General features: G+C 47.3%; 1 protein-coding gene across 1 annotated transcript; it reads left to right on the top strand.

Moving 5' to 3' along the window:
- The first annotated feature begins 33,038 nt into the window (after positions 1-33,038).
- On the top strand, positions 33,039-134,647 carry TOX2 (TOX high mobility group box family member 2). Its single transcript, XM_015881385.1, has 9 exons — positions 33,039-33,214; positions 72,818-72,883; positions 90,227-90,472; positions 115,066-115,305; positions 116,689-116,916; positions 124,480-124,560; positions 126,555-126,956; positions 128,536-128,666; positions 133,413-134,647. The coding sequence occupies exons 1-9, from the start codon at positions 33,113-33,115 to the stop codon at positions 133,447-133,449; spliced, it is 1,533 nt and encodes a 510-aa protein (XP_015736871.1). The 5' UTR covers positions 33,039-33,112; the 3' UTR covers positions 133,450-134,647.
- The last annotated feature ends 9,532 nt before the right edge of the window (positions 134,648-144,179 follow it).

Genomic DNA, 144,179 nt, shown 5'->3' with positions numbered 1-144,179 from the left:
GAGAGCGATGGTCACAACGGGCAGGTTTGGGAGCCTAAAGGCACTTTAACTCAAGATGCTGATCATCCCAGACTCCCATCTATGTGCAAAGAACTATAACAATTTATAGGAGTGTGAGCTAAGAAGCCACAGGAATTTGAGCCTGTAAACCCAGCACTTAACCTGCAGTTAATTAAGGTTATTTCTTTATTTGTCTTTGCTCCTGTGTGGTCTCAGACAGCAACAACCCAAGCAAATACAAGATGCTCTTACTTTAACCTTTTTTTATTTTCCTTGGTAGTTTGGGAAATTATTGTTCATCGATTGCAGATAAATTGCCTACCAACCTGTGCTCTAAATTAAAATGTATAAAGAAACAAACTAACAGAGAGCAGTCAGGTCCCACCACGTGCTGAGGGCAGGTTGCTTTATGGAGACCTTGGCAAAACATATACTTGATAACCAGCAGAAATAGTAATGCCAGAAGAAGCTGATGAGCTCTACCAATGAGCAGGCAAACAATATGACTGATGCGGTATCTTCTGGGAAGGTTAAGGTGTGAGCACAATAGGAATATGTAGAAAGAGATGCTGATTGCTGCATTTTGACCTTGTTAGAGCACTCAATGGTGCCACAGGGCTCCTGGTTCTTCTAGGCTGTAGGAAGTGTGGGAAAAATGGTAAAATTGGCCCTTTTTGTGAGACTTGAGGGTATCCCACCACCTAACATCAAGCTAAAATTTTCCCTACGGAACTATGTGTTCCCCCATTCCATTCCTCTGGGCTCTCCCAGCTTTGCAGTTGGTTTGAGCCCTGCAGAAATGTTTCCCTTTCCCTGTCAATATGGGATACACATCAGGATATACAGAAACAAAAAAGGCCACAAATAAACTCAGTCAAAGGAGAAGGGAAGCTGGAAGTCTGGGCACTGCTCAGCCCTCACCAACAGTGCTGGGCTTCTATATGGTATTCAGTCTCACCCTGAAACAGTGTCCTCTACCCAGACTTTGCAGATAGAAAAATACTTCCATGAGATCTGCAGGCTTAAGACAGTGGGCTGCTCTTGTGGTTTGGAAATACTACAAGGCTTTTTCCATGCTGGGCTGAGAGAAGCCACATAGTCGCCTGTACAGTCATTGTGTTGGCTTCTTGTGTTGAGCAGACATCTCTCAGTCTTTCAAAGAAAAGATCATGGGTCTCTAGAGCTTCCTATCTCTGCTAAAAGGCTGATTTAATCACTGAAGAAGCATAATATTGGGTATTGCTACCAGTCACTCTTTGCTTAATCGTTTCATCATCCAATTACGTAGGAGGAGCCACATAGAAGTCTAAAGGTGAACCAAGACTCAACAGTGAGTAATAAGGAGCAAACAGCGAAAGCAAAAGGCTGAGTTTCTTGGCATAAAGTTCACAGGATGAATTAATGAATTATTTTCATAGAGGGATAAGAACTTTATTCTCCATGGAGATTACTCACAACGAACAACTCGATCAGACCCAGCCTGAAGAAAGGAAAAGGGTAAGAATAAATAGTCCTTCTCCAAAAGGAAAAGCTATTAATACTGCAGAGTCTTGATGGTTCACACGAGGACCGTTGTTATCAAGTGTTGCTTATTAATAGCCCAGATGCCTGAGCATTCACTTTAATACATGGACAGAGCAATGAATATTTGTGGATAAATACAAAATAATATGTAACAATCAAGTTTTGAAAGCTCATTTAGGAAATGCCACAAGTTCCATGGTGGGGTAGTACAGTAGCTGAACAAATTTGGTGCATAAAAGGCAAAGAAATGGAAATTGGAAAGGACAATCTGAACTATTCACAGCTGTTAATGGGTTCTAAATTGACTGTAACTTCTCAATAAAAGCTCATTGTCACTGTGAAAATGTAATGAAAACATCTGCTTAGTGCGCAGGAGCAGTCAAAAACTAAACAAAATTAGTGAGCTAAGCTGGACTGAGAAAGGGGGCAAGAAAAAGTCAGAGCCTCATAGAATCCTTTGGATTGGAAGGGACCTTAATGATATGTGGTTCCAGACCCAAAGAAATACAAGCCCTTGTTGCTCCTCACCTTCATCCTCCACCAACCAGCTCAGCATGGCAGGCAGCAATGCTAGGCATGGTTATCAGCCAAATGCTTGATTTGATATCAGCCCTCTGAGAGGCTTCTAGAGCTGGCAGCTCCTCCCTCACCCTTGCTGTTGGCCTCAAGACCCAGCAATGTCCTTCAGCAAGACCAGGCGCTCTGTCATCCTTTAATACTACTAATTACCTAATTATCTGCTCAAGCACCATGGTAAAGCATTTTAATGTTCTGCACTCCATTTATCCAGGCTCCTTCCTCTGGAAAATGAAGGAGTGTCTTTGGAGAGTGAGTTTCTAAATCTTGCATCAAGAGACCCAACATGTAGCAGCAGATCCTGGCAGCACTGATGTCTCACCTCAGCCCTTTCCACATGTCGTCCTCCATCACTTCCCAGCTTCTGCCATCTCAGATTGTGCTGCCATCAGAGCTGTCCGGGTTGGGCTGTCAGTGTTTTACACGAGCTTTTCTTTTGCTGACTTATTTTTTTCCCCCTCCTCAACCAACAGTAAATTTCACCTTTCAGGATTTGGGCTTCGTGCTCCTTATGTGTCCTTTCAAACTCAGGATATTCTATGGTTCCATGATCTTCTGTATGCTAAGTGGCTTGTACCTCACCTGCCCCCCACCCTGGAGTTGCCATCACACCAATTTTAGGTTGTAAAACCTTTTACATGTGATTTCATCAGCCCCTAAACACTCTGCTGGCTTCCTGCACTGGCTGTTTGGTGGCTGTCAGCAGCACTGTGACTTCACCAAGTTTCCTGCTCCAAAACCTCCCTTTGACCAAAGCCCATTGCCATGGACATGGGTGGTACAGCTTGTCTTTAGTCACCTTCCATGCAGTGCAGCACTGAATACAAGTCACGTAGCCCTCCTCTTTTTCAGCTGATACACACAGTAAGTTGAAATGCAGTCTTATGCCAATCCCATAAACAAGCTCCAGCTAGCATTCACTCCCTAATGTTCTCTACTCTATGCTTGGGCACTTAAAATCTTCCATTACTCTGTTCTTTCTACATATTTTATTGCAATCACCTTCCAGTCCACTCTTTTTCTCCCATCTAGAAAAGGAGAGATGCTTTTCTCATCTTCCCATTTGCCACGTACTTATCTCATAAAGGCTGCTGCTTAGCAGGTGCTCATGGCAGTCCTTCAAATAAAACTGTTGTGTGCAAAATACTGCATGGGTAGCAGTGATGACTGTAAGTTATACCAGGGGATGGTCAGGTTGGATATTAGGAAAATCTTCTCAGAATGAGTGGTGATGCAGCTGCCCAGGGAGGTGATGGGGTCTTTGTCACTGGAGGTATCCAAGACCCATGGAGATGTGGCACTGAGGAACGCAGTCAGTGGGCAATATTGGCTGTAGGTGGATGGCTGGTCTGGATGTTCTTAGAGGTCTTTTCCAACCTTTATGATTCTATGGTTCTCAAGAAGGTCTCATTCTGCTTCTGCTTGCACAACTCCACTGGCTTTGCTGGAACAACTCTTCATAAACCAAAGTAGGTGGGAAGCGTTTCCAGCCCTGGCCCCATTAGAAGTTGTTATTTTCCCATAGTCTTGATAGGTTTGCAGACTGTTGTCCTTTGGGCTGAAATTGCTTATAATCTGCACCTACCCCACAATGATTTCTCCCTTGTTTTGGAAGTTTAAGCAGAATTAGGAGGGCTCTTTTTGAAGGGAAGAGGAGAAAATCTCTCTTTTTTAATGGTATCCTTCTGACCTTTTATTCTTGGCAGCTCTACAGCTGAATTGCCTGTGGTTTGAAAGATGCAATTTGGCAGGAAAATAGCCCTCATTGGGGAGCAGTGCAGGGATTTGTACTGCGGGAAATTGGGTTTGATTTGCCCATGCTACAAGCATTCAAGGTCTGCAATCTGACCATATGCAGTGGAGGGCTTTTGCTAAGCTTATTAGAAGACATGGAGACCAGGGATAAGAGTGGGCATGTCTGCTCAGCTAGAGCAGCAGTGAGGGCTGGGAGGGGGCAAGGAGACCAGAATGTGGGTGTTCCAAAGAGCATTTTCCAAACTGGTACCTCATTGTGCATGTCCACCCTGTACCCAATGCATGGAAACCTGTGCTGGCTGCCATACATGGGAGCTATCCTGCTGTTTTTTGCTGGTTATTTAGGATACTGCAGGATCAGATCCATGTTGCGTAATGAAAAGAGATTTTTTCCCCCAGACTGAATACCAAGAAAACTCTGTCCACAGCAATAAACAGCATCCACATTTCTGATTCACTTTAAACCAGAAAAGAGATTTTTCACTAACTTCCTAAGCTGGAAGGCTTCTTCAAATCCTCTTCACTGCCCTTAAATATTAAATCACTCTCATGCAGGCATCCAAGCACCGACCATTTCAAAAAGCAGCTGCAGGAAGGCGGGCACATCATCTTCATTTGGTGTGGTTGTAAGACCAAAATCAGGTGGTTTTAACTTTTTGGATGAGGTGACCCAATTAATAGAACGGATGAAAATCAAAATACTTTGGACGTCTGCAACTGGAATTCCATTTGCAACAGTGATTTCTGAGGAAGGTTGTACTGCATGAGCAAATCCGATGCTCAGAGAAATAAAAGGATCAGGAGAATAAGTGATGTAGCTCATAATAAAACCGAATGCTGAAAATCCGGGTCCTTCTGAACGAGGTCCTGACCATCCTGGACTGATGTGGTGTGGCTTTGTTCCTTTTCGTTGCTAGACTGTATTTTCATAATAGAAAGCTTTGTTGTTGCTCAGACCCAGTTTCAAGAACTCTGATTCATGCTGGTTTGCAGCTTACTCCAAAAATATCCCTGCTGAAACCAGAGTGGAGGGATAAACTCACTGATATACATATAAATGTATGCAGAGAGAGAGTGGATTGAATTGAGTTCTCTGCCTTGCAAACACTTTGGCTATGCTAGGGAGATGGTGATGAGACATCACACACAGTTTATCTGACCTATACCCCACCTATGGCCTTTGTCACTCCTGTCCACTCAGAGAGATGTGCAATCCCTGTATTTTTCTTTCATTCCACCCTGATGATCCTTTCCTCATTATTTTCAGCATGGGAGTACATGAAACACAAAAAGCAAGGCAGGGCTGTCTCTGCCCGTGTTGCAGTAGCAAACCCATTTAATGGCGTTTTTGGCAATGAAACACAATGGAGTACATGCATATAAGACTTAAAGCTCTTTAAATATGCAGGAAATATTCCCCTAACGTAGAGCACTCATTGTTGTGGAGCTGCTCAATGACACAGGGATGCTCCATCAGACCCAGGCACCCTATGCAACCCACTGCAGGGAGTGCTCTGACAGGGGGTCATGCTGGGAGACCTCCCTTCCAAGCCCTTTAGTTCTGTGACGCTGTGATTCTCAGGGCACAGATGAGGAGCTGCAGAGTGGTCCCTGGGGAATGACTGGGGCTCAGGGTGAAAGAAGGTGATTGATGCCAATAGCAAAGCCCATGTCTTTGCAGACAGCTGCCTCCAGTCCAGCTTCATGGACACAAGGAGATGCTCTGGGATGTAAGTACACTGTGACTGAGGGGTGAGTTGGCTGTAAGGAGCACTAGTGGGCCAGCTGGTCCTGGTGGGTTCCAATCAGAAATGGCTGCTCATCTCAAGGAATGGGGAGAAGAGCCCTTCAGGAGTGAATTTGTATTCTGCACTTTTACTTCTCGCTCACAGCTGTCTGAAAGATGCCACTCCTCCACCCGGCTCCTCAATGGGGAGAGGAGCTGGAGGAGAGGGAGCAGCTCAAAGCTGGATGGGGCTGTTTGTCAGGTATGAATTCTCTCATCCAGCCACTCTCACTTCTATTCAGCGCATGTAATGAATGTCTGAAAAATCTGGAAATTTATGTTCAGATCAATGGGAGCTGATTAATTACCTAAGATGTATTCAGATAACAGAGTTGAGAGGAAAAGCAAAGGCAGTGCTTTCAAAAAATGCTCGATGAAGTAAACCGAGTACATTGAGAATGTGTTTAAAGGATAAGTGCGAAGACGGCCCAGGCAAGCGGGGTATCAAAGAAAGGAGAGATCCAAAAGCCAGTCTTACAATCAACAACATAGACATGAAGGAGAAAAGAAATCTCTAAAGCTATTAAAAATCTGGAAGCCTATTAAAAATGGATGTAAAAAGGTACAAGGAAATCAAATCAAGAGACACGGACTGGCACTTACAAAAGAAACCTTTAGCAGAGTGGAAAAATTACCCCACGATCCGAGTGAATTTAAACAGGGGTTCTAGTGGTGATGGAAAGCAGCACTTTCTTAATTCACATAGACCAGATGAAATACTGAGGGGTCTCATCCTGTCTGCCCAGCTGTGATGTCCCCACCTCTGCTGGTCAATAACACACCTGCAGCTTGAATGTCAGGGCTCTGCTCTGCCTCCTGCTTCAGCTAATTCCACTCATGCCTTGTTGTATTGAAATGGGAAGGTCAACATGAAAGTCCAACAAGCTGCCCATACCTTCCACGTCCTGCACATCCACTCCTATATGTGACTGTACCTGACCAGGGACATGGAACCCATGTTGGCCCATTTCTAGAGGGAAAATGTTGCCTGGGATAAGCATATTTGCCATTCTATGAGCTAGCAGCTCCCCGTCCCCCTGTGACAGATGAGAAGAAACAAGTTTCTCTCCTGTTCCGTCATTTCCAAGTGATGAGGCCCAAGCTTCAAGCAGAAATTCATGTTATTAGTCCCAGCATGCACAGCTCTGCACTTTGTACTATTACATTTCATTCTGTTTCTATTACTTCCCTCGTCAGGATCACCCAAGTGTTTTATTTGCTATATTTGATCCCATTTTCCATTTACCTTCAGGTCTTTAATTATTCTTTCCCAGCAAATTTATTCTAAGCTTTGCATACTCCTGATGTCTCCAGCTGCCTGGGCCCTTTATTTCCTTTTTTTAGCAAGGAACTGGGCTTGCTATTTTCTCCCACTTGATTCATGTATTAAAAATCCTTAATGTTGGACTCGATGTGCCAATCCTTTCAGGAGTCTGGACTGGATTATTTGTTCCCCCTGGCTTCGGTGCATTAAAGCTCTCTCTCTCAGTTTTGCTTTCACCTTGGATGCCGAAATTTCCATTTTTATAAATCTTATGCCCATTAGCCATCATCTCTGTGCCCTTGTGTCCTGAAGCATCATCTTTATTGAAAACTGAAGCAAAGTACTCATTTAGTTTTTGGCTGTAACTACATTTATCTTTTATTTCATCCTTCTCCTCCCAATATAGCAGCTCCATGCTTCTTGGTTTCTTTATTTCCTTGCCTGTGTGACCTATGATTGTTTCTTTTTTTGAACCATCTTTTATTTGCAGATTATAACGTACCTTGATTTTTGGCATGTCTCATTTGAGTCATGCAGTTTTGGGGCTCCAAAGAGATGATCTGTCTCTTCTTCTGCCCCTTTCAGCCTCTCTCCTAGTAGTATCTCTTCTAGGAGACCCTTCCAGCCTCTCTGCTTCTCTGCAGTATCTCTTCTAGGAGACCAGCTGCATATTCCAGATAGGTTTTGCACTTCACTTTGCAGGCTCTCTGTACTTCTAGGTGTTGCTTATATCTGACCTGTTAAAACCCCCATGCTGATAGAAGCCATGCTGGTGCAATGGTATCCCAAGGTGCACCCATCCCCATCTCCCTTCATCTGCAGGAAGGAGCAAGGATTAGCACTGCTGTCCCTCCTGAACGTGGAAAGCTTCTCCTCTATGGGGTTTGCTTTCCCCAGGGAACTCTGGGTGCTCTTCTGAATACTCCTCAGCAAAGTCTTATAGCAACAACTAAAAAAAACTAATAATAACATAACAAATAAGAAGAGACAGGGAGAGTCCTGTTCTGTGCTGAAACGCTGAACAGGAGATAGGGAGTAACTCATCAGCCATCTTCATCCTCTGCAAAAGGAGATGTGACAGATGGAACACTGCAATTTTGTATGTGAGATGGAAAACACAGATGATGGTAATTTCTGGTGCTCAGATATTTTCCAGCTGTTGATTTCCTCAGTGGAGGATGAAGTGAACCATTCTGCATGGGAACCAGGATCACAATGTTGAAAGCTCCCCTCCTGCCTGTCTCTGCTGGTGGATGTGATACAGATCTCCTTAAAGATGATACCCAAGGCCAAACCCAACCCAAAGCGAGATGCTGTCAGAATGACAATGTCAGCTGATGGTTGGCCTGGATGATCTTAGTGGTCTTCCCCAACCTTAATGATTCTCTGATCAATGTCTGTCTGTGAAATTATGTTTGTCAGCTCATATGCAAAAGGAAGGGAGACACAATTGCATTTAGTCAAGCGAGGTGTTAAACGGTTGACACTCTTTGTAAAAGGGGTAAAATTGCTCCTTTACCAATTAAATCCAACCCAACTTAAGAATCTAAGGAAAGCAAGTCATGGAATCATAGAATCATAGAATTGCTCGGGTTAGAAAAGACCTTAAAGATCATCGAGACCAACCGCAACCTGACCATACTCCCTTAACTCTAACAGCCTTCTGTTAAATCATGGCCCTGAGAAAGTCCTTCCTGAAGATGTTTTTGTTACTCTGATTAAATTCAACATGATTTCTCATTTTTTTTCCCCATCTCACCTTCCAGTTCTACTTATTTGCCATGCAAAAACACGGAAGCCTTTTCTAATGGAGTGCAATGTGCACTGATAAAAACCAGTCTAGGGTTGACAATGACACCTTTTGCTCCTGTTCATGTTAACAGCACCAGAGAACCATCTCCCTGAAAGCAGAGGGAGGTTCTGGCAGTAACAGAGCCCACGCTGTCGCTTCTGTGCAGTTGAGTTTTCTGTAGGCTGCATTAGTGGGACTGAGCCAACACAAAGGCTCAATCTGAGAGCTCATCAGATACTAATTTACTGCTATTCCTGCTATAAATAATGCATGCCAATGGGGAGCTGTAGCAGCCCTTAGTGGAGCAATGCACTCAGCTTTCTTTCTCCCGCAGAGGCCAAACCTCACTTCCATGCTGGCACCACGGGAGAACCTTTTCAAAACCACCCTGGTGACTTAGGATCATTTTAGGAAAGTCACTGGGATTCAGGCATCTTTCATCTCAGTCAGGTTATTTATATCTCTGTTGGGCTATTTCTTTCTTTGTTGGCAGGAAACACTAAAAAGCAGAAAGCAGCAAAGAGCTGTGCTGGGGTTTTCCAGGACAGGAGGTGAGCTCCTTCCAGGGCTTTTGGTCCCTCTTGTGAGCACCTGCAGATTCTCAGATAGGAGGAGAGGGCACTGTCCATGGGGATGCTGTGGGAGGCCCACAGAGAGGTATCTGATGTGCAGGCAGCAATGGGCAGCAGTGGGACTCAACTTGACCCAGGCCAGGTCCACACCTGAGCCCTGCAATGAGGAAAAGCATTTCTCAAAGTCAACTCTGAGCAATGTGGGGAAAAGTCTGAGTGTATTTGCCCCATCTGAGAGATGTGGGGCTTGTGCTGATCATGATGAGTAACAGGACTTCCCTGCCATGCTCTTCTCTTCCCTTTCCTGGCATCTCATGGTGCTGCAAATATCCTTGTGGACTTCAGTCTCTGATGTAACAGGATGTCTTGTAGCCTGTTTCCCTATCGCTGTGTGTTTTAGCCCCCACTCTCCATCCCTCTTAACATGGGTTTTGAACATACCTATTGCCTGCCCCCTTCAAGGCCTCCTTTAATAGGATTAATTAAAGTTGGGTTTCCATTTTCAGCAGAATGACTGCCATTTAGTAATCCCTTGAATTTCTCACTATACAAGCAGTGCTAAGTTTTCACTTGCTCCCTTGTTTCTCACCTGCTTTTTTCACGAGGATGGTAAGGCTTCAAGTTAGTTGAAATTGTTCTCTCTATATATATAATTCCCTGTATTTCCACAGGGCAGAAGCATTAACCCAGGGCTACAATTCTGATCTTCCAAACTTAAACTTGCCATCACCAACAGAGAACCTTAAGGGCTGGAGGCTTCTCCTGTCTGTCAACATGCAAAGCACTGAACAAGAAGGCTGTATTGCATCCCGCGTTCTTCATTCATCCAAAGAGGATCATCGTGACTGTGCCTGTGCATGGAGTGGGGATGTGCTGGAGTGACTGCAGGCACGGAGTGACTGCAACAGGCTGTGGCTGGTGTTGAGGGGCAGCTCTGATGCCATGCTGTGTGTGGACAATGCCCAAGCCCTGTCTCACATCTTGGTGGGCAAAAAGAAGAGCTGGTTTCCCTGGACTTGATGCAGGAGACAGCATAGGCATGGTGAGGGCTGGGAGGGTGAGCCTCAGGCAGCATAGGATGCAGAGATGCAACAAGGCTGTGCCTGTTGGTCAAACAGGGTCTGAGGAGCATTTTGACATTCAGAGGAGGTTTTTCTTCCTGAAAAGCTGTCTGTTTTGAAGAAAACCACTCCAGGTTGCACAATAGCTTCCATAAACTTGATACAGCTTCTCCGGAACCTTGAGACGTATCCTCCAGTTTGCACACCAGCCGTGTTAAATAACAGCATATCCAAAGACCCCAAGAAACAGCTCTTGCAAGATGTGAGTTGGGGTCCAGCTGGACACACACAACCCCTGGGTAGACTCACACCATCCCCACCTGCTCCATGGCCACTGCAGCTGCCCCATGGCTCACCCTGCCCCATTGGGGCCACAGGGCTGGCACAAACACAGGCCCCAAACCAGGCATGGTCACCATTAGGAAGAGGAAGAAATCAGAGATCTTGGGCTGAAGTCAGATCTCTGATCTTGCTGTGAGAGCCCCCAGCTTATTAAGCACCGGAGCAGCAGCCCAGATTTGTTTGAGAAGGGATTTAGGAAATCTAGCAAGCTGTTTTGCTGTTAGATGCTGAAAGGGGAGGAATAGAGCTGTAGTATTTTTGTTTTATTTTTTTTTTATTCTTTTCTGAGTCCCTTTTTATCTTTTGGCAGCCCTTTGTACAATTAAATAGCTCCACGGGGATGCCATATGTTGCCAATAGTTTTACACTTCTCAGTAGTGGGAGGCTGGAATGCGTTCCAAATTGACATGATAGGAACCCATTACAAAATTCTTCTCTAAGAGGAACTGCTAAATGTTCTGTCAAGAAACTGAATTAAAAATAGACCAACCAGTATTGTTATCTCCCCAAATGAATGCACTTGGCACTGTGAATAATGTGGCACATCTGGTGTTACATCTGTGCCCCAACATTACTGTGGTAGGGTGGTGGTGCTGGTGAGGTGCAGAGCTGGATCCAGCCCCCAGTTGCCAGGTTGTGGGGATGGCACTTTGTTTCTATTCCCCACTGTAGCTCAACAGCACATCCCAGGTCAAATCTAAAAGGTGTAACCCCAATAGGACCTCAGCACCATACACACCAATCCTGCTCCAGATGACTTTGTTTTGCCAACATCTGTTGTCTTTGTGCCATGGTTAAGCATGGATTCCTCCCTCCCCACCCCCCCACCTTATCTTTGGTTGCCTTGCCCTCTGTTTGTTTGCTCAGGGACTCCTCTCTAGGGCAGGGGACTCTGCTTGGGACAGGGGGGTGCACCCACAGCTATGGGCGGTGGAAGGGGGATCTCATAATAGCTTGATAACGGCTATTAAGTAAATACCATATACTGGAAAAAATGCTTCCCTTCAGCCTCAAACAGGGTGGGGTTAACTATCAGAGCAGAGCTGTTTACCTTGGGCTGCAGCGCACGAAAGGGGGACTTTGAAAATCCATTCCCATGAATTACTGGTTTCCACCACGGCTTCAGTTATACGGCAGTGACAGCTAAAATAAGCAGAAATGTCTTGGAAGGATTTTCCTTTTTGTCTCAATTATGTCTTTACTACAATCCCGGAGCATCATTCACACAATCAGAAATTGCCAGTGTGCGGGATACTGCGACTGCCTGTTAGAGCTTCCCCTTTATTTACTTACTCTGATGCTGTGTTGACATTGAGTATGAGAGGGAAAAATAAAACAAACCTGGCTGGTTCCAACCTCAATTTGAACTGAGAAATGAAATAAAATCAGGAGCCTACATGGTGGTAAACTTTGGGGTAATGAGGAGGCGATGGGGATGAGCATGTTTGGTTCCTGCTTGCTGCTGGTCTATGGCACATGCAGGTGCTGGGAGTGTGTTGTGCACAGCCCTGTGCAGCTTGGGGATGAACCTGCTTGGGGTCATGTTTGCAGAGCATGTGCTGGGTGTGGAGAAGCTCTGCTGGAAGGCAGCGTGTATTAATGCGAGCTGTTAGTTTGGAGGAGGTTCATCTTTCCTATCCAGCCTCTGAGCCCAAATCCAGCACTGGGTTGGGGGATTTGGGACATCCACCTCAGTGTGCACGTGGTTTTGTGACACCTGGCCAATGTGGCTCTTGCTCTGAGCTGGTGCTCTTTTCTCCCATTGCAATGCTGCCATGCAGAACTGGGATGGCTTTGGAGGGCTGCACAGAACTGGAGTTCTCTCCCTCTTCTCTTTCCTAATTGTACAAGCTTCAAGCATCAGCCGAGGCAGGAGGAACAAGCTGCCCAATGAGCTCTTTGTGTCTCTCCTGGGATGCACAGAACTGCTGGGCTGGTGGAGGGGCAGCAGGTGAAACCTGAACTATTGCTATACAGGAGCTCAGGCTGAATCATCCAATCCTGCCTCCTCTGAAGCTCAATGAATCTGGAAAACCATCTCCCCTTGTCATCTGTGCTAAGAGATTCACAGCACCTGCACAAAAGTGCTTTTATGTCTGCTTCATGCATATTGAGGGTTGACATTAAAAGAGAGAGAAAGAAAGAACAATCCATTAGGCTCTGTGCACTAAATCCTAGATTTCAAACTGACACATCTAAAAATACCTATGATATGAAAGCAGATACAGCATGATAATTATACAGTGCAGGTCTATTGTACTATTGTACTCCATATGGGATTCCTGCTCCGGCATCAGCTGCAACCAACCATCCTTGTGCTGGTTTAACATCATCAGCATCCCCAAGTGCTTTGGACCTGATGCTTTGCAGGCTGCAGTGCCACCCAGGATTGGAAACATTTAACCATGTGAGATAATGGATTCTGTGCATTCCTGGCCATTTCCTGTAGCTACCATAAAATCCAGTGTGAATTAAGATTAAATTGTCATCTAATTAGGTAATGATATCATTTTACATAAATAAATCCAGTAAATCACGTTCATTACTGTACGCAGCTTGTGTTTAAAATGAGCTCCATCCATACCCACGTGTCCCTCAGCTTTCACACTTCTATTCAGTGATGTGAAAACACAGATTTGGCTGAAAGCTTATGGTCATTGGTGTGAAGGCCACAGGGAGAAGGAAAGGTAGAGGCTGCCTGCTGCAAGGTCCCCATGTATCACACACCTGGCACTGGGAGAGATGGCAGAGATGTGCTGCTGAAGGAGCTGGGGGTATTTCTGGGTTCAGAGCAGGCTGGGATCCTTGGGATGAAAGGCTCCCTGAAAAGGCAACTTCTTCCCTGTAATTTGAGAGTGCCACCAACCCCAGCTGCTAAAAAAATGCTGAGGTTCCCAACCACAGAACCAGCCAAACTGTCATGAGATCTTCATTTTTAATTGGAGCTCCTTCTTATTCTCTTTCTGGCTTGGAGCGGCTGAGTGGTGTTGGTGTCTGCAGTAGGAAGCAGTGCAGGAGCACAACGTGTCTGGTTTTTACAAGCAAAACTTGAACCTCTCCCACAATCCTATGTCTGTGGGAGATGAGGAGATGTGAAATGTCCAAGTGGGGGAAACATCGTGGCAATGGCACGGGGTGGGTGTTGTCATTAAAAACAATAGGGAAGGAAATGGGGTTGGAGAGGCAACAGGTGCAAGAAGAAGGAATAAGGAAGGGATGAAGGTCTGGGGCAGACAAAGCTGCCTGGCACCAGGAGTTGCTCCCTGCAGCTGCTGATGCCCTCATCCTGCCCTGCTCTGCACACAGATGGGACCTTGGTCAGGGAACATCCTCTGCCCCACTGCTTCTTGTTTCTTCCTATCCCTGGAGCATCAGTTGGTGCACTGAGTCCCAGCTCCACACTGCTTACAAACCAGCTGCCATAGATGGGCATACACTTTGGGTTCCCCCTGTTAACACAAAACCCACATCTGTTCAAGTAACGTAAAGCAAGACAGATGGTGACAGATTCATGAGCTCCTTCCCCATTGCTCGTCCTGCCAGAGCACACACACAGCCCTGGAGCACAGCCTGGCACATGGGCACGGGCACGGCAACCAGCTGCAGGGAAACCAGGCGCCTCCTGTGTTTGCCATTGTGCCTTGGAGTGCTGTTTGTTTTCTGATAAAAGCCTGATACTTTGCTCTTTTGCAAACTACTTCTAAGAGCAGTTACTCTTGGGAGTAATTTAACCCCTTTGCAATAACCTCTAGCCCTGACTTTGCCAACACAAGTGGAGGGGCTGGTGTAAAACTTGGTAAAGCCCTTCAGTACTCAACCCTGACAAATATGCCTCCAGGTCTGGTGGCCCTCTATGCTCCCATACAGGAGAGGAGACCCATAGGGTTGGATGGGTGCCTGGTGGAGGCCACAGCATCTCCTTTGGAGCTGGCAGCGAGTGGTTAATGGGAGAAAGTCAAGTTAGTTACACTGGAAAATGTTATTTGCCAAGTGACGGGGGAAAATGGTGATTCATTTTCTGGGGGGTAACTGCAGGTCAAACCTTTTCAGAGAAGGTTAACTGCTCATGACAGCATGCCCAGAAATAATTCATTTGGCATTGGATGAGGAAAAAGAAAATAAGAAAAAAAACAAACAAAAGTTGAATAAACTATTTTTGGGTAGTGCTAGTGATGCAGGAGCTGGGAGCAGAAGGCATTGGACACGTGGATACACATGGATCCTTGTGGCCAAACCCTATGGACTGCAGGTCCTATGGCCACTGGGGTTCCCAACACTGGGCTCCCAGTCCATGGAATCATAGAATGGCCTGGGTTGAAAAGGCCTACAATGATCATCCAGTTCCAGCCCCCTGCTATGTGCAGGGTCGCCAATCACCAGCCCAGGCTGCTCAGAGCCACATCCAGCCTGGCCTTGAATGCCTGCAGGGATGGGGCATCCACAGCCTCCTTGGACAACCTGTTCCAGTGCATCACCACCCTCTGGGTGAAAAACTTACTCCTCATATCCAACCTAAACCTCCCCTGTCTCAATTTCAAACCATTCCCCCTCGTCCTATCACTAATGCCATCACTCCTCATGCTGCCATGCTGCATGGTGGGCACAGGGCCAGCTCTGGGGAAGGCTCCCAAGAAAGAACCCCTCGGTCCAGGGGTACAGTTGCATTGGATAATGAGAACGGTGGTGTCAGACAGCAGCAGGGCCCCAGGAATAAAACCCTGATTAGTATTCCCGGAGCTCTACACTGTTGCAGAAGAAATGCACCTACATTTAGCAGCTTGAGTAAATACAGTGCCTTAATATTGTGTGTTAATAGACTCCCTTTTTCAGCTACTGATGACTGTAGTTTTAGAAAATTTATTGTTGCTATAAAGCGACTCTCCCTCTCCCCTCTCTCTCTCTTTTTGCTAATTGACAAAGAGGCCCAGTAATTAAAGGACAATAAAAGTTTTCCAGTAATTAGTTTCTGTTGTTTGGTTACAGGCCATCAATTGTTCTTTAATAATACCAATCGTTAGCATGCAGTAGTCAGTGGGCTCTCAAAAGCTTCTGGGGCACCACCACTTACCACCACTACACATTCCATTCCCATGAGGGCATCCTGCCTCCAGCTCTGTGTTAACCCTCTCCTAGGTTGCAGTCCTCCTGCCTGGCTGTGTGTTTTGGGGTAAACAACTCTCATAACTCGTGGCCAGAAGGCAGAAATTAGGATAAGAAATTATCCCTACCTGATTGGGGGAGGGATGGGGCTGTCCCAGGGCTCAGGCAGCACACAGGTTTGATATGTACTCCTTCACTATAAAGCTGCTCTTGATCATGGCATTCCCTGCTAAAATGCTTCAGTCCAAAATACTCTTTCAAGGCCTAATTTTGACCCACTCATTTCAGTTGGAGTGAACTTAAAGGCATGGAAACTTATGCAAGTTGATTCAGGGTCTTCATACTTGCTCGCCTGGGGGCTACATTCTGTGCATGGAGGTTGCATGGGGAAAAGTTATGAGAGAGCTGTGGTATATTGGTATATTGGTATATTTCTGGGGAGGGGGATTCATAGAGGGGAGATTTGGGAAGAATTCTGGGGTCTCAGTAGGGTCTAGGAGGAGATTTGTGGGCTTGGGGGATGTTTTGCAGGTGTGGGATGGGTTTCTGGGAGCATTTGGGGGATCTAGGGTGTATTTGCAAGAGCTGTCAGCTACATAGCAATGGCTGGAAACAGTATTCCCTGCTTCCCAGCTTTATTTTCTAGACCCAGAACAGATTCCATGAGCACAGATCCAGGAGATATCTCAGCAATGCAAAATCTAAGGCTATCACCATTCAACATAAAACATTACCCAGACAATTACAGCCTAATGCTTTGGCTTCCTTAATAATTGCAAAGAAGTCCTTAGCTGCTCTTTCCCTCCACAGATTTTCTTTTGCATACATCTACCTTGGAGAACATTTGGAGAATATACCCCAAATGAAATCCCACTTTGGTTGCATGATGGCAAATAACCCGGCAGGGCTCTGCTGTTCTTTGCATTACTGTGGCTCCTGCAGCTGGTAACTGCCCAGCACCCTCAGCTTGCAGTAACAGATGGAATAAAACTGAGCCTCAGCATTGCAGAGAAACGATTAAAAATACGGTCTGCGAAATTCATAATGAAACTTAAAAGCACCCCCCTCATCCTTTATTCACTCAGAGATATACATAAATACATACAGATTGTTTCTGTAAGGCACAGAGCCAGTTTGGGGATATGTGACTCACATTACTCACAGCTTTGAATCCTTCGGGTTGCAGCAGTGGGGCATCTTGCAGCACCTCTCCCAAAGCTGCTGTCTCACACTAACATTCACGTGGTGGCTGAATTTAATACTTCACCTTCATTTCCTCCACCCGGCCTCCTGCAGCTGTCCTGACATGAGGGTGGGAGCTGCCATCCAAGGGCAAGGTTCACCAGAAACAAGCCCTTAAACACACCTCTCTGGTGGATTACTTAAACCCTTTTGTAGCTTGGATTCCGGATACGATTTCTGCCTGTAAATAGCCAAGCTAGGGTTCAGCTATATCACCAATGCATCCAACTGCATGGCCTCTCCCAGAAGCCCTGCCTGTCACCTTGCAGCTAGTGCAGCACAGTCACTATGGGGTACCTGCAGTTCCCTCAGTGTTCCCAACCACCATGGTCATACAACACTTCTCCTTTGCACAGGCTCAACCCATGGGACCTCTGGTAGGGAGGTGCTCTAGGGGAAGCTGCCCAGTTGTCCCACAGTGGACAGATGCCACTGGGCTTGGGTAGGGGAAGAGGTGAGGATGTGTGGACCTCAAAGGGTGCACAGATCCCAAGTTAATGGAGAAGACTGTGTTTTGTAGCTCCTCTCCCAATGGTCAGTTATCTGCACTGAGGCTGTGCTGCACCAAGGGTGATGAAATCTGAGCAAATGTCATTAAAGGCTCCTGTCTTGCTTGGGGTCAGGATGAAGATGGCACACACAGCAGGATGTGGCTTGCCAAGGGGATCTGCCACTGGGCTCAGTAGACTTCTTGTTTCTTCCTCTCTAGTGAAGATGAACCTTTAAACAAAGCCCATCTCCTATGCTGATGCTAAAACATTTGTCCACTCAGTGCTTTGCAAAGAATCTGCCTGTGGTGAGCTGAGGCCAAGATGGCAGGGAGACCCAGAGAAACCTTGCCCAATAAAGTTCATTTCATATTCAGTCATAACTTCTTCATTTCAGGGTCACCTCAGTCCCAGCTCACTAGATACCTTCCGTACCCCATTGCATGGTCTTCAAAGAGGCCTACAAGGGTCCCAAGGAACACAGGTATGTGACCCATGCCTCCACTTTCTTCTACCTTCCTTCTGGGAAGGAGGTCTTCACAAATAGGTTTTCTTTCTATTTTTTTTTTTTTTTTCTTTTTTTCCCAAGCATTTTAGTAGCAACTTCTTCTATGTTGACAGGAGAGTCAGGTCTCACAAAACACCAACACTGGGGGCTAACAGGGATCCACTGTCCCCATTCTCCCCATCTGCCTTGATGAACCTTGTAATGAGCTTTCCAAGTGGCTGGATTTGGAGTGGTACAGGAAAGCTGGGTGCATCTTTGGACTGTATGCATGGTATACAGCCAGAAGAGGAGGATTTTTTTGGCAAAACCCGAAACAAATCAGACAATCCCTTTCCGAGACATAGGTCTTAGGGAAAATAAGTGTAATTCAGAGTGTTTGAAGCATCTCCTAATGCTTTTTCATGTCATGTCTCAAATATGGCTTGGCCTAGAAACTTCAGATTTGTTTAATTCAAGAGCCCTTGACGTAATCTAGCACAGATGAGGGCTTCTGAGAGGCTGCAGTGCTTATTTGGAGCTATTCTCCTACGAATTACGAATATATTAGTGTTCTATCAGCAGCTGTGACAGTGAAAAGTTAAGACAGACCTTTCCAGGCTTTGCCAAAGCATCCTCAGAGCCCTCTTCCTCCATCAGACTGCTCTCACCCACCAGGATGAGGGCTGCTCAGGTGCCCTACAAACCAAAGCCAGCCCAGAACATCCACCAGTAAGTGGGATCTGTGCTCTCCTGCCATGCCTGTGCCACCCTACAGCTGGTGGCCAAAGGGCATGCTCAGCTTTCCATCTTCACCCAAGTCAAACCTTCAGCCAAGACCTAACACTAAAAAGTGTCAGACAACTGCTGGCAGCAATTCAGCTTATGGAACGAGGAGTGAGCCAGCACGAAGTTTGGGAAGAGAGCTGTTTGCAAGTCATAAAAGCAAAAAACCTACTGAAATTAATTTCCTTTCTAATGGCCAGGGTGGCTGGGAGAGGGTGGATTTTTTCATCATTATCAGAGCTAGGGAGAGATGTTGCGGACAGGGTGTTAATTAGAACCAATATACTTGGGTGTATTGCATTTCATTAGGAGAGTAAATAACCCCAGCAGATTTTAATCCCACTGGCAGCAGGCCAAGCGCTGCCGAGAGATTATCTTTGAGGGTTAAAAGTAGGCCAAAGAGCTAAAAGCAGCCTTTCATGAACGGGGAAGGCCAAGGATCCAGGCTAGAAGTGGTCGGCCAAAGCTCGGGGATAATCATACTGAAATCCTCAGCAGAAAGTACATTAAAATGAGATAAATCACAATTGCCTGGTTTCTGTGGGAGAGCAGGCAGGAAGAAGGGAGCTGAATCCAGAGCCTTCAACCCCAAAGACAAATGCAGCTCATGTTGTTTGCCTTATCAACCCCATTGAAATGAAGCACTCTGGTCAGACTGAGCAGTGATGGCCTCATGGTTCTGTACCACCTCCTGGTACCTGAAGGTCCCCAGGAGCAGCATCCCTCTGGGTGACAATCAACTTCTGGCCAGGAAACAGTCAAAGGGGATGAACAGGCTGACTGTGATGTGGTTTTAAACCAGCCCCATCCCCCTGGCAGGGTTCAGTGTGTAGAGACTGAAATGCAACTGGAAGAATCTTCTCTTGTGAATGTACCCGTCGAAGTGAAACCAAGAGATGTAGATTTAAACCATAACCAGATTTGTTCCCTTGAGATAACAGCACCCAGCCCTACCGAGGCCCATGGTGCAGTGACCTTGAAGATAAGGAGCTGAACCCAGGCCCAGCAGGATGTACCCAGTTCCTGCCAGCATCATGCCAAGATGACAGTAAGGAAAGGGAACATGCAGGGAACAAGCAACCTGGCTTCTCTCCTGGTCCATGTCCCAGCACAGAAGATTCAGCAGAGGCTTTGAAAGCAGTTGGAAGGGACACGAGCAAACAAGGATGCTTTGCCCACCTCCATCTTCCCTCTACTCCCAAATAAATGAGCGTTGGTCTTATGGTCTTTGGGTAAACTGATCTTTGTTTGCAGGGATGCAGCAAAACATCGTGCTCTGCAATTGCAGATCTATGCAAAAGGTGCAGATGAAAGGAAGTAGTAAGCAGGAGCTGTGACTTTCTGGCAGCACTAGGAAGCAAAAAGCATTGAAAAAGGTTAAGAGGGTCTGTGGTCGGCATGAATTTCCATGTCCCACTCCTCACCTGGCTCTTCAATGTCAGCAGCAGAGAATCAGTTCCGAAAAACTGAAGTACCAAAACTTCAGTCCTTAAATGAAAGGAGAAAATCATTATTGTCCTTTCTCTTTGGGACTGTGAGCTGTGAATCACTCTGTTAGCAGTGTTAGGGCAGGACTGGAGCGGTATGATAGGATGGCTGGGTTGCTTTGACATAGCTTAGTTCAATTACAGCGCAGTTGTATCCTGAGAAGGGACCTAGATTCCTCACCAGTGGTGGCACAGAGGCACACGCTGAACAACCAAAGGAGGGAATTACACCATTTCATGATCTCAGCTCCGAGTAAAGATGGTCTAACCCCCAGCGCCCACAATCATGACATCAGTGCTGGTCCCACAGGGCAACCGGTGGATTTCTTTGGTTGGAGGAACCAGGGAAACCAGGGCTTGCTAAATAAATCAGAGAACTAGAGAAGAGCACAAACACACAGGCACAGAGGTATCCCCATCCATCCTGCTGCAGCAGATACAAAAAGAGCTCACTGCAGCATGAGGCTCAGTGGCATCTTTGGTGCCTGTGGTTCCTGCTGTCATTAACATTGTTGGAAATCCCTCTCATTTGTCCTGAGCTTGAATTGGAAACGAGCACTCCTAGCTGGGATCTTCTCTCACATCTTTGATGTAGTGATCCTATGAAAAGAGGGGAGGGTGGTGCCAACCCAAAGGGAGGAGTAGATGATAGCAGGGATGTTTTTTTGCATTTATTGAGAGATCAAGCCTAGGAAATTGTTTCCATCCCACACTGCTGCTTACAAGTCCCCTTCAGAGACAACACTCATTAATGCCTGAGAGGCTTCAGTGCCATCAGTGGATGTGAAATCACAGCAGAGCATCTGTTAGTGGGTCTCACAGTACCTTATGCTTTGACAAAATAATTACTTACAAAGCTGAATAGGGATTCAGCACGTTATAATTCAGGGAAATAAATTAAGACAAGCTCCAGCTGTGGGAAAGGCCAAACTGCAGTTGTAGCAAAGGGCATTTATACTGCACCCAAACCCACTGCTGGGTCAGTTTGGGATGTACCTGGTGTTCAAATGTGAGTGATGCTCATTCTCGTAGGACAGCTAGAAACAGATAGGTCAGCTCCTCCCTTCACCTCTGTTAGATCTCATATCAGGATATCAGTCTGATATAGAACAGGATTTTCACAATAGTGGTCCTTGAAGTGAGTGTGATTTAACCTTAAGCTTAGAATATATACGTGCTTCCCTGTGTCTACTACTTTTGATACTGCCTATGACCAGCCCTCAAGCAAAACAGGAGCAACTGCTGGCTCTAAGTGAGGATAACGAGGAGGAAGCAGTAAATCTGAAATGACCAAATCTCTTTAATTAAGGTGACTAAACCCCACATAGAGCAGTTCCTCAGAGCACCAAACCGAAGTGAGAAGGCAACAGGTTATTAAACACAAAAGATGGGAGGAAGCAAAGAGCAATTTGATTTGTGTAGGAGCTTTTATCACTGTATTACCCAAAGTGTTCATCTGTGAGCCCAGCTCACCTGCTGCTGGGGAGCACACGGCCCTGCCTGGATGCAGGGAATGAGGGAGAGGAAACAGGGAATTGAAAGGTGCACAGCTGAGACTTAACTTAAGCCAGTGATGGAAAGGGAAGAGGCCTCTTAAGAACAGTATAAATTGTTTATTCTCTGAAGTAAATGGATCAGTAGGATTCCCCCAGCCGGAATGCAAAGCTCTATCTGCTATTATTAGTCCCACGATAAATTAAAACTGAAAAAATTAAGAACGTTTGCAGATAATTTGGGACTGGAAGAAGAGTTTTGTAATAAGCTTTGGACATCTAATTAGAGGCTCAGACAAATTCTGTCCAATTGAGCTGTCCAGTTATAAATCTCTTAGAAACATTCCATAAGCTGCTACCCCTGAGTCTGTCTGTCTCCCCAGCCCTACAGGCTGAGCAAGGGTCTGTACCTTGGTCCATCCACTTCAGCAGATCTGATTCATAGGGAAAACCCACCTGGAGCCAAAGTGCCTCTCAGTGCTCAAAAGCTCTCCATCCCATTGCCTGAGGTGGGTTTTAAGGGTGTGATGTGAGAACTGAGTTGAAATCAGCTTTTTCCACAGCAACTTTGAGAAGGCAGCTTGGGATAAATGGCAGCTAGAGAAGCCGTAGTGACAGGATGGGAGTAATGATACTGGCCTGCTCAGTGCCCACCTTCACTCAGCACCAAGCATTTCTCCTTTGCCTCCATTAAATTTAAGATGTAAATGAAGAAAAATGAACTGTGCTTTCCAGGTTCCTGGAGATGGATGGCATGCATTCAGGCTGGCATTTAGCTATTTCAGTTGTTTACAATGGATGCCTCTTATAAATACTCCATTTCTGATTGAGAAGTCTTTTCTGAAGGTTTGCTTCATTTTTTCACTTCAAAGTCAATCCTTCAAAACCTCCCTGCCATTATCGAGCCTGCAATGGTTTCATCCTAATCCCTCTTACGCTTCTCCATTCTTATCCTTTGCTGAGAAGAAATGATTAAAAAAAGCAAATTCTGACACAGAACTCGGATCCAGTGCTGGAAGATAAGAGGTTCCAAAAGAAAATGATGAATTTCAATTTCAAGCATTGGTTAATATTGCAATTTTCATAGATATTTCCTTTCTATAGATTGAACAAAGTATATTAGCTAAAAGGACTTCCCCTGAAGTGGTGCTGCGTGCTTTTCTAAGGCTCCTCCACTCTCAATTTCCCCCCTTTAAGTATTGTCTTCCTATGGACGTTGATATTGTCGTGACTTAAGTTACATCAAAGCCAGGCCTTGATAATTTCCAGTAGATGAGAAAGCTGTAGGTGGACTTAGTTTGAAGGCTCCAACTTGTGTGTCTTATGAGTGTGTTAAAGATCTGCCTGCTTTTCCAACTAGCGTTCAGACTTCCCATAGCTGCACACACAGCAAGAATGAATGAGGATGCACAAGCGGTCCTGAGCACTTAACTCTGCAAATTCAGCAGGCTTTCAGTGCAATTCTCATCAGGGTGTGTTCATATTACATGGAAAGATTTGTCCAAGGGTTTGGATGGAACTGTCTGGTCTAATGCAGTGAACTGACCCAGTGCAATCTGGGTGGGAATGCACTAAGGGAGTTTTGCTTGGTCAGCACCTGCAGCTGGAGGTCCTTTAATCAAAATCATGGAAAATGATGTGAGCAAAGTGAGATGCACTTTAACATACATAGTTTAAAGTAAATCAGATGTAGAAAGGTGCTGCCTGTTTACACTGTGGCCATTTCAATCCATTTTGAAGGTGAAAAAATTGCATCAGTGACAGCGTGCAGCCCCAACACGCAGCCATGAGCTGTGCATGCAGAACAGGACGCACTGATTAACACAAAGTATTGAATACGCTGGGAATGCTAACTTAGAATTGGAGGTTCTGGGGTCTCCCAGGGGTTCCCTTCTCCCTCTCTCCATTACCTGCAGGACATGAATGTTTGCAGACAGACCTAGTGATGCTGGACTGCTTACATGGTGCTCAACAGAGAAGCAGCCACAGGGACAAGCAGAGTCCTCCTTGTTCCTTTTCAGATGGCAGCAGAACTCTGCCTAAACCACTATCACCTCTCTGGTGACACCATTGGGATCATTTCTATGGGATCATGCCCTGCTGCTTCTTTATCTGTGGCTCTTACGACGAAGCCACTTCCATCAAGCCACGTTCAGTAGAGCTGAGCCAATGCGGGTTGAATATCAGTGGTCAGGACACCCAGCCTTGCCTATGGAAAATTAAGTTCCAAGTGCCCAAGTCAACAAGGGCTTTATATCTGCTACGTGGAGCTGCTTCAGCAGGAGATATGGGAAGGGACGTACAGCAGGGGCTCCCGTGCCCTGTATCCCAGTGTCCTTCTTGATCAAGATAGCATGTCCCCAGTTGTGATCAAACTTGATCCCAAAGTTATCTTCTCTCAGGCAAAGAGATCAGAATGATCCATTCCCATCATTTGAATGAATCCTAAATGTCTGATTTTTAGGAAGTGCCATAAAAAAAAATAGAAAGAAAGGAAAAAAAAAAAACCATCCTGATGTTAATGAGATCTGAATTGCTGTTTTCAAAGCGTGAAATTGGCAGTGATATCTTAAGCCTGGAAATGATACTCATGTAGCACGAGGAAGCAGAGCCCTGCTCAGCTTGTGAGATGGCGTGTTTCACAGCACGGACACGTTGGTTTTTGTTTTGCATGTAGGACCTCTCTGTTCATTCTGGTGCAACAAGGAACGTGTCCATGTCAGACACCTGTTCTATTGCTGGGTGTTACATCCGTTGGTTCTTCATCTCATCAACGCTCTGTTTTCCAGCAACCTTTGGATATTGTTCACTTCCATTTCAGTCACCAGAGAGAAATGCTAATACCCCATGCTTTGGGTGGCGAGGGGAGAAGGAGAGGAAGGAAGTAAGGGAGACCTCTGTGATCTGCTCATTCATTACCCCACGGAGCATGGGAAGTCATCTCTTTACATGATTGACCCGCCTGGATTTGATTACAACACACTGCTAACCTTTTTCAAATCTGGTTGTGTCATACAAGAAAAGGGTTGAAGGCTGTTGCCATGGTATTAAGGTATCTCTTGAGAAAGAAGAAGGGGGAAAAAGAGAGAGAGAGAGAGAGAGAGAGGAAATGATGCGTCTTCACTTCCTAGCCAAGTATAAACAAGAAGCGCACGCACATGTTTCTGTTTTGGATGAGCTTTCAGCTCCTTATCAGGTCTCATCTATCAGCGTGTTTCCTGGGGAAGGGAAAGGGGAATCGCCTGCTCTGCACATCAGCACATCAGCTCGGGGGTGGGGAGGGGGAGATGACAATTGCAAAGGGATTGGGGGGGGGGGGAAGAATAAATCAGCCTTGCCACCGTTCATGATTTATTCATGAGACACGTGAGTTTTGCATTTAAATGTGACATTCTCATGATCTCGATATTGTATATGCAAATCTAAAGATTCCTACGACTCCACATGCCCGGCTTAAGTCTTGTCTTGGATCCTCAGTTTCTGTGTGGTGTGTTTAGCTGTCTGTTTATTCTGCAGCTTAGAGGTTGTGTGCAACACCCGACTGCTCTCAATAGCAGAGGTGTGATTTAGATGTCAGATTCCTGTTTTCTTCTTTATTTTGGCAGTGAGGAACCATCTGTAGCTCAGGTAATGGCTCTGTGTTGGGAGGCCTTGTCTTGCCTGAGCTCCCAAAGCACTGCTCTGTGTGGCAAACAGCTCTCACCTGGGATGGCAAGCCAGGATTAAAGCAGAGCATGCACTGTGTAGCTCTGTGCAAAGAGTTCATGCCTTGAGCAGTGCCAATGCCAGCGCTTCCAACGTAATGCTGGAGTCATCAGTCAATGAATGATCTTGCTCGGAGGCTTCTAAGATGCTGTTCATACTCTAAAACAAACAAATGCATTTAATACTCCAATGCAGGGCCATGGGCTTCCTGGAGTTGCCTCAAGTTGATGTTCTCATTCGCTTTCTGTGCTCAGGGCCCATAGCAGCTGTGTTCATCCTATTGGATCCACCACTTTAGGGCCATAACTGTTTCCCAAACACCCACATCACTCATCACCCCATTGCAGTGACAGCCAGCGGCTGCTAAAGGGAAGTGGAGGAGAGACGAAGGCTGGACTGAGTGACACCTCCCTGGGGTATTACCTCAGATTTAGGGAGATATGACTGTGGGGAGCTCCTGAAGCTCGATATTCAGCTGATTGCTACTAATTGCTTTCAAGGACTTATTTCTTTTAAACCCACCTGTACGTTTGCTCCCATGGCACCCTATGGCAATGAGCTCCTCAATTTAATTTCCTGTGAGATGGACAACTACTTTCTTATGGATAATTTCATTCAGGTCCCAATGGCTTTTCCATTACAAGAGATAATAAATGGTCGTTCCTGAGCATCTTTCTCCACACTGCTCTCGATTTGGGAGGTCTGTATCAGAACTCCCTCAGCAATTTCTCCTAGCATCCAGAATCCAGCTGTATTTAGCTGCCCTATTAGTTTTTTCCCCTGTAGGAGCAGCTCATAGCTCTGACGATGCATTAAACAGCTCTGTATTTTCCAGTTCTCCAATGGACTTGCAGTCATTGCATTTCTTGCCAAAAAATCACTCCTACCACGTCATCTTCCCCATTTATTTGGGCAGCCCTTCCACACTAACATCACAGAAACTTGCATTCAGTTGAAAGAGGGAGAGAAGCAACCAGAAAGAAGAATAATCCAAATACAATTTAGTGTTTCAATATTGCATGCATCTTTCTTTTCCCATCATTCTCACATCCTCCCCTCCTCTTGTCTTCAGTATCTCAAAAGTCTGATGCTGATACAAGTGCTTGGAGCAGGATAGTCCCCATTAGCCAGACTGGGAGCCCAACCTGACCAGCCAGCATTGAGTGGTCAGTGCCTATAGCCAAACTCGGCAGCATTGCAGCTGAGCACTTCATGGCACAAAGGCCCACAAGCGTAAGAACCCTTATGCAAAAATTAATGTTAGAAACCAGTCTGGGTGAAGCAGTTTTGTTACTGCAATTTCAGTGTATGGAACAGGTTTCTCTGTGCCTTCCAGCTCCCACTGCCCTCACCCGTCATAGCTCTGTTACCGAGCCAAGCACCCTTAAGTGACTTCTGGGGCTTCTTTTCTGCATATAGGGGCAAAAAGAACAAGCAGAGCTGCTGCACCATGTGAGTGGATTTCACTTTGCAGAGGTCTGCTGCTTCACGTGGAAGGGGGAAGTTTTCTTAGCACAGAATGTGCTGCCTGCACACACTGCATGGCCCCTGTGAATGCAACCCAAAGCTGTGCAGAGCAGAGCTGCTGAAAGTGAAAGCACAGCCAGAATGATCACTGTGCTAAGTCTGGGTTCCTTGTTGTTCACTGTATTACATCATTGTTTTCTTTAGTTGCCCAGTGAGCTGGAGGGGCTTTGTGTGACATCTCAGGGCTCCTGTCAGGGGAAAAGCACCTATTTCTGGGTGATGTGGGCTCTGCTCTGCATCATGGGGCTCAGGCTGCCATGGCTGGGTGTGATGTGACAGCCCTGGGGCTCACCCAGCCCCAAGCCAAGGGGGCAGGGATTGCAGAGTTTGCTTGCACAAGCTGTTCTGGATGCTTATAAAAACAACAGTAACAAAAGAAAGCGAACAAACAAACAAAACCAACAACACAGCCATCATCGACCAACCACAGGCCATTATGCCTCCAGCACTGCTTCTAAATTGTGTTTTATTAAAAGCATCCTATGTGGCAACTTCTCCCTGTGATAAAGTGCCTGCTCTGCACCCCCTGCCTGGTGTGATGTTGTTGGGCAGTGTGGGATTCCCTTTGTCCCTACCAGTGTGAGCCCTCCTTTCCCTGCTGCATTCATATGCACCATCTGTCAGCAGCTGTGGGAAGAGGAGCAAGTGGAAGCTTCAGTGGGGACCGAGTCTGAGGGCATGTCTGTGGCAATGAGCACATGTGTGTGTTGAATGGGAGCCAGTGCTCACTGAAACCTCAACCTGACTACCCTCCATGGGTGTGATGTTCATCATCCATAGCCCAGAAGTCCTCTCGTGTCTCAGAGCAAGCTCTCCTGGAGCAGTCAGAAAATGACCTGTAGACAGAAGGACTGTTGATTCAGTTTAGCCTGCATGGCCCACACTGATGGCATCTTTCCTGCCATGCTTGGGGACCGAGTTTCTGGGTTTTCACAGAGAAAGAGAGGTAAAATGGCAGAATCTGGGATGGGGCTGACTGAGAGCTAAAGCAAAAGCAAGGAGGAGAGGCACAGCGGGACAGTTAGGGCAGAAAGGGCATCAGAACAGGGACAGTGGAGAGGGGAGGAAGAACTGGGCAGAGCCTGGAGAGAAAGGAGTGTGGTTAAGGTCTGGGGGTCTCAATGGGAGGAGTGGGACTGAGAACTGAGCTCTGCAGCTGGAGCAGGCAGACATCATTGGACAGTGAATCTCCCATAAAGCCCAGAGGGTAAAGAGACTTGTGAGCTGTGCTAACCGTGCCAGTGGGTTCTTCAAGAGAAAGAGAGGTGGAGGAGTACCTTGGAAATAGTCACAGTATCTCATTTAATCCCTTTCAAAATGAAGCATTTTCAGTTTTCAAGTTGAAAGGGGGTCTCTGTTTCCTGACTGGTGTAATCATGTGAAGATGCGGAGGGCAGTGAGTCACCTGAAACCTAACAGAGTTCTGTTGCAGACAGAAGATGTTTGGGGATTAACCCACGGCAACCACCAGCACCTACCCTGCCTGGCACTGCTGGAGCTTCCAGTTCTGCCATTGCAATGAAAATCCATTACCAGTCAGTTCACAGCACACGCCAGCCATCATTAATACTTGTTTCTAAAAAGCTCTCTTTCTGCAATTGGGCAAATAGAATAAATATACAGTAAGTGTAAGCTGGGAGGTATTTTAGCTCTGATTCTTCAAGTTTGGGGCTTTCAGATTGGGGTGTCCGTGAATGTGTTCGTGGGGGGGATTACAGGGAAAATCATGTTTAGGACTTGGTTTCTGAAGGCCAGGCGCTGTCTTCTCCATGGGCTGAGGGAGAATGCAGGAGCTCCTTCCCACTGCCAAAATGTTGGATAGGTTTAGAGAAACAAACCAACTGTTCCATGTTTGGGAGATGATGTATAAAACAAAAAATCATTGTGGAGTCAGAGATGCCCTCAGAAAGATTAATTTTCTGGGCAGAGGAGGGGAGTGTGGGCTTCACTCCCCGGAATGAACCAGTGAGATGATTCAATTGCATCACTTTCAGAGCCTGAGACATTCATTCAAAGTTTGGTTATAAGAAATGACTCCTTTGCTTTGGGAGGAAGAACACTGAAGAAACTGTTAAAGCTGGTCACAGTCTGTGACATCCTTGAAATCCACAGCAGTGCTTCTTCTCAGCTGTTGCACAGTATGAAGAGATATGAAACCAAATTCATCTCTGGGAGGTGCTCCTGCCAGCGCTGGGTGGGCACTCAGGGTTTGTTTCCTCTGTCATACAGGTGGCACCATCACTGATTGCTCTGAATGCTTTTGCAAACACAGGGACAGGGTATCACCTAGGCTGCCCTGGGGCTCCTACCGGCTCCTCTTCTCTCTCGGGTGAGATCTATGAAGTCCATCTGTGCACGACAGCGCCTGTATTTACACTCCTGGATGCGGTTCATGTCTTTGCTTACAGTTTGCCTGAGGAAAGCTTACATTTTTTTCTGGAGGAATTATAAACGTGGTGAGATGGAGCTCAATGTGCTGAGGTGGGAGCTGGGTAGAGACAGCCCAAAGCTCCACAGTGGCTCCGGTGCCACCTCCCTATGTAGAGATGGAGATATGTTACATGGCCATATAACTCTCCTTTGTACCTACATTATCTCCCTGCCCTGGGGTCTGAGTGCCGAGCATCCGCCAGGCTGTGCGTGACAGCAGCACACACGGTGCCACTTGGGGCAGAAGAACAACGCGAGTGGATGCGTGAGCGCCCTGAGCTCTTCCCTGCCACATGTGAGAGCGTTTTGTTTGGTTCTGTTTGGGCTTCTGCAGTGTTTTATCCCGTCAGTGACATTAATTACGGAGTAATTGCCTCGGTAGCGTGTAACAACTCTCCTCCTTTTTAAAACAGATCTTCACACAATGGGTAAACTTTGCTGTACGTGAGCTGCGTTTCTTGTGGCAAGAAATAACGCGCAGACAAAATAATGTTTTTCCTGTCAGAAATTCAATGGGCATCCAAAGCAAAGTGACAGGTGGTTAAATAGCTGCATTTAAAGGATGTCAAGAAGATTTTTTGGACAGGTACCAAAACCCAATGCCAGAAAGAAGGCCTAATACCATCTGCTTTGTGAGCTGAGCTGCGATTCCACGTTCGGTTTTAAGCAGTGTGGAATGCCAGATTTCTACCCTCAAGTTGTGGGTCACATCCAGCTCACCTGGGTGGGGGGTGGAACTGAGCCTGACCCGCGTGGCTGAGTGAGCATCTCCTCCAAGCAAACCCATCTCAAAGTAACGAGAAGCTTTCACACTGAATTCTGCACTGCATTACACGCAAATCCAGATGCGATGTGGATTTAATTAATCCACTTTCATTGCATTTTAATGTACACATTTGCATTGTGTTCGTTGGCAGCCACTTTTATCCATTTGTTCAGCACTTTTATGGCCGAGATGGAACTGCTGAATCCATACATACACTTCCGTGCAGAAATGAGGAGTGAGGCTCTGAATTAAATGGCCCTCAGACGTAAACTGGGGGTGGGACTAAAATGCCAGCAGAGCATTACATAACACTGGGAAAAAAAATGGATACTGGTATTTGAGAACAACAAAAACTGCAGAGTGCTCAATTACTTTAAACATGATTTCTGTAGGCTTTTTTGCTGGTACGTCACAAATTCAGACACAGTGTTAGAAAGAGGGATGGGAGCTGGAGGACGGCTCTGAAACAAAGAGTGGAACCCATCACTTCAGTCCATTTTCCCAGCTTCCAGACCTTTGAAACTCGGATCGTTCAGGTTTAGCCTCATATTTAGAGATACTCACTGTAGAGTTTTCTCTGCTTTGTGAGGAGTCGGTGCAGCTTAAACGGGATTGCTGAGATAATCACCCAGCTCTTTCTGTCGCAGCATTAACGTTAGGCATGAAATCAGAGTTGCCATGTGTGCAGCTCCTCGTTCAGCAGCCCAGCCAAGGCAAGGACCGACCTCCTGGGCCCAGTGAGGAGTCAGCTGCAAGGAGAATGAAGAGAACAGTGCCTGTTCGTGGCCATGTTTTAATATCAGGCTTCGTTGTGCTGTGAGCAATGCGCCCAGCTCTGTTTGCTCTTCAGCCCTCCCCTCCTGTCCCTTTGGCTTCAGGTGCTTGGCCCAAGATTGAGGGCTTTGCTCATTTGCTGGTCCTGTTTAGGGCTGCAATGGCTCTGACCCCAGTGTCCTATCCCAATGGGCACCCAAGAGCAGGACAGCACTCAAGCTGAGCCACCCAGAGCCAAGTCCTGGCCACAGATATCCCCATGGGCACTGTAGGTGGGCTGGGACAGCCCCACAGTTCTTCCCCTGCTGCAATGCTCCTTGCAGGTGAGCTGAGGCTGCAGATAGGGGCTGCCCAAGCAGAACATCAGCAGGGATCAACCAGGGTACAACCCAGGGCAGGAGCACACACAGCACATCCTCCTCCTCCTCCTCCTCCTCCTCCTCTTCCCCACAGGAGGAAGCTCTGCACTGTCAGTCCTGAGGGGACAGGTTCTCTAGCACAGGTCTCACACCACAGGAGGAAAGAAGCTCAGACCAATGAAGGAATGGTGCAGCATTTGGAACCCGTGTGCCTCAAGGTGGTTGGAATGGGGCTGCAAGGGAAGCGGGCTGCATGTGAGGAGCAGTGCTGAGCATTCAGTGACAAAACGCATTAGTTGTTACAGGAATCAACAGAATTAATCCTGCTATGAGTGAAAAAAAGCCAATTCAGCCTTAACTGTAGTGCTGCGAGCAGTGTCTCTAAAATATATGAAACGGAATGATTATGATAATTAATAAAGATAACAATACAGTAAAACCTTGCTAATTCATACTAATGACTCAAAGGCTGCTTACTAACTACTGAATTCTGCGGATAAACAAGCAAGAATAATGCATCATAAAATACACTTTGTGCCTTTATTTCAACGACTCTCCCTTAGTTTTCATTCTCTGTACTCCTCAATACACAGCTTCTGCTCTTGGGAGGGCTTTACAAAAACGATGGGTCCCAGAATTTGGGATGTCTGTGCGGTATCTGCTGAGAGGAGGGGGAGGGGCAGCCCCTCCTGGGTGCGTGAAAGCAGGGGGCAAGCTGTGATACACACCGTTGTGTGTGTGTCCACATCACGCCTCTGGCCCGGGAGCAGCTTCCTGCCCGGATCAGCGCTCCACAGAAACAATACTGAACGGGAAGTCGGTTTTGTGCCCATATCGATCTTTATCCTCAAATCAATGCGAGGCTCAACGCTTGGTTTTCATTTAAACGGGAGCCACGATTTTTACATAAGCACTGATTTCCTGGAGCTGACATTCCCTCGAAACCTCCTCAGCTCGGCGGTGCATTTGCTGAGCTCGGTGCTCCAGCTGCAGAGCGGGGCTGCCCGGATTCGCTCAGGGTGCGAGTTGCACCCGTGTCTCATAGCCACGATGTTTAAAGGCGATTTCCAGCGGCGGTCCGCCGGAAAAGCGACACTTTCGGCTCTGTCCTATCTGCGTGGGCTCACACGGGAGGCTTATGGGCTCCGGGAATGGCACGGCGCTTTGCAGAGCGCTCCGTGCAGGCGCTGCTGTAGCCCTGGGCTGTTCCTCCCCAGGGAGCGGCGGTGGGACGGAGGGCTGTCAGTGCGAAGGGGCGACGTCCGTCCGGCAGCGGGGTCTGCCGAGGTGCGGGATGGGCAGCGCGGGGCCGGTGGGAGAACGAAGCGGGGCTGATGTCAGAGGCTCAGGGTGGATTTTGTGGTGGGAGGGCACGCCGAGAGTTCAGACCTGGCAGGAGCGAGCTCTCGGCTTTGGGGCCATTCCGAGCGGACCGTCGGGACGGACGGCACGGGAGCAGGAGGCGGGACGATGCGAGGAGCGGGCAGCGGGACGCCCGGCCGGGAGGAGGGCAAACCCCGCAGCACCGCCGGCGAGAGGGGATCCGCTCCCCCGGCCCCTCCCTGGTGCGGCAGCCCGGAGCCCTCCGCTCCCGCAGCCCGCTCCCCGGGGCCCCGCCGTGAACAAAGCGGCCCCGTTGCGGGGCGGTGCGGAGCGGGGCGGGCCGGGGACCGCCGCCCGCCCCCCCGCCGCCGCCGCCGCCCGCCCTCTCCCCGCCCCCCGCGCCAGAGGCACCGCCGCCGCCGCAGCCGGGTCCATGCCCGCTGGAGCCCCCGCCTGCCGCCGCCCGCAGCCCCGGCATGGACGTTCGGTTTTACCCTTCCGCCCCCACCGCCGTGGGCTCCCTGCCCGGCGCTGACCCCCCCTGCTTGGGGCCGCTGGATTATTATCACTGCAACAAGGTAAGGGGGCGAGGAGCGGGCCGACCCCCCACCCCCCCACCCCCCACCAAATCCTCCTAACCCCGGGCTCGGCTCGTCCCGCAACTTCTCGCCGGGTGGGAGGAAAAGTGCCGGCGGCGGCTGGAGGGGATCGGAAAAGTGGGCGACGGGGCCGCCCGCTTCGCCCCGCACCTCCCCGCATCGGCCCGCGGCCGCCACCCGGAGCGCTGCGGTCGGGCAGAGGCAGCGCCCGGGGCTGCGTGGAGCGCTCGGTTCGGCCGCGTTCGGAGCTGTCGGTTTGTTTTCTTCTTTTCCCTCCGGGAGTGTTTCGCCCGGAGCGGTTTACGTGCGCTTTTTCATTTGTTGTCGTTGTTGGTGGGCACTTTGTCGCCTTGTTTCGCACCCTTCGTTTGCCGGGAGATGCGGGAACGGAGCTGCTTCGGGATGCAGGGATGGGTGCGGGGGTCCGGCGCTGTCTCCCACCCTTGGGGTCCCCCCCCGCCCCTCACCACGCTCGTTGCGCGCATCGCGGTCGGCTCCCGATCCTCCATCCCCGTTCATAGCGGGGAGTGGAATTAGCGGTGCGGGGATATTTGAGAGCGCTGCGGGAGACGTAAGGAACGGCCGAGAGGAGCCGGAGGGAAAGGCGGAGACAGTCGGAGAGCGGGGATAAAGAGTTGTCCGCGCATCGCATCTGTGCGGGATCGCGGCGCTGGAGCACAGAGCTGCGGGACTCAGAGCCCTGCGGAGGGACACCTGAGGGGGGGGAGGAGGGGAGGGGGGGCAAAGCCCGACGTTTTGAGCTGGGAAAGTTTAAAAAGGGGGACAAAACTGCAGCGGGGCCGCGGCTGGGGGATGGCAGCGGTTCGTCCCGCCGCTGTGACACTTCGGGGCCGAACTCTTTAGGAGAAGCAGAAGGAAAACTGAGCTGCTCCCGGCTGCGGGGTATTCAGCTCTGTGTGTTGATTGCGTGTATTTAACTGGTTTCTGACGTTTGGGTTATTTGTCTCTATTTGTTAAGTTGTAGTAAACCTAAATAGCCCTCATTTATTTTGAGACGCCCCGTTCTCCAGAAAGGAAACTAATATATTTCTCCTACATCCACGTACTGTTGGTTTCATACGGTTCTCTTATCGCTGCCGCTGTTCCTAAAACGCGAACGATGCTTTTAAAACGCTCTCGAGAACCGACCCCGTTGGAGCTGGGATATGGGCGGCCAAGTGCCGACACCGACGGTCGGGGAGCGCCCCTGGGAGCTGCACCCACCCCAATCCCACTGCCTTTAGGAGCTCTAATTCGCCACGAAGTTCGGAGGTGTGAACGCGGTGCTCCCGTTCTCCGGGCCCACGATGCGGGGCCCTTCCACCCCCGGTACCCCCTGCCCCAGTGTTGGGTCACGCAGCCCTGTGCTGGAGCTCCTCGCTGCCCCGAATCTCTGGGCTGATGCCCGGATTAGCTGTGATCGATCCGCATGAGCCGCCCTATGTGTGCGCTGAGTGGCACCGCGGGGCCGGAGGGAACCGCAGGGCTGGAGCCAGGAGCTGAACTGGGAGAGCTGCGCGTGGGACACCCGGCAGGAGCACCCAAGGTACTGACCACTGCCACCAGATGCTGCTGTTGTCACTGCTACCGTGGATCTTAAGACAACCTGGGCGGGGGGAAGGAAAGGAAGCGATTTACCCTTTTCAGGGTGCTTTTTCTTTTCTGTTTCTTTTTAGTTTCCCCACCTTTTCTGAGTTACCACGTGTCACCACTGGCTTATGTGCAGCGGTGCACGTTTGTCTGCAGGGTGAGGCAGCTGGAAAGAAGGTAGAGGTGAGCTGAGCTGACTTTGTCCCCCCCTGCCCCAGTGTGAGTCCTGCAGTCCTGCAGCTGTGGCATCACCTTGCAGAGTTCCTATGGGCTGAAGGTGCCCGAGGGTGTTCTGAGACCTCATGCCCACTGCTGTGTGTGCAGTCTGAGCACATGTGCACCCTCAGAGCCATGGAAGATGCTGTATGAAACTTCAGAAAGTCCCATTCCCATTCTAAGCCAAAACATCACTGCCTGAAAGCTTTTCTGCTTGAAAAATCTGCAAAGTGGGGTGAAGTATGGAAGTGTGGGAGTTCTCAGGCATCCCAAGAGCTGGGTAAGGAGCTCTCATGGGCTCTGCTCCCCACGATGCTCCCAGAGCCCAAGTGATGCTGCAGGTGAGGCAGTCCATGAAGGGGCTTTAACCCACTGCCCTAAGTACATCTGTTGTCCAGGCTCAGCTCTGGCTCCCAGGGGCTTTGCTGTTTGTTTTCCTACTGGGGATGTGGGGCTGATACATGCAGCCACAGCCCTGACTGGAGCCACAGCCCTGAGCATCCCAAAGTGCTTTGTGCACCATCTGAACGTGGTGTTCTTGCTGGGAGGTTCCCAATCTGATCCATGCACTACAGCGAGCCACGATCTCTCTTTGCAGCCACAAGAGTACCTACAGTGAGGCAGAATTTCCATTTTTAAATGGACAAGGGGTGTTTCAAGGGACAGTGAAATGGGGACAGTGTGTTCAACCCAGGCCTCCCAAGAGACTCATATTTGCACCCTTTCTTTCTCTACCTGTATTTTTCTTGGAGAGATGCTCACCTGTAGCATGTGCTGAGGCCTGTCCTCAGTGGAGACCTGTGGTGGGAGCTGAGGGTGAGCATCTGGATGGGAGCAGGTTGGGCTCTGTGCTGACTGGGTTTGGTGAGGAGCTGTGGTGCCACCCTGGTGGCACTGGGGCTGCCCAGATCTCCATCACAGATGACCCACTTGGAGCACCCAGCCCTGCTTGAGGTTGTGATGTGTGGGGAGAGGAGCAAAACCCACACTTGGCTGGGCTGCTGCAGGCAGGACCAATGGCATGAGCTTTAGGGTTGCATTCGGTGCTAGGTTCAACCTGGGGTGCAGAGGCAAATAGAGGAGCGTGCTGCAGCAAGTGTTACCTGTGCCAGAATGCGAGGCTGGTGTCCCAGCATTGAGCTGGGATGGGCAGGGAGGGAACCTCTGCAAATTCAGAGCTCATCTGTGGGGAGAATTTGCACCTCTCTTCTGAATTTCAGTGTACATCCTTGGTGGCTTCTGTTTTTTTGGTTGGCCAGGCTCAGTTAGCACAGGGCTGGACTAACACTGAGGGCAATGTTTGATGGGGGGGAGGTGGGGGACCCAGCCTGCAGACACCAAATCCTTATGGAGAGCACTGCTGTGGCTCTGGGGATGCTCCAGTCCTTGGGGGACTCCACAGCATAACACAGGGATGCTAACAGGGATGCAGATGGGGTGAGCCCTTAACCTTGCAGCATTCCTGCAGCACAGCACATTCATGTGCCATCCCATGTCCTTCCAACAGCACCCTGCTGCTCTGCACCTCCACACACACCCTGGGCTTTTTGAGCTGAATAATGGACAAAACCTATTTAGCCAATGCACCATCAATTACGGATAATTAAAGTCCAGTGGTCACGAGATGGACATTAATCTGCGCTCTGCTGTCTTCTTCACTGAAGAAGCCTTCAGCAATGGGATCCAAGCTGCTGGTAGGAGCCCGGCTTGATGGATTGAATACATTGCTGAGAACATTCTGTTTTGTTTTGATTTTGACTGTAAATTGTAAATTGCAGCGATAAACGCAGCCCCTTTCTCACTGTTCCGGAACCGCTTTGCCATTCTGGAAGATAAAATATATTCTTTGCCTTTCTTTTATTCATTTCTAAGCCATCTCTGTTGTGATGTCACATAAATCCTTCTTTGGGGATGAAGGCTGACTTTTAACATGGGGCCCATTCGGTTTTCATTGGCCAGCAGCTCCTGCTGGGTTGGAAATGTGGGCACTGGGACCCCAACAGGGGCTGTTATTTTTTCCTCTACCTTCACCTTTGTGCTCATCCTGCTTGTTCATCTTTTATTTCTTGACAAAATGAGCTCGAAATGCTTTTACCAGAAGTTGGCTTCTATCTCTCAGTGTAAATGAAGCACATAATTGTGTTTTCCTAACAGCTCTACATTAAAAAACAAAACAAAACAAAAAAAAAGAAGTTATTGTGCTGCTAATGTGTTTTCCTTGATGATTTCACACCCAGAGAAGCTGCGTTGTGCCACGTTCCCAATCTCTTCTTTGTTTAATTCTTCATTCCTGAACTCGGAGCAGAGCATCGGGGTGGTCCCATCCTTGTTACCATTGACTCCTATATAGACATCTGAGCTCTGATGTTCCACCTTTGTGACCTTCCATACATTTAACTGTAATTAAAGCTTATTCGTGGTGCTGAGCTGCAGCAGAGAAGGGGAATCTCACGACGAAACTTAATGAAACAAGTGCTGTTATACCAAAAGAAGTGACTGGAAGCTGCGCAGAATCACTTTGTTTGCACTTAGAAGGCCAGTATTAAGTATCTTAATCCCACGCATCCCTCGTTGTACCCCCTCTCCCTTCTTCCTATTGTCTCCTTTGATGGTTTGTTCTGATGGATCCCATTGAAAAATGGCACTGGCTCCACCCTTGCCTGCCGGCAGAACCTTTGCATTACGTGGTGGAATCCCTCTCCTCTGCCATAATCTCATGCACAGGCTGTGTGAGCTCCACAGACACATGAAATCCCTTCCTGACGCAGTGTGCAGCTCTATGGCTGGGCAGCTGTGAGCAAAGTGTTAAAGCAGGGCCCTCTGCTCACAGTGGGTACTCTGAAGGGTGATTTGGAGCCCGTGCACACTGGGGCTGCATGTGATGCTCAGGAACCTTTTGGAGGAAGGGGGATGAGCCAGGGGCTGCATTGCCAGCCTGTGTAAAAGGGAGCTTTATCCATATACACGTATATATTTTCCTGTTGGGTTAACACCCAGCCCCTTGCTCACCCCATATTTCTGGGGTGGTGGGGTGGTACCTAGTTCCCAGCTCTGTATCAGACTGTGTGGATCCCAGCAGCAGCTCCTTCCCACTGCCCTGGTGACTCAGAGTATCCACTTCCATCTGGATTCACCCACAGGCACCATCCCCTTTCTGTCTGCATGCAGCTCTGCCCCTGCTCTCCCCTTCCCAGCACACCATCCTCTGCCTTTCCTTTTGTTTGTGAGGTGCAGCCCATGCTGTGTGCCTGTGGCCAGAGCCTGAGATAAGGGCTGCTTTGTGGCTCTGCTGTTCATCCTCTACAGGAATTGCCCTTGGCCTCTGTTTCCAGATGCAGTGGCTCATGTTGGAGTATCCCAGGCTTTAGGGCTCAGCTCATCCTGAGCTCTGAGCATCCACTGCTTGAGACCTGGGTCCCTGGAGTGGGGCATGCAGAGCCCTCCCAAGGTTCCTCAGAGGCTCCTTTCCTCCGAAGCCATGGGTTTTGAGGGGCACTAGTTAGTGGATATGGCGGTGAAGATGGGTTGATGGTTGGGCTAGAAGATCTCTAAGATCTTGGTCTTTTCCAACCTTAATGACTGTATAATTCTAGGATTCTGCTTTCCTACCCCCAAAGGGTTTCACTGATGGATATTCCCAACAGTTCATTCCCCAGTCTTCCCTTGGGAAGGTGTTGGGCTGTGGGGAGCTGCTGAACTGCTGTAACAGAAGGGTGCTGCTGGGGGGATGGGGTGGGTGATGGCAATGGGGAGCTTGATTCCATGGCAATGCCAATTGCCAATTTAGCATGGAAACAAGCTGGGGCAGACAAAAGAAACCAACCTATGTTGGAACCAAAAGAATGGAGCTGAATGGTGGGTGCAGAAAGCACAGGGTTGTCATCTGAAGAAGGAAAAGCAGAAATGCTGCTGGGAGGAATCTGGGCTCTGCTGCTCCTGGTGGGATCCTGCTCTGTTTGCCAGCATTAAGCCCAGGCAGACGGCTTCTCCCCAATGCGTTATCTTGTCTCTAAATAGCATTCAAAGGAGAAGAAGAATGTGCTGTTAAAAATACTGAACTTAGGGGAATGGCTGGCAGCCTGCGCCGCTGATAAGCATTGTTGATTGAAGATCAAACGGCCCTTGGAAGCAGGAGGAAACCTTCCAGCAGGGCCGAGCCTGCAGCCAGACAGTGAGGTCACTGCCTTCAGCCTGTGGGTGTGGAGGGACCTGTGCTGGAGTTACACTCTGGACTCCTCCAGTCCAGACAGATGTTGGCGACGCGATGCTTTTAAACCTGATAAATCTGTTAAGGCTGAGAATAGCATTTATTAGATGCCAAGAAAGCCAGAGTCATGTTTTCATTATTAAGTGGTAAGACTTTTTTGTTGTTGTTGTTTTTCCTTGAGATAAAAAGTCTGCCCAGAGGGCTGCAGGTCACAGAGTGAACCAGAAACCAGGGGCATACGCTCTGTAATTAATTGACAACCTGCATCAAGGTGGCAAGTGAATTGTGGATAGTTGTCTGCTTGCTGTGGCCATGCCAAACTGTACATGTGGGAGATTGAACTGTTTCAGTTCAGTCAGACCGATGCATAGGGCTTTTTGAGAACAGTTTTAAGCAGCTTTTTCTACTGTTGGGCTTCAGAAAGGGGAGAAGTATTATCTATCTGTCTGTCTGTCTGTCTGTCCACCTACCTATCTACCCATCTACCCATCTATCCATCTACATATCTCCCTGTCTCCCTATCCATCCATCCATCCATCCATCCATCCATCCATCCATCCATCCATCCATCCATCCATCCATCCATCCACCCACCTACCTACCTGCCTATCTACCCAACTGTCTATCCAGCTGTCTATCTAAATGTATCAACATCAGCTTCATGCACTTGCAGCCATTGACACAGGGTCGACATGCAGTGACCTTCTGTTGGGAACAGGTAGAAAACCCTGGTAGGAGTAACCATATACTACAAATAATGATTTATAGTATGGAAGTGGAGTATCGAACTTCCATGAGAGCACAAATGAAACAAATATGTGTTTAAAATCATAAAATGTAGGTTGGAAGCAGCTCTGGAAGTGTATATAAGAAATCAGCAATGGCACATGCAGCTCCTTGAAAAGCCCATTGCTGTGTTGGGGTTGGTTGGATACAGGGGTTGCATTCCTAAGCATGAGGTTCTGTACACTGTCAAAGTGAGATCACTGCAGAACTGGCAAATCCAAGGTTATCATGGAAACATTTCTAGCTTGAGCTGTGGTTCATTTTAAGTCCTATGCAGCACTGTCCTCCAGTATGCATGTGAATCCATAAATCCAGTTCCTATTTTTCCCCTCTCTAAGTGAATTATGGGGAAAAGAATTAAGGGGAAAATGTGGATTTAACATCCTCTTGTCTTGTGGAGCTGTCTTACAACGTTGTGAAGCTCAGCTGGGGCTTCTCACTTGCTCCCAAAGCTGGAAATCATGGGCAGCAATTTGAAAATGGTAAAATCTTACTTGGAGACGAGGAGGATCAAACTCTTGGATCTGGATCTTGTGTCATCGTGTCACAAGAGTGGAGATGGTGCCAGCTGGGAAGGGATCCCTTGCTTGGCAGTGATGGTCTCAGGAGTCTGTGGCAGTGTGGCATTAGACAGGGACAGATGAAACTGGTGGCCATCGCTTTGGAGTTGGAGGAGCCGTTAGGGAGATACAGCTTCCTTTGGGTTTTGTGCTTGTTTGGAGACAAACACAAGGCCAATCATTACTAATGGGGGTACCAGTGGATGGGGAGCTGGATGTGAGGCAGCAGTGTGCCTTCACAGCTCAGGAAGGCAACCAGATCCTGGGCTACATCCAAAGCAGCATGGCCAGCAGGGTGAGGGAGGGGATCTTGCCCCTCTGTTCTGTGCCTTGAGACCTCACTCGGAGCAATGTGTCCAGATGTGGAGTCTTTAGTGAAGGAGAGACATAGACTGGAGCATATCCAGAGGAGGGCCATAAAAATGATCCAAGGGATGGAACACCTCTCCAGTGAGAACAGGCTGAGAGAGCTGGGGCTGTGCAGCCTTGAGAGAAGGCTGCGAGGTGACCTTAGAGCAGCCTGTTAGTATCTAAAGTGGAACCTAAAGGTGCCTTCCTACTCTAAGGATTCTATAATTCTATGACTTTATAATTCAGCTCCATCCAGGCTGAACGAGCTTAAAAAGCCCAGCGCGACGCTTGTGTGGCTGCTCGGGGCTGCCTGGCCGCTGTGATGAGCACATTGGATCCCTGCGAGAGCACTATTGAGCTCCGCAATTAGCAGCCCCGGGGCCGAGGTAGCTCAGCTGGAGCTGCTCAGACCTCACAGCCCGTTGCCCTGCGGGAGCGCATTTTCCTTTTGCTGTGGTTAAAGTGGTGCAGGCTTGACCTGCGTGCCACAACCGAAGCACGGTCCAAAGGTGTGGAGGGAGGTGAGAAAGGGAAAGCTGAATTCCCTGCTCCGTAGATTCCCTCTATGGAGGATTCCCCTCTTCATCTCCGTTGCCCAAGCGTTGCTTCTGTTGCGTTGTTATGTTTCCCTTTAGCCTGGGGGCTGCTGTGAGAGGTGTCTCAGTGCTCCGCCGGATGCTTCCTTTCCCTTGCTAATACCGATTGTTCCTGCCAGAAGTCGTTTGGCAGTGTTATGTAAACCTCGAATCACACGCTAACGCCCCGAGCTGGGGCTCCTGCATGTGCGGATGGGACTGGCGCCCGCGTTGCCGTCGGGCACGTCGTGCCACGGGTCGCTTGGCACAGCACCCAGAGCCGGCAGCCCCCGGCCTCGTTATCCACGGCAATCAAAGCCAACGTCACCCTCACAGCTGATAGTTTTAGTGGGAAGCATGAAAGCACGCTGTTAGTTGCTTGGGGCTGGGATGTAAGCTTGTCGCTAAGTGTGGTACCTGCGTATCAAAGCTCATTCTTGGCACTGGGGTCTCTGTTGATGCTGTTGGGTTGGCAGCAGTGTTGGTGTTCACTGTATGTGAGTGGTTTCTCGAGGATCTTTGCATCTCCACCTCTTTTTTTACCCATCACGGTCCCTGTGCTCACTACAATTAGGGCTGGAGCTCCTGAGAACCTTCATGGGGATGCTGTCCCTGCAGGGATGGATGGGATCTCTCCTCCTGTCCCAAATGGTGTGGGACCTCCATTGGAGCACACATGGCTCCCTTGGTTGTTTGCCTGGAAAATGATGCTAGCAGAGACCTTAATGAATTTCTAAGTGCTTCTTAATGTGATTTGGCAGCCAGATTGGAGGGAGGGAAGGAGAGAGGGAGGGGGAGAGAGATGGAACTACCATTGCTGCATGCCCAGTCTCCTCCCCACATACTCCACTGTTTGTGAGAGATTAGAGGGAGATTAAATCCCGCAGAACTGGCAGGTGATGCTGATGGATGTTTGGAGGGGATTAGGCTAAATCCATTCCTCCTCCTGATTTAGCTCAAGATTTGAATTCATTGATAAGATTTGCCCAGGTTACATCTCTGAGACCTCCTCTGAGCTGATGACTGTGCGGAGGTGTAAGTGAAAGCAGAACCTGTCTCCAAAGCAGAAAGGCTAATGAATTAACCTTTATAAGGTTGATGAATGCTTAAGATAGCTGTACATCTATTCCTATTGCAGCATCCGATTAATCTGCAGTACCAAGGAACTGAAGGGTGCTGGGCTGGCTCCTGGCTGGGGGCTGATGCCTGCATCCCACCACAGCATGACCAGAAGATGTACAGCAACAATGGAGTTGTGTGTGCAGGGTGTTGTTACTCATGGTCACTTGAGTTGAAGCTCAGAATGCCATCTCTCAAATTAGAGATGAAGTGAAATATGGGTACTCCTGTGCTCTGTGGTTGAACATCTAAGATGTAGCCTGGGCTGTGTTGGTGTCCTGGCTGGCTGCTGGTTTTCTGGTTGAGTTTCTTCCTTGGAACCCATCCCTTGGAGCTACTCAAACAGGAGGGTGGCTGTCTTGGCCATCTCGGGATGCCACTTCCAAGCCTGTGCCTTGGGATGGTGGCTTTGGGATGCATCAGAAGAGAAGGGCAGCTGGAAAGCTGCAGGTCTCCTCATGCTACTCATCACATCTGGGTGCATGTCAAGGGACATGCAAATCTTTATGGCCAAAGAGGGCAAAGATATTTATGCAAAGCCTGTATTGGAAACACAGGAAGACTCATAGTGTGGAAGACCCAGTGTATGAATTCATCTCTGCAACACAGTGACTCATGTTTGTCATCAAGGGATGGTAATGCCAGGTGGTTTATCCTGAATGTGAGTTCCAGGCTATGTGACGGGGCTGGAGGTGGAGACGATCTCAGCAAGTAGGTGATGGTGGTGCAGAGGATGCAAGGAGCATTCTTGCTGTATTCTCTTTGCTTCCTTGGAGTTGCCTCGGGTTTATAAGGCTGTAGGAGCAATTGCAGTTCCCTCCCAGCTGTTATGGATGCTGGTGGGGATAGGAAGGAAAAATGAAGCCCAATGATAAGTCACAGACAGCTGGGAATACTTTAAGAACACAGTGCTTGGGAATAGTTTAGAAATAATGTCACTGAAATTATGCTTTCCTAGAAAGTAGGGAGAAAGAAAGCTTGAAATGAAATATACATTAAACAGAGCCTTCTTGACTTCATTAAGAAGAGGATCTTAAGGGCAGAGATCTGCAGTTTCCTCATCGTGCTGCTGCACAGCCCAGTGTTCGCCAATGAGAATGTTGCTGTGAAGAGCAGAAAGTGAATTCACCATATGGTGGAGGAGAATATTAGATATCTTTGTGTGTGTGTGTGTATGTGGTGATGGTAGTTTGTTTAAAATAGGGTTACCTTTGCATTTGCTTTGTTAGAACAAGAAAAAGAAACACTTGCTGTGACCTCTCCATTAGAGTTCTTAAGCACTTTTTGAGCACTGCTCAGCCTCATTGGGGCTGATGTTGGAGCCTACAGCCACGAGGATGAGTAGCACAGGTCTCTGGGTGGGAAATCTGCGTTTTGGTTTAAAACTCAGTGAGGAAGAGCAGCATCTCACCCCAGCAAAGTGCTTGAAGCATTTCCATCCAGTGCTGTCATTCTCTGGGTGCTGGGATGAGGGAGCTTAGGGTTGGTCAGACCCCTTGGGAGGTACAACCCAACATGACTCACGGTGAGATGCAGGAGGGAAGCTCTCACTGCTGAGGTCCCATTGTCCACAATGGCCTCAATAGCTGTCGGTGGTGCAGGGTGGCTGCCAAACCAGCAGCACATGTGCATGCACAGCCCTGAGCTCAGGAGGATCCTGTGCACCCAAGTCCAAGAGAGAGCTCAACTCGCTGGAGCTGCAGATGCATGCACAGCAAACCAAGGCCTCAGCAAATTTGGCACAGGTTGGCTTTCCAGCAGTATCCAGTGATGTAATATAGCAAATATTAGGAGAACAACATCTGGTAGCACTGCTGCCTACATGCTCATTGCAAACAATTTGTCAGACCTGTGTAAACGTTCAGTTTAGTAACAATGCTGCGGTAAGAGGATCGTGCAGCCAAGGCCACCTGCTTGCTTCTTTTCCTTTCCCATACAGTAACAAGGACATTTTTAGTCTGGTTTTGTTTTCAATGCAATGAGTAACACTTTGAAAGCAACTGCGAGCACTGAAAAGAGGAGTCAAGCTCTCCTTGTGCAAAGGTGTTGTCCATTTATTTTAAGCATCGCGTTGCTTTTAGCTCATTATCTCTGAACTGTAAACCAGGCGGGGGTGACCTGGATATCCTGGAGGAGGGATCAGTTCCTGGCTGGGAACAGGAGGGTCTCTGTGTGCTGCTGGGGTAGGGCTGGTGTGTGCAGGGCTGGGCTTCCCCTGCTGTGTGAAGTAATGCCCCTTTGCAGTCCCCTCTTGTTTGCTCCAGCAGGTCTTTGGGATGGGGATGCTGTCAGCATCCCTCAGCCACGTTACCCAGAGCCTGAACAGCCCAGCTGCAGCTCCAGGTCTACAAGCCATCTTCTCTTTGACACATCACCTCAGTTCCTTTCCTTTCAGAAAACCAGGAGGAAAACATAGTGGAAGAGAATTTCATTCGCTTCCACCCTCATCTCCTAGGGGCAACAGAGGGAGGGTAAATAGGAAAGGAGGCTGCTGGAGTGGTCACTGCTGCCTGCATGGCTGAGTCATGCACAAAGTGCAGAGCTGGGTTAAGAGCCATGTTTGCAGTGACCATTGGAACTGCATATCTGTCCACTTTTATTTGGGAATAATAGGGTCTATAGAGGTAATTTCTCTGCCCTGGCTGACCCAGAGGGGAGTCCCACCCAGAAGTGGTGCCAGAACCATCCCAGGGCAGTGCCTGGAGCACCCTGTTATGGCACAGAGCCTTCTCTGACAGCTGGAGGCTTCTGCTGTGAACCAGAAGAGAAGGCAGTTCCAGTTTTTGTGAACTTGATAGATTTGATATGAGCAGAATATATTTAAAGAATTAAATCTGGAGTCCGAGAGATGAGTGATTTTAAGGGCTCTTAGGAGATGATTGCTCATGCCTGACTTTGCATGTTGAAGCTCCCTGCTCGCTGGCTAAAACACCTCCTGGCAGTGCTTGTGGGGCTGTCAGGACCCCATTGCCACTCAGGAGGGGTGGGCAGAGAGTTAGGCACAAAAAAACAGTTTGTGTCCTTGGAGATGGGGGACCTCTGGTCCCAGTGCTGCTGTAAGAGGCTCTGGTCCCACCTCTGTGCCTCCCCCTACTCAGCTTTGATGATCATAGAATGGCCTGGATTCCAAAGGAGCACAGTGCTCACCCAGTTCCAACCCCGCTGCTATGTGCAGGGTCACCAACTACCAGACCAGGCTGCCCAGAGCCACATCCAGCCTGGCCTTGAATGCCTGCAGGGATGGGGCATCCACAGCCTCCTTGGGCAACCTGTTCCAGTGCATCACCAGCTTCTGAGTGAAAAACTTCCTCCTCATATCCAACCTAAACCTCCCTTGTCTCAATTTCAGATAATTCCCCCCTGTCCTATTGCTGTCCATCCTCACAAACAGCCGTTTCCCCTCCTGATGGTGATGACGATGACAGATGCTGCTTTCCACCAAGTCACTTCTGGTGGTGAATTAAACCACAGCTTTTTTTTCCCCTTCTTTTTTTCCCCCAGTATTCAGTGCTCTGAGCTAAATTAGAATAGAAACCTTTTCAAACCATTCCTTTAATAAAGTATTTAGTTAATAGACACTGCACAGCTCACAAAGCTTGCAGGAATCTGACACGGGGTATCATAATATTATGATATTTAACAGCAAATCCTACTGCATTATCAACTTACCTCTATAGCATGGAGGAGGCAACAGCTGAGGCATAAAAAACTAATGCTTCAGTATGACAGAGCTAAAATTGAACTTGGCAATTACCGCGTGCGTGATTCACAGCATTGTGAAGTGAAGCTACTATATAAATCAGCTCCAGTAATCATAGGGTTTAAAATTAGTCAGTCACTATTAACTCTGCCAGCGTTAGTGTGTGTTGGGGGATGATGAAAGGGAAAGGTATGGAATATCCGAAGTGCGGGTTTAAAGCAAAGGCACTCCAATGTGCTCCCAGCGGGAGGGTGTGAGGTTCACATAGGAGTAAGGTTTGGGTCCTGTGACAAAGGTCTGTGGAACATTTAATTGCACAGTGCAGTCTGATCTTTCTGAATGCTTAACATCCCTCAGAAAGCACCTTTTCATGTTCCCAAGGTTTTTGCAGTTCACAGAGGGTAAAGCGATGATTGAATTTAATTTTTTCTCCCTTACAGATTATTAGTGTTATTATTATTATTATTATTTCCAGAGCAGCACCATTCAAATTCTGTGCAGAGCTCTTCAATGCCAGGTGTAGAATAAAAGGAATCAGCAGGATCGTGTTTTATAAGTGGAGATGGGGAAGTGAAAGGCTGCTCCGAAACGAGCCACCTCTCTGACTGCTGGATTTTGGCATGGGATTGGCTGGGGGGGAAAGCTAGAGAGGAATCGAGTTGTTCTGTGGGATCCTGATGGTGCACGTGTGTTTTGTAGGGGTACAGAGCTGCTGGTGTCCCTGGGTGTGAGCAGGGCCTGGGGGCAGCCCTGCTTTGTGCTGCAGCTCTGTCCCCATTCCTGTAGGTTGCATGGAGTGGTTCAGCTTCATTTTAGCAATAGAGCTGTTTTGGGCTTGGTGATGCATGGCTTGATGGACACACACTCCAAGAGCTTTCCAAGAAGGGTGGAGATGTGCTGCTGCCCTGGTCTGTCTGCAGCCATGTTCCATCCCAGCACTGGTGGCAGTGTCTTCTGCCAGCTCCAGCCAAGCACAGACATTACAGCAAAGCTCCATTCATCCTTTCTTCACTTTACCCCCTTGTGGACCCTGCTTGTGCAGTGCAATAGATTCAGGCTCATGGCTGGGAGAAGGATGGGTAGGGTTGTCTTTTCCCTCTTTCTCCTTTCCCTCTCTCTTTTTAATGGGGAATAGGAGTGGCGTTTGTCCCCACCATGAGAACTGAAGGCTGTGAAAGTCACTGTGCACGTGGAGCCTATTTGCCATCCAACCATGTCTTGGTGTTTGGATACAGGCTCTGGTATTTATCTCACCAGCAACAAGGCATTCCAGCATTCCATTATCAGCCAGAGATAACGCTTGCCACGTTCAGGTTAAGGATTTTGAAATATATAATTTCCAATTGTTTGATATGGGATAAATCACCTCCATTCTTTCTGCCCGTAGCTTTAAGGTTCGGGAAGAATTTATCAGTACGTTTAACACTTCCATTGAAACTCTGTTTCTGAGGTTATGGAAATGAGCTATAAATGAAAGTCACAGCTCAAGAAGCAGGAAACATGCCTGTGAGCGAGGAAAAAGCTGTCACTGGCATTGTGAAGAAAGAGAGGTATAAATAGGGCATTGGGTTAGAAAGCAGGAAATCTGCGTGCTGTGGGTTTTACTTGGAATGTCTTCTGGTGACCCCAGATAAGATTGTTAACCCTTGTCTCTGCATATGGTTGTACGTGCTCACTGATGGGTGCTGCTCCTGGCCTTTGGGATTGTGTGACTGTTTGAAAACCCAGCCGCTCCATCAATCATGAGCCTGTGGTTTTTGTGCTTAGAGAGGATCTCTCCACCAAAAAGACTGGATTTCTCAATATTTCCTGCAGAGTACAGCTTAGCCTATCTCTCCATGTGAAGGGCCCGAGCAGGACAAGCATCATTTATATGGTGCCAATGGACTTAGTGCGATTGCTGACCACTTGCACATTTGGTCATGTTTGGGAAGAGCAACTTAGAATCATAGAATGGCTTGAATTGGAAGGAACCCCAGGGGCGATCAGGGTGCTTGTTGGAATGGGAAAGCCAAACATGGAGGTTGTAACCACCAGGCAAGGTGCTGTGCAGCCTTCCCCCTGTTGCAACCCATGAGAGGTGAAGTCCTCCCTGCTTGGAGCTGTGGGCACAGGAGCATCCCCCACCATCTGATGCTTTGCTTTAGGTGGTGATGCCTTGTGCCTGGAGGAACCGCAGGGTTCACCCAGAGAGTGGTGACGCACTGGAACAGGTTGCCCAAGGAGGCTGTGGATGCCCCATCCCTGCAGGCATTCAAGGCCAGGCTGGATGTGGCTCTGGGCATCCTGGTCTGGTGGTTGGTGACCCTGCACACAGCAGGGTGTTGAAATTAGATGATCGTGGTGGTGCAACCCAGGCCATTCTGTGATTCAATGAACCCTACAAGCCAGTTGGGACGTGGCCATGGAACAGAACCATCACTGCGGCGTATGATAGCTTAAAAATCACCACTGAGCCAAAAGCAATGCTGTGAGAAGCAGGTCTGGCCTCACCGATGCTTTTGGTTCCCAGGACTGACAGCCCTGGTGTGTGTGTAAGCTGTGGGGTTGGTGTGGGTCTTTAATAACATGACAAGTGAATCTGATAGTTCTGTTACAAGTCAAAAATTTGGCCTACAGAGTTATTTCAGGCTTGCACAGTCTAAAATTGTCCTCACAGCCTGAAATCACATCTCAGACAGAAATAATAACCTCCAGTCTCTCTGATCCCAGCGTGCTCCATAACAAATAAATGGTGCCTTCCCCGAGGTGTCATCCCAGCTGCTTTCCAGGAGTGCAGAAGATGCGGGGATCAGACAATTTCCACACCGCTCAGCTCCATAAATATCAGTCTAAGTAATTTTGTCGAGTACTGCCCACCTGGGCAGGGGGCATTGATGAGCCGCTGCTCTGAATCTTTCAGAGGAAAGCAGGAGTGATTGCCCACACTTCTTTCTCTTTGGTGTCTCTCATCTCGCCTCGCTCTGAATCCTGGTGCTTTCAGCAGGAGGCTCTGAGTGCCAAACCAGCTCAGTGCACACTCTGACTGCTGCCTTTGACTCGTGATTCCACAAGCTGAGCCTTGCCAAGGAAGGCTTTCACTGCTTGCAACCCCCTTTGCAGAACTCATAATTGCAATTGCTGGGCTCAGAGCAGTCACACCCCCTTCATCAGCAAGCAAAATAAAGCAGAATTTGTCTCATATCCCTCCGAAGCATGCAAACATGTGCTCTGTGGGCTGTGCTGCAGCGTGGCTCTTCTGCTAGTGCAGGTTGTTTTGTTTCCTGTGGTGTCTGCGTTGCTGCCGAGGCAGTTCCACGAACCTCCTGTTTCTCCCAGGGCTGTTTGCATGGCAGGTGTTTGCTGTGATAAAATATTGACAGGGAGGAGGAAGGAAGGCTCCGTTCTCTGGCTGTCTTGCTCTTTCTCTCTCCCTCTCTCATTATTTTTCAGACTAGAGGTATGAAAAAAAAGGCCACGTTTTGATTGAAAATGAATGGAGGCTAAGATGTAAAACCCTGTGAGCTTATAGAATATGAACCAACTGTGGTTTGGTGCACGGTTGGGTAATTCTGCCTCTGCTGGGTGCTGCCAGGTCTGCTTGATCATGGATGGAAGTGCAGGGCTGTGTGATGCCCAGGAAACATGTTTGGCATGGGGCAGCCCCTACATACATAACATACATATATAACAGCTGTGTGCTGGAGGCCTGGATGTCCCTGCAGCCAGGTGAGCACAGCAGTGTCTGTCACTGTGCTGCCCCATTGATGCTGCAGGTCTTCATGGTGCCCCAAAATGTTCCTTGAAGGCGTCATGAAATGGTAAGAGAAGTGGTGAAGATATGCTGAAGGGAGGTTTGAGGGGCTGGAGTAAGAAGCCACACTTCATTTCAGACTCATTCACTTCAGTCTTCATTTCAGACTCGTGTTTTTACAATGTGATTCTGTATTCAGCAGAGACTATTTAGCACGAGCCCATAAGCTGCAAGTAAGAGTAATTCTCCCCTTGGTGGCCAGTTAAATGTGGATGATGTGACTGCCTGGCTAAGCTGGTATGTGGGCTCTGAGAGTAAATCTTAGAGCAGAAGAGGAGGAAAATCCAAACCTGCAATAGGAAAAATGGGAGTTAAGTATTTTTTTCAATATTGAATTATGGTAACAAGGCGATACTCTTCACCTTTTGCCCTGCTACAAGCACAGAGCTCGTTGAGAAATGGCTTAGCAGCTTTTGCTGATTCACGACAGCAGTATTCTGGTTGCGGTTGGCCTTACAAGAAGACTTGATTCTGTACAGCTTTGCACAGCCCTTAAGAGGCAGCACCATGATGCCAGAGTCATGGGACACGGATTAAAACTGCCTAAGTCCTGTATAAACCTTTGATTCCAGCACTGCCAACAACTGAAGGAGAAATGCCACTTGTTTTCATACTTCTGACACTTGCTTGTGGTTTTTGCCTTGGCCTTCTTCTGGTGAGGATGTGCTCGGGGTGACTCATGACTCATGGCTGGCACTGAACCATGCTTGGGCTGCTGAAAGTGGTGCTGGGCTGAAGCTTCCGCTCCATCTCTGCACCCATAGTGAGTTACTGGGGCAGCACAGAGCCCACCTCAGTGGTGCAAACACAGCACGGTGTCTTCTCCATCCTGTGCTCCTGTTGGAGGCCAGGTGCACCCCTTCTGCTGTCTCCATTTGCCTTCACTCTTAGGAGATTCTGGCCAGATTCTCATTGGCATCTCATTACAAAGAAACGTATCTACGTGTTATCAGATGAATGGGAGAATGCTTCTGATAAGAATACAAAGTCCTCAGATAAGATTCTCCTGAATTATGGGGCCCGTCTGCAAGCAGCTTATTCTTCAAGGCTTTCAACCACAGCTCTCACAGTACAAAACCGAAAGTCCTTTTGCATCAGAGCAGCAGCAGATGTCAGCTGAAGGACACGCTGCGTTGCAGGCAGTTGTGTGCCAGGAGTGTGGGCCAAGTCTGTAATTGTGAATGAGGCTCCTGTGTGACTGATTCTTCTGTCTGCTCCCAAACTGTGAGCTGCTGCTGCTGCTGCTGCTGCTGTGTTTTGCTGAATGTGTTTGCCTGGAGGCATTGTTTAAGAAGTAGCTTTATGTGCCCGAATCCCAACCTGTTGGATGCTTGCAAGCAGTTTGATTTGGATATTTCGTGCTTTTCTTGTGACTGCTGTGCAGCTGAATAAATGAATGCTCACTTCTTTGAATGCTTGCAAGAAGCAGCTCGGAGCCAACATGCTGCTCTGCATCCTGAGGGCAGTCCTGAACTACACCAGGAGACATGACAGCAGAGTCACTTCCTGGAAAGAAGAAAAGAGTTGCTTTTAATAAAAGTCTTGTGGGGTGCCTTTTGTTTTTTATTCATATTTATTTGTTCAGGTTCCTGCTGCAGCTCACCACTTCTGCAGCCGTTGCTGGCTTCTGCTCAGAGGTGTGTGCTGCTGCACTGAGGCCTGTCTCTGGTCAACCCAGCTCCCATTGCTTTGCTTGCAGACTGCTCCTCCTCTGAGCCAGCAGCTGGCTCTGTTTCAGAGCTACCTGTACCTTCCTTCTCTTCCTGGCAGTTGCACATCTGAATTCCTGGCAGCCCTCTGACATGTCCAGGTATTAGCCCTGCTATGTGCCCTGTGCTGTGCTCTGCAGCAGTTTCTGTCCTTGAGGCTGGAGAGGCGTTGCCTGCAGAGGGAAGAGGGGGCTGCTTTCTTTGCAGGGAGCATCCTGTGCCCCCAAAGCACTGGAAGTTGCCTCGTGCAGATTGCTATCCTGGAGAGCACAACGAGCAGAACTCCAGATCGGATCAGAAGGGGCAGTGAATTTCCAATCAGAGGATCTGAGGGTTTAAAAGACAATTATTTACCTTTTGTATACCTCTCTGTAAGGCACGTGGGTCAGGACCAGCGTTTGGGTGGAAAGTCCTTTGGTTTAGGCCTTTCCATGCGGCACAAGGATTTTTGGTAGGGATGCTGTTAATTTAGCAAGCCTTTCACGGGACTGCAGCCCTGCGATCGGTATCAATGTGACTTCATCCCCTCAGGCTGGCAGAGCAGCATCCGCACTGGGGGGTGTTAGCAGAGGTAATGCATCCATTTCCAAGAGGTGATGATGAAACTGAGGAACCAACCTGGCAAGCGTGAGGGCTCTGGCACTTTGGGTTTTGTTTCAGGTGAGCTGGTGGCACGAGCCAGTCGGGTGGGTGAAGTGAGCCGGGCTGTATCTTGGTTAGCAAAGCTTACAAAGAGCAAACACATTGCTTATTTATGCAGCCTGGATCCTGGTGTGTGACGGGGTGCCGCACAAAAGCTAAGCTGACAGTAATTAGAACAGATCCCCGCTCAGTGACCCAGAGAAAAGTGAGCACTCGGGGAGATAATCATGGGTGAGAGAGGCAACACTAACCAGAAAATGGTGACTGTTACAATTTGAATGAGAAAATAAGCTCTTAAAGCAAGCTGGCTCCTGGAAATCCCATTAGCGCTGACAAATACCCAGCTCCGGGCTTCTGAAAACACTGTGGTGAACATCTGCTCAGGTAAATAAAGAATCCAGTTTCTGTTTGAAGGTGCTGCAGGCTCCTCTGCTGGAGGTGGGTCTGTAATATCAGCTGCCTGTTGGAATGGCTCGCTGTCGTCTTAGTGTTTGAATCATGATGCTCTGTGTGGTCAGGGCAGCACCTGCAGCCATGCTGAGCCCATGGCAAGGCATTAAGGCTGGTGCATTGCCAAGGGCTTGGAGCCCTCTAAAAAGAGCAAAGTTTGGTAAATTCAAGTCTGTGCTTGCTGCTGGATCCAGTGATTTCTGACCAGGTTTGAAACCTGAGTGAATGTTGGTCCTCTGATGTTTCTTGGGATGGTTTTGAACTCATTTGTTGGTTTTTAATTAGGATGTTCAGCACATGAGATGGAGAGGATCTCGGGGACTCTGCTCTGATTGTGGAGGAGCTGACTCCATTCAACACTGTGTTGTAGGCACCCAGCACAAATAATTTATAGCTGTAAAAATAGCTCTGAGAAGGAGAGTGGAAGGTCGGGCTGCCTTTGGGTCTGCCAGTCCTGGCATCTGGTTGGCTCCAAGGATAACTGGATCTGTGTGCTGGAGACTGGGCTTCTTTAGGTGTGGATGAGTGCTCGTTTGTGTCTGGAGCCTTGCATCTTGCATCCATGGTTTAGTACACCTCTGTGTAAAAAGGATAATAAAGGATAAAGCTTGGCAGTGCTATGGCTGAAAATGATGACAATTTGGTCTCAGTGGCTTCCTTGTCTGGAGAACAAAGCTGTGGAATGAGTGGAGAGGCATTGCCTGACTGCAGGAGAATATGGCAGGTTGGTACAAGCGAATGGGAAGGACATCACTTAAGGCTGAGTGGGATGCTCCTCCTGGGCTTAATTCATCTATGAGACCATTGACAAGTAAAGGAAAACAGCATCACGCTGGAAGCACGGCATTTTTTGTCCCCGCACAGGCAGCTTTTGTCCCCACAATGTTTATGATTCCTGTGGGAGAGGATGGTTCCACGTCTCGGCTGACACTTCTCCCAGCAGCTGGAACAGGTTGGACTGGGGCAGGGAAATGAAGCCAGGCATCAAAAGCCATGTCATCAAGTTGAAAAGGACTGCAGTGGAAAGATACAACTTGGGCTGCGTTTTTGGGACCCGCCACCATCCCTTTGCAGGCTCCTGATACCCTCCAAGGGCAATTTCTGCCTGCAACAAGATTCCAAGGCTTCTCCTTTGGTTCTAGCTGCTGCCCAAAGGCTGTGGGTGCAGGGGACAGCTCTGCAAGCTGGGAGAGCTGGAAGAGATCCTGCTGCTCTTCTCTGGTTTTAAATTAGCCAACAGGATTTGTTGCTGCTGTTGGTTGTTTTCTTTTTAATTAACACACGTGGCGAGCAAAGCATGTTGGCGAGTCCCTCATGCCCGTGCTGGCTGTCTGACAGCCCTCTGTTCTGGCTCGTTTTTGGTGTCATCAATCACAAGTCCCGCGACAACAGCCTGCTGGTGCCCTGCCTGCTCCGCGGGGCTCATCGAGTGACCTATTAGTGCTTCCAGTTAATTCTGGTGACATATTTATAGCGCGGAGATCTACAGCGCCGGTTTCCTACAGGACACATGGTGGTTTGACATCAGATTAAGTTATAGAGTAGCCTTTCCTGGCTGGATCAATGAGTAGAGTCAAACGGAGCCCTGTCAACACGCAGATGAAGAGGATTAGATTTAAATTGGCAAATGTCACCGATGGCTGCTTTTCCCACCAAGGGAAGAGCTGGCTGGGTAAAAAAATTCCATCATTAATAATTGAAGTTTATAGAGGGGAAAAAATGAGCGTATCATATATTGCTCCTGCAGATAACAGGGCCCCCATCCTGCTGGTAGTTCTGTATGGCAGATGAGTGCTAAGAAATTACCTTGATTACAACCGGGTTTCTGAATCTGTTACGAATCTTCTGCCATCAGGGAACATTTTAACAAATGCTCTTTTGTACCAGTGCTGAAAATGCTGTTGGCAGCCCGAAAACATCTGCAGAAAAAAAAAATAGGGACAAAATAACTGGGAATGAGAGCGGGGACGATTTGTGGTAATGAGGAGTGATATAAATTGTGGTGTGGAGTTGGTAAAGCAGGGGGATGGGGATGGGGGCAGCTGGTCTCCATGTGGTGGGGTTGTCAGGGGCACATGAGGGTGTTGAGCTTTGGTGCTCAAAGAGGCTGGCATGCGCCTGTCTTAGCAAAATACCAATGGAAGCAATTGGAAAGCAGCTTTATAAAGCTAGTTGCAATGGGAAAAAAATGCTCAAGTAAGTTATCTGTACTTCTGTTTTGCAATTTTAGCAAAGGGTCCCAGTGGTAACCATTATCCCATCACGTGTCCATCAGGCATTTTGGTCACCTGTTGCTGCTGCTGCTCTTTGCACTGCTGGCTCCAGGCTGCAGAGCACCGCGACCTCTAGTGCTCTGCACTTCTGTGCTCACACCATATCTCACAGCCCAGAGCCTCAGTCCCAGCAAGTATTCAAATAAAGGCAGCACGTGTAAATCAAGCAGGAAATAATACATGAAAAAAAAAAAATGCAAGCATGCATTCCTAATTAACTACATTTGCAACACGAGTTAAAGGGCGCGTGATTTATCACCCGCCAGCAAAACTATTGGTTATAGCTCGTGCTCTCAATGCTGTGCAGTTAAAGGGCACCAAACTTATTGCTCAACACCATTCATGCCACTTAGAGCCTTCGCAGGCAGGGTGGCTCTTTGTGGTGTAGAGCTGTGTGGCTGAAGTTGACCAAAACTGCTATGCATCCTCCTGCTGTAGATTTGTGGTTCACAGCCTTTGCCTCAGTAATTGGTTTGTAATGGTGTTTGGGTGCTGGCAGTGCTGGGTGGCTGCTGGTCTGATGTAACAATGATTGTGGGTGTGCAGTTGATTGAAATCTACTGGGTTTTTTTTGTGCCTGAAGTGTTAAGTGGGGAAGCTGTGATCAGGCTCTGGGATTTTTTTTGTGATTATCTTCTGATTTTAGGTGCTTTGGTTGTGTGTGTTGGCCTGAGTGGAGCCTACACTTTCATTATGGAATCTGAGTAGAATTACTGCCAGTAGAAAGATGAGCATCCTGGCATGAGCCATGTATTGCAGTGTAGAGATGTACAATGTAGAACTTTGAAACCCATTGAGTTTTATACAGAAATTTCAGTGCAATTTTACCACAGTCAGTTCAACCCAGGTACCTCAGTGGGCCAGGTGCTGATTTCCAAAGGGCCCATGTAGGAATCTGTGAGAGCAGAGCCATCGTTGCACGCGGGAGGATTGGCCAGACTATCTATAGAAATGAGGCTGTCACCCCGTATGTTTGTATCTGTGCTTTTCTCTTGTGATCAGGTGGACTTGAGGTAAGTTTTGTGCCTTATATACTTTCCTCGAGCAATGGATGATTTCTGAGAAAACATTGAGTTTCTGCTTTCTGGTGAGCCCAGGCTGGAGCAGTGCTGCAAGAAGGCTGGGCCAAGATGAGTTCTTCTCAACCCTTGTCACCTCCAATGGCCACGGAGCAGGCAGCCCATGGCCCTGCTGGGCACAGTAAATGTGTATCAGTTGTGCTGGGGTCATCTTAACCCAAGCGTACCATTGCTAGTGAAGGTAGCGGGGGTTTATTGTGCGTGTATGGAGTGATATGGGCTGAAAACCCATACTACAAGTATTTGTGTGTGCTGTCATCGCTGCTGGCTGCATCAGCTACAGGATTGGTAAGAAAGCTCTACGGACCACAAAAACCTCATTACATAATGTCTGGAAATGCAAGTCATACATGAATTCAAGTGAGAGATGCAGTAAATTGCGAGACTCCTGAGGATGGAGACAACTTTCTTTTAAGCGTGTGTTAATTACCCAGCTCGAAAAGATCTTCAAACCCAATGCTGAGCAGCGATCGGTACTGACTGGAAATGCTGGTTGCTGAAGATGATGCTTTAAATGAATCAGTTCCAAGATGAGGCCTCCAAAAAGCCCATTGGGGGTGTACAGTGACCTGGGCTGGTGGGAAACCCTGAGCTGCTCCTTACCCTGCTGGTCCCCATCCTCAGCATCCCATGAGGGCAGGGAGCACAGACCTTGCCTATGGCATCCCACTCTTCTCCTGGGCTCTCTGCTGCAATCCCAGCCTCTTATTTCTACCTCTGTAATTGGGTCGGTAGTTCTGATTATCCCCCAGACCCCATGCACACATCAAGGTTTTGTTGCTCTATGATTTTCCTGAAGTTTCTTGTCTTCCTCCTCCCATTTCCCTGTGTTCTTCTCCTTAGTGCTGTGCAGATCCGGGCAGTTCCAGCACCCAGATTTCCTTCTAGCAAGGCAAATATTTCATAAGCTTTCTGTCCTCTCTATTCCTTTCACATGGCCAGGGTCTCAGAGGGGATGCAAGAATGAAGCACGGGCAAGGCAACAGCATTTTGCTTCTGCCTCCACTGAGGGGCTGAAAGAATGAAGGTAACACATTTATCTGACAGTGAATATTTCGTGTACCCATGTAATCTGTTGATGGGGAAATTAAATCGCTTTCTTCTCCCCTGTCTGTGCCATTGATCTTGGAGTCATTAGTGAACATACAAGTCGTCGCTGTGACATGTCCCCTGCCTTGAACAGCCATCACAGAGGGGAGCAGGCATCCATAGATGCTCTTATTTGTGTGAGGCTGGGGCTGGGCAGTGGTGTGGGAGTGGGGCTGAAGGGGGGTCAGTGTGTGCACACACACATGTGTAAACACATGCACATCAATAGATGGGGGTGTATAAACTGTGTCTGCGTCTTTGTGTCCATATGTATAACAACTCCTGCAGTACTTTAGCTTTGGTCAGCTTTACGTGCTGGGTTTTCTGTTTGTACGCATGCATTTACGCTCTGGGTGAAAATGAAACTTTGAGAAAGTCCATTGGAAGGCTTAAGCAATGATTTATCTGAACATTTACTCTATAGGCACAGTTTGAAACAGCCTTGTATTTATAGGTAGAAGCAATAAATTGTTCTCCCCATCAACCATCTGTCTGTGCATTTCCTGCTGCCCCATCTGAGCACACCTGTGCTGTAGGGTTGCTGCCCTGCTCCACTCTGCACCGCTCCACCCATCCCTTTTATGTGTAGGGGTTCCTGTTAGTTTTGATTGCAGCCTGCCCCCAGCTGGGGGTGGGGGCAGGAAGGTTGTGCCTTGGGAATCAGCTCTGCTATGCAAACCTATGCTAGATGTGGGGCAGGAACAAGCTACCAGCTGAGAGGTGTGTGGGTTTGAGGGCAAAGCTCCCAGCTTTGTTATGCATGATGGCATGCAGCCAGGACACCGGGCACTGTGTCACCATAGGCACCATGCCACTGTCCCCAGCCCAGGGCTGGCACCTGCCTCTGAGCTCTCAGCTTCCAGGGGAGCTTCTGTGCTGCTGCAGCTGTTATTTAAACCGTTTCCCAGTGCATCCTGGCTGGGAGCATGTCCCTGAGAAGCCATGCTCTGCTCTTTTGGGCTGATGGGAAGAGTCCTGGCCGGTTGGATTTTGTGAGCCCACCGTGCAGGGTGATGCCCCATAGAGGAGAATGGATAAAAGCAAAGGAAATGCCTGGGTCTAGTGTTAAATATGGAGGTTGGTGGCCCTGCCTTTGGTAGGGGGGTTGGAAATTGATGATCCTTGAGGTTCCTTCCAACCCAGGCCATTCTATGATTCTGTGACAAGGCAAAATAACACAGCACACAGAGGACCTTCCACCTGCTTTTCCATTGTTTTATTGTTCTTAATTGCTGTACTGCTTCCCAAAAACCATGGGTTGCAAACTGCCCTGTTCGTCAGCTTTCTTATGCGTCTTTCTCTGTGCTTACTGTAACTTGGGTTAGCTTTTCTGTCTCATTAATTATTGTTTTGTCATGTTAGGAGCCTGGGGAGGAAAATATTAATCACAGGTTTAGCTGAGTGCTGTTTCAGTAAGTAAAATCATAAATGAATTGCAGGCGGGAAGCTCAGCTGTGGGGATGTTCAGCTCCATCCCACAGCCAGCTCTGGGGACATGGCAGGGGCTGGATAGTACATGCCTTCATAGGATCCCCCACTTCTCTATAAGCAAAGGCAATGTGCGCTGGAGGATCCCATTGCAAAGCTCCCCTGGCCCTGTGCCCAACCATAGGGAGACTGGGGCAGTGTGGAGAGAAGAGCACAAGCTCATTGCTCCATCCCTGCTCCATCCTGCAGCCAGCTCCTTTTGTAGATCAAATCCAAATTTGCTCTGTCAAGGGGAGAGAACCCAAGGAGAACCCCATCAATGGCAGCATGCTGTCCCCGGGCTTATTCCCTCTGTTCTAAAGCCATTGAGGGGCTGCATAGCTGTGCATGGAGCATGTGAAGCTGGGCCACCAAAGGTGTTTATTTCAGGAGCTCACTTTTGGAGCCCCTGACCCCAGGCAAAAATAAACACGGCCTAACTGCTCCTGCCCGGGGTTATTTCTGGCAGCCCCACCAAGTAACTGAATTTCAGAGGTCTGTGAGTGTGTGTGTGTGTGTGTATGTGTACAAAACAGCAGATCTCAGCAAGATAATCAATTATATGCAAGAGGAAACCAGAACTTTTTTCCATTGGTTTTATCAGATATTGTGGTCCGTCGAGGCAATTCAAAGCAGCTCAGAACCCTATTACGTTCATTCTTGCCATAATCACTCCATCTCTGTTTACCATATTCAGTTAAAGTGGCTTGTTTGCTACATCCGCTCCGCTGCCAAAATAACCTCATTTACTCCTGCAAACGGCTTCTGTTGCTGCTGCTGTAGCGCTCCTGCATTGCAAATACATCCTTGGCTGCAGCGCTGAGGTTTGGATATATTGTTCTTTGAATCCTGCCGTGGAGTTTGATTGGTTGGCATTTTCATTCACTTTCAAGCAGCGTTTGAATGGCGAGGCTTTTTTGGAACACGGGCTTCGCTTTCACCTGCTGCAGAGCTGAGCAGTCCTTGGCTGGGGGCTGCTTTGGCCGCGTGCTGCTGCTGCTTCTCGTTCCTGTGGTTGCTGTTGCGTGTTTTGTCTTCAAACACAAAAGTCTGTTTAAGAAAAAAAAATAATAATAACCACTTAATGGAGATTTGGTCCCAGAGTTGTCCGGAAGCTGTGAGGCTGTGGCACTGTGCACGCAAAGGTTTTATCTGGATGGTGTGAAGGTGTCAGCAGGCACAAGCAGCCGCCCTGAGCTTTGTGGTGCTGCTGTTCAGCTTGCTTTCTCCTGCATGAAGCTCTGCTGCAAGTGATGAGGGGGAAGCTGGAGGTATCACTGTGAGGAGGGGAGGCTGGCACACAGCTTGTCCTTGTTATAGGATGGTGTTTGTGCTTTGAGTTACTCCATCAGTGATAGATGGTGGTCCAAAACCAAAGAATCATGCAGTGCACCTTCAGTCCAGTTTTGTGCATTGTCGGTGCAACCACAGTCACTGTGTGATGGCTACAAACACCATATGTCCAGGTCCCAGTGTTGGAGAAGCCTGGAGATGGGTTGTTTCTTGCTGACAATGTCCCTTTGCTGGAGCCAGCTCCATGCACAGCCCTCCACTGGGTTCTATGGGCTTTTGGGCATATGGAGCTGATGGACATGTGGAGCTGCTGCTGTAGTTCATCATCACTGGGGGCACAGACACCAGCTTAATGCACCAGGCATTAAGCATCTCTGTATTTTCCAGCTCTCCAATAGCCCTGCTGTCATTGCCTTTCTCGCCACTGAATCCCTCCTGACATGGTATCTTCCCCAGTTAGTTCCCCAGAAAGGCTCGAAGCTCAGGGGACAGCTATGGAAATACAGCCCCCAGCACCAAGGGCTGCTGGCTCAGCATGGGACAAAAGCTCTGAAACAAACTCTCAGTAAAACACTGTGGGTTTCTGGGTGGAAAGTGGAGTGAAATTTCTCACTGGTATAAACCTAAAGCCCAAGGTGATTTTTTCCCCTTTTTCTTTCCTATAAGCATTGCCATCTGCTTTGGGATCTATATGTATTTTTTCAGCCGGGCACACTGTTAAATTCTGTTCTCAGTGATGAAAGCCTTCATTGGTTTCATTATGAATTGCACCTCTAACCCAGCCCTGAGCAGAGCTGTGGCTGCATTACAAAACCAACCACACAAAACCTAATTCCAGGTCACCAGTTTGTCAGCAGAGGGTTTCTAATTCAGCACTGCAAGGCATCTCACCATGAACAAGAATGGTTATCCCCACTGCACACCTGGGAAAGTGATGTTGCACCTGCAGTTCTGCATCCAGCTCTGGGGTCCCCATCCCAAGAAGGACATGGAGCTGTTGGAGTGGGTCCACAGGAGAGCTAAAGGATGCTCAGAGGGCTGGAGCAGCTCTGCTATGGAGTCAGGCTGAGAGAGCTGGGGGTGCTCAGCCTGGAGAAGGGAAGGATCTGGGAAACCTCAGTGCAACCTTCCAGTGCTCCGCTGCCCTGTAGCCTGGTTTCCCAGTTTCTCCCTATTTCCCATCCCTTTTCTCTAAGAAGGGGTGAGCAGAGCTGAGTTCGGTACCTGGAACAATCATGTGCTGACAGTTTGGATAACAGCATTACAGTATTTTCTCTGTTATTTTCTGGCCTGTTATTTTTGCACTCTATCATTTTACTATCGCCGCGCTTTCAGTAGAGGTTCGCGCAGGGTGCCTGACGCGATAGTTGGACTTATCACTTAATGTTGAGTTAATTTAAAACCTGCTGAAGACTGGAAGGGTTTCAGGCAGCTCCTTCCTGTGTGCATTTGACAGCTTTGGGTTTCTCCTTCTCGCTGCTGTTCTGCTTGCTGTGGTGACTCTGCAATTCCCAGGACTTCCTCGTTTGTAATTAACCTACATAGCGTTCTTTTCATCTGCAAACTTTGTTTTGCTGTACAGCCTGGTTTCCAGGTCATTAATAAAGATATTAAGCAACAGGAGACCTGGTTAAATACTTGTGTTGGTGTGTTAATTATTGCTGCCTTGAAAAACAAGTGACGTGCTTAGTTTTACCTCTTTGGCTCTCATCAGCATTGGGTCACATACAGCATCACATATAAACTCCAGTTTGATTAGAGCAAAGCCCCACTTGTTTGCTGGGGCAGCTGGATTGACCTCCTAAATCTTGTCCTGCTGGGATGTTTGGGGTGGGAATTCAGCCCAGAAGCTGCCCCTGCCTCTGAGCCCTGGGTAATGTTGAGAAATGCACTTGGGTTTGTCATGGGGCTGGAGGAGGTCAATGGGGCAGCACCTCGCAGGCTGCTCTGAGACTCAGAGGTGTGTGGAGGGGAAAGATGCTGCTAAGTGCAGCGCTGGTTTTTTGTGCTGTAGACTATTCCCATGGCATCTGTAACCCCAGCCCCACTGAGCAGCAAAGGTGAACTCAATTTGCACATCAGGTGTTTGCTTGGCGCTGTTTGTGTTGGCAATCACAGCATCCTTCACATCTAACCAGGCTGTGCGTTGTTCACACTGTGACTTGTGACAATTTATATATATGTTTTAAGAGTAACAACAACGCTGTTTTTCAAGAGACAAAAACTGGGACCTTTCACCTGTTTGGGAGATTCAATGTGTTTTGTTTAAAGGACCCAAACTTGTTTTCCTTTCCAATGAGCACGCGAGTGCCTGGTCCCACTTACCAACTAGAGGAGGTGATGAATTCTTCTGGTTTTGTAGCCAACAGTGTTACACGGTGGGATGTCACACAGGCTCCCTGCAGCCTGCTGGGGCTGCATTATCTGGCACAATGGAGCCTGTAATTAGGAGGTGGGGAAGGTGATGTACATGCAGCTCTAGGGGATTGCAGGAGAACGGAAGGAAATGAGAGATGATGGCCTGGCAGCACTAATTGAGTGTTTTCACCTTTCCAGGGTGCTTAAATCTCTATATGATGTAAACCCTGGGAAAGTATTTCCTGGAAGTGCTGGTGGTTATCTCATGCACCCTGTGGCTGGTGCAGTGCTTTGTACTGGCACAGAACAAGGAGGGTCCAGAACAAGGATGTTTCTTTCTCTTAACAGTTGTGAATAACATGTAAGTGGAAACATATCGCTTCTTTTTGTAGAGGTGCAGCTGGAATAGGCCCACTGTGTGGCTTGAAGGAATCTCCATGAGGTTCACATAGGGGCACTGTGCTGGGCTGGACCAGCAGTCAGAATGCAGAGGACACAGCCCAGGAATAACAGTGAGAGCAGAGCTCCTTAATTACTCCCTCAACCCTCCATTTAGCAGTCAGTGCTTGCACTCCCTGGGCTCCCCACCCCACGACAAAGCCATTTTTGACTGTTTCTCTGAGTAAAAAGGGGCAGCAAGACCACAAACCCTGTGGGATTTGGGGGTGAGGGCTGTGTGAGGAGAGGCAAAGATGGGAGCGCGGCTTTTACGTTTTCCCTTCGTCAGCACAAGTTTAATGTTGAACAGGGCAGGCGTTCTCCTGCCAGAAAGAGCCGAGCAAGACCTTATTTGTGAATATATGAATAGCGAGTTTGTAAATACTGCCTCTGAAGTTATGAATGATCTGACACCGACTGGCTGAAACTCTGTAATTTTATTGTGTGAGATTTAGTAGGTCAGCCATATACATGCCAAGTCAAAATGACCTAGAAAGCCTTTCTAGGACAAACTACTGCTTGAAAAGTTGTCTTTTTTGAGGGCAAGGCCATAACATTTCATGCTTACTCTGGCACATTTTCCTTCTAACAGCGCGACGTGAGTCTGTGGGACGAAGGAAATTCATCATCTCCTACACTGAGGAGAGAAAGAAATGGCAACAAAGGAGGTTACTAATCTCTTAACACAACTGGTCCTTTCCTGGTCATCTCTCTTCTCCAGAGATGGTTCATTGGATGCCTCATGGGCAGGATTTAGGCTGCTTTTGTGTTTCCATCTAAAACCTGCCAAGGAACTCCTGGGTCCAGCAGCTTCCAGCACCTCCCGCCTACCTTTGGAGCCCTAATCATTAACTGACCTGAAATTATTCATCAAAATGATGTTTTTCCTCCTCTACAGAGGTTTGGGGAAGGTTGGTTGGTGAGGTCTGTGCAGAAGGTTCCCTCTGCCCATCAGGAAGCAGTGCTGTGCTGTGTGGGTGCCCATTGCTTCCACAGAGAGGTGTTGGGTGTCCTCCTTGGAGATCCCAAAAGCCACCAGGACATGATGCTGTGCAGCACTGCTGGGTGGCCCTGCTGGGACAGGATGGGACCAGCGGGACCCAGAGTGCCTCCAACCTCAACCAACCTGGGATTTGGCGAGGGGTGACCGTGCCCAGTGTCCCATCCCATCCCATGCCCCCACCCTTGTTCCAACCCACTGTGGTGGCTCCCAGCACTGGAACCAGCAGCGTTCCCAAAGGACCAGCTCACCCCATGCACCCTGGGCTGCAGGTTGGTCGTTGAGTCCAACCATGACCCACTTGAGAGCAGCTTTTGCCATCCCCAGCAAGTGTGCAGCTCAGAGGCTGCGGTGCCTTCTGAACAATTACAGCTCACAGCAGTCCAAATGAAAATGTTTGTTGAAAACAACATGTGCATAATTAAGGCTTAATGAGCCCTTGTCTGTTTGGAATCTGCAATTAGATTTATAATAGAAAATACTAGCAAATGCCAAATAGCTTTAAAAGAAGCCAAGATAAAAGATAATTTTGCTGCAAATCTATAGTAATACTGTAATTTAATGAGCTGGAAGTGGTGCAGAGAAAGACTGTAAAAGCTTTGGACAAGTTTGTATTGTGCGTGTTTATCTTATCCGCCCATTCTCCTATCTCTAAAGCTGTCAGTCTGCTTTTAACTGCTTGGAGAAAGGCAGGACTTTGCTCAAATTGGGAAGACTCCCTTTGTTTATTTTTTATTTAAGCCATTAATTAGTTGGGCAAAGCTGCTTTTTCTTTTTCTCATTAACGTGCTTTAAACTTTTTTGTTAGGGTTAATAATAGTAATAATAATAATAGTTGTAATAATAGTAATGATAACTCAAGTCAATTACTTCCAGCGAGGCAGGCGCAGAATAATAATGAGAGGTGCCTCTTTCTCATTAGTTGCCTTAATTTCCGTGAGCTTCCAACACAGGGGATTGTCAGTGCTCAGGTGCACGTAATAACAAGTGAACGTGGATTGCCTTCCTTGTTCTAATGAAAACGTTACACAGCAATACAACTCGTGGGGAAGATTAAGAGGCTGAATGGAGAGGTGTCCAACAAAAAGAGCTGAAATGAGAAATGCTTGAGAGAGGTGCTTTGGGTTTTCGTTAATAATGGGAGTTGGTGGGTCGTGTTGGAACTGCTCCTTGCACTGAGCTCCGTGTGGAATTGCTCTTCCTCGAGGTTGGGGTTTTAAGGCTTTGGGGGTGTTTTCCCCAATGATGTGCTTGGGGAACTTTGGTGGTTCTGTCCAAAGTTCAAGAGCCATGCACACGAGGCACTAAGGAACATGAGTTGATGGGCATAGTGGCAGTAAATGGATGATTGGATGAGATGGATGTAGAGGTCTTTACCAACCTTAATGACCCTGTGACTGTGACTGTGTGGCTTGCTGCCTCCATCTGCTTGATCCCACAGGGACACCACACAGGGACACACTTTGCTGGTGGGAATCCAGTTTTCTCCTTTGTTTCTCCCCCTGAAGAACCCAGCATGGCCGGTGGGTGACAGCGGGTCCCCTGGCCCCGCTCCAGGCGCTCTCTTCAACGCTCGAGTTGTGAGTTGAGCTGTACTTTGTCAGCCCCAAATATACTTTGTCAGCCTGTTTTTGCAAGTCATAAATCGCACGGCTGCAGGCGATTTGCATAGCGCCAGGCTCATGGCTGCAGGACGGAGATGACAACGGTGCCAAATATCTGCCTGCTGGAAACTCCTCTCCAAATGACTGCAGCAGAGGTTCTGTGATTGCTTTCCCCCCACAGTTTGGTCAACTTTGCATAATGCTCCCATTCTCTCTAAGGTCGCTTTGATAATTGATTCTTCATCACCCTCCGGGTCAGGAGTGCTGGGGGACAGGTACATGTAGGTGCTGAGCTGAGCCCTGCAGGTGGATGGCATGGGCTGAGCTTTGGGCTGGGTTGCAGGTTACATGTCAGGATGTGCATGTCAGACCTGCACCCCATGGATGCCTGCAAAGAAACATAGAATCATGGGATCATTTGAGTTGGAGAGGTCCTTTAAGGGCCATCTAGTCCAAATCCCCTGCACTGAACATGGACACCTACAGACAGATCAGGTTGCATCCATCCCCAGGCATGGCTGTGCATCAAAGCACCACTGTGTGTGGTGCAAAGTCCTCCTGTGAATAAGACAGAAAAACTTGCTGGCTTGTGACTGCTTTCTTCCCAACTGTTCCCTCCCCTCCTTGGCCATTTCAGGGCTGTTGTTTCCCTTCCAAAATCAGCACCTCCATAAGGACTCACACAGCGGAGCAGCACTGGCTGCTGCTGCAGAGGCAGACAGGTAGAAGCTCTATTTTTATCTCAGCCCAAGGTTTTGTCTTGCAAAAAAACAGTGTTTCTAGATGCCTTTGACACTCACAGCACTCCTTGCACAGAGCGTCCTCGGCTTCTTTCAGATCTTTGGACGTTTTGTGCCTCTCCCCGTTTCCTGTGAATTACACGTGTTAGCAGCGGGGCAGGCGGTGCAGTTAAGTCTCATTATCACTTACTGTATTTGTTTCAGACTGTCTACATAGCAGCCCAGTGCCAGGAAACGTGCTGCATTCACTCCCCTCCCTCGCTCCCTCCCTCCCCAGCAATGCACATGGCAGAGGCACTCACAGCTCTCAGGATTATTCAGCTGCTGAGGGAGCAGGAGCAGCTTAGCAAGGGCCCTGGGTTTATTTTGCAGATAAACACCTCCAGCACCTGTGTAAGCTGATAAACAATACAGGGTGTGCTTGTTGCTGGGTTTCAGAGAGGATGTGATGTAGGTGGTGGAGACGTGCAGCTCCATTGGTTGTACCTTGCAAAGAAATGGCCCTGAGTGCAGTCAGCAGTGGGATGGGGTGCTTTGGGGTGAAGGTAGGGCTGTGTCCCCATGGCAAAGTATTTCTTTCTTCCCAACTTTTGAGAGAAATTGGGAAGGGTTTGGTTGGGCTGTACAGCAGTTCTCTGCTCCAAGGAGGAGGGGATATGATGTGATGTACTTGGGGTATGGGGATGCTGGGGCACTGTGTGCCTCCCTCCAGCCTGCAACACACCAAGCAGCTACAGCTCATTTGGTCAGGGTCTGTCCTCATAGGATGGAATAAAAACCAACCCCATCCCCCTTGCACAGTGCAAGGGCAAGTGTGAGCACTTCTGAGCATGGATGGATCAGTAGGTGGATGGATGGATGGATGGATGGATGGATGGATGGATGGATGGATGGATGGATGGATGGAGAGCATTCTGCTTTGTGCTCTGCTGGCAGTGCTGCTTTTGCCTCTTGTCGGAGTCACACAAGAAAGGGTTAAGCAGAATTTTGATCTCGGCAATATTTTCATGCTTATACATTCTGTTTCTCATTTCCATGACAAAGATGGTAGGAAGAGCAGAATAAGGTACAGAATTTGCAGAGCAATTTTAAGACTGTAATGAGAACAGAAAATAGTAGGGGGAGAAGAATTGTAATTAGAATATGAAATGGGGGAAAAAAATTAATCTATTTCCATGTCAGTCTTTAGACTGAATTCTGCTGCTCCCTGTAGCTTTCAGTGGACGGATTTTTTTGTGTGCCTCTGTGAAGAACTTGAACTCTTTTGCAGGCTCTGAAAGGCCCGGGTAAATGAGTTTAAGTCCTCATTCCCCCCAAATAATGTAATAACAATAATTTGGTGAGCGGCACACGCAGAATACCAGCCGGTCCGTGAGATAAATGAATGCTGTCTGTTGAATACTGCTGCCTTGAGTATGCAGGAACAAAAGGGGACGCTGGGGAAGGTGCTGGGGTGGGGGCCTAGGAGAGGTCTCTCTGATGCCCACAGGGCACAGAAGCACCCAGAAATCCTCCCCTTGGCTTGAGAGCTTGCACTGAGCTTCCCCTCCCACTTGGCTAAGTGATGTTCTGGGTCCCTCCATGCCACAGCAGGAGGCTTTGGTGCTGGCCCTGTGGAAAGGGCTCCCTCAAGGTGTTGGTTCCACCAGCATTGCTTTGTTGAGTTCAGGTTGTGAGTACCGAGGAAGATCCATTCCCTGTTCTTGTCTGGGAATTGTGTGTGCATCTCCTTGTCCCTCTGCATCATCTCTTCCTCATCTGTGCATGCCACGCCATCTGTGTTGCTCACCCCTCTGTTCATAGCAGGTGGAAAATACGTGCTTTATCTTTTTATTCTCTGTTCTTTCCCTTATAACTCCTAAATCTTGAATGGTGTTTTTTGGCAGCTGCTGAGATCTGAGCAAAAGTTGGAAGTGAACTCTCTGGGATGAATGCACCATTTCTTCTCTGGACAATAACAGCTATTTTAAGGCCCATTGTTGTGCCTGTGTTGTCAGAATTGCTTTTCTCCAGTGCATTACTTTGCATTTATTGACATTAAATTTAATCTTCCATTTCCTCAATGCCACTTAGTGCTGTGAGACTCTTAACACAAAGCCATTCAAAGACGGCTTTTAGTTGTGGCCAGCCTGCATAATTTTTTCTCATTAATAAACTTGAATCCTTCTAGATCACTTCTATTATGAACTGGATGGATTATAATCCAGCTCTCTCGTCTATGACTGTCCTGCTAAAACCCACTGGATGTCCTTTTGCTGACTGTGAGCAGAAGAACCTTCCCTTTGGTCTCAGGATGAGTTGGGTTTGGCTTCTAAGAGCTTTTGGTTTCAGAGTGAAGGAGTCAGACCTACAAGTACAATCTCTGGACCGCTGTTTGTCATACCTTGGTCACCCCTTGGCATCACCAGCTGTGCTCCTGCTTCTGCTGTGTTTGGGAAAGAACTGCTACTGTAGATTTATCCTATTTGTATATTGTTTTATAAAAATAAGTACTTTTCCTAATAGTTTTAAGGCTTAAGCCTTCACCTGCATCCACGAGATGCATCCCTGTGATGATTTAGTATTATATAGCTGCTTCATGGGAACCAGTTGGCTCCCATCAGTGCCTGGTTGTGCAGCCCTTTTGCAGATGCACTTCCACTGCCACATCTGCATTGCTTTGCTGCCTTCTAATGACATTTGTCCAGAGGCAGATTGCAGTAATCACTGAGGCTGGTGGCTGCATGGAAGCTGGGAAACACGGAGCTTTCCTGCGGGAGTGGGGTTTGTAAATCTGTGTCTGAACCCATGACCCTCTCTGACAGCAGCAACGAAGGGGGCCATCCAAGCATTGCAGTGGACAAATAAATAATGCTAAGTAGATCACTATGGGCCAGAGGTTGTGTAAAGACCTTAATGGGGGAAACTGCAGTTAAAGAGATTAAGCTAACCTCAGCCCTGTACTCTCCGGGGAGGTGTGATACTAAATGACTCCTGTAGGAAATCACAGCGTGGCTCTGCAGGCGGCCTCACACTGGGGGCAGGGCTGCAGTGAGCTGTTCCCATCCCAGGGCTGTGTGCTGACAGCTCCATCCATTGCAGCACTGGGGGCTGCTGGGTGCTGTGCTGCTGCCCATAGGGCTGAGCCGAGGGGCAGGTGTCCCAGAGCATCACTGTGTGGATGCAGGGCTGGAAGTTGCTAAAGAATCTATGTTTCTATGATTTTCTCTGTTTGCTCTCTGTGACATGCTGAGGACATGGAGACCAGGTGCACCCCAACCATGACAGGTGTTGTCCCAGTGCACCCAGCACCCAGGAAATAAAAATGCCATGGCTGAGAGGGGACCTGATACTGCATCCTGCACGAGGAGCCAAATGGAGGGCAGTGCTTGTGTCTCTGAGCAGTAGGGTTGGCTGGGAGCATCCCATTCCTTCCTCAAGGCATTAAGTAGCTGCTCGGTGATGGTTGCTTTTGATCACTGCTGCATTGGCATTGATAGTGCACATAGCACGTTCCCCAGCCTTGGCAGGGCTGTATGTCCTTCTAGCAGGTCCCTCCCTGTGAACAAACATTTACCCATGTGTTTGCTCAGAGCCGATCCCTCAGTGCACTTGGCCTGGGGCTGCCCCAGCTTGCTGCACACGCCTCTTGTTTTTCTCACATCTTATTAACATGGGCCCTATGTGACCCTCTGGGCTTGTCTACAGCTCTGACAATGCCATGGGGCTGGGGGAAGCCCCCGGGTGCAGCGTGATGTTGGGTCACAGTGTGATGTTGGGTCGTGGTGTGATGTTGGATCACAGCGCATCATCCCCACCGCTCCCAGTCCCAGCTCTGACTGTGCGGGTTTCAGACTCCTGGGTTTCAAACACAGAGCACTCACAGCTCCCTCTGCTCATCTCCAGTCCATGCAGGAGAGCTGAGGATTAGCCACAGCTGCCAGTTTGCTCAATGGGCTGCTTCTGTTAACAGAAGAACAACAAAAATGAAGTAATTGCAAAAGAGCAAAGGCATGATTAAGACAGCAGTGCAAGAGCAGACTCCTTGTGAATCAGCAAGGACCTGGAAAAGGTAACTGCTGCTCCACACGTGCATCATTCAGCACAGGTGTGTTGAATCTGGGGTCTGAGTACAGAATGTCTGCACCCAGAGCATGGTGAATGGGGAGGAAATGCTTGGAACCAATGGGACATACTAAAATGTTGCAGAGCTATTGAAATGGGTCCAGAGGAGGCCACTAGGATGATCAGAGGCCTCAAGCAAATCTCCTATGAAGAAAGGTCGAGGGAACTGGGCTTGTTTAGCTTGGTGAAGAGAAGGCTCCGGGGAGACCTCATTTTGGCCTTCCAGTACTTGAAGGGAGCATCTAAACAGGAGGGGGAACGGCTGTTTATGAGGATGGACAGTGATAGGACAAGGGAGAATGGTCTTAAGCTGAGACAGGGGAGGTTTAGGTTGGATCTTAGGAAGAGGTTTTTCACACAGAGGGTGGTGACGCACTGGAACAGGCTGCCCAAGGAGGCTGTGGATGCCCCATCCCTGCAGGCATTCAAGGCCAGGCTGGATGTGGGAGAATTCCTAATAAATTAGTTTGCACCCTCATCGCCTGGGAGAGAGGAGATAAAAATCAGCACTGGGGAACTTCCAGAGTTCCAGTGGTATTTCGAGCCTTGATTTTCAGGCTCTCTGTTTAATCTGGCAATCAGAGGCACAGTAATTTTGAAGGAAGGATTCATTACAGTTATTATGAAGGCATAAAGGGCAGAAGGAAGTGTGGAATGGAGGTAGGAATAATAAAATGCCATAAAAAAAAAACAACTGACAAATAGAGTTGGATGGAGAAAGAAGAGCTGTCCCCTCTGCAGTGGAAGATGCTTTGTCCATTGCTTTCCCTGTTCCAAAGAGATGGACTCTCCACAGCCAGTTCTGCTGCCGTGCTGTCAGTGCTGAGCCTTTCCACCACCTCATGCCATCTCCATTGCAAACACAGCCTGCTCCGCTCGGGCTGGCAGTGGGTTTTTAGGCTGTGGAGCTGATTGAGTCTGCACACCAGGAAAGCCGTCAGCTCCAGCTGAGAGCGCGTTAGCAGCAGCGGCTGTGCTGGCAATCATTTTACACACAGAGGGAAATTCCATTCAGTGTGTCCTGCTTCTGGAATTGCTGCTGGTCCTGGAAAGCCCTTAGGGATGCTGGTGCTTGCTGCACCCTGCTGCTCCTTCCTCACTGAGAGGTCATAGGGAATCCTGCACACGTGTGGGGATCTCCCTCCGTCCCACTGCAGTTGCTGTTAGCTGGTGAATCGCTGTAATTTTTCTGCTCTTAATTGGTTTTCTGTGCTGTCCCAGAGGAGGGTTCAGCAATTAGAGGTGTCTGTGCACTCTGATGCCACGCAGGGCTTTGCTAACTCTGCAGGCTTTAATAGCTAATCCAGTGGCACTCGGAGAAATGGAAGTGTAATTAATAGCCTACGCAAAAACCTTCACCTGGCTTTATTTAGATTTCTCTTTTATTGGCCTTAATGTGGCCTGTTTCTGTTAAGGCATAACTGATTGTCAGCCTCACATTGGAGAGCAAAGGGACGTGTACAGGGTGAACAATCTGCAATTCATCATCCGGTTGTAAGGGCAAGAGGGCTGGCTCTTCCCCTTGTTAAGTGCACAGTGTCATTCACAGCTGTACCTCCATTCTTGTCTTGGGTGTGTTTTACAGCATATCCTATTTTATTGCCATAATTAATTTGTGAACTTCACCTCCAGAACTGCCCCAACTACACTTTGAGTCAATTCTAGATGGCATTTTTCCTTCATTTGGAGCCGGAGCAAGTGATCAGCTGTAGCTAATTAACAAGAAGAGCTTTGCAGCTCTCCATGGTGGCTTTGCATCTAATGGCTGGATCTAGCAGCTCAGAACCAGGTGAAGGCAGCAGGCAGACTTGCAGAAGCCATAGGAACACACTGTGCTCAGGGTGCCTCTGGATCCCCATCCACAGAGATGCAGTCCCAGCGGACAGGAGGGGACGAGAAGGGAAGGAAATATGTCTTCTTGCACATAGAGTTTGCAAACAACACCAGACTGCCCCATTCTGGGGTTTAGGGTAGAACCCCTTGTGCACATCCTGTGTCTGCTTGGGGATAAAGGAACACATAGGTGTCTGGAAGAGGACTGAAGGTGACCTGCTGTCTTGGAAATTTCCACTGATAGAAACTGTCTTTTTATAGTTCACTGATGGTGTAGTGGGAATTTTAGGCAGAACTTCATTTCAGCACTGTTTGCTGCTGGCTGAATCTGCGAATTTGCACAGCTTTGCACAGTTTTGGTTTATTAGTTTGAATTGGAGTGACTCATTCTTTCATTTTGCTGAAAGAATTACCATAACTATGCGATGCTACCACATCCCATTGCAATATCAGTGATGTTCATGAGCTCATACACGCTCAGAAGTACACAAGGACCAGCTCAGGATTTCATTCTGCAAATCTTGGCTCTGGAAAGAGCCAGGGAAGCACATAACCCTGGCACACAGATGGCATTTCTCTAACTCTAACTTTCTTTTGCCATTCTAGTTTGATGGGGAGAACATGTACATGGGAATGAACGACAATACCCAGGAGTTTCTGTCGGCAAATCAGGTAAGCGTTGTTGGCGTTGGGTGGGTTGTGTGCACAGGGTGGGGGAGGCTTTCTAGGAGACATAGGCCATGGCAAAGCTTGAGTGTTATGAGATCTCCAGGTCCTGGGACAGCAGAAGGAAGAGGTCAGCATCCTTCAGTGTATATGGAGGTGCAACTGGTGTTTCTAGAGGTGAGGTATCTGAGCACTGTGTGTAGTGTGGGTGCCTCTCTTTGCCCCCACGCAGAGCATTTACTGTAGCTGAATAGGTTGACAGTGAGCTGGTTGGGGGAGAAGAAAGGAATCAAAGGTTTCCTGTTCTGGAGCTATGAACCCTCGTGGGGAGGATCAGAATAGAACTGTTCACATCTCACAGGGGCCTTTGTGAACTCATAGAGCAGGAATAGCTCTACAGTGAACCCTGAATGTCTATACATCAATACATACTTATAGGCACATGCTGAGGTCTTGCTGGGAGGGGAGAACTTCAGCACGTGCTTACCTGTCCTTCCAACTGGGAGGTCAGAGGTGGTCCCACCTGTGTTCTTCTGTGATCCTTGGCATGAAGCATCTCACCTAAAGGGAAAACACAAGTTTGTCACTAATATTCTTATCAAATCCCTCATCCGGGGATTGAGTTGAGCCACTTGGTTGTATCACCACAGCCACGTGCAGTGCAAACTGTGATGAGTCCAGTGTGAACTCAGTGCATTGCAAGGCCATGAAGGACTTCCATCTATCCAATCTATCTTCTAATCTTCCATCTATCCCCAAATGCTGCTGAAGCTGCATGGGGTGAGATGTCAGTGTACTCCTGCTGCCAGGGTTGGGAGTTGCCACAGCATTGCTATAAATTAGGAGGCTGGTGAATATCTAACTTGGGTACCTATGATGAGAAAATGATCTGTATATTGAACAGGATGAAAACCTGTTGTTCATCCTATTAGAGTGTGAGATGACACGGGTGGAGGGTTGTGCTTGTGAAAGAAGTATTTCCAGGAGTGGGGAAGGAGCTGTAAACTTTGCACTTTGAGGTGGTTCAGCTGTTCAAACACAAAGTCAACCAACCAAGGCACTGCTGGTGATCAGCACCAGGAATTGTCACAGCTCGAGTAAAGGCAGAAGGGAACAGGGTGGCCCCAGGGTTGGAGTTTAGCTTCATCCCACCCTGCACTGCCCAGAGCATCTGGACAGGTGATGGCACCATCAGAAATGAGCAGCAGCTTGTTTACAAAGCAATTAATAAACTGATGGGTTACTCTACACTGTGCCTTTCCCTCCTCTGGACTATGCCCTGAATTCAGCTGTGGGTGATTGGTGACAGCATGTCTGGGATTGCTTTGTGCCCCAGGGGACAGGCTCTGTGGGGTGGGGAACATCGTGATGGGGAGCTCAGGGTCCTCTCATGCCCCTTCTGAGACTTCTCCCATCATCACTGTCAGTTCACACCCCCCACATATGCTCACATCACTGCCTGTTTACCACTGAGTTCTTTATGGCACTGGTCATGACTTTATTACTAATAATACAGTGCCTCTAATGAAATGAGGAATCCAGATGTTTTTTATTGTTTGCTCAACCTGTTGGAACCTGAACGAGTACGTTAAACAGCAGGAGAGCACTTTCACAGCCCCATTTGAGCGGCAGCTAAATCATCAGCCCCTGGATGCCCACATAAAACAGGTGGGATAGTGCCTGGTCCGCAGCACTCGTGGGGATAAAGACAAGTCCTGCACACTAATTACAGGAGCCAGCACATCATAATTGATGGATATGATGTTTTTCCCCCTGTTGTGGTCCTGAGCTGCTTGGCCATAATGAACACTGCAGATGGAGCTTCACCAGGGCTGTATGCTCACACTGCTCTGGGCTATAGGGACTTGCCTTTTGCTTCTGGGTCTGTAGTTTGCATTTTCTGGTGATTTTTCTTTCATTTTCTTTTCATAATTTATACAGAGAGTTAGGTGGGAAGCAGAATTCAGTTTACCACATCTCCTCCCACTTAAATGGCTCCTGTCCATCATGGTAATGCTTTACCTTTCTCATCCAGAGACATAAAAACTGCTTAAGCTCCGGAGCCATCCCTTCCCATCACACAGATAAGATTACTCTCATTTTACCACAGCAGAGCCTGCATCTAGGGCAGCTCTGGCGCTGAGCAGTCCCTGGAAAGCATCATGAAGCTGCAGCCTCCCAACATCACCTTCTCACGGCCACTTCCATGGTCTTCATCCTAAGCAGCCTCTCATAACAGGAGGGGAAGGCAGGATGGCTTCCCTCTCCTTCTTCTGCACTGCTAACTTGCTGCAACTTGTACAAACCAACTGCCATGAGCATTGTAAAGCCAGCTGATCTGCTTTCCTCCTAATCTTCTTTTATGTGATTGCTTGTGTGCTGTACTCCGTGTTTCTTGTTTTCATCCCCAAAGAGGTTTGTCTCAGCTGAGAGCTAAATGCAGAAATGCAGGAGCCTAAAACACAATGAGAGCACTGACAGATCCGTACCTGCACCAGCACAGGCTGCTTGGGGAAAATAATTCCTCTTGTTCCATCCAATAGCAGGGACATTTGACCCCAGAAATGAGTCGAATGTGAAATGTAACTCAACCCCCAGCAGGAGCCGGAGCATAAATGCAAGCTGACATCTGATCAAACAGTCGTGGCCATCTGACCCCTGAGATGAGTGAGGGATCTGATGTGTCTCCTGAATCAGCAGAGCATCATTCCTCACCCCTGCCCATTTTTCTTCTTTCCTTCCCCACCCCCAAGCAACAAGAAGGAAAAATCCCAAGAAATGCACAGAACCACAACCAGGCCACGTTAAAGAAACAAAAACACCTGCAAAGTCATTTGCAAAGGGAAGGCATTCATCGAGTCCTTTCTGATAGGGAAAGTAACCTCAAATAGGGCAAAATCCGCAATTGGGTGGGAGTGTGTTGGGTTTGGCTTTGAGATGTGGGGATCCCACAAATGCTGTCATGCTGATGTGTGTGTTTTCCACGTTTCTCCTCTTTCCACCACCTTTCTCTGGCTGCTCCTCCGGGCACTTTAGATCATAATCCCAGAAGCTTTTTGTGCACGACTTGTTCCAGCTGAGCAGCACTCTGGTTTCTATACCGACAAGTTAATTTGCGCTACTCCTTGTGCAAACACTGTTACACATCAGTGTCATTTATTCAAGCCAGAAGGAAGCTTTGCCATAAGCAGCTCCTTCCCTTTGTGGCTGAGAGCACAGCAAGGACCCTACTGCTGTGTCTGTGGGTGTTTAACATATTCTCATTAATTTTGACACTATATTTCCACGTGGCATAGAGTAAAGCTGGGGTTTCTCTTGCTGTATGCAAGTCGGCAGGAGCTCAACTGAATAACTGCACTGGGGGAAATGGAGTTGAGGGAGGTTAGGTTTGTCATACACACACACATATACATCTGTTTTCAGATGTGTCCCTTTACAAATGTTGGTGTGAGGTTGCACATGCCTGCCCATTCCTGCACGTATGGAATCCATCTGCACATGTATGTGTGCTTGGATGTGGATAAATCAACATTTATCTATCGTGTCTATTGCCCTTTATCTGTTTATCCCCGTACATCTTCAAGCTGGGGTCTGTATTAGCCATAATAGATACAGTGAGTCGCTGAACTGCTGGGTCAAATGGTCAGGGCTCCTTGATCAGCCGTCAGGATGCATTACAGCAGGGCCTCCGGTGGGGCTTGAATTACAACTTACATTTGACTCATTTCTGGGGTCAAAACGTCCCTCTTATTTGACCGAATGACAGAAATTGTATAATTTGTATATATCCCTGAGCCATATGTGCTCTGAGTGCCACTCTAATGTGTTTTATAAAGGCACAGCTGTCTTGGTGACTTATTTAAAATGGGATTTTGAAGTAGTGTTCTTGCCATTTAATGTCCTCATTCAGGGTTACACAAGGTTTATCAAATAATAAATAACGTTTAGAACATTAGTTTTAGCATAACAATGGGTTTGTTAGTTATGAGGAGCTAGATGTCACAATAAAGCTGTGTTTGGTAAATAAGCAATAATAGAGAAAGTAACTGATGGCATAATTAGAAATTAATGACAGCATGGGAAGCCTCTGATACCTTCCTGGCATGCTGCGAGTGCTGAGATGAGACAGAGCTCCTCCTGGCAGACTCTGCTATAAAACATGCCATCAAACCTTGTCACAATCCTGGCAGACACTCCACACTCCCACCTCCCAAACCTCCCACCCAGCTTGGCTGAATGGTGGAGAAACAGCAACAGTTGGTAAAATAAAACTAGTCTCCAGCAGATACCTGAGGGTGAGCATCAGTGGTCCATTGGTGGGCAGAGTGCAGCCTGAAGCACTCATCGCTCTGGGCAGCCGGGAGCCACCGCCTGGGAGGGCAATTAGGGGTTGTTAATGAAGACACTCAGTCCTTCCCTAATTCCTGCTGCTTTCTTTGGTGGTTGGGTTAATCTTAGTGGTCTTTTCCAATCTTAATGATTCCTTGCTTCCTCCCTGTCAGGAGGTGGAGGGCAGGACCAGTGTGGGCATTCCTCCCTTGTGTTTTGCCTCCATCACTGACTTTTGGTGAGGATGCTCCATTGCTGGCAGTGCAATTGCTAGGGGATAACGTGTGTTTGTGTTGTTCTGTCTCTCACCTCTCATGACATGTGAGTTTGGAGGAGTTTTCAGCTATTTATCCCCATTGCCTGAGGCTTATAGTTGCAGCAGGTTGTTCATGGTGACCACCATTGCTGCTCAGGCCTGGCTTTCCTCTAGAAGGAAGGCTGGAAGATGACCATACACATGGCTGGGCAGGACTCATAGGCAACTCTTCCCTTGACTCGTGCCACTAAAGACTACACGGCACGGTGGCAGGAGAAAGCTCAGAGCCCACTGTAATGTGGCTGTGATTTCCACTCAGGTCCCTGGATGAATTTATGGAGTCAATGATCCCTTCCAACCTGGGATATTCTATGGAGTGTGATACTCTAAGGAGTGTGATTGGTCTTTGCATCTGAAAAATAAACAAACCACAAGTTCATTTTAAACTGGAGGAGATAGGTCTCAGAGTCTTTGTAATCTGTTGATCTAGGCTGTGTATTGATCACATGAACGGATGATGGTCAGATGATGGTCAGGGTTAGAGAAAATCACTGACATTAGAAAAAGAATGTCAAAGGGGAAACTCAGGCCTCCAAGCATGGAGAGCTCTGATGCTCCTGAAGGTCTACTGGTATCACGCGCCTTGCCTTGCATGTGACTTTCTTGCCTATATATGCATGCATGTCTCTATATATGTACAAGTATATATATCTAAAGATCCCTGGTGAAGAGAAGTGAGCTTTGTGCTCACTAAGTTGAAAGGAAGGACTAAACTGTGCTGGCGGTGTGGTGGAAGTCGTAGTGTGCACTGCAGCTGTACTAAGATTTTACTTCTTTTCTACTGTTCTTAAAGCAATGCTGTGTCATTTCATATGTTGTGCAAGAGAACAAAAAATAGAGAGAAGACATTGATAGATATTAAATGCCTTTCTTGGCAGACAGTTCAAGAGAAATCTCATGTACTATTTTAGAATGAACAGTAGAGTGTTACACGACATTTATTACAATCAGCAGCTAATGGAATCCCTTCCAGATGGGGTTTTGGAGGTGAGCACAGCATTATAGCTGATGATCCAGGCTTGTGAATTTTGTATGAACTCTCATGTGACAGTGAAATTTTTACAAAGTGAAGTCAGGAAGCAATTCCTGTAACTTCCATCTTAGCAACCAAAGCTTCCATTGCTTGTGTAGTGCTTGGAGAGTACAGTAATACAACTCCTAAGTTGTTAACAATAGGGTGTTTGAAAAACATCACGGAGTGAAAAACTAACGTGACCGAGCAGTTCTGAGACCGAATGAATCATCTTTGTTTCTTCTGCATTTACTCCAGGGGTATAAAAAAAGCAACTTACTCACCTGACAAGATCTGTTAGGCGGTGTGGAGGGCGGTGTTCAAGAAAGATGGAGATGTGGCACTTGGGGTCATGGTTTAGTGTGGTGATGGGTTGAGGGTTGGACTTGATGATCTCAGAGGTCTTTTCTGGCCTTAATGATTCTGTGATTCTGTGATTCCAAGCATCTGGCCAGGCTAAGTCATTCTGGAGGAGGCCTGCTGGGGAGCGGAGTGGCTCCCGTGGCATAAGGAGCACATGGGCTGGCTGTCTAGCAGTGCTGATGAGCTGTTAAAGCCAGCTGACAGCTAATAAAATAGCAGCAAAATATAGAGGAAGATGGTATGCAGCCAACAACATTTATCACTTTATCAAAGATTTCCTACTGTGCTCCATGCCGCTGGAAGTGAGTGCATGTGGAGCCTGCAGAGCTGCTGCCTTTGATGCAAAACGTGGGGGAACCTGGGCAGCTCCGGGGGGAGCAGTTCACACTTCTGAACCCCCAGCATCGCATTGATATGAAGCTGTGTGTGCTGAAAAACCTCCACTCCTGCCCCTCTAGTCAGCCACTGCTGTTGAGAGCCAAATTACTGCTGTGAAGCCATGAGATGGGGAGCTGGGGCTGCCGTGTTCTCAGTTGCTGAGCTCTGATTTCTAAGCTGTGATAAGCAAGATGTTCTGCTGCGCCCTGTTGGGAGGTTGGTTTTGAATCCTGCTTGTGAATGCAGAGGTTCCTTTGCTTCTGGTATGGACCTCTGGGGAGTGGCTTTGGGAAATGGTGTTTATTTGGGGAAACATAGCATCGTGGGCTGCAGAGATACTAAAAAGATTCCAGGCCTTGTGCTCTTGGGATTTCCTACCCCAAGTGATGGATTACTTCTCCTGTCCCATTGGAACCTGTGTTTGGGTCTGTGGCCACTGAGGAGTGATTAGTTGGGGAACTGCTCACTTCCAGCAGGAAAAATGTTGCTTGCTGCTTCAGAGTTTGGATGGAGGCCTGTGCAAACAGGAAGGCACCTCTGTGGCCACAGGACGAGCCCTCTGCTCCCCAAGGGTGTGGGGCTGTCCAAATTTGTGCAGGGTGGGCTCAGTCCCAATTCTGCACTTCCATGACCCTGGCTTGAGGTTGTGCATCCCAAGAGCAAGCACACTGCTGCTAACACCAGGTCCACGTGTTTGCTCCAAAATCTATGTGCTCATGCAGCCGGGCAGGAGAGCAGACCTGACAGTTTGTCCATGTGAAGGATAATGGCATAAAAAGTGGCAAAGCTGACCCAGTGCGCTGCCCATCACCTGCATTGTAGCTCTGCTCGTTGACCATCAGTGACACTGCTGTCATGGGCAGCAACCTCTGAGATTCATCTCAAGCCTGGAAATTCATCAGCAGTCACCGAAAGTGTCTGCGCTCATGCTGTGTGCTCAGGTCTATACATTTGTGTACACTGGAAAGGGCAAAATATGACTTGGCTTTTATTACTTTAATTAAAACATGAGTGAAGGCTATGAGATTCATATTAAATTGTATTTTCCAGGCTGCTGTGTGAAGGGCTAACTGATCTGATTACCATGAAGATTACAAACTATCAAAGTGAAAAAGAGCTTTTTGCAAGTATTTCATATTAAACCTTCAAACATAACACTTTAAGAATAATTATGGTTGTATTACGGGAAAATGATTCATGAATTCTGAATAAATATAAGACCCTTAAAGGGAAATGTTCCAAGACCACAGTTTTCGTTCCAATCTGATGAAATTTAGTATCATTTTGCAGCTGTAGAATAAAATGAAATATATATATATATGTACATAGGCTGTATTGAGTATATGTCAGACTAAACTAATGAGATTTTTTTCATCAACTCTGAGCACGCACGCACACAAATGGAATAGCCGTTCTCATTTGCTGTAATAGAAAGCAGCGAGGAGAAGGGAGAAAGGATCTCGCTGCTCACAAGCCTTTATTCTACTCTTGATTGTTAAATAATATATTTTAAGTTCTCGTGGCCTGACTGCAGAATGTTTGAACTGACGTTAATGGGGACAGGAGAGAAAAAAGGCAGCTACAGGGAAAAAAAGAAGTGAGGAAGGGCCAGGACTGGGGGTTTTATTGGTATTCCCAGTGGGCTGCAATAAAGATACTTTTCACACAATACAGTGAATGTTTACAGCAGACAATTTAGTTTCCTTCCAACAATTATGAGCGAAATTGAATCTCAGGAAATGTTAGTTTTCCCTAAAATTAGACATAACAATAAAGATACCCCTGCAAGTTTATTAAGGAGGGAAGAGAAGAAAAGCCATCAGTCTCTGGAAGACAATTTAGCCAATTTATTTTAAGAATTCCAGCTGACTTCCAAAGCAAACACGCAGCTCTGCAGCCGAGCCTCGTGCTGGGCACTAGCACTTTCCCAGGCTCCAGCAACCAGCACAGTCTGGAAGCAAACACCCATTGGGTGCCCATTTCCACCACGGACCTGGTTGGTGCAGGGGTCTGCTTCCAACCTCTGTTGTTTGATATCAAGAGTAGGAACAGGAGCTTCTCTGGGGATCTTTCTTCAGACCATTTTGGTCACATTTCGGTCTACCTACAATGCTCTTTTTTGTTAACAGCCAGAAGGGCACCAGGTACATGGTTTGGTGTCTTTCTGAACTATAGCTTCTATAGAAACACTCAACTCTGAGTTTGTGGGCATATTTACGTCTTGTCCACACTTTAAAAGATGACAGCAGAAGCCATTGAGCAGTAAGGGCAAATCTGTTTCTGCTTTCAACCCTCATTGTGTCAGGATCTTTTCTAGTTGGGTTGGAGCTTGATGATCTTTAAGGTCCCTTCCAACCAAAGCCACTCTGTGATCCTGTGGTTGTAGCTACTTTTTCCGTCATGGCCACTTCTTCTCTAGAGGGTATTTGATGGACATCTGTGAGTTAGGACGTAGATGAGACACTCAGAGTGACGTGTGTGATTCCATACATAAGCTTATTTTTATTAAAGGAAAAAAAACCCACCAAAATATGTTAAAATTGTTAAAGATAAAAGCTGCTTTTTTCCCCCAAATTTACATATTGGAGGCTTAAGGTTGAGATTTTCACACCTACGCTGGGGATTTGGAGACTTGGCTGTGCACCAGGTTACGGTTCTCATCATTTTGTCATGAGTCTCTTGGTGCTTCGTGCTTTCCCTAACAGCCCGGCACCTTTGTGCTCCTGTGACATGACAGCTTCTGCCTTGGATAAGTGTGTGAATGAATAACATTCTAGTGCTGGTGGTAGTGGAGGAAGGTTTGTGGCTGTGGCTCTTAGAAGCTCAGTAAACTCAAAAGAAGTAAAGAGAGATCCCAGCTGTTGCCCTTAACCTCTCACAGATGGGGCAGGCTGGAGCATGGATGAATTCTGAATGTTCAGTGTCTGCAAGGAGGGAAGCATCCTGGTTCCAAAGGCAATCTTTAACTTCTCTTTTGCCCTACCAGCCCAGGTCACATTCAGCTTCAAATTAACATTGCCTGGCCTTGTTTGGAGGCATCACTTGTCCAAACCCAGTTGTTGAGCTTAACATTAGGGGATGCTCCTGACACCTTCTCTCAGGACTGACTCAGTGTCTGGTGCTGGTGCCTCTCCTGGTGCTAAGGGCCAGGTCTGGGGCTGAGAGTCTTGAGGATAACATGGGAGGCTGATTTATTGCTCCAGGGCTTCCAGTTAATTTCCTTTTCCCATTTCAACCACTTCCTGGCAGTCTGCAATGTTATGCAAGGGATGGGATGGTAAAGGATATCAAGCTGCTCTCAGGGATGGAGAGAAGAAAGGGGAAGGGAGAGCGTGGCATGTCACAAAGCACCAATATGTTTTCAATTTTAATAATATAAAAAGAGGTAAGCAGCACCTTAGCTACAAAGGTGACAGGTGCATAAGAAGCACTGAATAAATACATTAAACATATTTGCTGTAGGCATTTGTCGCTGGAAGTTTAAACATTAGACAAGCCTGCTTTGTCTGATACCATAATACAGCAGGGATGTTCCCAGAGCCATTAGCTCTGCTCTGACTGCAGCTTTACATCTTCACTGGATGTACCATGGAAGCTGCATTGTGTCAGAGATGCCTCAGCGAGTTTTGCACCCAGAAGGAGAAGTGAGTGAGTTCTGGGGTGATTTCAGGTGGCCTTTTGTGGAGCTTATTTCCCCTTTCACAGTGATGTTTTGGTGCTTTTCCCTGGGAATCACTGGGCAGGGCCCCTCTTTGCCTTTGTGCCTATTACCCTGTGGCTGAACAGAGCAGATAAACAGGTTTGCATCTTTAGTTTTGGAAATGACAGGATAAGGAGGAAAGCAGATACTCAATCCATTAAGAAATAACTAGGTGGGTGATTCACTACCATTTGTGTAAATGCTAACTCTGCTCTGCCCGCACAATTTATTAGTACTTCACAGGAGGAAAAAAAAAATAAATTATTTTAATCTCATAATGGATGATGAGCTGTGAAATTGCTTCTGCAGCAGCTGGGCACCCTGGGGGAGGTGCTGCCTTGCACACATTATGCAGGCTCTCCCCACTTCTCCCCGTCCTTGTGCTAATCAGACACATCGAGTCTGGGCACTGGGAAGGGGCTGTGCTGCTACTCGTGGGCTTTATTGCCTTTTTTGCATCATGCATACATGCATACATCATTTCCTTGTCAATTTGACTTGGGGCCTCAAGTGGAACTGGGGAAGCTCGTGGGTCCAAAGTTGGAGCGTGTTGGTGGTGAGCAATGCTTTGGGCAGCACAGGTCCCAGCCCCAGCTCATGTTAAGTAACAGAAATTTAGCGAATGGAATGGGGCTGTGCATCCAGCTCCCAAAGTAGAAGACTTGCTACAGAGCACCCATCCAAAACGCGGCACAAAGTCAGTTTTAAACTCAATGGGAAAACAAAATGAAAGCTGAAAGGGGATAAGCAGGGTACAGAATAAAGTTTCCTTCCTGCTCTGAGTCCTTGCTAGACTGAAGCCAGGTTGAATTAATTTCTTAGAGTGCTTTTTGCTAATTCTTCCCCATATGCACTCCATTACTGTTTGCAGGCTGCCTTATCTCTTGACCTGCTTACAGTGCATTATACATCATTATGTAATGTACCCTTGGCTCGATGCAGAATACCAAATCCAGCCAGCCCAACAATGAATTTCTGTGAAGTGCACTGATCTTATTATGCAAGTTCAGTATGCCATGAGACAAAAAAAAAGGCAATTATGTAAAGTCTGTACTCCTCAAATAATTCCCAGAAACGCATAATATTCTTGAGTAGAATATTATCATATTCCTTGTATTGACTAACAGCAAAGAGCCCAGGAAAGCAAAGCAAAGGGTTTGCATTTGTCCTATCTGGTCGATCTAATTTTAGATCCCTATTGGCTCCTCTCTGCCCAAATGTGCAGTCCCTACAGAATATGTTTTAAAATCAAGCTTTATAAACAATTGGGAGGCAGATGACAGAGGGTTTGCTTTGCTGACATGGAACAGAGCTTGCACATCTCCAAGCTTCCCCTGGATCTCTGCCACGTTTATTTTGAAAGACTTGGGGGAAGAACAGCTACAAAACTGTACTGCGATATCTCCCCATGCTCAGGGCAGATACTGCAGTTAGATATTGCTGCAGGTGAAGAAGAGCAGCTGTGCATCAAATATGCCTTCGAGTCCTGCTAATGAAGACACAACAAAGGGATTGTAGCTCCAGCTATTTGCCAATATTTGCATGAGCCAATATTGAGTGCTCCTGAAAATGCCGTCAGCAGACTTGGAGCTGGGTATCCCAGGTGTTTAGAAGGGGAAGGTCTGTGCCTGTAGGAACATGGTGTTTCCTTCAGTGGTGGAGATGGGAGTTCAGAGGCAGCATTTCCGTGTGGGTCCCATTGTGGCTGGGGACAGCACAGGTAGGGGAAGCACAGCCTGGATGTACTCTGCCCCATGAAAATGGCGTTCAGTGACACAGTAATAACAAACCTGCAAAGCAGGAGTTTGGGGCATGTTTTGTAAGGAGCATGAGGAGCTTCCTGCTGCTGGATATTGATTTCCAGAAGTTACTTAATAGGAATGCAGGGAGGTGGAAGGTAAGTAAAAACAGAGAGAGGTGAAAGTGGGCGATGAGTTGTTCTGGTCTCTGAGGGGCTTCAAGAAGCATTCACTGCTGATCTGCTGCCTTAGGCAGGCCTTGAGTTCTTGGGAGGACAATACATGGTGGTGTGTCTCCATTTCTCCCTCCAAATGGCCCCAGAAGTGTTTCTCCCTGGTGGCATGGGGTGGGTGTTGGGCAGATCAACTGGCACCCACATTGGCCCTGGTGGGGACCTTCCCCGTGCTCCCTTCCATGGCGATAAGTGCAGAACACCAGGTAATGAAGGATGGGAAGGCTGAGAGCTGGGGTGGATTACATTTTTCTTCCACTTAATTCCTGGGGGTAACTTCTTCCCAAACTCATTTCTGTCTTTGTCGCTGGGGAATTAGAGGTCTCTCTCTTCCCTCAGAAGGATAAGTGTACCATTACTAATCCTTTATACACTGCTGAATGCTGCACTGCTGCTCCCATGCATGTCTATTTGCCTTTATGGTAACTGTAACCTTTTCTTGAACCAGAGATTTTCCTGAGCAAGAGCCCTTTGGGATCTCTGTGGGCTTTCTTGGATATATTTTTAATAAACACAATAATTTGACTGCAGGCCCATTACCTATCCCCTGTTTGTTCTATGGGAGAGTCATTTCCATGCCTACAAAAGCACTAACTCATAGGGCAATCAGAGGAAGAATGACAACCAGAACAAAATCGGTGTGTGCTGTGATAAGCCAGTCCATCTTCAGCATCATGCACCATTGTGTTATGTATTGCCTGTAAATAACGGCCTCGAGAAGATATTAAATCTTTAGGAAAAATCAAGTCTTAATTGTAACTATATTTTTGTTTTCCATTTTGGTTTATATACAGTATATGACTTTTGCAGAGACATTTTTATTCCAGGAAAATGACAGGCCAACAAGAAGCCATAATTGCACTGATTTTTAGAAGTGCCTGCATTACTACGGATCTGATGTACTGCAAGACATGAATCAGAAAAATTCTATTAAAAAATCTCTTGAATGGCTGACACAGGAGTATTATCCACCATGATTAATTTGACTTGGTCATTATGAACACAGACAAGTCTGACAAAATTGCATTTCATTCCCCACTGAATTCATAAAATCACTATACACATAATAAGAAGTTCGAGTTGTGCGCTATCCACTGTTCTTGACAGGATTCCAGTCCTGGATAAGATGCTGATTAAAAAAAAAGAGGGAAGTGGGGGGAGAGGGACTTGGGAGCCTCTTTAAAACCTACAATATGGCTGATTTCTTTTGCTATAAATTGTTTGCAGAACTCCATTATTTTTAGCTCTTTTTTTTTTGCAGTGAAGTGGTGATGCAGGTCAACCACAGCTCAGGTGATGTAAAAAATGAGTGTATGCTATGAATACTCATGGCCAGTTCCCTGCATTTTCCATCCTGCCTAGCAACATGGCACCCCATAGTAGCAATCCCTTCACCCAAGTAGCAGCTAGACAAGGAGATCCAAGGTTTGCAGGGCAAAAGTGAATGTTTAGGACTCTGGTGTCTCCTTTCCATGCACATTTGGCTTTATGAAACTTGTACAAAGGGCTTCTTTTGCACTGTCAAATTTGGTTTAAACCATTCAGAAGGGATTGATTGAAATCCCATCCTGTGGGATCCATGTCTACAGCACTGGGGACAAAGGGCAGGTAGGATGAAGAAGTAAATCTCTACCTCCATTCCAGGGCAGTGATGTCCAGCAGCACTGTGGTGGAGGCTGACTGGCTGCTAGGGTTCACCGTAGCATGCAGAATGTGAATCAAAGCAACAATAGGAGGAAATGATGAGAAACTTGGGGAACGTTAAAGAGTTTGATTGATTGCTCTTTGGTTGAACCAACATTCGTTTGGGATTTAAATCCCACACTGCAGGAAGGAAAGGAGCACAGAGGTCTCAGCAGGCAGGTAGAACCCAGTTTGCTGCTGGTGGTGGGGCTGCCTGCATTCCTGCTGGTCTCCTGGCATGTCTGCATGCTACTGGAGGTTGTGCACGCACTTCCAGTGCACGTTTACATTTGTGCAAGGACTCGTTTTTCCTTTTTCAACTGCATTCCCTCAGTCAAAAACCTGAGCATGTGAAAATTAATGTTAAAAAGGGCTGGGAGAACATTGAAGACAATTTGTAGATTGCATGTGGCTGGCTGTTAATAAATACTTCCTTACAGCATTCCTCCAACTCTACCCAAGTAATTCATTGGCCCCGCTATTCACAGGCAGGATGTCCACGTGCAGAGATGAGGCAAATCAATTGCCATTGCTAAGCCCCAGAGCTGCTGATGCAGAAAATCAGCACTGCTTCATATCTTGGCACGGGGCTTTGGAAGGCACAGGTGGGAGTGCTGCCCTCGGCAGCCTCGTGGTGTGCACTGTGCTGTGGTTCTTGCTGGCATTGGAGTGTTTCTTTGGGGTTTCCAACATTCAGGTGCCTTCCACCTTCTCCTGCCACCTGAACCAACTGTGCTGCCCCTGTGGCTACAGCACTCTGTGCTCTCCATGCATAGAGGAGCACAAGCTTTGTTGGTGTCTGTCACAGTAGCACTTGTTCACAAATAGCAATGTTTTATTCACTCTGCAGACTTCTCAGCCTGCTTTTCATCCAGCCCTATGTAATGTCTGAAATACCTAGGGGGTCACGTTCCTACAGCAATAAGCTCTTGTGTTAGCTGCAGGAAAAGCTTCGTTAGCAGGTAAGGGGTGGGAGAGTCCATGGTGTTTTGTGTCATCTGGATGATTAGGGTGCGATGAATCACATCAGTCGACATATTTCCTTTGTACCTTACTGGGAATACATTTTCTTTCTTAGGCTCGCGTTTACTGTTGAGTGTTATTTGACAGGGCAAATATTTACCTGCAATAATGCTGCAAATTTCTATCCTTTTCACTGTGAATAATATTTCTCTGAATCGGGGCTTGGCTGCAACTCCTGGATCCTTGTGGATAATCACACAGAGCACGACTCAGGGAAGAATTGGGGTCACTGGATGTTTGCCATGCTTCTGAGGAGAGTGGTTCCCAGGTCCTTGGTCAAGTCATGTCTTCTATGATTAATAGCAATGTGCAGGGGAGAAGTGCTGGCCAGCTGTAGAGTGTATTTTAAAGAAAGACAGTATTTCCCTCCTTATCCAAGAGGGAAAAGGCAGGAGGTTGCTGTGTTTGCTGGGCCCAGAGCAGAGCAGGCCGAGGGGAAGCACCCATGGCGGCTGCAGCTCCTCACAGGGAGCGGAGGGCAGCGCTGAGCTGGAGAGGCCTGGCACAGGGAGGTTTGTTGTTTCAGCTGATGTCAGCGTTTTAATTCGAAAGGGAATCATGTGTCATCACAACAACTGTCATCTGTTGGAGAGCAGAAAATCCTAGATCTCCATGGCTCGCTGTGCAGTCTGCAGTGGGCGGCCTTTCAGCAGGGCAAGCTTCCCCATGCCTGGCTTGGGATTCCTGGTGGGAGGAAAGGGTTTAGGCCAGCTCGCTAATCTAATTTGTAATGTATCCTTATAACGTATAATTGGCTGTTTAATTCAATTCAAATTAACATAAGAATAGAAAACAGAATCTACCACGCAGCCCGGGCAGTGGTGGGAAGGGGCATGGGGTGTTGCTGGCAGGAGATTGGAGATGATGGCTTTTGTGCATGTGATGTGAGCCCACCCTTCATAGGCATGGATACATCCCCCTGGCCATGCCAACAGTGTGCCACAATAAAGCCCCCCCACCCCACCATGACTCTTCTCCCTTCCCTATCTCTCTTGCCATCTATTTAAAACATATATAGAATAACGGCGGCCTGTTTTGGAAAATCCTTCTGTGCAGTGTGGTGTAAAAGCTGGCAGGCACCAAGGCTGATTACGTTGATTGGATATTGTCTAATCTGATTTTGATTGTGTACGGCTTTGATTGTGATTCTGATAGGTCTGCACAATACTGTAGCTCTTTCGGAGGGCTGTGTGAGTTACAGAAGGTTTTTTTCTCCCAGGCTGAATAGCATAAAGAACGTGCAGGGGGAGCGGGGGCTAAACCACCTCAAAGCCCTTCCGTGAGCTGCTTTGCGGCAGCATGAGCAACTGGTAGTTTTGAAGAGAGCTTTAGGAAACTTTGAGTGGGTTTTACATAATTTAGTTAAGCGCAGAAAAGCCACTCGCTTATATACCTGATACCAAAATAAACCAGTTGGAGGAACAAGTTTGCTGTGCAATGATTTATTTAAATCCCTTTCCATAAAGCGCGGAGTGAAATCCTCTTAAATAGCTGGAGACGAATTTATGTACCTCGAAGAGTGTAGCTCAAATGAAAACTTAACTGCTAGACGTATTAAATGGGATCTGTCTGCTTTTGTGTGCAGCCTCTCATCCCCCTACCTTGCCTGCACAGTACCACTGCTAGACAGAAGCTGACTGGAAAAACAACTGGGCTTGAATTTCCCCTGAACAATAACTGTTGATACGGAGCTAGCTCAGCCTGGTCTCCTTCTTATATTTCTGGTGTACTCGTGTTTCCCCAAAGCAAGTAGGAATTTCACGCAAGTGTGAGTAATTGGGAGGGACATGCAGCATATGTGCTCTGCTCTGTTTTTGTGATGGGATGAGGGGAGACAAGAGGTGGATTTCCCCTTAGCCGCCTCTCCTACCGGATTCTCTGAGCTCTGATTAAAAATGTATATGTTTTTTTAATTTAATTTCATTTTATTAAGGGTTTTCTCCCTGCAGTCTGGGGGTGATGAAGAGCGTGAACCCAAATGTGAGCTCTGGGGCAATGGATTAATAAAGCCTGAAATGTTCAACTGGTTTTGCACACGCCTGGGGTTTTGCTCTTAAATCGAGTATTAAGTCCAAATCCAACCATGAAACTAGGTGATCTGAGAAATTCAGCTTAAAATCCATGTGTGTAATACTATGGCTAATCAGAATTTCATATGCTATAATAATAAGTGAAACAGTAGATCTTTAGAATAAGCCTCCTCTGCCAGAGTCTGCCTCCGTAATTAATAATTTTGGATAGATTTACGCTTACATTATGAAGCAAATATGTTCTTGTCTGATATAAAAGCAGTTACACAGGTGTAATAATATATATGTGTTTTTCATACAAATTGGAATGCTTAATTTTACACAAATCAGCAGAAAACATGGGAAACAAAAGAAGCAGCATCTCTGTACATTCACAGGGAGTGTTGGTACAGAGATGAGGGCGTGCTAATCCAAACCAGATTTGTATGAGAATATAAGGAAGGACAAACCTCAGTGTGGGGCACTATCAGGCTTTCTCTCTTTAGAGGAGCTTATAAACTGGTAAAGAGTGACGCATTGTGAAATGTCTTTTTCACTTTTTAGACATATAATAGTCAGAATGAGAATAATGAAGACTACGAAATCCCACCCATCACACCTCCCAACCTCCCCGACCCTTCACTCCTGCACTTGGTGGACCACAAAGCTGGATATCACTCCCTGTGCCACAGCCTGCCTCCAAACAGCCTGATACCCGCGTACCCCTACCAGAACATGGACCTGCCAGCCATCATGGTCTCCAACATGCTGAGTCAGGATGGGCATCTCCTCTCCAGCCAGCTACCCACGGTCAGTGACTTCCCCCTGTTTTCATCTTTCGTTAAAGCCATTTCTGTACATCATGCAATGATTTGATTGAGATGCTATACATTCAATGAGCTGCTTGCACCAGGGATGGGGATTGAGCCTCCTGCTTGATGCCCCGTGCCCTGCTGCAGGAGTAGCTCAGTGGCATTGGTTGGAGGAGCACGGCTGCCCCATGGAGGGAGAGTTTTCCTCTTGATTTTCAGGAGAACAAGATCCCTGCTTGCTCTTGCAAGCTCAAGTTGCCTTTTGGCTCACACGGTGGTAAGGTGATGCCTTGCAGAGTTTCAAATGATGCTTCTATAGGAATAAATAACGCAGGGATAATGAAGTGTAGTCAGCTCTGGGAAGGAACTTTGGGGCTAATTAGGCCTTAAGACGCTTCTGCAGCAGCAGCAGCATTGAGGAAAGGTGTTCTTGTGTTTTTTGGCAATGCTATTGAATTAACACTGGAGCTGTGTAATAATATTTTCCTCTTTACCTCATTTAGCCCTATGGTTAGTTTTCTACATTGTTTCTCTCTAAGATCATTGATTTTCATCGGTGCTGTTGGAAGGCATCAATATCAAGCAGAGTTAATTTTACTTTATTTGCATTGCCTGCAAGCCTGCAACTGCTCCAGCTAGACAGCATTTGGTGTCGATTGCTTGAGTAGATAATGGTCTGAAAGACAGTGATATTTAAATATTTAAATGGGATATTATCTCTTAGTCTAGGAAAATCCCAAGGCTTTCTAAAGTCTTGGTGCATCTCCAAGTTGCGCGGTTAGTGTGTTCAAGAAAAACATCATCTTCTGCCTATCAATATTGAACGCGAGCATATTCCTATGAAATTAAATATTACTTAGGTCTCTGTGTTAGCTTTTAGGTTCGTAGGTGATTAAAACATTCATTTCTGAGACAAAAAGAGTCAATTTCGGATGAAATATTTCTCCCTAGTTTAATTTAAAGCACAACCCTTTTTCCTGACCCCTATTTTCATAACACAATAATTTTATCCTGTGTTGATTGTCTCATTTTTGAGAGGTGATATTGCACTTATAAATCACTTTCTAAAATACCTAAAGAAACAAGAATAGTGGGATTTATTAAACAGCTTCTGTACGTCTGAAATAATTTATTTTGGAGTAGTCCTTGGGAAATGTTCTCTTTCTTATTTTATGGTACTGTTTTACAAATGCAGCGTGGTGACAATAAATCAGGGCTGAACCGGAGAAGATAAGAAGGGGGCTTAGTGGGCTGTAAACATACAATAGAGAGATTAAGATTTGTTTGCCCCTTACCACTAAAATAAAAAATCCAGTGAACCCTGAATTTTCCAGCCGATAGTGAATTGAAAGTGCTTAGTTTTGAGTGGAAACCTCCGGAGCTGCAATACATCTTCAAAGGTCCCAGCAGTAAAGGAAGTAGATCAGGGTGCGAATGGTGTTGCAATGTCAAGTTGAAATTAAATCCTGCCTTCCCCTCCCGCCGAAGCCTTTTTTCCATGTTGTCAGGCCTGTGCTGCAGGAGCAGCTCCCAGCCCTATTTTTTCCTGCCCAGCTGTGGTTTTGGATGCCCACACTGAGTTCCCCTCACTCCAGTACACCTCCTTTGTGTCAGGATTGTAGCATGTGTTCCATAATTACCACTGGGGAGCAAGGCATGTGTGTGATGGAGTAATTAAATACAAGAAACAGAGCAGATTTTTAAGCCTGTGTCACTGACACCACCTGCCCGCATCCCATTGAGCCTCAGCTCTCTGGGTGAGGCACCATGAAGATGCTTCAGGCCTTGCTGCCTGTCACTGTGTGATGTGTGACCTTCTCCAAACCCACCCAAAAGTTCATCACATTCAAGTGGGAGATGTAGCAGCAAAGGGTCTGGTCAAAGAATCATAAAATCATAGAATCACAGAATAGCCTGGGTTGAAAAGGACCACAATGATCATCTGGTTTCAACCCTCCTGCTACATGCAGGGTTGCCAACCACCAGACCAGGCTGCCCAGAGCCACATCCAGCCTGGCCTTGAATGCCTGCAGGGATGGGGCATCCACAAAAAAGGAAGGGATTTATCTGCTTGCTCTTCCAAAAAGAGTGGATTTATTGTGATGCAGGCGGAGATGGGAAACATAACTGCAGAGGCAGCGTGTGGAAGTTTGTCTGTGCTCCAGAGCAGGTGTTGCATCGTACGCTGTATCGCATTTTGAACACACAACTATTTCCTGCCTTGGCTGCCATGTCTTGTGGTTGGGATGCAGTAAAAAATATGGTGAATGAGTCAAGGTCAAGTGTTTGGATGTGGGTAAGGCTTCTCCAAACAACAGCTAAAGGTTTGGTATTTTGCAGAAGGCAACCTTGTGCTAAATTCTTAACAGGACAGGTTATTCTCCCTTGCCATCTATTATTATTATTATTATTATTATTATTATTATTATTATTATTATTATTATTATTATTATTATTATTTGCTACGAAGGGAGGACGATGGTTAGAGGGAAAGTAAATAGGAGAGATGTGATTTTCACAGAGAAATGGTGAATACTTAAGAAAATAAAAGAGGAAAAAAGACCCGTTTTTCAAGTAAAGAGAATGACTTTGCCCACTCTGAGCATCCTCTCAGCTTCTTGGTGTCGACACGTGGCTGCTGAACCCTCACAGGGGTCCAGTGGGGACCTGGTGGATGTAAGCGAGAGCTGGGAAGCACCTTGCATTGCTGGAGATAGACAGCAAGGAGGGGTGCTGCTGGGGGAAGGAGCTGCTGTGAATAAATGAGATTTCAGGAGGGATTTGGCAGAACATATTTGACAGAAAGAAAGGGTGATCAAGGTCAGAGCCCATGAATCTCCAGCATAGTGCAAACATATTTCCATAAATATTAGATAGCGGCGTATCTCTGCTCATAAGGTGGGATGGTGCCCAGTCCTGGGTGCTGCACCCTTCTCTGCTGGGTGGAACTATGGCACAGCCGTGTGTTTTTTGCTGGGGGAAACATCATGTTGGACACCCCAAGTGGCAGCTGTTAGGAGCAAGCATTGACTTTGCCATCAGTATGAGAGTTTGAATGGAGAACCTGGCAACTATCTGTGCATCTCCGCTCTGTGGTGCTTCTTTATGATGGGAGATCTACTTGACTTTCTTTCTTGACATTTGCACTGGATATAATTATGAATAAGCTACCCAAAATCAGCCTCCCTCACTGTTTAGCTCTTCTGGAAGCAAGTGCTGTTCTATGGTCCCTCCCTTCCCCTTGCTGGGAAGAGAAGGAGAGATGGAGAGGTTGGAAAGAAACTATCCCTTGAGCTCTGGGTGATAAATTTTTTCTGCTATCAGCAAGCTGGTGCATCAGCTTGAGTGAAAAAAAAGAAGAAGAAAAAAATAGAAAAAGACTCCAGAAATATCCTGGAACTGTTTCATTTCAGTTTGAGCAAAACCAGATAGTCTGAAAAATGTTCAGAATCACCAGTGGTGGGAAGCATGTCCGTGGTGTAAAAGATGTCAGATTTCTGGTTAGGTCTGGAACCTCTATGCACTGGGTTACTGGCTTTAATTATTGTTTCCTGGGGGTTCCTTCCAGGGAGGAGAGGTTAAGGGCAGGAGGAATCAGAGCAACAAGGATGAATGCAACCCTGACATTTCTGAAGAATTGGTTGGCTGACTTCAGGTAGCTTGGCTTTGGAAAGCAGGCAGCCGTTATGTAGCACTATTGGGCTTTTCTGTGGAATTGAAAGAAAGAGAGAAAAAAAAAAAAAAAAAAAGAACACAAAACCAAGAAAAAAAATCAGTTGTGACAGACCTACCTGGCTCCCTGTGAGAAATGAAGATGAAAAGCAGCCACCTCTCCAAAGTAGGGTTGTGTGCCTGCCTTCGCCATGGGGGTGGTGTAGGTCATTGAGGACAAACATCTTGCTGGTCACCAGCAGAAGACCCTGAGCAAAGTGGTGGATTCACCATCCCAGGAGGCTTTCAAGAAGAGGTTGGATGTGGCAGTGAGTGGCATAGTTTGGTGGGCACGGTGGTGATGGGTTGACGGACTTGGTGATCTTAGGTGGTGGTCTATCCAACATTAATGATTCTGCAGTTCAATAACCTACTCCAGCACTGGTAAGAGCATCTCCCTGGCTGGTGCTATGGGTTTCTTTTCATCTCCCATCCTTCCCATCTTTTCAACTGGAGCCCGAGTCACAAGAGGGCAGGAGCATCTCTGTTAGTGAGTAGCTCCAGTACAGCCTTAGTTGTGGGAACATGAAGAGGGCACCGGGCTGGATACACACAGAGCTGCAGCTCCGTAGGTGATAGAGATGTTACAGCAGGCACTGCTACTTACATGGTGTTGGCAAATAACTTCCAGTGCATAAATATTGCAAGAATTTTAAATCACTGCCTGGTGAAATAAGTTATTAGAAACAACTCTGGTTCCAGCAGCGTCCTGAGCGTGGGCTGGCGCCATGTCACCACGTCACCAGGAGCAAAGAGTTAGCAGAACCCTGTGCCCTGGCACTCCCATGGTGTGTGCTTCAGGTTTGGACTCATTTGCCTTCCTGCTTACTAACAGTTCACTATTAAAAGCTGAACTCCAAACACGAGCCCTTGGTGGAAAATAGCAATAACACAGCCGTACGTGAAGGGCTCTTTGTATTAAACAGAGCCCTGTTTGCAATTCCCTGCTAGTGTTTTTCTCAGAGGCAATAAATGAAAGAAATATGTCTTTTTAAATTTTATAAAACTCAGAAAAATGGTTTTAAACAGCTTTTCTTCACCTCCTATAATTATTTATTTTCAAACAGTCCTTCAGGGTAATGTTCCGTTTTCTTATTTCACACTCCTTTTTCTCATAAATGAACCATCACTTCAATAAATCATTATGAAAACAGAGACTAACACAAACCCTGAAAGGTTGAAAGATTTATGTAACACATTTATGTTTTCCATTTTCTCATTCTGGTACTCCACTGCTAAAGCTAAGCTAATAAAAGCTGCTATTAATATTTCTTGTTGCCTGGCAACTGCAGAGAGGGAGTAATAGCTTTAGCTAGAAAAATAGATGACCGATAAGGAAAAATTCAATTCTTTTATTATCTCAAGGGAAAATGGGCTTTTACTGGAACATTATGATGTACGAGTGCAAAGTTGAATACAAAGGATATTTTTTCAGTTGTTTTTCTATTTTTAATGAACGTTATTTTACCTTCACAAACTTGTTTAAGGCGTTTGCCCCACCTACTTGCGAGCTTAATTTAGCTACACCCACACATGCTGCTGGCTCTGATGTCTGTTGGCATTTCATTTGAAAGCCCCTTCCCTCCATGCACGCCCCTCCCCCCCATTCTCAGCCCTATCGCTTGTAACATTTTGCTCCAGGTCGGAGCAAGATTCCCAATCAAAGAGCAAATTGTTTGTGTATTTAAGAGCAGGAAGGGGCACGGTCTGATAGTTACTTGGGGAAGTTCTGGCAGCTGTGGCTGAGCCCTGTGTGTTTGCAGAGAGCAAATGTAGCTGTTTCTGGCCATGCATGGTGCTGGGTGCGGAGCTGGTGCTGTAGCCAGAAGTGTGGGTCTTTATGGGGACATAGCTCCTCCTCTATTGGAGAACTTCCCTGGGGCTTCTCATCATCTTAAACACCAGCCTGAGCTCTTTGCTTGCAGCTGCTGCAGCTGCTGCACGATCCAGGCCAGGTGAAGCAGGAGAGCTCCAAGTGATGATGGTTGAACCAGGTCCTAGCTGTGCTGGTGCTCAGACAGCAGCAGGGCTGGGCATGCAGTGAGTGTGATAAACTGAGCTGCTTCTGGGGTGCCTGTGCTGTTGCATCTCAGGTTCACCCCTGGGTATCCCATCTCTGTGATAAGAGGAATAAGAGATACACTGTTTGTGGGCATGTTGTGACAGCTGAGAACAAAGCGGGTTTGAGTTTTGGTTGGTAACATGAGATTGACTTCAGGAAGGAGGCAAGTTGCCACCTTTGCATGCTGGCTCTGAACATGGCGACCTTCTCCTGCTGGAACTGGGGATCTCACATGGAATCTTCTTGGCTGTCCTCTCACAGCTTCCTCCTTGCATGATTCCTGCTCCCCAGCAATGCTCGTGGTCAGCACGTCTCAGCCCCAGATCCCCTTCAAAGTCTCTGTATGGAGGAAGGCTCTGAGACTCACAATATGCACACAGTGCTTGATGTTCCCCGGGATCATAGAGACAGAAGGAATAATCTTCCTGAGCTTTAGGGCTTCCCATAGCCAATACGAGGTTCTTGCCAAGCTGTGACAAACTCCACCTGCACAGTAATGGATAAACTGCATGGAATGATGGCATCTGCTCACAGGTGTCACCTCCTAGCAGATCTTTCTGGGTATTCCTGGTAAATTACCTTTGCTCTGTACTATTGCATCACTATTACTATTGTAAGTGTTGTATGCTGTGATAATAACAATAAAATTACACATCCCTGGGCCAGAGCCACAGGGTGCAGAGCCCATGGGAGGAGAACATTGAAAAACTCTCTACCCACAGCAGCAGTACAGAAGAATATCACTTAGCTGCACAGTAACAATCAGAGATGTGCTGGTTGTTCTGCAGACCTCAGACCAGAAGCATGGTGCTGGTTGCACTCTATCTAGATTTCTTCTTCCCCATCCATCCTTCCTGTCATATGCAAGAGTCACTGCTTCACACTCGTGTCCATCCTTTTCCTTCTGTCCCAAAACCAGGACTCTCTTCTCACCTTTCCCTTCTGCCCTCAGGCTGCTCATTACCATTGGCAGCCCCACCGCTTGGAGTCACCCCATCAGCCACTATATCCCCATGAGAGCATTGTCCCCAGGCCTAGTGGCAATCCTCCTGCTCCCCCCACATCACACACCACCAGCCATTAAGCAGTTGCAAAACAATTTGCTTTGCTTTTACGGCCATTTAAAATGTTACCGATTTTTAAATGCAAACTTCTCAGGAACAACCATCAGCGCTGTAAACACGCAGCTTGTGCAACACCACCGAGGAGGCTCATTGTGAACAGCATGCGTATTAGTAGTGTAATTAAAATATCAATTACGCTGCGCTGACAGGTTGCCAAATAACTGGCTTTTGTGCACAGTAAACTTAATCACTCCTCAATCCACTCACAAGACCCGCTGCAATCTTGGTACCAAACCAGCACAACATAAAAACAAGCATTTGCTAAAGCGCCGCTATGATATTACTTTGCGTAATGGTGCTGCACTCCATCGCGGGTATCATGTTCTGAAAATTATCTTTTAATGTACAATTTGTATTGCTGAGAAATGTCACTTACGTCGCAGAACGTCTCGGCGACATAAAATCCCAGATTTATTCCTGTCATTTTTTTTTGTTGTCTCCTCCACCACGTTGATATTAAGAAGCCTATTGGGTGTGTGCAGTGCTCGTGTCAGCTCTGAAATTTGGGGTTTCATAAAAGATGGTGGTATAAATAAACCATGATCTAAATTAAAAAATATAGCGGAAAATAAAATCTGCCAGTTGCAGTCACGGATCAAATAATACAGCTTGAAGGGGGTTTGAGAACAATACCGAGTAAGTGGAAGTGTGCAGAGTAAATATGCTAAAGAGGTGGGATGGGCCTGTTTTAAGAACTGGTTCTGATGTTAAAATGTGTTTGTTGCTGCATACACAAACATGCAGATAGGTTCCCATCTCTCAGCCTGCTTTTAACCCTTTGGATTTGGGTCGTCTGCCTCCCACTGATGACATTTTCCTCCTGGATCTGGAAATTCAGAAGGATGTTTCTTAGGAGTCTGGGATGTGGCTCTAGGAAAAGTGTGCTTGAACGTGGCCAATTCCCACCTCCCCCTGGAGGATCTGTCACCTTGGTCCCAAGAGCCAGGGATGTGCTTGGAGCCCTGTGGGCTCTGCTGTGCTTGGGGACCATCTCTTCCCTCTCCTGTGGCGTGCTTGAATCGTATCAGCCATCTCCTTCCCTCCTACTTGAAAAAGAGTAGGAAATGATGTAAAAAGTAAACATCAGGAAAAAAATGCACAGGCTGAACAGTCAGAATATGTCAGATTTACCTTTGTGCACGCAAACTTATGCAGGACATTGCAAAGCATCGTACCTTTATTTGCAGTGTGAGATAAACCGTATCCAATCATCTCTGCTTAAATATTGGTCTTTGGTGTGAAGCTTTCAGTTCCTATTTGGAGCCTTTTGGGAACAAGGAGTAAAATCAGAGCTGTATGTTTCCAGGGGCTCGCTGCTAACCAGGCCCTGTGTTTTGTTACACTGATTGAGTTGCACTAATTTCTTGCATATGAGCCAATGGTATAGGATTTATAAGAACTTGTTTGGGCCATGCACAGGAGGGTGTGGTGATCTCCAGCAGTGACAGTCATCCAGACACGACTGTGCACCCTGTCCTGCATCGTGCTCCATCACTTGTGGCAACATGGGCATGTAAATCAAAGCCAAGATTGATTGCCACCTGTTTGGCTTGGTAGCAATGGCATGACCCAGAGATGTGGCCTTGCCAAAGGGGCATGGCTCGCTCTATCCCAGCAGGTCCTTTGCCTATATTCACCCTGCTTGCTGCCCTTTCCGTGCTGTGCTTTGCAACGTGCAAAAGACACTGCCTTTTTCATGTTCCCATGTGCATCTATAACCCACTTCCCTGTGCAACATAAAGTCACTCTGAAGTGCATCACGAAGCCGAGAGAAGAATGATTCCTGCCAGCTTTAACCAGCAGCACTTTGGCTGCAGGACAAACCATGCTGCCAGTTATCCCAGCAAACTAGCATGTCTGTCAGCTCCTTGCATCCCATTCTGATCAACATTTTGATCAATGTTGCAGCCCCTTTTTAATTACCCTTATCCCTCAGATCCATCATATTTATCTCCTGGCTGTCATTTGCCTCCTCTTTACTTGTTACCAGGTTGCATTAGCCTGCTCTGGCAATTACTCATTGCCTTGGATCTTCCTTGTCAAAAGAGAGGATCCATGCCCCTTTGAGGAGCATTCTCATTCCAAGCTGTGCTATGCTAAGTGGCTCTCAGCATCTTTCCAGAAGTTCCATTCACAAGCAACCCATCCTGTTTTGGAGGCTGCTGAGCTGCACCTGAGGCAGGAGAGCACAGAAGGATGGAAATTTCCATAGCTTTTGTTTCAGACAGAGAAGTTATAGCGACAATTCACTGCTGTAGGTGTGTACACGTTGAGTATGTCTGTTGTATTATTAAAATGGGAGCCATTTTTAGAGGCAAGCAACAGAAAGTGCTTACGATAAAAATAATAGGCTGGAACTGGCTTTGTTGTGCAACAAGATCAAAGATCCCCACCAGCCACGTGGTTCAGCTCAATGGAAGGGAGAGGGCTTGTAATTGGTGGTAAGATTTCCTCTGCTGTGTATGGCAGTCCCAGACTTGTAGAAGGAGTTCTCTGCACCTGTGAGATTTGCAGTGATGGTGGAGAACAAGTAACAGAAATGGGAATCTTGAGCCAGATTTCCCATCCTCCATCCTGATCCTCAACCAATGGGGTGTGTGTGAATCTGGATGGGTCCAGAAGATACAGAGGGCTGAACTCTGAAAGTTGCATCTCCTGGCACCCCTCCCATCTACTTTGCTGCAGCTGAAACAGTTCTCAACCCCACAGCCCAGGGAAAATCTAAGTTACCATTTAAATAAAGAATAGTGCTGGAGAACTGCCTCTGCAGAGAGGTGTGGGATGCAGTGTCAAGAGAAATTATAATGATTGCTACAGATGCAGCTTGTCACAGAAAGAGAAAAATGTTCCTGCAACTGATGCATGGCAGTGAGCCAGTTGGTAATGTTATATGTCCGAGTGTTTCACTTTGGCTCTGCTGGCTGGAAAGCGTTCCATAATGCTCTGCCTGGTGGTTCGATTCGTCTCTCAGCTCTGCAGAATCCCATTACAAACCCTCTTTTTACACCGTGGAAATTGTTTGGTCTCTCCGACCAGCCGCGCGAGGGAAGGAGTGTATTGCTGCAATTCCTCAACATCCATGGAAATTGTCGGTGTTATACTTCACACTTATCTCCTTGCAGTGGGCATTTCTCATTATAGATCGAGACGTCTTGTACGCAGCACGAGGCAGCTGTAAACATCGGGGGATGCTGCAGTGTATGGAGTGGCTGCTCTGTGAAGTGGCAGAGGCTGGATTTGGGATGCATTGAGGTGTCGTAAGAAAAGGGAATAGCAAAGAGAGGGGCCAATTAGAGAGTAGCTGGCCTGATCCAGGATGGTTTCTGTAGAGGAGGAGCATGTTTTGCCTGGCTCACCCAGGGAAGAACAAGGATGCTTCACTGGAATTGAGATTTGGAAATGAAGAGCAATGGAAAGCTATGGGGGTTTTCTTCAGGTCTAGAGAAATTTTGGACTCCTTGCCTCAAGGAAAATGATGCACCAAAGAGATGATGTATGTGGGGATACCAAAACCATGGGGAGCTGCTGTAGTAGGTGTCAAAATGTGGATGGGTAGGAAAGGAGGAGAATGTTGTTACACATGGTAAACCTGGAACTGATGTCTAGCTGGAATTGATCTGAGCAGTGGGAGCACCAAATCCCATCCAACATGTATCGTGCCTCATGCAGGGGAAGGATGGAATTGGCCCATGTCTGTTCTGGGCTAGAGGTAACACTTAACTCCTACTGATTTGTTGTAAACTGTTGATAAAACTGACAGCTGAAGCAGTGCTAACTGCTTTCCTTTCCTTGGAGCACCATCAAGCAGCTCTGTGTTGCTTCCTCTGCATCCAAAGCCTCTGTCCTCTATCCTGACAGTGTGGGGATGGAGATTTGGGCATTTTCCCAAATTAAACCTCCAAGGTCTGTCTCACTGCTCTCTTCCAGCACACATTAGTGCCAGCCCATGAGGACGCACCAGCTTCTGCCAGCCATCTCCTAAAGGTGCACATTCAGGTTTGCATGTGCAGAAGCAGTCTCTGCAGGAGCTGAGCTCCAGCTATGAGCACAGCATGGATGTCGTGTTCTTAACACAAATCATCCATCTGCCAGCACCAGCCCACCTGCTGTAGCACAGAGGTCTTCTGCCCAGTGCTGGAGGCAGTCCTGCACACAGCTCCAGCTTCCTCACAGGCTGGGCTCTTTCATGGCTTGTTTCCAGTCCTGTATCAGCTTTCTGTGTCTGTCCTAGAGGCTCTCTGATTATTTCAGCCTGTGTTTTTTAGCAACTGACTGCAGACAGATGGCCATCTGGTTAGCATTAAGCTGAGGGAAGAGGATGCACTCTTACCTGCAGGGAAATCACTTTCCTTTCAAGATGAGTTCTCTAACTTCATGTTCATCTTGAGCTGAACTGAAGACATCCAGTTTGGGAGAGAGGGAAGCAGGGGTGAAAGCAAAATAGATAGGATACATTCCTTTCCCAGCTGATGACTTGCAAAATCTAAGGGCTTGCTCTGTTTTCTCTGTCTTGGTAGACGTGGTGGGATGGAAAGTCCCTGCCCTACCCCCAGAGATGGAGCAAGGCCATGGTCAGCACCACAGCCAACCATGGTCTAGGTGGTTTAGGTCTATTGATAGCATTGGCCAAGTTCTCTCAGCTGGAAAATCCATTCCTTTTTAAGGTCACGTTTCATTATGGGATTTGTACTCCTGGAGGTTACAGCTGCCTCAGTGGCTGCCCATTGCCCAGCCAAATTCAGCCTCTCTGTGATGGGCAGTGAATGCTTACAGCAGTGGATGCTTTACAGCATTTATGGAGCATCTAAGCACAACTTACCCCAGAGATGAATTCCCAACAGTGGAGCCCAGATAGGATGGAAAAGGTTTTTTAATCCTTTTACAAATGTCCAAACTGGTGAAGTACTGGCTGTGCTGGAACCCATACAGATTGTGTCAGGGAATTTGTAAGGCAGATTACAGACATCTCTGTCCCATGCAGGGCACAGCACATTTGGAACTTCCTTCTTTTGTAATTTAGCATCTGTGGTTCTGCCATGCTGTTTTACAAGGCAGAAATCCAATTCCTGAAGGGATAGAAGCCAAAGTTCAGCGCAGAGTATTATGCCCTGATGAGGGTGTTGTATTAATGCCAAGTGGAAGAGCAATATCACTGCTGATTTATGGGATGTGTGCATGTGTGGCTAAGCAGCGTGGTTCTGTAAACATTTCCTCTGCTATCCTAGAGAATATTTACTTTGTAGTTTAGACCTGTATGGTCAGGCTGGCTGAGGAAGGTATTTTGTGTGGAGCTGAACAAGGTCTATCAAGGGGGATTTTTAGGATGTATTTTTACTCTGGCCTCTCACAGTCCCAGAGGGGAGATGTGACCTAACAAAATTTCTCTGCTGTGAATTCCTGCAGAATTAAGAGGAAAAAAACCTGGATCTGCTGGGATCACACAGAGCTGCACATCCAAGCCTCATCCCGCAAGGAATGGCTTGTGTGAACCTTTCTGGCGTGTGTTAACATCTTTAGGTTTGCGCAGATAAACAACTGCCTACAGAAATCCTGCTTTTGTGCATTGGGACAAAAATCCATCCAGGACTACACTGAAGTCCCTTTGAAAGTTTGGATTTCATGGTCCGTAATGAGTGAGTGAAGCTAGAATTCTCCTGAGTGACAGTTTGCCTCATTCCCTTTTGCTTTGCCTTCTCAGTGAAGTAGAAAAGCCGTACACAGTACAGTGAATTCAGTTCAGCCAACATCAGCTCAGCCACGCTGATTTATTGGAGCCATTCACTGGGAAGTGGGAGAAGCCATGAATTTCATGTGGATTTTCACTCTTGCCCATGAGTGGTCAAAGGATTTGGTTATCACGACCAGATTTTTGCTCTCGTGTCCGTCTCCATCAGCTGTTCTTGCAGATGTGGAAGCAGAGGAATCATGAGTAGAGTCCTCACAGTGGTTTTAAATCATGTCCAGTTGTATTTCCATGTTTGTAGTGTTTGTTTTGTATGGGAAGTTGGCCACAGGATGACAAGAAAGAGGTGTGAGGGAGTAGCCAGTAGCATTTTAGTACCCCTTCAATCACTTGGCACACTTAGATGCCATGTACACCACAAATAATAACAACCAGACTTCAGTTGGAGCTTCCATTTAGGGTTTACGGAGGAAAAATTAGATGAATAACTACAGTTATTGCTGTGGTAAGATGGCTCGTTTGTAGTACGTATTCTACTGCAATTTAAAAAGCATGGATCATTAAAATCAATACGTATTGCAACCAGACTTCATGAGCTCCATTCTCACTCTCACAAAGACATGTCAGTCTTGTCAAGAGCTGAGAACTGAAGTGATGGGAAACAGCATTAGCTCAAGGAAGGCTGGGTTTAATATTTCCTCAGATAAGCCTTTTTCTAGTGTCTTTCTGGATAGAAGTGCAAGAATTTAACATGAGCAGAGTAGACTTCTTAGCCTCTCCAAACTGATTGTGAAGTAGGGCAGCCAGCAGTGCCATGAAACAGGTGAGATATGAGCATGTCTTGTTTGTGAGCTTACGATCAGCTTCTGAGAAATAAGCTTGGTTTATAGCCCCAGGCTGGAGTTGAGAGCACATCTGGTGGCACTACCAGGAGGAGCTGGTGCTCAGGGCTTCCATCCAGGGGCTTCTTCATGGCTTGATTCCCTGAGCTCCTTCCTTTGGGGCCAGGGCTGTGAATGTTTTCCATTTTGGAGCAGAGGGAACCCGACCCTGCACATTGCAAGCTGCCAGGGAATTAGCAGATGTCATCACTGGTGTGAACAGGTCCAAGTGCAGCCATGGAGGAGGAAGGGATGTCTTGCACTTCGCATCAATCCCAGGGACTTGGATCTTCAAAGATGTTTGTACTGCCCTGTGAGGCTGGAATCTGCAGGAGCAAAGGGCTCACCAGGAGCCATCTCACTGGGTGTGCTGCGCCAGCATCCCATGAGGATCTGAGGGCTTCAGGGATGAGCAGTTCCCAGCTGAATGAAACCAAGAGCAACTTCCAGAGGCTTAAATGCAGATTGCAGAGCTCATGTGGGCTTGGCACTACAGCCCTTCCCACAGGCAGAATAGGATCCAGGAACACAAAGGGAGTGAGGCTGAGTCACGCACTGACATCACAGCAGCACAGGGCTGGCGTCAGAGCTGAGCTGGCACGGTTACATGCATTTGGTATTCTGGGTGAGCTGCCGCAGTGGCAGAGAAAATTATTCACAGATCAAAAAAGAAAGGCATTAGCAGTACAAAGTGTCATGATTTTTCTCTGTTCTACCACGAAGTTGAAACGAGATGCCAGCTGCGGTACATGAGAAACAGCTTGAAGGAACACCAACAGAAATGCACTGATTGCTCCTGAAAGCCCCATGCAGTTCACAGGGGGGGGATCGTTCACTAATTCATGGGGCGGTGCAGCCCTCCACTGGCTCAGGGGGTGGATCTGGAGCTGAGTATCACAACAGGAGCACGGCAGTCGCGTGTGTTCTGTCACTGGGAATAAAGGCCGGGGTGAGCAGAGGGCTGCCAGCCACTGTGCTGTAATTGCCAGATGTCAAACCAGCTTTCTGCCATAGAGAAATGTAAGAAAATATAAAGGAATATAAAGTTCACGGAGGAGATGCTGGCTGCTGCCATGCACAGAGTGGAATAGAAGGGAGAGACTTCAGAAATCAGGTGCAAATACCAACAAGCCAACGCCACAATGAATGCTGGGCCCCATGATGTATTTCTAAAAAGACATCAGATATAACATTATGTTGTTGCCTGAAGTCTTTTATCAGGGGCTGCTCAGCCTGAGGCATCAGCTTTCAACAAGGATTTGCCAATGAGGCCATGGGGCTGCAGGCACCAGTCCTATCCCCAGCAGCACAGGTCCAAGTGGATGCAAAGCACTACAGGTATCTGTCAGTGCCTTCCATCTGCCCAAAATATGAATAGCTTGCTGTAGGCAGATACCTTTATGGAAGTGACTGTCCACAACTCCAAACCTAAAAGCCCCCAGGCCAATTAAAATGCCCTGATTGGTAAGAACTTTAGAATGACATTATTTTGCTATAGAGGTACTGCTAAGCAAGCAGACTGGCTTTGTTGTGATCATGAAGATGCTGTGGGGAGTGTGGCACCGGGCACTTATGGGTGCCACCCAGCCTGGCTGGATGTGAGCATGGATAGGAATGGATATGAACCCAATATTAATGGTGGTTTGGAAGCTTTGCCTAATTGCATTGTCTCTCTTAAGATGATGAGACAAATATTTATGAGTGGGACTTTTTATTCTCACTGTAATCAGCACCATAAATAGGAAACACCTTTATAAAGAGTTAATAAAAATGTGTAAACACGGGCTCGAGCACAAACTATTGAGCAGCGTGCTGTAAAACATTCTGGTGTTTATTGTATTAATTGAATATTCATGAGATGCCAATTTAAATTACAGTTCACAACTGTTGCTGTGTCTAATGAATAATTTAAACAAGTGTGGCCAAAGAGATTTCAACGCCGCATTAGCAAACTGCAAGGGATTAAGCAACAGAGAATTTATAATTAGCTTTGTATATCCTATAATAAATTCATTGGAAAGATGGTTTTAATTATCCCACATGTTAATTCAGAATTCAGTGCATTAATTTTCGATTGAAAAGTAACCCTTTCTTCCCAGATAATTCATTTTGTCATCATTTCCTGCTTGGTCCCAGCGTGTTGTATTGCAGCCCTGCTTGTCCCATCCCATCCTCCTCAGTGCCCAAATAGTTACTTGGGATATGCTGGGTGCTCCTGGGAAACGTGTCTGCAAAAGTGGTATAAGTTTTTTGCTGGTCACCTCCTATATGCAGCCCTGAGTCTTTAAACAAAAACTAGGATGGGCATCAATGGAACCCTGAGGTTGAATGGCTGCATTCTGTAGAACAGGAACAAGACCACAGCGTTCCAAGAGTATAGAGGAGACAGCAATGCCCTAAAGAACTGTGAGCCCTTGGGAGGGTGTGTATTGTCTGTGCTCTGCCTTCCTCTTGCTTCCCCTCACCTCCTGGCTTTGCTGTGTTGTTCACTTGTTCTTAAAGAACCTAATGTCAGTGTTTGCTGTTGCTCCATTGTGTCCACCAAACGAGGTCAATGTGATCAGTACTGAGGAGGAGCTGCTGCAGAGGGCTGGGGGGTCCCAGGCTGCTTTCAGGCCACCCCACACCTCCAGCTGCTGCTCTAGTGCCTCTGCCTTTGGGTGGCTGCAGTTACTGAAGCTGATGAATGGGCAGCATCGCTGTAATGCAGTGCGTTATCGGTGACATTTATTGATCAAACCTCAGGACTCCATCGATCAAGCTCCCCAGTGTCAGCCTGTAATCCCAGTGGAAAAAATTAAGCGTGTAATGGGGTCGAGCACTGCTTGTGGTTTTAAAACCAATGGGTTCTGTGTTTCAGGAAGGAGGGAAGTGGTTTCAGTGTCCCAAATCCCTCCCATTACCGTGATTTAATGAAGGCTGGAGGTAGGAATCTGTGGTGGTGGCACTGCAGGCTGGGCAGAGCCAAACCCTGTTAAACATGGCCTTGTTCCCTCCAGCAGTCAGCTCTCTCCATGGTGGAAGGAAAGGAAGGAATCTCTCAGGTGCTTGTTATCCATCAGGCAGCAGCCCAGCAGGACAACACACTGCTGGACAGAGCAGCTCTCACTAGTCCTTAATGCAATGCAATAATCCAACAGCACGGTCTGCACAGTGCAGGCAGCACAGAAGCACAGGTTAAGGTTGCTGCTGGAGCCTAAATAAACACTCTCTGTAGTTGTATGGTTTTAATACTGCATTTACGTTGGTTTTTGCACGTCTGCAGTTTGTGCTGAAATAGCATCTGTGGTTCTATTAGTGACAAAATGAGAAGGGCTGCTTGTTGTTGAGGCAGAGCAGGAGTTACCACATCTGGTTCTCGTGGCAGGAGACAATGCTCTCTCTGAGTTTCTCTCCTCGCTCCCTCCCGCAATTAGTTTTGTGCATAAAGCATCATTCGGGCTTTTCGCACCTCTTTTAAAAGTGTTCACATTCCCTCTAATTAAAGACAAGCAGATAACAGACGGTGCCTTCTGTTAACAGTTTATGTGATGCAGCAAAGTTGCTGCAAACCTTGCCACTCCTGGAGTTTCCCCTCTGCAGAGCAGCTCTGTTTTGCTAGTGGGGAGCTGATGGGCAGGAGATGCGGTACCTGCCTCACATTGCTCCAGCAGATCTGGATTTACAGACTCACGGAGCTCCCTGCAGGTGCATTGAAGTGATGTGTTTTGTACAGATGTGGGACCAGCTCCAAGGGACTCAGCTCTTTCTCATACTGCCAGCTTTTCTTTTCACGGTGTTTAATACCACCAGGATGATTTTTGTCTGTATTCTTCCCACTTTCTGCTTGTGTTCTAAAATTTACTTCTTTTTTTTTCTTCTTCTTCCTCTTCTTTTTTATTGCTCCATGCAATGAAATGTGGAGATCTGTCATTATTTTTGAGTCTATTGCTTGATGTGAATGCAATATGTAAAATAACTTCAGGAGCCAGGAAAGGCTGCAGGGCAATGGGTCCCAACAGGGTGCATTTCAGTGCGTGGCTTCGTGATGTCAGAAGGGCCATCTCCTGTACTCCTTTTTCCTTTTTGCTCCATTTTGGATCCCTTTTTTTTGTATTTGTGGGGTATTTTGTTCTGTTTTGGTGTTTTTTATGACATTGTCCTCTGTTACATAGGGAGTGTAAACGGACGTTGCATCCACTGTGTTTTCTGAGAAGTGACTTCTGGCTGTCTGGCAGCCCTACTGCTTTGATAGATGCCACAAGGTCTGCAGGAGCAGAGCTCATGGAGAGCACTTCTCTCCATCTCAGCAGTTCAGAATCTTTTAGAAAGAAGGCTGGGCTGTAACTCAAGACGTAAAACATGTCATAACTTCTGTTTATCCCTAAGGCTGTTTGCAGAAAACCAGATCTCTGCTTCTAGGGAATCCATCTGCTTTTCCTAAATCCTGTGGGACATCTTTGTGAGGCAAGGGATGGTCCGCCTGAGCTACACTGCTGGGGAGCTTCTCCATAGCTAGAGGTGACCAGGGCCCTCTGCAGTAATAAGTGACCCTGGCAAGGTCAGCTATTGAGTTAATTACTCTCTTAGAAGATTTTAACTGTGGATTATGGATCTGTCTTCCTGACAGCATCCTTGGGATTAAAAAGTGAAAACTAATACGGAAAGAAAACTCTCAGGTCAGGTTGTTGCTTGGATGTGATTATCTTGAATACCTTTTCCAAGGTAAAGGACTCTGTGATTCCATGAAATTCAGATGGATAGATAGCATCACACTGGAGAGACTTCTCTTGATGCCCATGGGGATAACCTTGACTGGCATGCACAAGGATTTCATCTTCCTGTGCTGTTTCCACCAGATGCAGCCTCAGACCTTCTCCGTGACCACCTTGCTGAAGCAGCACCCACTGGGACCTGAATGAGGCCATCCCTTTGTTGGTATCCCCAATAGGATGGGCTATGGGATGTCACCACAGTATCTTGTGTCTCCATGCTGGAGAGCTCCTTCCAGTTCCTCCCACGGGCTCAACCCCATCCCCACTGCCAGGATTCTCAGCTCCTCGGCCCATACACCTGCATGGATTCCTTACCAACTCACTTTGCTGCTTTGCAGCAACACGCACAAAGGGGATATGGTAATTTGTTTGTTTTATACCCCGTGTGGATGGGTGGGGTGCCAAGAACCTTGTGCTATTGAATATTTTCCCATCATGGGGAAGTTCTGGCCCCTGCTTTTGGGACGTGGTGATGTCATGGCTGGGTGAGCAGAGATTGCTTTCATGTACAAGTGCTTGTTAGAAAATGACTAAATAATGTATTCAGAAAACGTGCTGGAAATTAATGGAACAGATTATTTGCAAACATGTTCACTGAATTATCAAGCTTGTTCCTTATCCATGAAATAGTGTACTTCAAAAAAAGAATTGGTTTATTGAATACATTATTTACAGCCTTTTCTGTGACTGAGAGCATGTGAGAAGCACATGGGCAGCCTGGCTGGGGCACAGGTTACCCGAATCCTGATCTCAGTTGCAGTGTTTGTGGGATGGCTGGTGGACCCAGGATTTGGTATTTTGGATTTGGGATGAGCAAAACTTGGGTGTTTTCCTGAAGAAGCAAGTTGGAGCAGGTCCATCACCTGGATGGCACTTAGGGGATCCAGTAACAGACACCCCTGCACGTACACTCATGTAATACTCTGTAATGCTCTTACTGGCAAATGAGTCCGATGGACAGTCATATCACACAAAAACAGAATTGGGTTTGTGCCGTACTGAGCAGTTCCTTTTGGCCATGCTCCTCCAGCACAGGGAGCGAGAAGAACATTAACAAGAAATATTTCCCGTTTGCCAAGCGGTCTCCATCCTGTTTTGCACCGCTGTTCTCACCCAGAAGTAACAGTAATCTTCATAACGAGGTGTTAATTGTGTTTGGAGGATTCTTTCCCCTTTAATAGCAGGATGTGGTACCACTAGATCACAGGCTGTCAAAGTGCTGAGCACAGATTTCAGGCAGGTGCTTTCCAAACCCAGCCCTTGGTCCTGATTTGTGCCTGCCAGAGAGCTTCTCTTCAGGGAAACAACACGCCGTTACCTCTCATTTAAGAGGATAACTTGGCAAGTGTCTGAAATATTGAATGTAGAGCCTGAGCTTCCAGGGCACGCTCACGCAAAATGGGTCCAGAAATGTGGCTGCTGGTGGGGACCATAGAAATGGGAGGTGGTTGAGGCAGGAGGAGACGTGGAGCAGGTTTTGCAGTACCAGAAGCAAATGAAAAAGAAGCCCTCAGGGAAGGATGGATATAAAGACCTCCGAAGCAGGAGGAGCTCCAGGAGTGTGGTCTGGTGTTGGCTGCGTGGCTGCGCAGCAGAGCCCTGTTTTGCAGAACATTATATTTGAAGCTGCCAATATTAATTAGAAAGGTCGGGGTTTCAAATTAGGTAGCATTTACAGTAGACCGTAAAACTCTCTTTTCTTAAATATATCTGCTCAAATCCTCTTTAAATCAGCAGGCTGAGTGAGCTTGTCTGGCTTGAAATAACAGAGTGAGGAGCACTCAGTACCACTAATGCCGATATTTATTAATTCCTGGAATACTGGGGAGGCTCTGGAGGATGAGAAAAGAGCTAATGTGCAAATATTTAAAAAGGGAAACAGAACAGCCCAGGTAATTACAGCCCTGTCAATCTGCCATCAATTCTCAACAACATAGCGGAGCGGCAGATCCAGGCCTCAATTAATAAAGAATTAAAGGAAGGTAATATAATTAATGCCAATCAACACAGGCTTGATGGAAAATAGATCTTGTCAAACTAACTTGATATCTTTTTTGATGAGATTACAGGTTTGGTTGATAAAGGTAACGATGTTAACATAATATACTTAGGCATCTGCAAGACATTTGACTTGGAAGCACGAAGTGTGTTGAGAAAGTCGAACAATGTGAAATCAATGCGATACAAGTTTGACGGATCAGTTTGTCATTCTGCCTTCCCAGGGTTTGTTGTATTTTTACCATTGAAAGCATTACATAATTGCCAGTGGAGCGCGTAGATGATGCAGCAAGTAGGCATGTAATGATGGAGGTGCAGAGGTTTTTGCAGGTTCTGGTAAGCTAACCATGAAGAGTTAATATGCACTGGGGAACCAACACCGTCCTGCCTGGGGGAATAAAAAAGCATTTGGAAATGAGGACCCGGGTGGTTCCAGGAAGGGGATGGGAGGGATGGGAACACCCAAGCTTTGGTGTGAGTGATGGAGAAGAACTGCAGTTTTGATGTGGTTCCCAAAATCTTCTATGTGTCCCAACCCCACAAGCTGGTAGCTGAAGGCGCCTGATCCAAGGGGATGCTCAGCCCCAGCACTCAGCTATGGGCAGGACGCCCTACATGCACAGAGCCAGGTGGGAGGTGACCCCAACCCCCTGCAGAAGCAAACCACTCCCTTTGTAAATCCTCTCCTCCCTCTGCTTTCGTATTCATAACAGGATGATCGGTGGAACCAAAGATGTGGCTGTTACTTTAAAGGATAAATTAGTTTGACTCTTAACTCAATAATTAAAACTGTTATGGCTATGAGCCTGCAGGGATAATGTACTATTATTATAGTCATTTGTTTCAATTAAATGCTTACTGATTTTACAATAGCAGCTGGGCACCTGTGTGAGATAGCTATTACTCTGAACAAGACATCTCAAATTCCAGCAGAAATTTGTCACCGCACTAAAGCATTTTACATAGACCATGAAAGTTTATTAGGAGCAGTTACAAATCGGGAGGAGGAGGGGTGGTAATTGGGGATATATTTTCTTATCAGCTTCCCTCTCTCCTGCTCTCTCTCTTTTTTAAGTAAATCATCTTTAAGCATTTCAGCTATGGTGATGCGTTTACATTTAAACTTCAATACAGGAAAAAGCCTGCTGGGAAAACTTGGCTCTGAAGCTGCTCGGCTGCTAATTTCTCTCCCTGGTTGATGTGATTGTAATGGCTCATTCCCAGGAGCACACCCAGGGATTCCCAGGCCACAGCCCCGACCCACAGACTCCGCTGCCTGTGCTGCCCTGCCCTTCTCCCACAGCAAGGAGCACAGTTTGCATGTTTGTCAGTCCATTTTTGTCCTTCAGAAAGATTAGCTGGAACCTTTATAGGCTGATGTGCATATTCATTAAATAAAAAAAAAAAAGAAAGAAGAAATATTGTGGGGGAAAAAGTTGTCTTTGAGTTAGCGCAGCCTTTGGGAATCTGCAAAGTGAGATGCACTTAATTACTTCAGCTATGGCTGCATCACATCTCACTTCTGTTCCCCATGAGATGCAGAGGAGCTTCCATGGAGGCTGCAGACATGCCCAGGGTCTGGCAGCATCTCTCAGCAAGCCCATGGCACTGGGGCTGCAGAAAGCAGTGAGATCCAGCTGTCCTGGGAGCTTGTCCTGGTGACAGTGTTAATTATGTTTGTAGGTATTTACACTGGGCTTACAGTGGGCTTCGTGCGTTGCTCTGCTTTGCCATCATTGCCTCTGCTCCCAGGATGAAAGGTGATGGCCTTAAGTTTTGCCCAGAGAGGTTCAGTTTGGATATGAGGAAACATTTCTACTCAGAAAGAGTGGCAGTGCAGTGGCACAGCTGCCCAGAGAGGTGCTGCAGTCACTGTCCATGGAGGTGTTCAAGCAATGGTCGATGTGACACTGAGGGATGTGGGCATGGTAGGATGGGCTGGGTTTGGACTGGAGGTCTTTTCCAACCTTAATGACATTATAATCCCGTGACTCACCTTCGTTTTCACTCTATAAACACATTCAATTTGGAGAGGACAAACGACCCTCTCCAGTCCTGAGATCATCAGTGCTGCAGTGAATGGAGTGTTCTTAATGCCAGTTCTTAATGATGTACAGCAATAGACAGCTGCTTGGGAGGAGGCTTCAGGGTCCCTAGGAAAAACACCGCTGTGGTTGGGATGGTGTCAGCTTCCAGGTGGCTCACGTTCCCTTTTACCTGTGAATTTTCATCAACATTTGCAGCATGTGTCCCATATCCATAATTGCACTCCTGGACTTGTTCTGCTCTGATGCATAAATAACATGCACTGTAGAGAGAAAAGTGTATGATTACATATTTAATGGATAAATGGAGCTGTTGCGGTCTATTGGCCACATAATAAAAGTTTCACAAAGATTGTCTTAATACGGTGCTAACCCAAGAGGCTGCCATGCCTACAGATGGGAATGGGCTATTTTAAATTTGATGAAATTTTAAGCCATATTTCATGGCCATCCCCATCACTTCTGAAACAACCATCTTCAAAACTCTTCCCTCATTCAAATTTAAAACAAGAACAATCCATTATTCTTTTCCTTAGCAGGACATCTCCTTGAACATGAAAGGTGTCATTAAAGAGATGGCATCTGAGCCGAGCATACCTTTCCTTCACCACCATTTGGGAAGGATTCCACTGTTTGAGGACCAGGGGCTGCCAGCCCTTCTCCAGCCTTGCAGGCTCCCCATCACTGCCTGTCCTGCCATGACAGCAAATCCTATGGCATGTGGAGAAATCCCCTCCCTGATACATCCCATGCTACCCAAGGCCGTTGTCCATCCCTACCTTGCTTAATGCCTTCTTGGTCGGGATTTCTTATGTGTTGTATTTTGCAAGAAGAGGCCTGACCTTTGCAACAAGGCAACTTGAAGAGTGCATAACACTTCACATAGTTCAGGAAGCGAGTTTTCTTGGCTGCGTGCCGGAGCAAATCCAGCCCCACTGCCTTTGCAAACACACATTTCCTTGGAAGCAGCAGTGCAGCGTGGCCGCCAAGCCAGCCTCAGCCAAACTCCTGCTGCTGTGTAAATGCAAGGCACGATAAATCCCTACACTTTGTAATGCGTATAACAACAACGCAAAGCTGGGGAAGTCTACTCCCCTAATGCATGCTTCTCTACTGGTGAAGAATGGGAAAGTGAGAGTGGAGCATGCTGTCTCGTGTTGTTCAAAGCTCTTGATTCCTGACCTGTATGTCTAAAGCTGGCTTTGCGTTGGGATTTATTTCCTCTGAAGCCTGCTGAGCCCCTGTAGGTCTTCCCCAGGTTTCTTTCTGCATGCACTGCTAATAGAGCTGGCAAGCCTGGTAATGAGAGATCGCACCTCAGCGGGCTTATCAGAAATGAAGGTTGTTAATAAATAAAGCCTGGGTCTTTAAGCTCATGTTAACATTAATCAGATTCATATAAAAAGGAGGAAAAAAAAAAGGTGTTTCCAATGGGGTTTGCTTTCCCCTCCCACTGCTCACTGCTCAGTTGGGGATGGACCTGATGATGCAGGGGGGCAGCTCAGTTCTGCAAGGATGGAGAGGTGCAGGGAAATATGAGCTGTGGGCTCAGCACTGGGGCAGCTCCACACTTTTCTTCCAAATCTTCCAAGATTGGTGGTCCCAGCAGCCTCAGGAGGCAGTGTTGGTGCTGGTGGCCACTGCAGTGTCCCTGTGTCCCTGCAGCTGCTTGGTGTTGGCTACTTCAGTCCCATTGGATGTTCCCTCATTCTTATGAGAACAGAGAAATGGGATTTAGGGCTTCATGGCAATTTCAGGGTCAGCTCTTCCACAAAGCGTCCTCTCTCATCTCTTTGCATATACCTACATCACTTCTGCATTGCAAAACAGCAGTGATGACCCAGCAATTTCCTTTGCCCTTCTCTGGATGTTATTGTGCTACTCTCATTTTGAGTGATATCAAGACCAGCAGCAGTATTTAAAATTGAGAGGCGGCTCAGGAGAGACCTCATCACTCTCTACAACTGCCTGAAAGGAGGTGGTGGCAAGGTTAGGGTCAGCCTCTTTTCCCAAGTAACAGTGATAGGGCAGCCCAACATGGTGGAAATGGGGGCCTGAGACTTCCCTGATGGCTTCTGTGTTTCCCACTTTTGCCCCTAGATTTAACCCCAGTGTTGCTGGTGACCCACCAGATGACATGTTGGTTGTGACACCTTCACAGAGCCCTTAGTGCATTTGACTCGTTTCTTGCACCTGGCTGGCTTGGAAGGGACACGAGGGAGACTTTGTCATCCCTTTAGAGTCAACCAATGAATGCATCATAAAGCAATCTGACAGCATCACAAATAACTGAATACATTTTTAATTACAAAGTAATGTTCTTCTTTACGAAGATCCAGGAGATGGTCCACTCAGATGCTGCATCCTACGAGTCCAACCGACAAGTGCCACTGCTGAACCGCCCCGCCATGCTGGCTGGCCCCATGGGTGCCCTCAGCCAGTCACAGCTCATTTCACAGATGGGGATGCGCAGCGGTGTCACCCATGGCTCCCCATCACCCCCGGGGAGCAAGTCTGCTACACCATCTCCCTCCAGCTCTACTCAGGAAGAGGAGACAGAGTCACACTATAAGGTACGTGCAGTCACAGTCACAGTCAATCTTGTGGACAAGAAAACTGCACATTAAAGAAATGGGTCTGATGGCAGAGGGTGGTTCAGGTGCAGCAGGTCCTCAGAGCCAGGGTCCCTGTAATTGTAGGTCTCCAGGCTGTACTGGGGTGGTTAGCTGCTGTGTCGTTCCAGGGGTGGAGATGTGTTTATAACCAGCTGTCAGATCCCAGCTGAATTAGAGGTCTCCATAGTTCTAAATGTCATGGTGTCCATGAGGTTCAGCCCTTCGAGGTCTGACATCTATGAGGGCTTCCAGCACCTCTGAGGATATTCTGTTTGGCCTTTCCATCAATGCCATTGGCTCTTTGGTGCAGGGCTGACTCCATAGCCATTGTCATGGCTGTTGTGCTGCAATGAAATGAAACTTTCCTGCCCTTCAAACCTAGTGTTGACAGCCCTGCCCATGGCAGGAGGGTTGGAACTAGATGATCTATAAGGCCCCCTTCAACATAAGCCATTCTGTGATGTCCCCAGCTCCTTCCCGTGGCCACCAGCTATGAGGTCAGCCCCCTGTGCGGCACTTGAGTGAATCAGGAAGGACTGTGGTTAGTTACGATGCCATCTCACTTGCTAATAGACTGAAGCCCTGTTATGAATTTCTTTCCTCCTAATAAGGTGGCCTTTCACCTCAGTGCCTCCCATTCAAACCCAATTGGACAATTTTAAATTAAATGCTTCTTTTGGTCTCTCTGCTCATTCACTAATGGTCACTGAACTGATACTGAACTTAATGATCAGTTGAGCTCTTCCGTACAGAGAACACAAGCAAAGCTGCCCTTTCTCCCCTTGCTGACCATACCAATGTACATGAAGCTTCTGAAATCCAAGTCCTCTGCGCTCATGATCAAATGAGCAAACCCATCAGGAGCAAAGATCTTTTGCTCCCAGCACTGACAGGATGTGCAGTTTTTGCAGCATCATAGTGTTTAAGACAGGAGGTGCCTTAGAACCTCTGATGAGGGGTCAAGAACTGCCCAGGGGTTGCATTCCATGGCTTCTATATCCCCCTATGTCTAACAGCCTGCCCAGGCACAAGCTGAGTATTGGGATCTTGTTTCTGTGCTGCCTCCACTGGAAGCACCCCTGTTAGCACACCACTGGCTGCCAGCCCTATGATCCGTTTGGTTCAAGCACCTGGCTTTGTCTGGCAGCACCCAGACAGGCTGCAGTAAGGGAATAGTGCCTGTGAAGCACTTATTGAGCAGAGTTTAAAGAGTTGGTTGTTGTATGTTTGTATGGATGGCACTACTCGAGCATCTGCAGTGTGAAACAATGTTTGGGCAGCCAATGTATGCGCTTCTGTGTAGATGCTTGTGTCCCCTGCCAACTCTCTTGGTTTTTGCAGGTCACCGGAGAGAAAAGACCATCAACAGACCTGGGCAAAAAACCCAAAAGCCAAAAAAAGAAGAAGAAGAAGGATCCCAATGAGCCTCAGAAGCCCGTGTCAGCCTATGCCCTATTCTTCAGAGACACACAAGCTGCTATCAAAGGGCAAAACCCCAATGCTACGTTTGGAGAGGTTTCAAAAATAGTGGCATCTATGTGGGACGGCTTAGGAGAAGAACAAAAACAAGTGAGTTATCTTTTTGGTGCTTTTTGTTCAGCTATTAATGTATTTTTCCATTGCAAAGGGTCAGCATCTCCCCAGGATATTCAGGATCACAGTCAGGGCCCCTGTAGGATACACGGTGTCTGTTTCACCTCTGCTCTTTTTCTAGGAAAAAAAGCCTCTGCTGTTACATGGGGAAGTGCAAATCTTTCAGACAATTAGTTGTTCCTGATAAGGACTTGCTTTGTAACAACCTCAGTGGTATTTCCCTGGCATGAGCTCCTTTATGGAAAAAGTTTCTGTGTTTGCTTACAAAGAGTGTCTGGAAAGTGGAAAAAAATGGTTAGCTCTCTACCTTACTGGCCAGAAACTGAATGTTTAGGGCTTAAAAACTTGAGTGGGATGCATCTGAAGCAGCTCTACAGAGGAAACATTCCTGCCTCAGAGCTGTTGGCAGCATTCATCCTCCACATGTGAGTCTGGGTTCAACCACTTTACTGATGCTGAGTCAGTTACAGCTATCAGTAATTGCTTGGTCCCTACTGAGAAAGCCCCAGGGAACACTTTTCACAGTATGTGTGGCTTTTTGTTGGGCAGAGCAAGGTCTGACACTGTGTGATGCATCTCTGAGCCCAACCGCAATGGGGCTGATGGTCCTGCCCACATAGAGCCCTCCTCTCAGACCATCTCCAACTTCAGTTGGATGCCCAGGGCCTGGACTTAGAGCAGCTGCATTTAGGGTGGGAGCAGCAGCAAGGAAAAATCACTGAAATGGAAGTCGTGCTACTAGAAAATTGCCTTGCTTTTCATCCCACACCTTACAAATGAGGCAGTCTGCCTGCTGGTCCAGTGGGAGTCCCCATAGTGGGCAAAGAGTTGCATTGATGCTTTGACAACTCTGCCTTTCCTTCTCATGCACCTTCTTCCTGAAATCCATCCTAAGTCCTCTGGTCACCTGGGCTTCCTTTGCAGCCCGTGGGTGCAGTGATTGAGAGCATGGGGCTGTCCCCAGAACTGTAAGACTGTCCCTGGGCTGTGAGGCTGTCCCTGAGGCAGGAGGCTGCCTCCCCAGGTTCTGCAGTGCAGAAAATGGCTTTGGGCCACGTTGCAAGTGGTCCAGGAGCAAGGGAAAAAACGTGCCCCAGGTTCTCCATCTCCTCTTGCTGCTGCCTTCCTGCCCCCTGACATCCTGCTCTGCCTCTCCCTTATTCCATCTGGATAGAAATATCTCTGTAGGTTGGGCGCTGAGTTCGTCTGCAAATGTGGTTTATGTAGTGGAAGTACTGTGGCAACCCTGACTCAGCACAGTGCAAATGCTCGGCTCTTAATTAACAGCAGGGATTTAACCAGTCCGTTTATCTTCCCGGCTAACTCTCCCTTCTTCTCCTCCATGAGATAGCAGCAGCTTCGCTGTCTCTTTACACGCGCTTTCTAAGTGGCTCCATTTCTCCCTCTGTAATTGATTTGATTAAGTCATTTGTTCCTTGTCTGGATGCTTAAATATTAACTTCCTGCCTTTGTCTCCAGCTGTGCGCTCCCCTCCCAGCACAGTTACCTCCAGGCTGGAGGGACGCAGCGCTGCTCTGTGCGATGGGGCACGTTTGCATGTTGAAAGTCTGGCTGGATGAGAGCCCCGTTAGTCCCTGTTTGCTTTCTCCTGCCAGCAACACTGTCAGGTTTGTTTGGATTCGTAAGGCAACACAATGGAAAGAAGGAAAGCAAAAAGGAAGAAAGTAGAAAAACACATTAGCCAACTGTCTTTAAAACGTAAAAACAAGGATATCCAGCATGTCCTTTCTCCCAAGGACTGCAAGCGTGGTGTGCACGTGTAATGAAGGCAGACGGCCAAGTTCTCTGGGGAGGGGACAGTGACCAAGCAGGACAGCTCAGCACCAATGGCTCATATCCATCTGAGACCTTATAGTTGATAACCTCATGCAGAAGAGGTGCAGAACGCTAAGGCTGGATGTCCTCAATCAAGTCAGACCAAGGCTTTAGTTAATGAAAACTTCCCATGGTCCCGCTGTGAGTTATGGGGCTGGTGGGTGAGATCTGGGGCTGCGCTGTGGTCCTGGACTTGGATCCCTCGTACCCCAAAGTACAGGGAGATATTTGTGTCGGGGCATTGCTTCTCTGGCAGGCTGATGCGCAGAGCTCATCCCCACCATGCAGCTCATAGCCTGATGCTTTCTTTGCTGTAGTTTCTGCTTCAGATGAGGTTTACCCACCTCTTTCTACTTGCCAGCAGGCTCAGTGTTTCCCCAGCCTGAAGCATGCCTTGTTCCTGCCTGGTCAGGGACAGCACAGGGAAGGACATTACGCTATAAACCCAATTCCCACCATTTCTACAGCAGGAACTGGGATGCCAACTATGTGCCAGGGAGGACAGGCAGCACAGAGAGGGTTAATCCCTTGGCATTTGGGCTGCTAATGATTATATGCATTGTAATATCAAAGCTGTAGCTATTTATTTGCCATCGAGCAGGTGCTGCTGCTCCCACAAAGCAAATTTGCTTTCTCCTCCTGATGAAACAAGCAAAATAAAGGTTGCTCACGTACCATTTCAGATATAGGTTTTTTTTTTTCTTCCCTGTGCACGAGCTGAAAGACAAACACTGAGCGGGAATCAGAATGCACATTATGCAAGAAACCATATAATCTAGGAGCATCTTTGATTTGGCTGCTGCTGTCACAGCCATGCATTTCACAGAGGGGCTTTTTTTTCCCTCTCTGTCGTTCTCACTGGTTTATCATTTGTGCCTTTGTCATTTTGTTCCTTCTTCTTCTCCTCTTCTCAGCCTCTTCACAATGAATCTTCATTTTCCCTCTGACACACTTGTATCTAAATTTCCTTATTTCCTGCCTTTTTTTATTTATATCTGTTGCCTGGTGATTTGATCATGCTGTGGAATACAGGATTAGCAATCTCCGTGTCCTTGGGTACTGCTCAAGGACACCTGTTCGGCAAGTGGCGGTTTTCTTCCCCACTTTAACCCCTTCCAGCGTGGCTTCTTCTGCCTCACAGCCACAAATAACGATAGCCCTGAAATATCCGCAGTGCTGCATTAGCGGGACGTTGTAATCTGCATTCTTCAACAGCTGGCGTGGCCCTTCCTAAGGAGCTTACATGGGAATCTGAAGAATGTGACTCGGGGAAGAAAAAATATTAATACGTACTCTTTGAACTTTGCAAATAGTTTAGCAGCTGTTCCTGTAGAGATAGCTTAGACTACAGTGAAGAGAGAAATGCTAATGCAGCCATTATCATCCAGTGGGGTACCTGGCATTGTAAGCCTCCTGCAGCTCCCGGCCCTGCTCGAGTCTCCAAAATCCCCTGTTCTATTTTATTTCTATATGAAAGCATTGTCCGAAGAGGTTGAACAAGGCCTGAGGCATGAGATTAATCTGGGGACCCACCAAGGGCACAAGGGTTCCAGCACATGTGAGCTCACGATGCTCATGCTGGCCCAGCCATGAAAAGCTGCTCCATGGCAAAATGCAGACGTGATTTTCCCATACAGATGCACAGCCTTGAGAATAACACAGCATGCAGACTCCGGGGATAAATTACCTAACAGAAGAATTGCTTGCTCAGCAGAAAATAATAGATCACCCATCTAATCAGCTCCATCTGCTCATTGAACCTGATCCATCACCTGGTGACAGGACACTACGTATATCTAGAGAACAGACAAGTCCAGGGCCAGTTGGAAGGTTGTATTATGGCAGAGCCATCACAGAGTGGAGGTCCTGTGGGGTCTGCATGCAGCATGGCCAGCAAACTGCCCTCTTCCAGCATTGCTCCAGGACTGTCGGTGCAAGAGCCAGGAGTGCTGCTGGCTGCTTCCCAACACCTGGCAGTGAGGAGCTGGAAGGAGCCCAGTTATAGCATCTTCTGAGTGCCAAGAAAAGTCGTGTACTGGAGAAGAATGAAAGCATCAATCCCAAATGATGTCAGGAAAGATCTGTGGAGATCAGGGTAGCGATCAGGAAGATGTGAAAAGGCAGGACTGCTTCTGAAAGCAGCTCCAAGTGTGTGATGAGCAAAATGAGAGCTGGGGAAGGTGTGTACTGTGTGGATGAGTTAAGCCCTTCCCAAGAAATGAGCAGGAGTGATGCTGAGGGGGATGCAATGACCTGGGGAAGAGCTGGATGGGAACTGGGAGTATGACGTGAGTGTATTTCTTACATGCACTCCCAATGGAGGCATGAAAGCTGTATGCAAAGCAGACAGGTGGTGGGGTGTAGCAAGGAAGTACTCTCAAGTCATCATAGAAATAAGCCATATAAATTGTGATGATCCCAAGAGATAACTCCAAGGAAAGTATATAATAGTTACAAGGAAAAAAATCTCCAGAATTACAAGCAGAATAAAATCCAAATGTATACGTTTGGGGGGAAAGAGTCATGGAATCATAGAAAGGAGGGCAAGGAGAGACTTAAGAGGTCAGCCAGACCATACTGCTGCCTGAAGTCAGGATCAGCTCTACTTAAGCCATTCTTGATGGATGTGTGCCTAATCTGTTCTTAAACCTTCAGTGGTGGAGATTACACATCTCCCCAGGCAATCTCTTCCAGTGCTTAATTATCCTTACTGCTAGGAATGCTCTGCTCTTGCTTAGCCAACATTTCCCTTGCTACAATTTAAGCTCATTGCCTCTTTTCCTATCTGCAGAGGATCGGTCACTGCCTCCTTCTTTGCAGTGTCACATTTGGAGGCTTACATTTGGAGTTCCTCCTGGTCTTCTGAGTCAGTGGAGTCCTTCATTTAGTTAGGTCACTCTGCTTGTCAGCTTTTCTCCCCTCGTGGTCTATCAGAGAATCACAGAGCAGCTCAGCTTGGAAAGGACCCTGAAGAACAACAAGCTCCAGCCTCGACCTGTATTTCTTTTTTGAAGCAAAATGCCCCATACTCCAGCTGGCACTGCAGCAGGGGGCTGTGCACCCAGGATCATTGCACACTAGTAATGTAAAACCAAGGCACCCCTTGCATGGAGGAGGAGGATTGGTCTGGAGCAGAGTGTCCCTCTCGCTCCTCTCCAGGCTCAGAAAGCAGCATTGCTCTTAAATGCCTGGGAACAGAGGTTACTGATAACAGCTCCTGCTGCCACTCTGTGCCTGCACGACACGGAGCTGCTCGTGGGCGTCAGCGGGGTTCGGAATAATTGTCTTCTCTAATTAACTGGTTATCAAACAAGAACATTTCATTACGGTACAATTACTAGCTGCTTTGCTGAGACACAGAGGTGTCAGGATTACGATCCCAACATATGCTTCTTACAGCTCTGATTTCGTGTTTTCATAATCACTAACCATTTCTGCTCCCCCCCCCCCCCAACCCACCCACTCGCTTAATGACTAATGAATCCTCCTGCTAGCGAGTAGGAAAAATAAGTCAGTGGGCATGGCAGGTTAGAGAGGAAAACATGCAAAATGTTTTGAGGATCCTTAAATCTGATAAATTACTTGGAAATTAAAATCCCTGGGAGAAAATGGGATTTAATTAGAAAGTAACATGGTTTTGTCAATGTTTAAATTAAAATTGTAAAGGTTATAAATACTGCAGTGAAGCTGCTTTTGCACAGAGGGTTGGTGAGAGGTTGTGCTGAGGTCTGTGTGACACAGTGGGCTGCATTTTTGCTGTAAAGCATCCTCGATAGGGCAGACTGTGGGTGCAGGAAATGCTGTGTGATCAGACAGATGACCCAGCGAGATGGACACCAAGCTGGGGGACCCCTGGGAAAACCCATGATATGGACACAGCTGGGTGTGGGAGAGCATCCACAGACACACCATGGGCTTGGACTCCCTGTGCCCTGCCCTGAACATCATTTGTGGGGACAGGAGTAGACCTGGGACTCAACTGTGGGCAAAGACACCAGCACAGTGCAGTGCCCATAGACTCATAGAAGCATTAAGGTTGGAAGGACCACTAAGATCATCTAGTGCAACCATCAACCCATCACCATCATACCACAAAACCACGTCGCTCTCCAGGGTCATCTCCAGGGATGATGTCTCCAACCCCTTCCATGTGCTGGGAAAGACAGGGACAGATGGAGAGTGGGGAAAAAAACACAAAAAGACTGAATGCCTGAGATGAATGTAGGCACTGAATTGGTTAGTTATCCATCTATTCGCATTTAGGTTAAGGAAGCGTTATAGACCAGCCCTCTCCCTGCCCACAGCCGTGAAGTGCAGTTTTCCTTCAGACAAGTCTTCCACATAACTGAGTTATCCCTGTGTAGATGTGAACACTTTGGTTTCCTCTAGTCCTGGTATTTTGCTCTTTCATGCTGCAGTGGGAGCTCTGGGTGAAGGGTATAAGGGAGGCATTGTAGGGAGTGGTAATAGCTTTTATTAGGGTACGGCTGGAAGAAAGAGTTGCTTTTCACAGGCAAACTCTTCTTCAGGCTGACATTTCAAAATGTAATTTTGCTCTGAATGGAGCAAATATAATACTTCCCAAATACCATCAAGCCAAAGACAAACTTAGGAAAAATGCTCCGTTTTTGAGCAAATTGCAGAGCTGCAGCGTGTCGAGGCAAAACGTTTTATTGCAGAATTCGCTCCAATTTAGCAGAGAAAATAAAGTTTGCAGTCATTTTTTAATATATCTGATCCTCAGTGATTGTAGATAGAAATTCAAGGATCTGCGTGGCTTGGCTCCCGGAGCTGGTTGCTCTGTTTGGAGGTTCTTTGCTATTGGAAGGGTGCTGTCATGGCAGGTGGCACGAGAACTTACAAAAGCACAACGTGAAAGCAATGCTGAGTCAAACTCCTGAATGGAAAAGGAAATTCTGCTTCATTTGCTCAAATGAATTTCACCAAGACTCTTCTGCTGCAGTCCTTTTACTTTTCCTGCTCTCGTTTTGGCAGCACGACCCATTTTGGTTGAAGTCAATGGGCATCACCCCAATTCCATCACCACCCAGCACCATCCCAGGGCAGCGGTGCCCATACTCAGGGCCTGGTAAAACAGCAAGCAAACATACCTCCTCAGAAATTAGCTATATTTCCCCACCAGGCTTCAGTGTGCTGATTGTTCAAGGCTGGTGCTGTTTTTAAAGCAGAATGAAATATATGCAAAGCTGTCCTAATTGAAATTACCTTCATTTGTGCCGCTTGAGGAGGGCTTTGAGTTTCCAGCAGAGAAGAGAGCTGACAGATATTTTTCTAGGGAGTTTCTTCCTTTCGCTTCTATTTTTTATTTTATTTTAAAATATTCTTCTGACATGTTCAGTTTGATGTGCTTTGCCCCATGGGGAGCCATCCTGCCTGGATAACGCCGTTGTTTCTCCATGCAATGGGAACCAGATTTGGTTCTACCAAGAGCCTGGATCTCACTCTCTTCCAGCTCCTGTTCAGAAAGCAGACATAGTGATTTCACCCTATAAAAGCCTTTCAAGGCTTTAATTGCTTGATATGAAGTCAATTCCTCCCTTGCAGAACTGAGATTTTCATGCTATGTTTCAGTGTCATCCCTGCCCAGGTCATACAGACTCCTGCAGAACAGAGAGGGTGCAGCCAACCCAGCAGCACCCCATTCTGCTTCAGTCATAATTCTTCATTATTTGGTCCTTGCAGGCATACAAGAGGAAAACAGAAGCTGCCAAGAAGGAATATCTGAAAGCTCTGGCTGCCTACCGGGCCAGCCTGGTCTCCAAGGTACGTTGGTGCACACTGTCTCTGCATGTGGCAATGATGAGTTCACTGTGATCCATAGGACTTCCTGGGCTTCTGAGTTTGTAAGGAATACTGTGTAATTGTGCTGTCAGAGCAGATATTGGTGTTAACTGCCTTTCCGAGAAGCTAAAGGAATGCTCTGCTGTGTGACTGTGGCCAGCTCAGGTGTACCAAAGTGATACCCCATTTTGGAATGTCCTCATCAGCACTTGGCCCTGCAGAGGAGGGCTGAGCCTGCTCAGGGACCAAGAGGGGTGTCTGCTGCCTGCCCCCACCATGCAGTGCCAGCACTGAGGGAGGGCACAGGAAAAGGGAGGGGGACAGATCCCCACCTCTCCTGCACTGTGAGCTCCAAGAGTGCCAACAATATGGTAGTTCATGTAGCTGCCACCCCACAAACATTCTTCTCCTTGCTGCCCATATCTCGACACTGAGAAAGGTGAGGGAGGAGTCTAGACCTGCACTGGAGAGGTTGTATCTGCAGGAGTGGTGCTACAACTCCTGCCCACAAACACCTTGCGGTGGTATTGAGCTGCTGCCATGTGTCTCAGGATGCCTTAGTCCTTCTTTGAACATCTCTTGTCTTGATCCACGCCTTGATCCATCTGTGTTTGGCCAGTCACAAGTGCAAAGACTCACAAAGCCCTTGTGAGGTTTCCAGCAAGCCCACAGCTCTGGCCTAGCACTGGGACATGCTCAGGGCACTGTGAGGGGCAGAGTAGGGTTGAAACAGCAAAATAACTTGTCCACTTCCTGCTCCCTGGATGTGCTATGCTGCATATACTATATGTGCTTGGTTCTATACCACACCCTCAGTACTTATTAATCATATTCAGCTGCTACAGGAGATACCGTGATGTCCCAGATCCACCATTGTCTGTGGGATCTGTGTGACTGTGGTGTGGGCTGGGCAGGCTCAAAGCTTTGGCACAGATGTGAGCGCTGTCACTGTCTTAACTTGTGAACAGAGCGGCAGCAAGGACAGATGTCTGAAATGGGGATGGAAATAACTATTTTGGGGTTTAAAGGCTCTTCTCCTGGAAACTTTGAATATGGATAGCAGTGTTGTGGGGTAGGGTAGCATGGAGGGCATGGAGTCACCACACTCTATGGTTCCATTTTTCTCCAATGACCAATCATTTTTTTGCAGAAGAACAAGTTTATTTTGAGTAAAACAGCACTGTGTGTTCCCTGCTGATGGGTGAGAAAAGATCTGGAGGATCATTACAGAGCCCATCACCAGACAAAAACCTCATTGTCCGAGCCAGATAATGTCCTGTTATTCTTCTCTTATTCCTGCAGAAATGAGGCCACCATTGTGTTGTGCATTATAGACCCCACAGGGCTGCAGAAATGCTTAAGATTAAGAAAGGAGTATTTTTACAGTCCCATTTGTGCCTTAGTGGAAGCAAAAGGGGTCTTGTCACCCACCTATGTGGACCTAAGCAGTGAGCTGTGGACAGGCAGCTTGTATCTGTGCTAGTTGCTGCCTCTCCTTTGCTTGAGGCTCTGCCAGATCACAGTCATAGAATCGTTTGAGTTTGAAGACACTCTTAAAGGCCATCTGATCCAACCTCCCTGCAATGAACAGGGATGCCTACAGACAAACCAGGTGATCAGAACTTGGCCCAACCTGACTTTGAACCCCCTCCAGGGATAGGGCATCCACCACTTCTTGGGCCAGTGCCTGACCAGCCTTATTTTGAAAAGCTTTTTCAATGCATATTTGAGTTACTGGGCTTAAATTTCTCAGCTTTGGGTATTGGGCTGGAGTTGCATGGGCTGGGTAGGACAGGTGTAGAGTTGAGCAGCATGATCTGGAGGATCATGGGGATCATCCCAAGCCCTAGGAGGATCTCAGTGCAAATCATGCTTCTGCTTTGATTCTTCTTGCATGGTTGGAAAGGGCAGGTGCCTGGGGACAGATGATGGTGCCTCCTTCCTCTCTCACCCACTTCCAGTCTGTTTTCCTACAGAGCTCTGCTGACCAGGGGGAGACGAAAAGTGCCCAGGCCAACACACCTTCCAAGATGATCCCACCCAAGCAGACCATGTACCCTATGCCACCGCAGGCTTCGTCACCCTACCCCGGCCTGGGCTCCTTCCTGTCCCCATCGGACCTGCAGAGCTACCGCAGCCATCCCAGCCTCCCCAGGACCCTGCCCTCCAAGCCCATGCTGCCCAGCATCAGTGCCTCCCCACCACCCACCTTCCAGATCAGCCCTCCCCTGCACCAGCAGCTCTCCTTGCACCACCCGCAGAGCTCCCTCCTCAGCCAGCCCATCAGCATGCAGCAGGTCCCCCAGCAGCCTCTCCTCTCCCCCCCCATGGCACTACAGGTACAGCCCCCCATGAACTCCTCGCCTCCCGGGCAGCAGGTGAGTGCATGACCAGCAATGTGCTCGATAAAAGGTGGATGTTTCCCCTTCATTGCGTGGGGTCGGTTGGTCACTATGTGGTTTGGGGGTGGAAATATTACCCCCTCTGGAAGGATTTTGGTGTGAGTCACCATAGCATGGATATCAGCCCCAATGGTGACAGTCAGGGGAGCCTCTCCTGGCTCTATCACTTTGCATATCCTCCATCACACATTTTGGGGTGGTGTTGTCTGAAGTGCTGAGACACGTAAGAGCAGCACTAGCCCCACAAACAGGGCTGGGCTGTGCAACTAGGGCAATGAAGGCTTTGTCCATGGGAAAAGCTGCAGGGGTTGGGTTTGCTCCTGGTAGAAGTTCCTTGTGCTTGTGGTCCCCCAGCCTTGCCTGATAAGAACATGGATCTGAAGGAAAAGCTGGCAGCAGCAAGAACCACCCCTCTATCTTATAGAGAACATGCCAGTATATGGAGAGGGAGATGAGAGCTTTCCAGAGCTTCTCCATCTGGAATATGAACTGGACCAACTATTCATAGTGAAGGACATATGCTCTGAATTCACAGCTGCTACCATTTACTTGATGATACTTTTAACTGTATTATTCACCCAGATGGTTGAGTTATTTGGGTTTCACATGTTTACTAGCTGTATATCACAAAATTCACACAGTACTTTAGCAATGAACAAAGCTTTCTTTCACATAATGTGACCCGTTCAGTTTGGGACTAGCTCTGAGGAAACAGAAATTGTTCATTTTGGAATAGCTATTGTAGTGGAAGAAAAGGAGAACAGGGATGTGGAAGTGCGGTCATTCCTCACCACTGTAAGGAGATGATACATCTAGGAAGGTAAATCCAAGCACAGGATTTTATTCCCAGCTTGATCAGGGTATCCCACATAACTTCACACACTTTGGTTGTGCTTTGGCTGTACATAAGCAAACGTAGCTTTGGTATTTCAGGGGATGCTCATAATCACTTTAATTGGGATATTTAAATGTAAAGTGAAAAAAACGTGTTTCCCTAATTTGGATGTTTCTGATAAAACCATAATCTTGGTCAGGTAACTGCCACAACTCTCCTTTTTCATACACATTGCCTAATTAAACAGACCCCTCAAAACTGGGATCATGATTGGCTTTCAGATAAAAAAGCTCCACAGAGCCCTTGTTAAATTGCCAGCAGTGACAGCTGACGGAGACAGCATTGCTTGTGTGGCTGTTCCTTACCTTGTTACCATACTCTGTGACAGGCTAATGCCTCACTGCAAAAGGAGCAGCACTTCAAGTGGAAAAACGGGTTTGATTGCCCAAATACTGATGTGAAAGCTTTCCTGGCTGTGCTTCTCCTGCAGCCACCTACTACTCCCTTGAGGACCCAAATAACTGAGGGTCAGCGGGATGGGATTTGTAGCTGCATGGACACATGTTTGCAGCAGCTCATGTTCTGCACCATGGGGCTTTGAGTCCTGGGCTGTTTTCCTCCTTTGGGACATACAGTTGTGTTTATGCAGTATGTTTAGATGCTCGGTGTCTCCTGCCTCTGTCCATCCATGTAACCCTTCCTTTTTTCTCCACCCCACAGGACTTCTCACATATCTCCTCTGAGTTCCCAAACAGCGTTGGACCCCGTTCGCCTGGTGCATCAAATCCTCCAGGAAGCACTGAGTGGGACAATGACTACCCCAGCAGAGAGTGTGGGATTAACCACTGCAGGCCAGTAGACAGTGGGGCATTGCTCACACATTTTCTTTCACCTGAACTATGAACGTATAGTTCCAAAAGGGATGGGTGGTAAAGAGAGGAAGATGTCACGTTGCACAAAGATTTTGCATGTCCTTGTCATGGTGCTTCCTCCCGCAGCTTGAGTCCTAGGTTGGAGTCCCTTGAGTTGCTTAAAGTGCCAATAAACTTGGTTTAGCCATCACTGAGTTCTGGGAGCAATTTCTGATGAGGTTTTTCTGCCTCCCCTGAGCAAAATGGGTCAGCACCTTTTCACTACAAAGCACAGGGTACATCATGTCTTTGTAAATGATTGGAAGTCTGACAGCTTACAACAGCTGGGAACCTACCCCAGAACAGACAGCAAGATGATGGATAGGCTAATTATGGTAAATGATGCTCAAGCTGTGGAGGCAGTTATCTTAAAAAACACAAATGTTTTCACTGGACATGAAGGGCTTTCCCTTCTTGGAGGTTTTCCATCCCATGAGCAATGGAAGGGTTTGAGACATTTCCTTCCAGAGCAAAACAGGGAAGTCCAGCCCAGTACTTGCAATAAACAAACAAATAAGTCCACGTTCTGTGAGTATTTGGTGCATCTACAATGTGTAGATGTGGTACTTAGGGACGTGGTGGGCAATATTGTTGGTAGGTGGACAGCTGGACGAGATCTTAGAGGTCTTTTCCAACTGTAATGGTTCTATGACTCTATGACTGTGCCCTGTAAATAGGCATTTTAATGCTACTTGCTGGATAATTGTGTGGGCTGGCTGGCAGTGGTGGCTGTGTGCAGCCAGAGCAGTAAGTGTGTGGGTTTGCTGCTTGCTTGAGGAGCTTAGACTGTACTCGTGTTGAGCTTCAACTTTTGTAGCTGTGTACCCCGAGCAGAGTCCCAAGGGATGCTGGGGTTGGAGGGCATTGGCCACATCCATAAGCAATGTCCTTCTATGTCTGAAGTGATCAGTCTTACCACCAAGGCCACAGTCTTCTCTAGCTGTCTCTATCCATCCCAGGATTTAACCATGGAGGGCACAAAGCTTCATCCTCCTTAAAGCTGTGTGATACTTCAGTCCTCTGCACCTACCAGGTGGTCTTCTGTCCAGATCTTCCCACTTACACCCCGAGAGGGCCAGCACAAAGGGGAACACAGCTTGAATTCCCCAATAAATAAAAACATCAGGCTCATCTCAAAGCTGGGCAAGAATGAGGGTGTAAGAGCAGTTTCCAACCACAGCCTAATCCATTGCTCTTGGCTCAGCATTAATAGCTTCAAGCCTGCTCTTGTGTTCTGTCAAACAGGCACAGGGGGCTGCTGCGAGAGCAGGTAGGGAAGGAGGTTGGTAGCTTCTGAGTATTGTTTGATTTGCTTGAAGTGCTGGAACATAGTGCTTTCACTGGAGATAATAGCAAGCTCCCAGGCTTTTCAGAGTACAGCTCCCGCCTGTGCCAGCAGTGCACTTACAATTGCTGGGCTGGGCACAGTCTGTACAGACGTTTATTTCTTTCAGGGAAATAAATAACTCACCGAGCCATTAGAATGGGGCTGTGTCTGCCTGAGGAAGGTGCTCAGCTACGGGGATTGTTCTGGGCTCTGCTGGGGAATCTGGCACGCTCCTTAGCAAAGGCACTGCAGACGACCCCAGAAGAGGAAGCTCTTTGGCACTTGATGATAAAAGTCATTTTAGATGCTGCAGGCAAAACACTTGGAGAGTTATTTGTGGAGATGCTGAGCAGAGGTGACTCCCAGACACGGGGGAAATGCTAATGTTGTAGGCAGGGTTGGGTTTTGTGTTGCTAAAACAAGCTCTTTGCCATCCGGCTGTAGCGCCGTATTGTTAGCACAGGGCCCATGCAATTCATGATCAAAGCTCATGCATTGCATGACTTTGTCACAGCAGAAAGATTGAATTTCATGGGTTTATCGCTGCTTCCTGGAAATAAAAAGAAATAAGATCATTTTAAAACCAGACAGATTATGCAGAGACTACCAGATAATTACGAGAGTGGGTTATAGAAATGAACTCAGCTGCATATGGAGCATCTGATGTGGCACTGAGGGACATGGTGGGGATGGGATGGTGGCTGGACTGGATGACCTCAGTGGTCTTTCCAACCTTAATGATTCCATGATTCTATAGCGTCCACTTGTAGTGTCCATACACATCAGTAGGAACAACCCCCTTCTTATGACTGCACTGCAGCCTGTGTGTATCTTAAATGTGTCATCCAGGAAAGTGATGATGCAGACCTCTTCATCTTCCTGCCTGTGCTGTTTATCCAGTTCTGCACTGATTTGCTAGCTATGCTCAGAGCCTTTAGGCTGCTCATCGCTGCCTTGCTCTGAGCTGGGCACAAGGTGAGCCACAGCGCGGCTTTGGGTATCATTGGGAAGCCTCTGGATCATGTTATTGCCCATTTCAGCCTCCAAATGGTGTTCAGCTTAATTGTAATTTAAGCAAAAACAGCGATAGGCCGGGTGGAAAAGGGACTCTTTTCTGTCGTGATGTGGCTCAGCTGTGGAGCCCTCAGTTCCTGAAAGCAAGGATCCCATTGACTGCCCCAGCACACGAGGAGTGTGCCTGGCTCTCAGACGAGGATGCCAATCTCATGCCTGCCCTTGGCATTTCTTCAGCTTCGCTATGTGCTGGCACTGCTTTAGCTGGGGTAAAACCTCCTATTCTTGCATTTCTTTTTGTGTTTGTCATCCAGACATCTGAAAAGCTAACGAGATGGGCTTTCTCTTTGTCCTCCCCCATCTAATAGATCCCTTTAGGAAGGATTGCTGAAGCTTTTTTCTTTTTCTTTTTCCAGCCAACTTATACCCTTCAGATTCCAGGATCCTTCAAACAGACACTCCTTAATTCATAAATCAGCCATATTAGAGGGAGCTTTAGATGTTTCTTAGCCCATCCTCTCCCCATTTAAAATGAGTTTTTGCTCACTGACTTCCATCCAATTTTTTTCTAGCTCTTTCTGGGCTTAAGCCCAAGCTAACCCAGCCTGCTAGCAAAGACACAAGCCTCCTTTCTCCATCTCTGCTTAGTGCATGACTATCACTTCCCACAAGCAATTGCAGCATCCAATTTCATTGCTTTTTGCCATCGTATCACAGACTTATGCAGTCCCCTGTCTCCCCCACCTGACAGCCTTGCTCTCGCACTTGCTCATTCCCAGGCACCCACCAAATATCTGTGTTTGCAGTGAGTTTCTCCTATCTCCCCTGTATCCTGGCTGCAGCTCAGTTTACAGATACTTGCAAACCTTTTGTAATTCTTCCAGACACCTCACCATATTTTTCTGCTCTTTCTCTACCAAAGCAGTCTGCGGGGTTTGTTTCCATTTGTCTCCTACTGTTTAGATTTGTGGTGGCAGCACTGAATGCCACTCATCTTCCCACCTCCTTCCTCTCATTTGCAGGAGGTAACTTTATCCTCCAGGTTTTAGGAGATGCTGTTGTTAAGGCCCAGCGTTACTCTGGAGATGCTGAGCCACCTGCTCTGTGGCTGACCCTGCTTTGCATAGGAACCAGGCAGTTCCAAAGCCCTTCCAGTCTGTATTATTCTGTGTATTGTCTAAAATTCCAATGAATTTCACCTAACCCATAGCCTAGGCCTGCAAATTGTGTGAGCTGATTAAAGCTGGTACCTGTTTGTCATTTCATGATGCCATTAGAGGTGTGCCAAGCCATGGTGGAAGGGCTGTGGTAACCCAAGGATGCAGCACAAAAGTGTTTAAGCCCAACAGAAGTGTTGGTGCTCCTGCAGTCACATCCAGGTTGACTCCAAAGCGAGGCCTCACCTCCCCACCCAATTGGTTTCCTTAGGGGTATCAGCCTTAAGCACCTTTTCTCCTCTTTTCCTACTCTTTGGGGTTAAGGAGGAGATGCTCTCAGGTAAACTTTGCCCATGTACAGCCAGCTGCTCCATCCAGCTGCTGGTTTAGCAGCACCAATCCCTGCTAACCATGAAGCAATTCACTCTTACGTAGGAGAAATTTCCGAATCAGGCACTAAGTGAGCAAACTGGATAAAAAGACAGAGGCAAAACATCACAAATGCACTTAGTTCAGGTTCAATTATTTATGGCAATGCGTTGTAATGAACTGGGAAGTGTTCTGTAGCCTACTTTGTAAAATTAATGAAGTTTTAGTATCAGAATACCTCTCTGCTGTTGGCCGGTATTAAAATCTTTGCTGAGTGCAGTAGGGAACACTCTGCATTTCAAATGCAGATTATAAAATGTGGAGATTAACAGAATGCAGACTGGTCTGTGCTGCACTCTGTCAACAAAAGCACTGCTTGTTGTTGGCTGCTGTTTCCCCATTATTCCACTCACAATCACACCCACGCCAGGATTTCCCAAAGCTTTGCAATGTTCTTCTCTACTTTGAAGGCCGAGGTGTCTTTATGGAGGTGATAATGTTCTTAGCAGATCTGTGCAAACAAGAAGACCCACTGGAATGAAATGGGCTTCAAGAGCAAAGCCAACATCGTGCTTTAATCTGGGAGAGGGACCCACTCATCTCCTGGGGTCACAGCCCCGAGCTGCCAGAGCTCAAGGAGCATTTGGGCACCTCTCTCAGCCATAGGGTTTGGGTGGTGCCGTGTGGAGTCCCTTCCAACTGGGGATGTTCTGTGATCCTATGGCGTGTGAATGGTGAGCCAGGTGTGCAAACAGTAAGTGCTCATTCCTGACCCCCAAGGGCTGCCCATCTCACCTCCTTTTCTCATTTCCCTTACAGCATGCTGCCAAGAGACAAGGCACTCTACCTCACCTAAGGCTCACCATCTGTCCCAGGAGGCTCAGATGAAGGACACTTGGGAGGCTCTATCTTACAGGCAACGTGGCGAGGCTCCGAGCAAGTCGTACCGCCAAGAGAGCAACCTCTGCACCTCGTCGCTGGCTTTCGTCCCTAGGCTCCAAGAGCAGTTTTCTCTCATTGCTTTTGAACTCTAAAGTCTACTTTCCGTGGAAGGCCAGAACCTCGTTAATCACAAAGAACAAAATAAAAACAATTTAAAAATAAGTAAATAAATAAACACAAAACCAACAAAAAAATAATAATAAATAGTGATGAAATAAGGACACAATTTTTCTGCTTGCCATCAGCTTAGCTAAAAACTACTTTCCTAGTGAACTGCTTTTAGATGCAACGTAAGCCCGGGTCTGGTGTCCTCAGGCATTAGGCCAGCTCAGTAGGAGGATGCACTCTTTTGACTTGCTAACAGCACTAAACTTTGTGCAAGAAAAATAAAAACAATGTGAAGTTTGTGTGAATATTGTACATGCAAAGGCCTTGGATGTCTGGCTAAAAAAAAAAAAAAATTAAAAAATTAAAAAAAAAGAAATAAAAATGAATTAAAACACAAAAAAAAATAGTAAATAAAAACTATTCCTGGGTAAGGTGGTGGGGGAGAGAGGAGAAAGGCAAAATACGGGAGGGAAGATGTGAAACAGACCATGAGAATATAATTTGTTGGATAGTTGTAAGTAGTTTGCTAAGTGTTTTAGAGCTGTGCTAAAGACATCTTTAAGATTTTTTGGTGACAAAGATTAGTAGTTTTCCTTTATAGTAAAAGCATTTTATATTAATTGTAGCACATTTTTTTAGTTACACATAGAAGGGAGATGTGTATAAGAGAAAACCAACGACAAAATAAAAAACAGCCTGCCAAACTTGTTTCTATTATTTGTACAGCAAGAAATGGACCGATTTATATCCATGTTGTATGGCATTATTCTATTTTTTCTGCCATATGTCCATCTATTTAAAGAATTGCTGACAATGACTTTTGTCTATTTATGAAGAATTAGAGAGCATCATTACGGTTTCTCATAAGGTGCGTTTTTTCTTTTGGTTTTATTTTCCTTTTTTATTCTGTTTGACGGCGCTGTGTTCGCAGCACCCGGCACATTGGGTTCACAATGCTTATCTTACCTTTCTTTATAATAAAAGAGAAGAAAAATCAAACTCAACCGGTGTCTCCTTATTCTGGGGTTGGCCATGGCCAACGTGGCTGCGGTGCCCATGCCTTGTCCTTGTCTTCCACCACATCCTTGCTTGTTTTCTGTTCTCCCCTTGCTTTGGGTCAACAGGATTTAACCTACTGTGTCTGGGACCACCTCTGGCAATTCAAATGGATGGCTGAGAAATGACCACCGCAGCAGACAAGTATTTCTCATTTGCTTTCTTGAAAAACACCCACCTTACACTTAGCAGAGTTGAGCATCGCTCAGTGCGTTTAGCTACAGGAGTGCAGAATCATGGAACCATACCATAGAATCATAGAATCACCAAGGCTGGGAAAGACCTCCAAGGTCATCCAGTCCAACCATCCACCTGCCACCAGTATTTTCCATTAACTCGTGTCCCTCAATACAACATTTCTTGAACTCCTCCAGGGTCGGTGACTCTACCACCTCCCTTTAACACTTATATCCTCCAATGACTTAAAAGAACTTTGAGCCTTCAGACCATTGTAACAACTCAGAGGGAGCTCACCCTTAAGGCTTATGGGTTTTTTAAGGGATAAATGATACTTTTCATTGTCCAGTGGTTTTATATACCCTTCCAAAGTGCTGCTGTGCCCTGTTCTTATTGCATGAAGTCCATCTATCGTACCAAGCTCTGGTCCATCACACAGGGCAGGGAACATTTGCTTTCTCTGCATGAGAGTGAGATGTGAAATCAAGATGTGACTCTGTGAATCAGCTTTCATTAGAGCTGTAACATGTTTTAACCCCAACCGTCCTGCTCTCTGAATGGCGGATAGAAAGCACCAAGTGCCTCTTCCTTGTCCTGCTATCCATTCTGGTATAAGTACAGCAACCCTTGAGTAGAGCAGAGCGACATCAGCCTTCATTTACTGTTAGCTTTAGTGTAAAATACAGTAACTGGGTCTGAAGAGCTGCCTGACCTCCCTGTATGCCCTGGGGCAGGGTCAGACCTGCATGAACCCTCTGTGTGCGCCTAACCTCCCACTGAGAACCTTTAGGTTAACTGCCTGGAACTGAAATCTCTCTCCCTACAAAGCAAATCCCTCACATTTGAACATGGCAGAGAACTCATTGCTTTCCTTGCTGCAGTGATTTTTTCCATGTTTGAAGAAGGATATCAGCTCACCCCCCCCGTTCTCCTCCTGCCTGAGCAGGTGTGACTGCTCCACTCTGGTGCCAGACTGCCTGCAGAGCTGCTACTCCTAGACAAGGAGCAACCCCTTATCCTCATCACCGAGGTTGGAAAAGACCACTGAGACAACCCCAGCCCATCCAAACCAGACCCAGGCAGGTGTTCCTAATGATGGAGATGAAAGCCAGGAGGCACACAGGGAGAAACCTCGTTAATTGACTTGGGCTTGTGAGGCCCTAATTAGCAACACAGTGAAATGTAAGGGGGAGTTTCCCAATCCCATCAGCGGATCTCAGCAGTGTTAACCCTTTGGAAGGTGTATGAAGGAAGTTTGCATCCACCAAGGTGCAAACCCACCAAACCCCTCACCAAGCTGGGTCCTGGGGGAGGCTGCTCACCATTCCCAGCCTCCTTCAATGAGAGAGCCCTGAAATAGGTGGGATCCTCAATGTCCCTTAGTCCTTGGCACGTCCCCATCCTCACCTCTCAGGAGCCACACTCCTGTAAGTCACTGTGACCTGCGAAGCTGAGGGGCTCCTATGGACCATAGGGAACACTAGGGCCACCATCTGCACCCAGGGGGACAAGGAGTGTGTGTGGGGAGCGGAGGGATGGCAGGAGCTACATGGGCTTTCAGACCCACCTCCTGCTCCACCAGCTCTGTGCTGCATCCCTTCATGCCACACAGCAGGAGTCTGGTGGGGATGCTGGGTGCCCAAGCACATCTTCATCCCATTGGAGCACTCAGGTAGCGTGCACTCATATCTGTTTCCTGGTTAGGAGCCTGTAATGCTGGCCATGAGAGGAGGGCTGGAAGAAATCCCAGGGATTTGGGACTTCTCCAGGAGACAGCATGGCTTGGGGGAAGTCAGCAGAGAAACAGGATAGAGGCATTTCAGAACATATTGAACCTTCTTCTTTTTCTGGAAGGCAGACATTTGCTAGATGCTTGTCATGGTTTTGTAATTTTGCTATCAGTATCAGTATTCCACATCATAACATCATGTAAAGTATGGATACTCTATTGAATGTGCAGTCCACAGAAGAAGACTACATATCCCAGAGAACACAGGGTTTAATGATAAGTCACGGACCAGGACTCTATATAATCTCGTTCCCAGGCTGGAGTGCCCTCCTTCTCTCTCTCGAACTTCTCGAGAGTGGGAAGCGTTCCAGCCGCTGTCGTCAGAGTTTCACAGTAGCTCTCGGTTTTCGGGGACTCTCTCTCTCTGTTTCGTTTCAATTTGTTAGCCTCAATTATATTATATTGTGTTTATCCTTGTATTTCGCATCATATTTTAGTAAAATAAGTTTTTCCTCCCTTAGATTGTCGCTGTTTGATCCCACTCCTTTTTCCCCCTCCTTTCCGGGCCCCGGGAGGGGGGCCCACGGGGTGGCTTCCCCTGTCACGGGCATAGGTAAATCTAAGTAACCCGTGACAGATTTTTTGGTGGAGAATGCCGGCATAGAGCTTTTTAGCTTTAGAACAACTCTCTCTTTACTCTTAAAGAGCTCGTTAGGGGAGTGTTATCTTTTCGTAGCTGCCTCACTGAGAACGTGACCTTGAAATACCAGACAAATTGTCAACATTAAGGGCTGCTGTACATTCTCAGCACTGCTATCTACTTTTGTGTAGAAACAAAGGGATTTCTTTCTCCCTTAGAGCAAAGCTAGCTAGCTCTGACTTTTACAGAGCCTGCCAGTATGAATCCCTCTTCATCCCAGTTGCTCTGTTTAAGGGATTGAAAGCAATTATGATCTCTTAAAGTATTGGTCAACTATTAACACCATTAATTTTGGTGTTGTGGAATTGTGCAGGTAGTATAGCCTAATAAGGTGGATACTGATGGAGACACTGCCTGGTACTTTTATGAGATGTGTATGGTCAGAATTTTGGCACCTACATCCCAGATGGAATTGTGAATCTTACAAACACTTGCATCCCAGATGGAATTGCGAATCTTACAAGTACTTGCATCCCAGATGGAACAGGCAATTTTACAAACACCACCATGTTTAATTCATTGTACAGGCTAAAAAAACCCTTTTATTTAGGTTGTACTCTCAGATTTCACACGCCTTTCAATAAACTGAGATTAGGGTTCATACTTGCATCCATGTTATCACTATTAATGAATGCATATATGTTCCTATGCATCGTTCTATGCGGAAGTCTCCTCCAGAACCAGAGAATGAATGACGGCAGGAATATGGAAAGGTTTAGGAAAAGTCTTGGAAGCATGGGACCCGCGAGTGTCATGGGATTTCACTCTTGAACACCTAAGGGACCCTAAGAAATTAAGTGAGTATTTGGGTCAGAGATCTAAGGAGGTAAACCTTATGTTGGGGTTGGCTTATGCATACCGTGGCTTTGTATCATACTATTCTGGAGAGAGAGAGTTTCCGATCTGAGATTCAAGCCCAAGTTAATTCTGATCAAGTCACAGGCAGGCATCAGTAGCAATATCAGTGCCCCTGTGGAAGCAAGAAATGGAAACGTGGTCCACGCGTCTAGAACGAAAAGAAGGAGAAGCACGGGGGGCTGCAGAAGACCCAGTGCGCATGGAGCAGTACCGAAAAAAGCAAAGGCAAAAACCAAGAGGCATGAAGAAGAGACTGATGATGAGGAGGAAATCACCTATTGTTCGACCTCTGAAGCTGACTGAAATCCAAGGCTCAAAGAAAGGAGTTCACACGGCGGCGTCAAGATGAAGGTATCCTTGCTTGTTGCGCTTCGCTCTGATGGACAACGGGGCCAACAGCTGTGTCTCTAGATGGTAATGAAGCTCGCCAACTAGGAACAACATTGCCCAAGATGCAGGTTCGACAGAGGATTAGCAGATTTCGGATGGAGCTGCCACTCTCTGTTGGCGGCTGTTAGAAGCCATGAGAGAAAGGTACCCCTATAAGGATGCTTTGAAGCCCAAATTTGATAGTTGGAATACCGTCCAAAAAGGTATTCACGCCTAGGAGAATTGGCCATGGCGAAAATGTTGTACAGCCCTGATCCAAGCGAACTTGACCCTGAGAGAGTGAGGGCCGATCCTGACATTGGCAGAAAATCACAAGTACAGCACCAGAGAGAATGGCCACAGTCATTGGTAACCAGGTTCTAAAGGGTTCAGTGGACAATGGCCCCGAGTTGTTGAGCTGATTATAATGCTTCAACCACTGATCAGCAGCTCCCTCAACTGCATGCCGCAGTTTCTGCCATCTCACGGCTAAAAACCGAGTAGACTGAAATGTGCCAAGAAATTGTTTCCATCAATAATCGTAATGATGATCCCGTATAGTATCAGAAACAACTGATGAAGGTCAATCCTCGTACGGGCCACCAGGTCTATATGAGGATCTGATCAAAGTATTCCAGTCCCTACTCCTCACCTGCATCATCAAAAAGTTCTAGCTTGTAAACGCACACGCTTCCCAGCTCGAGCAAAGAACAACAGAGTACGATCAGCACCGCGTGTTTCCATGTGGCCCTACCTACGTGACCGTGGAGAAGACATGAGGAAGTGGCATATAAGCCCACTTCTGCACTACGAGCACGGGTGAAAGAACTACTAGACATACCAACCACAGTGGAGTTGCTCCAGTCATCACAGGTAACCAATAGAGGGCCCTGCCTCAGTCAGGGAGGGAAGGGATAATAGAGATTATTGGACTGTTGTGGATTCGATGGCCTGGCACATCAGAACACACAGCAATATAGATGCGCTGGTGGATACCGGTGCACAGTGCACCTAAATGCCCTCCAGTCATGGAAGGGACAGAACAATCCATATTTCTGAGTGACTGGGGGCTCTCAAGAATTGACTGTGCTGGAGGCTGAAATAAGCCTCACTGGCAAAGACGCGCAAAAACATCTATTGTGACTGGCCCAGGCTCCATGTATACTGGGTATTGATTACTCAAGAAGGGGCATTTCAGGATCCTAAGGGGTATCGATGGGCCTTTGGATAGCTGCTGTAGATATGGACAACATTAAGCAGCTGTCTTTTTGCCTGGCCTGCAGAGGACCCGTCTGTTGTGGGGCTGCTACGAGTAAAAGAGCACAGTACCGATTGCTCACAGACAGTGCACAGACGGCAGTATCGCACCAACAAGGATTCCTTGCTCCCCATTCATGATTTGATTCGCCAGTTGGAGAATCAGGGAGTGATCATAAAACTCACTCACCTTTTAACAGTCCCTATGCCATGCGTAAAGCCAGTGGAGAATGGAGGCTGACAGTAGACTTACCGTGGCCTGAATGAGGGTCACACCCCCACTTGAGCGCTGCTGTTGCGGATGTTGGAACTCCAGTACGAGCTGGAGTCAAAAGCAGCAAATGGTATGCCACCATTGACATTTGCCAATGCCTTCTTCTCTATTCCTTTGCTGCAGAATGTAACCACAGTTTGCCTTCACCTGGAGGGGCATTCAGTATACTTGGAACCGTTTGCCCCAGGGTGGAAACACAGCCCAAACCATTTGCCATGGGTTGGTCCAAACTGTACTGGAACAAGGTGGTGCTCCTGAACACTGCAGTACATTGATGACATTGTTCTGTGGTGATACAGCAGAAGAGGTTTTCACAAAAGGAGAGCAGATCACCAAATTCTTCTACAAGCCGGCCTTTTGCTATTAAGCGAAGCAAAGTAAAAGGACCTGCCAGGAAATTCAGTTCTTAGGTATTAAAGTGGCAGGATGGACGTCGCCACATCCCAACAGATGTGATCGACAAAAATCACTGCCATGTCTCCACCAACTAGCAAGAAGAGACAACAATCTTTCCTGGGTGGCAGTAGGTGTTGGAGATGCACATTCCAAACTACAGCCTCATTGTAAGCCCCTTTATCAATGACGCGGAAGAAGAACGATTTTGCATGGGGCCCTGAGCAGCAGCAGGCTTTTGAACAGATTAAACAAGAGATAGCCCGAGCTGTAGCTCTGGGGCCAGTACGGACTGGACAGGATGTAAAGAACATCCTCTATAGCTGCTCTGGAGAGAAAGGCCCCACTTGGAGTTTGTGGCAAAGAGCCTCAGGAGAGACCCGAGGCCGACCCCTGGGATTCTGGAGTCGATCATATAAGGGGTCTGAAGAGTGCTACACTCCAACTGAGAAGGAGATCTTAGCTGCGTATGACGGGGTTCGGGTCGCTTCCGAAGTACGCGGACTGAAACACAGCTCCTTTTGGCACCTCGACTGCCAGTGACTTAACTGGAAGTTCAAAGGACAGGTTCCCTCCACTCATCATGCTACCGATGTCACCTGGAGCAAGTGGATATACGCTGATTACACAGCGAGCGCGAATGGGAAACCTCCAATCGTCCAGAATTCTAGAGGTAATCATGGACTGCGCTGAAGATAAAAGGTTTGGAACATCACCAGCAGAGAGAGTATCACTGCTAAAAGGCCCCACCATACAACGAATTACCAGAAAATGAAAAGAAATATGCCCTATTCACAGACGGATCATGTCGCATTGTAGGAGAGCATCGCAAATGGAAAGCTGCTGTGTGGAGCCCCACACGACAGGGTGCAGAGGCCACCGAAGTAAGGAGAATCAAGTCATTTGCAGAGGTAAAATGCTGTCCAGCTGGCCTTAGATTGTTGCTGAACGGGAGAGGTGCCAATGCTGTATCTTTATACTGACTCATGGATGGTGGCAAATGCCTTATGGGGTGGTTACAGAGGTGGGAACAAAAACAAACTGGCAACGAAGGTAAATCTGTTCGGGCGCTGAATTATGGAAGACATTGCGCCCGAACAAAGAATATGTTGTAAAGTGCGTCATGTGGATGCACATGTGCCCAAAAGTCGGAGCTACTGAAGAACAACAAAGACAACCATCAGGTAATAAAGCTGCCAAAATTGAGGTGCTCAAATTGACTTGGACTGGCAGAATAAGGGTGATTATTTCTAGCTCGAGTGGCTCATGAGACCTCAGTCATCAAGGAAGAGACGCGACATATAAGTGGGCCAGAGACCGAGGGGTGGACTTAACCATGGACGCTCTATTGCCGCAGATTATTCATGATTGTGAAACATGTGCCTAAGTTAAACAAGCCAAAAGATGAAACCTCTCTGGGAGGAAGGGCGGTGGCAAAAGTATAAATATGGGGAGGCGTGGCAGGTTGATTATATCACCTTGCCACGATCTCGCAGTGGTAAGTGTTATGTACTCACCATGGTAGAGGCAACCACTGGGTGGCTTGAAACATACGCAGTACCCCATGCAATCTCTCGAAACACCATATTAGGTCTTGAGAAGCAAGTCCTATGGTGACATGGCACCCAAGAAAGATATGAATCTGAAAATGAGACACAATTCAAACATTTCCTTATAAATACTTGGCCAAAGACATGGCATTGAGTGGATTTATCATATTCCCTACCATGCACCAGCTCTGGTAAAATTGAACCACTATAATGGGTTGTTGAAAACTATGTTGAAAGCAATGGGTGGCGGAACATTTAAGCACTGGGAGAAGAATCTGGCAGAAGCCACTTGGTTGGTGAATACTAGAGGATCTGTCAATCGTGATGGTCCTAGGTCAATCTAGCCCCCTACACACTGTAGAAGGAGATAAGGTCCCTGTTGTACATGTAAAGAACATGTTGGGAAAAGCTGTTTGGTCCTTCCAGCTTCTGGAAAGGGCAAACCTATCCGTGGAACTGTCTTTGCCAGGGACCTGGGTGCACTTGGTGGGTAATGCAGAAGGATTGGGATGTTCAATGTGTACCACAAGGGAATTGATGCTGGGGAGTGCAGTCAATAATTTTATGTATTTATATGTATATATGTTTGCATGTGTATGTGTATTTTTAGTTTATAGTTGTACATTTAGTTATGTTACATGTAATTCTACTGTGTTAGCTATCATAATTTTACATACGGTTATAATATATGTATAGTTATATAATTTCCATATGATAATGTAGACTAAGGGCTGGAATGTCCATGGTTTTGTAATTTGCTATCAGTATCAGTATTCCACATCAATAACATCATGTAAAGTATGGGATACTTCTATTGAATGTGCAGTCCACAGAAGAAGACTACATATCCAGAGAACAACAGGGTTAATGATAAGTCACGGGACCAGGACGCTGTATAATCTCGTCCCAGGCTGGAGGCCCTCCTTCTTCTCTCGAACTTCTCGAGAGTGGGAAGCGTTCCAGCCGTGTCGCCTAGATTCACAGTAGGCCTCTCGGTTTTCGGGACTCCTCTCTCTCTGTTTCGTTCAATTTTTAGCCTCAATTATATTATATTGTGTTATCATTGTAATTCGGCAATCAATTTAGTAAAATAAGTTTTTCTCTTAGATGTCGCTGTTTTATCCCACTCCCTTTTTTCCCCCTCCTTTCCGGCCCCGGGAGGGGGCTCCACATGGGTGGCTTCCCCTGTCACGGGCATAGGTAAATCTAAGTAACCCGTGACAATGCTGTCTCCGGAAGCACTACAATATGAGTAGATTTATTGGCTTGCAGCACAGTTTATACTAATTTTTTATCCTCCAGCAATTTACACAAAATATTGCTGTAGTTCTGCGTGGCATTTTTGTAATTAAATCCTCATTTAACTGCTTTAATCATGGCTGGTCTTTTGGCAGAGAGGTTGGGTTGCACCACCCACAATAGGACTTGTGCAGTCTCCCACTCACCTGAATCACTGTGGGATACAGAGGGATAAAAAAGAACACAAGCATTCCCTAAGCTGCCCTGCCAGAAGCTTGGAAATGTCATATGGAGAGGCTCTGCCAGCTTCTCAAGTAGTCTGAGGAAGAAGGTGGGACAGGATGGACATGAAGGATGTTTCCATGCCCAAAGGGCGTCTCCTGGGGGTTCCTTACATCAACTCAGCCACTGAGTGAAGGTTGCAAAGGGCCATGGCCATGCTGCCTTCCCTAGGGACAGCCTGGAAAGCGAGGCTGAGTTAATAAAACTCAGAGCACACCACACTCATCAAGCGTGAGCAAAATGAGTTTCATCCCACCGGGGGTCCCACTGTGAGCTGGGTGGGTAAGACCTGGCTCCCTCACTTGGACTTTGGGGATATGGGCCCATCCCCACACCAAGCACCAAACTGTGGGATCAAAGCACATGGGGGAAAAACCCTCCTCAGAGTTTGGGAGACATTCAGCCAAAGCTCCATGGGCTCTCAGAGCCCCTCTCAGCACTCAGTAACTGCATTGGAAACACTTTCGGACTGAAGGCTGTATCAGCTTTGGGGTTCCATAAACCATGAGAAGAAACAGTGAATATCTCACTTTGAATAACTGAAAAACAATCTGAATTTACAATGCAATGTAAATGTACAGTTTCCACTTGAAAGGTGAGAAAAATCTGGTTTCTCAGACCCCCTCAGCAATGCAGGACTGCTGGTCGGGTC

Source organism: Coturnix japonica, chromosome 20 (assembly GCF_001577835.2).
Source record: "Coturnix japonica isolate 7356 chromosome 20, Coturnix japonica 2.1, whole genome shotgun sequence".
NCBI classification, from domain to species: domain Eukaryota; kingdom Metazoa; phylum Chordata; class Aves; order Galliformes; family Phasianidae; genus Coturnix; species Coturnix japonica.
This window is presented reverse-complemented; position numbering and strand designations above follow the sequence as displayed.

Bases quoted from the DNA above. Each gene is read 5' to 3' on its own strand.
- TOX2 (XM_015881385.1), top strand. From the start codon at position 33,113: ATGGACGTTCGGTTTTACCCTTCCGCCCCCACCGCCGTGGGCTCCCTG. The intron at 90,473-115,065 runs GTCAGTGACTTC...TTCTTTACGAAG, and splicing joins TCTCCAGCCAGCTACCCACG to ATCCAGGAGATGGTCCACTC. The intron at 126,957-128,535 runs GTGAGTGCATGA...TCCACCCCACAG, and splicing joins CCTCGCCTCCCGGGCAGCAG to GACTTCTCACATATCTCCTC.